The sequence below is a fragment of the Rhinoraja longicauda genome, chromosome 15 (genome assembly GCF_053455715.1).
Source record: "Rhinoraja longicauda isolate Sanriku21f chromosome 15, sRhiLon1.1, whole genome shotgun sequence".
NCBI classification, from domain to species: Eukaryota; Metazoa; Chordata; class Chondrichthyes; order Rajiformes; family Arhynchobatidae; genus Rhinoraja; species Rhinoraja longicauda.
In genome coordinates, this window is record NC_135967.1 from 8,420,160 (window position 1) to 8,564,338 (window position 144,179).

Here is a 144,179-nt window from a genome sequence, read left to right on the forward strand (position 1 = left end):
GTGGCGCAGCGATAGAGTTGCTGCCTTACAGCGAATGCAGCACTGGAGACCAGGGTTCAATCCCGACTACGGGTGTTGTCTGTATGGAGTTTGTACGTTCTCCCCTTGACCTGCGTGGGTTTTCTCCGAGATCTTCGGTTTCCTCCCACACTCCAGAAACATACAGGTTTGTAGGTTAATTGGCTTGGTAAATGTAAAAATTGTCCCTAGTAGGTATCGGATAGTGTTAATGTGCGGGGATCGCTGGTCGGCGCGGACCCGGTGGGTCAAAAGGGCCTGTTTCCGTGTTGTATCTCTAAACTAAACTAAGTTCATCAGAAATCCCACTAACCTGCCCTCCATTGTCCCTAAACCAGTCTCAACCCAGCAGCTACTGAAAACGTGCTTTAAAAAAAAAATCACAACATCCAGGTGTTGTGTTCGATAAATCACCGGATTCAGACAAGAGTTTGACTCACTAAGTAATTTATTACACTGCCAAATAAGGCACATACACTCGCGTATCCCCGTATATCTGCATACGCACTCGCAAACCCAGAGTACATAGCAGGGCACACCTCAGGATGTTCCTTCCTACACTCGCATATCCCCGTATGCACTCGCAAACGCATGGCGTAGGATGTTCCTGTTCTTGACCACCTGGCACTGTTCACGACAAAGGGGCGCCCAACACCATCCTTTATGGTATTTCTTATTAGAGCAGACTGCCCCCTCCCCAAGCCAAACATAAGCCCCCTTTGCAATGTTTCTGTACTACTAGCGGCAGGGGGCTCGGGTGGTCCACCCAACTATTGCTGTTGTGGTTAGTTCACCAACGCTACGCTTTCCCATAGAATGGCCTGAGAAAGCTACGCTGGTGTGAGAAGAGTCAGACTTGTGTGATAAGAGTTAGTATTTCTCAGGCATTGTAAGTCCCCACGCATGAACAGGTGCAGAAAATATCTCCCACTTGTCTAGGAAACAGCATGTTTGAATCTTGTTTTCAAATTCCTATGGAATGCAGTGCTGCTAACTTAGCTGATAACTCCATTTTACATTTTAGCTGAAATCGTCTGTTTAACCCTTACACAACACGAGGTTAAGTATTCAAGTTCTGTCCTGATCAGGGTCCAAACCTCCATTTGTTATGAAGTTCATCCAAAATGCTGGTACTTACTTTGTTGATCCAACAATCTCCAGAGTTCCAATATCTCTAGTAATCTCCATCCATGAAAATTTGAAAGTAATGACGAGGAAAAGACCAGCTGACTTGCATCTGTAATGCTAGCTTATCACGACTAGAAACTTTCTGCTGATGAACCTACACATTTTTATTCTCCTGGTTTAGGCACGTAAAGCTTAGCTGTAATGTTTGGAAGGGGTGGATAACACAAAGCTGGGTGGCAGTGAGCTACGAGGAGGATGCAATGAGGTTACAGGGTGAGTGGGCAGATGCAATATAATGTGGATAAATGTAAGGTTATCCACTTTGGTGGCAAGAACAAGAAGGCAGATTATTATCTGAAAGGTGTCAGATTAGGAAAAGTGGAGGTGAAACGAGACCTGGGTGTCCTTGTACATCAGTCACTGAAAGTAAGCATGCAGGTACAGCAGGTAGTGAAGAAAGCAGATGGCATGTTTGGCCTTCATAGCGAGAGGATTTGAGTATAGGAGCAAAGAGGTCCTACTGCAGTTGTACAGGACCCTGGTGAGACCACACCTGGAGTATTGTGTGCAGTTTTGGTCTCCTAATTTGAGGAAGGACATTCTTGCTATTGAGGGAGTGCAGTGTAGGTTCACCAGGTTTATTCCCGGGATGGCGAGACTGAAATAATGGATCGACTGGGCTTATATTCACTGGAATTTAGAAAGACGAGAGGGGATCTTATAGAAACATATAAAATTCTTAAGGGATTGGACAGGCTAGATGCAGGAAATGTTCCCGATGTTGGGGGAGTCCAGAACCAGGGGTCAGTTTAAGAATAAGGGGTAGGCCATTTAGGACTGAGATGAGGAAAAAATATTCACCCAGAGTTGTGAATCTGTGGAATTCTCTGCCACAGCAGGCAATGGAGGCCAATTCACTGGATGTATTCAAGAGAGAGCTAGATAAAGCTCTTGAGCCTAACGGAATCAAGGGATATGGGGAGAAAGCAGGGACGGGGTACCGACTTTGGATGTTCTGCAATGATCATATTGAATGGTGGTGCTGGCTCAAAGGGCCAAATGGCCTACTCCTGCACCTATTTTCTATGTTTCTGTGGGCCATTGGAGAAATATGGAAAAATCTAGTGGCTTCCTCAGACAATCAAAACCAGCCCAGATCATTACAGTAATTGTGTGTGTGTGTGTGAGAACCTTTTTGATCTTTTTTTCCTTGAATGAAATTTGCTATATCTAAGATTCAGTTCAGGTAATCTTTGAAGTTGAGCAATTCATTGACAAATGTACTGTCACTTAAAAGAGGCTCACTACTGTGGGAAGAGAAGATCCACCTAATATCGAGCCTCCTTGTGCTGTTTAAATGCAAAACCTCTGGTCCTTGTGTACTTCCATGCATTGGTTATCTACCCTAAATGTTTGATTAGTTGGTCCATGCAGTGTGCTTTTTTGTTTGCAGGGGTCAGAACAGCTGATCAGTGTAATGGGTGAAATTGCCCTCTGCTTCCTTGGTCTGACAGAATAGTCCTGAACAGACCAGAATAGAAGTTCCACCTTCTTTGATTTTAGTTGTACCTCAAGGCTGCAGCCTCAGACCTCCAGTAGAGAATGCCACAGATTTACAAGCAACTGTGTGAAGATGTTTCTTCTGCTCTCGGTGATAAATGGCCTACCTATATTTTAACACTGAGAGTCCCTAGTTCTAAACTCGTATCCACCCTTTTAGACACTATAAGAATTCTGTTTCAATGAGGTTGCCTCTTATTCTTAAAAAAAAAATCTGCAGGATAGAGCCCTGATTTGCTTAATCTCTTGTATGACAGATTCATAAACCTGGAATTTTTTTGATACACTCCTATACTCGGCATTATCTTTAAGGTAGGAAATCAAAAAATTACACAATATTCCAAGTGTGGTCTTGCCAAGCCTTACTGCAATTATACAGGATCACTGTTACTACTTACATCAATTTCTTGCAGTATAGGGAAATATGATTTACTTAAGTGCTGCATCAGGATGTTAACTTTTCAATGACTTATGGACAAGGAGACGTATCCCTTTGGTTTGCATTTTTTAATCTCACTATTTAAAGAAATAATGTCTTCCCTGTTGATCGATTATCAATTTATACTAGTCCTTTCCTCCCAATTCTGTGTGTGTTAAATTTCTCCATCAATCACCTGCGAGGTTCCTTTTCAAAGGTTCCTTTGAGTCCATAATTCAAGGATTCAGCAGCCAACCTCAATAAGTACACCACTGCCATTGCAGACTTCATCAGTAAGTGTGTAGAGGACTGCATGCCATAGAGGCCAAGCTGAATGTTCCCCAACCAGAAAACAGGGTGGAGTACACACCCGTGTCAAGGTTGCTGAAATGCAAACAGGCGAGCTTCATGTTCCTAGGTGTAAACGATGTGTCCAAGTCCAACCACATTAAAACTAAGACCAAGAAGGCACCCCAGAAGGTTAAGGAAATTTGGTAAATCTCCCAATGCAGCATAAAAAGAGTCTTACCTGGATGCATCACAGCATTGTATGGCAGCTTTTCCACCCAAGACCACAAGAAATTGCAGAGTTCAGCTTCTCTCCCTCCCAGTCTGTCAATTGTCTCCACCTATATTTTATAATTGCCACGTGTATCGAGGTACAATGAAAAGTTGCTGCTGCAAGCTTTCCAGTCAAATCACACAATGCATGAGTGCAATCATTACATAAGTAAAGGGTGAAATAATTGTAAGTGGATCGTCTTCAGGGACGGCACACGTTCTGGCAGTGCATGGAATTTGTTTTGAAAAGTCTGATTCTGGCCTAAGGAGATAAGCAATTTATCTGAAGAAGGTTCTCGACCCGTAACGTCACCTCTTCCTTTTCTCCAAAGATGCTGTCTGACTCGCTGAGTTACTCCAGCTTTTTGCGTCTATCTTCGGTTTAAACCAGAATCTGCAGTTCCTCTGCATAAGCTAGTCATTTTCTCAATTTAAGGCTCGATGTCCTGGCAGCACTGAGTTGATAATGTAGGGGCCAGCCTGGCCCAGTGTGATTCCCTTGGCTCCTTCCACCACCCAGCTATTGTATGGACTCTAGTGGCTGCCTCCATCACCCGCAAGACTCGCGACCACTGCAACTGGGCCATCCGTTACCTTCCTCAGTTGTCCCTCCACTTCCGTGCGCCGAAGCTGCCTTGGCCCGCTCTCTGAACTGAGCACACACAGATCTTCAGGTTGTATTTTGAGGGCATGGGAAGTGAGTTTACAGACCGCAGCCACAGACATTTCCCTGACCATCCACTGACCGTACTTCACGTGGCCTCCTGAAAGCTGGCAGCCTCATCAAGGACCATTCACACCCCTGTCATTCTCTCCTCCCCCATCAGGTAGATGATACAAAAACTTGAAAGTATGTGCCATCAGATTCAATAATTACTTCCACTCTGCTGTTAGCCGGCACTTTCAAAATCCCAAAATACAGACCAGCATGTCCTCTGCATTCATCAGTTTCAAGACAGTCATTTTTTTTGCACTAGACCCTTTGTTCTCTGCTATTTCTGGAATGTTGTTTCCTTCCTTTTGAAGGGAAACACATAATTTGTTTAATTTTTCAAGTGTTGACATGTATTTTGGTTGTTATTGGGCCTGAACGTGATCTGACCTTTCCCCTCTGCATCGTGTATTATGAGAGCCCAATGGCTCTTCACATGTCATCTCATCGCAGAAATGTTTTTAAATTGAGACTGTTGCAGAACAGGTAAAAAATATATGGGAAATGTATTTAGACAGGAGATTTCACTCCATTTTCAGCTTCATCTATGGATTGACTGAATGGTTGACTTTGGTACAACACATCACCCACCTTTAATGCTGCTCCTTTAGAAGGACCTCATGCTATCTTGCCATGATTCCCTGCAGTCTCCATCACAATGATCCTGGCAATTACAAGCAGCCAGTTCTTTGGATTTGGGCTTTTATGTAGTGTAGGTGAATGCTGGAGGTTGATGGCTGCAGTATCAGATTCAGAAGAGGTAGAAGTCAATGAGCTTTGAAAGGACATCCCTCCATTGGCTGGAATTATACAGGTAACAAAGACTATTGGTAATTGGATGCCAATCATTGTAGCCCCAGGACATTGCTGCAAAAAGTTTCCTTATGGCCATCAGCATATCGGTTACAGATGTTTCAATTAACTTTCTACAAACTTCAGCGACTTACTGTCAACTCTAATGATGAAATATCTTGCCAACCTAGAATTATCTTTGGATGAGTTCAACTGGCAATAATTTCAAAATACTTACATTTTTAACTATATTTCAAAGCAACCTCTCTGCAGTTAGTTTGTTGGTCATATCAGCTTTTCACTGACTAGAATTTCAGATAGCAACAGCAGCAGCATGCTGACGTTCTCCCCCCCTCCCCCACACACAGAAAAGTTTTGCACATTCAATCTTAGAATAGTACAGCACTTGGGCCCACTGTGTTAGTGCCAAACAAGATGCCAAGTTAAACTAATCTCTTCTCCCTCCTTATGATCCATATCCCACTGTTCCCTGAACATCCAAAAGCCTCTTAAATGCCACCATCACAACTCTCTTGATCTTTGTGCAAAATTCCTATGACACTCTAGTGGCAAATCTCAGTGCAGATCAGATGAGTCGTAGAATCAGCGTGAGAGTGAATTATTTTTAAATGGTAAAGCTAACCTCAATATCAATTTAGCATTTTCCAAGATGCCTCTAAGCTGACAAATGCAAATAAATCTAAAGCTGTACCTCTGTGCGTGAGGTAACACAATTAATCTGAAATCACCCAAAACCAGTATAAAAGGTTGGTGGATTTTAAGTGCATGTTATGCTATTGTCTAAATAGAATTATATGACTATTTTTTAAGTTGCTTTGTGAATCAGCACTAATCAGATATGTTCTCAGACAGAAAGTTCAGTGTAAAATGAAACTTGAAATAGAAAATGTTGGAAATACTGAATAGGTCCAAGGCACTTGGACAGTCTTGTTTGAATGAATATAATCAGGAACATGTACTGCTCAAGCTAAACTTAGGCACAAGTAGATTCTTTTGAAAGTTTTTGAATATTTAAGAGCTGATTGTTAGTAATTAAACTTTTTAAAATTCCCTTTTTCTTAAATGTGTAATTTCTTGCTTAGATTGTGTTATTTGGGCACATTGTTACTATTGTCCAGGTTTCAGCTGTTATCCTTGGATGTAAGCTGTTGTGGAGTCATACAGCACAGCAACAGGCCCTTCAGCCCAACTTGTCCATGCCGACCAAGATACCCTATCTATACTAGTCCCACCTGCCTGCATTTGGTCCATAGCCTTCTTAACCTTTCCAAATATCTTTTAAATATCATAGTACCTGCTTCGACCACTTCCCATGGCAGTTTGTTCCATACACCACCACCTTAAGTCTAGAAAATGTTGCCCTAGGTTCCTATTACATTTTTCTCCTCTTACCTTAAACCCGTGTCCTCTGGTCCTTGATTCCCTACTCTGAGTAAAAGACTGCATTCCCCATCTATTTTCTCATTTTATACACCTCCCTATAAGATCACCCCTCATCCTCTTGCACTTCAATGAATAACATCCTAGCCTGCCCAAACTCTGCCCCTCAAATTCTTGGCAACATCCTTGTACATTCTTCTGGGGTTCTGAGAGCACTACTTTGATCTTTGCAACCATATACCAGAGTAAGGACATACCTGCCAGATGTATTTTAGACAAGGTACCAATGTGTTACAAACTATGCCTGTCCTGCTGAGTTACTCCAGCATTTTGTGTCTAAGTGCATATTATTGATTACTGAGAAAGCTGGTAGGTTCTGAATGACCACCTGCCATGTTGTGTATGCAAATACCATACAACTGCATGATTGAGGAGAATGGGAGACAATTGGACTGAAGAATTTTCATTTGGACATCTTAATCAATGAGGACATTTAATTAGGCTAGATTCCTAACAGTCCCACACCATCAACCTGAGATGTTCACATTTCTAAGCTAATGTGGTTAAAATTCATCTCTTCACCAATGAACTCATTAAAATCCCATTGAGGAGCATCACAAAGTTCCTTTAGCCTTGTCATTCGTAAAATGGTTTAAAGGATTTTCATACCGATTAAATCCTCATTGACCATCATGCTGCAGGTAACTGATGTGCAGGTCTTTGGCATACACGTGAAATATTAGCAAGTGTTTCCTCAAAGTGGGTTTAATCGCTCATTCTGAAACAGGTTATTACCCAATCTTGTATCCAGTAACCTTCCTTTTCTGCCACTGATCCAAGATTTTTAAAACAGCAGTCATTGCCAAGGCACAAGGACCATACTTAACACGAGGCCCTCCACGTTTCTATCATTGCTACTGCTATAATTACCCAAATAATAATTGACAGACTTATGAACTAAGCACCAATGTAACCACTCGTAAGTACAACTATAAACTACCCACTAGGTCTCAAATTAAACAGGCAAGACCAAGATGAGAGTGAAATACTATCATTTACAACAGGTCTGCAGCTCCAATAACCTCAATCCTTGCTGTTGTAGTTTACATTTGTGTATTTCAATTATTAAATAGAAAGCTTGCCGATTGTCAGGAAGCTCGATGTTTAGTCACACAACACAATATTAAGGTTATAATTTTATTTACAAGTAGTGAGAAAATGTACAGTTTCTTACATGGGTTACTATAGTGCAAAGTTATACTGTCACTTCAAAAGACTAATGTGCAGAGAAAAGTACTTTGAACATCAGACAATACAAGGTACAGGGTCTCTTCCCATATCCCACATCACTGCATTAGGGTATCTGAATATACAGGTCTGGTCTAACTTAACTAATGGGATTGCTGATGGCTGTAATTCTCGAAAAAGTGAAAAGCACTTTGTTTAATTCAGTGGAAAGAAAAAACAAAAACAAAGCATGCAGCAACAGCTCACACACACCTATACTCAACAGAAAACGAGAGAACCTGAAACAGTCACAAAAGTGACCACCCTGCTGAGCTCCAGTACCCCGGACATTTTTTCAAAAAAGTTCAAAAATTGATTTTTGTTTTTAAATACATAGACTAGCACCTTCTGGTAAAAGTTCTTTTAATTTGAGAACTGTAGTTCTGGCTTCAGAAGAAGCACACATCTGCATAAACAGAAGTGACATTAACCCACTGGCAATTTAGTTCAGCTTCAGTTGTGCTGGATTTTGGCAAGGGCAGACCTGTGTCCCCCCCTCCCACCGAGAAAAATCCATTCACTGGGCTATTTATATAAAACCTGCACAAAATATGCAATGCAAATGACATTGTGTTACAGTGCACCTTTATTATGTGCCTGATACTGCCCAGACAGACTATGAAAGAAGGATGATCAGAGATGAAAGTGAAATTAAAAATTCCTTGGCAAGTGCCCCAGGTACAGTGCATGCACTTCAAAACATGTTTTGACTCAACGTCCAGGGAGAGAGAGGCTTCAAACGGGTGGCAGCATTGTAGCAGTTTAGCTTGCAAAATAATGCGATGATGCTAGAACAAGGAGGACTCAAAACGCTTCATGATTCTCATGGCCTGACAGTGTTCGTAGGCACTTGGCAAGGTCAACAGTCCCGCCAGCTCTGTTCCACTATTGCAGATACCCGCTTTTCATATTCTCGTTTGTTCTCCTGATACAGCTGTGCTGCCTGACTGTTGGCTGGACTGTTCGGATTTGGCTCATCCAATAAAGACTAACAAAACAAGCAGAGCAAACGTCATTGCAGCAGCACAAACAGCTATGTTAATTCAATGCAGTCTCTTCCTCTTCCCCCCTTCAAAATGAGAAAACTGATTGCAATTACCCCACTTACCTCTGGCTTCGGTTCTTCCCGGGGGAAATAAGAGTAATTCAGCATGGAAACAGGCCCTTTAGCCCAACTTGCCCACGCCGACCAACACACCCTTTATACCTGCCCACGTCTGGCCCTTATCCCGCTAAGCTTTTAAACATTGTGATAGTACCTGCCTCAACTACCTCCTCGGAGTAGCTCATTCCATACGCCTACCACCCTTTGTGTAAAAATGTTGCCCCTCGGGTTCCTATTTAATCTTTCTCCCCGTCACCAAACCTATGTCCTCTGGTAAAAGACTGCATTTACCCTATCTATTGATCTCATGATCTTATACACCTCTAAGAATACCCCCCATGTCAAAGACGAAGGTATCGCTTTAAGATGAGAGGTTCAAATTTTAAAGGAGATGTCTGGGTCAAGTTATTTTAAGCAGAGAATAGTGGGTGACAGAACACGCTGCCAGGGGTGGTGGTGGGGCAGATACGATAGTGGTGCTTGATGCTTTTAGATAAGCACATGGATATGGAGGGAATGGACAGATATGGGTCACATACAGGTAGATGAGATTAGTTTGTCTTGGCATCATGTTCTGCACAGACATATTGGGCTGAAGGGCCTGTTCCTGTGTCATACTGTTCCATGTGTAGGAAGGAACTGCAGATGCTGGTTTAAACCAAAGATAGACACAAAAAGCTGGAGTAACTCAGCGGGACAGGCAGCATTTCTGGAGAGAAGGAATGGGTGACATTTCGGGCCGAGACCCTTCTTCAGATGGAAAGTCAGAGAAAAGTCCTTCTCTCCAGAGATGCTGCCTGTCCCGCTGAGTTACTCCAGCTTTTTGTGTTTATAGTGTCCCAAGTTCCCTTACACTTTCCCTCATCTCAATTCCACCCACAATGAATGGCAAATGGAAAGCAGTACAAGAGGATCTAGTACCATAAACTATCATAAATTGATCATGGGGTGACTTAATATTTAACAACAAATAACACTATAAACAGCATCAAAAGCTATGGAGACAGGTTTTTCAGTCCACATTTATGCCGACCAAATGTATTCCTATACTAATCTCACTTGCACGCACAAATTCCACGTGCCTTGCTCATCTCATAATCGTTACTGTTCCTGCCTTCACCACTTCTGGAAGCTCATTCCCGATACCAACTATTGAGAGAAAGATTTTACCCTACGAATCCCCATAAAATCACCTCATCTTAAACCCACACCCTCTCATTTTAGAAACCCCTACCATGGGTGTCTAGATGTCTCTCAATTTTATATACCTCCATCATGTCATCCCTGCCTCCTTTACAAGGGTGAAAACCAGCCTAGCTTATCTAATTTCTCCTTTTTCTTTCTGCTAAAAATCACATCTTTCCTGTTCTGGGGCAAACAGAATTGTACACAATAATCCAAACGCAGCCAAACCAACATTTTGTACAATTGTAACATGACACACAGTGTCTTCTGTGGTAGAGCTGCCTTTGAGCGCCAGAGACTACGATCCTGACTACGGAGTTTATACATTTTCCCAGTGACCCTGTGGGTTTTCTCCGGGCGCTCCGGTTTCCTCCCACACTTCAAAGACGTATAGGCTTGTAGGTTAATTGGCTTTGCTAAAATTGTAAATGGTCCATAGTGTGTAGGACAACGTAAGTGTACGGGGATCGCTGGTTAGTACGGACTCAGTGGGCCGAAGGGTTGTATCCGCGCCGTATCTCTAAAGTCTAAAGACATCCCAACATTTGTACTTTGATCTGCCTTCTTAATTGCTTTGTCTACCTGTGCTGCCACTTTCTGGGAACCATGTACTTGTACCCAACAATCATCTGCGCAACTCTTCCCAGACCCCTGCTCTTTGTGTGTCCTGCTCCGGTTTACCTTCCCAAAATGTATCACTTAACACTTGTCACAGACAAAATTCCATCTGTCATTCCCTTCCCAATTTTCCATGTTGATCTATATCCTGATGCAACCTTAGACAACCTTCTTCAATCTCCACGAAACAAACTGTGGTATCATCTGCCAACTTATTAATCCTGCCACCTGCCAAATTGTTAATATGGCCAATGAGGACCAAGCACTGCTCACCAGCTGTCCACCTGAAAAATAACCCTCCTCGACCTCCAGGCTAATTTTTTACCCAAGTGTCTACCTCACCCGAATCCCACATCATCTAACTTTCCAGACCAGCCTACAAGGCGGGATGTTGTTAAAGGCCTTGCTAAAGTTCTCATGGACACAGTCTACTGCCCTGCCCACATTAATCCTCTTGGTCACCTCATCAAAAAAAAACCTCAAATTTGAGAGATATGATTTCCCAAGCACAAATCCAAAATGACTATCGCTATTCAGAGGAAAAGGAACCTGCAGAGGCTGGTTTACACCAAAGATAGACACACGTTGCTGGAGTAACTCAGCAGGTCAGGCAGCATTCTCTGAAGCATATCAGTCAGCACCTTTCTTCAGAAAGGTCTCGAACCAAAACATCACCTATTCCTTTTCTCCAGAGATGCTACCTAACCTGTTGAGTTACTCCAGCATTTTGTTTCCTTATTCAATCCTTGACTTTCCAAACGCAAATTTATCCTGTCTTTGAGTTATCCCGTCCATAATGCTCCCACCACTGATGCAAGGCTCAATGGCTTGCAGTTTCCTAGTTCATCCCTGCTGTCCTTAAATAAAAGTAGAACATTAGCCTTCTGATACCTCACCTGTGGCTAAGATGAAAGTATCTCCGGCAGGGCCCTAGCAGTCTCCTCCCTTGTCCCCCGTGGCATCCGAGATACACCTTGTTAGGCCCCAGATATTTATCCTCCTTTATGTGAATCAAGACCTCTAACACCACCTATTTTCCAATGTTGATATGCTGCAGGCAAATAACTGTTCACTCCTCGAAACTTTAACTTCCAGTCCTTTTGCATGGTAAATACAGAAGTATTCATTTAAGACCGTGCCCAATTCCTGTAGCTTCACACACAAATCACCACAGACGCTCAAGGGAACCTAATCGCTCTGTAGTAAGCCGTTCAGCAGACTTGGGCGGCACACTGGTGAGCGGCAGAGTTGCTGCCTTGTATCGGCAGAGACCCAAGTTCGATCCTGACTACCTTCTCCTTGTGACCACGTGGGTGTTTCGGTTCCTCCCACACCCCAAAGACGTGCAGGTTTGTCGGTTAATTGGCTTCTGTAAATTGCCCCTTGTGTGTAGCACAGAACTAGTGTACAGGTGACCGTTAGTCAGCCCGGACTTGGTGGGCTAAAGGGCCTCTTTCCACACTATCTCATTCAACGAAAACTAAAAATACTTGTGGGATCTTTCAGGATTCTCCTTTATTTTTATCTGCTGTAATCTCTGACACCCCCCCCCCCCCACAATTTCCTAAGTTGATTAGGAAATTATTTGATCACGAAACTATTGCAGGCACTAAATCGTGGAAATTCATTAAAACCAGACAATATATTAGGACAACACTGCACTACATTGAGCCCACTAGTGACGCTAAACCTAGCATTGCTTCACCACTATAACCAATTAACACTAACCAGCACAGGCCGGCCTTGAACAGAACAAAGGCACTCGTTAAGTAGTGCCCCAAACTACATTTTCCAATGAGCAAATGGTTCTCATTGAGCAAATGAGCTAAATAGGTCAAATGTACCCATTTAATCCACTGACCATTGGAAGCTTTCAACCACTGTGATCAAACATCCAATCCGAAAGGAAACTGGGTGATAAAATGTGCCCACTGAACCACTGGAAGCAATGTAACTCAACATATCAGGGCTGCTACACAAAGAATCGCCCACTTGAAATAAATCACTAAACGATCTCTTGAATCATTCCTCAGAATAACACCAAAGCAGCATTGGGGCAGGCCCTTTGGCCCAGCTTGTCATGCTGACCAAGTGCCCATCCAATATCCTTCAAAACCTATCCTACATGTACTTGTTCAAATGTCTTTTAAGCGGGCAGCACAATGATGCAGCTGGTGAAGACGCTGCATCTGAGCCATAGACCTGGGTTCGATCCTGACCTCAGATGCTCCCTGTGACCGCGTGGGCTTCCTCCGGGTGCCCTGGTTTTTTCTCACGTCGTAAAGACGTGGGTTTGTAGGTTAATTGGCCTCTAAATTGTTCCCTAATGTGTAGGGAGGTGAATGGAAACTGGGATAACAGGACGAGCACGAATGGGTGATCGATGGTCAGCTTGGATCCGGTGGGCTAAAGGGCCTTTCTCCATGCTGCATCTCTGAACTGAACTTGCTGTTATTTTACCTGCATCAACCATTTCTTCTGCAGCTCGTTCTATACATGTACCACACTCTGTATGAAAATACCACAGGATCCTAGGGTCTGAAGAGGGTCTCAACCCGAAACATCACCCATTCCTTCTCTCAAAGATGCTGCCTGACCTGCTGAGTTACGCCAGCATTTTGTGATACCTTTGGTTTGTACCAGCATCTGCAGTTATTTCCCTACATAGGATCCTATTTAATCTTTTCCCTCTCACCTCAAACCCACAGTGTCTGGTCCATGACTCCCAAACCCTGGGGAAAAAGGCACCCTTTCCAAAACCCTCCTGACTTTATTCACCTCCAACACCAATCCAATTTCCTATGCTTCGGGTAATAAAATACTAGCTTGCCCAATCTCTCAGTCCCTTGAGTCCTGGCAATATCCTCTCATCTAAAATTCACAAAAAGATGAAAGATAGGGACAGACTTTCACATTCAAAAATTTCATTATGACCAAGTTCAGTATATTAGATTCATAAAAGCAGCAATCTTCAACTAATCACTAGATCTGTTACTGACTTAGGAAGCTAGCTGCAATTAACTTTAAACGAGTCAATGATTAGTACCAGGACTGGTTCTCAATCTTTCTGGAAGGAAAGTCTAATCACCATTACAATGGATCATGGTTTGGGAACAGTTCTGCCCAAGACCGCAAGGAAATGGAGAGGTGTGGATGTGGCCCAGTCCATTACACAATCTAGCCTCCTCCAGTGACCTCATCTACACTTCATGCTGCCTCAAGAAAGCAGCCAACATATTTAAACACTTGTCCCACCCCGGTCATTCCATCTTCTGCCTGTTCCCGCCGGGCAGAAGGCACAGAAGCTTGAAAGTGCACACCACCGGACTCGGGAACAGCTTCTTCCTCTCTGTTATCAGGCTTCTGAACGATCCTTACACGAGCTAGGGTACTGTATGATTCACCTCTACCCCAGTGTGGACATTGGACTTTGTGGAACTGGTGCACTAGCATGCTGCAAATTATATTCTGCACTCTATCTTTCCCTTTGCACTGCCTATTTACAGGTTTGTCTTGGTTGTATTTGTGTACAGCATTATCTAATTTGATTGAACAGCTTGCAAAACAAAGCTTTACACCATACGTTGGTACATGTAACAATAAAAAAAACAAATATAATGAGAGGATTGCAACTCTCTCTACAGTAAATGTTTGCCATAAAAGAGAATAGAGTAAAGTTGTAAAAATGCTGTGAAGTCAGTTGGAAATATAAAATTTCCTAAATGTAGCCAAATGTGTAACTACCTAAAGAAAGCGGCGAATTAGAGTCAGATTCAGGAAGACCAAATACAGAAAGAACGCATAGATTTTTTTAGCTACAACAGTTTCTAAGAACAAGAATCCAGGATCCGTCAAGGTTAACTGTCAAGTGAGAACTGTAACTCATTCCATTAACAGGGTCACTGTGACATTACCAGCACCACATGGTTGCAACAGAATGAGTTTCCTCACTAAAGCACAGGTCCAGTAATCACGCCATGTACAGTGAGAGAAGTGCCTGGCCTTGCACTGAATGAACCTTTTAGTTTAGATATAAAGTGCGGAAGGTTAAGGCACCCTGCCCACCAGGTCAGAGTCCACAACACCCCTGTTCTTCACCCACCAAACCTCTTTTCAACCCAATTTCCCGTCTCTCGGAGCACAGCTTTCCAGGCTACGCCACATCACCGTATTACCCAAGTACACCTTTACATGCATTTGGAACATTTAGTTAATTTAGCTTAGAGATACAGCGCGGAAACAGGCCCATCAGCCCATGGAGTCCGCGCCGACCAGCAATCACCCCGTACACTAACACTTTCCTTCGCATTAGGGACAATTTACAGTCTTTGTTCACCAAAGCCAATTAACCTACAAACCTGTACCTCTTTGGAGTGTGGGAGGAAACCGGAGCACCCGGAGAAAACCCACCCGATCACAGGAAGAACGCACCAACTGCGTACCGACAGCACCCGCAGTCAGGATCCAACTCGGGTCTCTGGTGCTTTAAGGCAACAGCTCCAACCGCTGCCCCCACCATGCCACCAATTGTCTACATCCTCTCAGGTAGCAAGCTGTAAAACGCTGTTCCTCTCCACAATCTACTGCCTGCCCCTCCCACTCCCACCAGCTGCAACACAAAACATTAGCTTCACTTCACAGAGTTGGCACCGATTTACCAGCTGAGCATGCAAACTGTCCAGCCATGTGGCCCCAGCTCAGCCTCGCCCACAAGTCCTTGCAATGCCACGGGTAAGTTTCAAAGTAGCCCATCTGCAATATTTTACCATTGACCAAGCTCACAATCTTTGCAATTCTAACTGGAGAGGAGAATTGCAGAACATCCATTTTAATTTTGCCTCCTCCACTGAACTGTTCTCAGCCACCGTCTGAGGATCACTTTAATCGAGCACTTACTGACAATCTCACTCACGGGCCAGTCTTGTAATGCAGGGAGTGATCAAAGCCAGCCATGCAAATAATGCCACTCTATAGGGGTTGAGGGGGGTTAAGATACAGTCAGTCATACAGCGCCCAACTTGTCCACGCTGACCAACATGTCCCATCTACACTAGTCCCAACTGCCTGGGTTTGGCCCATATTCCTCTAAACCTATCCTATCCATGTACCTGTCTAAATGCACCTGAAGCATTGCGATAGTATCTGCCTCAACTACCACCTCTGGCAGCTCGTTCCATACACCCACCTCCCTTTGTGTAAAAGGTTTACTCCTCAGGTTCCTTTTAAATCTCCCCCCCGCCTCCCCTCACCTTAAACCTATGTCCTCTGGCTGTCAATACCCCTACTCTGGGCAAGACTGTGCGTCTTGATCTGATCCTTGACCTGATCTGTTCCTCTCATGATTTTGTACACCTCTACAAGTTCACCCCTCATCCTCCTGCGTTCCCAGGACTAAAGTCCTAGCTTGCTCAACCTCCCCCTGTAGCTCATGCCCTTGTCCTGACACCATCATCATAAATCTTCTCTGCACTCTTTCCAGCTTGACATCTCTCAGATAACAAGGTGACCAAAACGGAACACCATACTGTAAATGTGGCCTCACCACCTTATATAACTGCAGCATGATATCTCAGCTTCTATGCGCAATGCTCCAAGATGGAACTTTACTGTGCTAAGGAGACCTGGGATAAAAGGAAGTTGTCACATAATGCAGATATTCTATTACCAGCATAAACATCTCTCAGCTCAAAGACAATCCTTATGTCAGAGAAACTAAACGCAATGCAATTTAACAACTTTGCCCTTGTCCCCCCTACTCTTCATTCTGCAGTGTATCTGTTGGCATGACATTGAAGTGTCAGCACAACGGCAATTTTACAACTTAAAAGCATAGTATATAATCTAGGCCGAGCATCGGGAGAATGGTGCATAATGAAAAGCAGTCTGTTATGCTATATTAAGCCATGGTAATCAACCTCAGGCAGAAATAAAAGATCTCATGGCTCAGTTTGAAGGGAAACAGTGAGTTATTGCTGTGGCCTAGGTAACTTAGGGCAATACAGTGGCCCAGCCGGTAGAGCTGCTGCCTCACAATGCCCGAGACCCAGGTTCGATTCTGACCTCGGGCGTTGACTGTGGAGTTTGCACATTCTCTGTATGACCACGTGGGTTTCCTTCAGGTGCTCTGGTTTCCCCTCCACACCCCAAGGACGTGCAGGTTTGTAGGTTAATTGGCCCTCGTTAACTTGTCCCTGGTGTATATGAGTGGATGGGAAAGTGGGATAGAGAACTAATGTGAACAGGTTATCGATGGTCAGCGTCGACTCGGTGGGCCGAAAAGTCTGTTTCCATGCTACATCGTTACACTAAACATCCTTCAAGTAAATGCTACAAGAGTTTAGTAACTTTATGTCAATAATATGCAGAACAAGCAAGCACTAGCTGGCTGGCACGCATGACTACACTTGAAAATAATTAGTTTGATATCGGACTTGAGAACATTTGCTTTCCGACAAGCACAGTCTCAAGTACTTTTCAAAGTTTGCTTTCTGAACAAGGCAATATCCACAGAACCAACTGGCCCCCTACACAGCAAGTTGATGGAGGGCCAGGTGGGGGTTGGAAGCAGATTTACAGCCCTGTTGATGAGGAACGGCCACAATGGACAGCTTCAGGACTTTGTTTTATGTTTAGTTTAGGGATACAGCGTGGAAACAGGCCCTTCAGCCCACTGAGTCTGCGCCGACCAGTGATCCCCGCATATTAACACTATCCTACACGCACTAGGAACAATTTTTACATTTAGCAAGCCAATTAACCTACATACTTGTACTTCTTTAGAGTGTGGGAGGAAACCGAAGACCTCGGAGAAAACCCACGCAGGTCACGGGGAGAACGTGCAAACTCCGTACAGGCAGCAACCGTAGTCGGGATCGAACCCGGGTCATGCATTTTCATGGATACTGTGCTTTTATGCCAGTATGGTGCAAAAACTAAATGTTCACATTTCTAAATATTACAAAAAGATTGAAGTTTGAAAAATAACATTTATTAATTAAAGTAGGCAAACAGGCCCTGAAGCAGTATATAGGACGAAGGATTAGCAACAGTAACGAAGAGCAAGGAATGATATGTTTCCACATTCTTTCTGTTCAGAATAAAAAACACTATAGATATAAATGTGTAGGAAGGAACTGCAGATGCTAGTTTAAACCAAATAGACACAAAAAGCTGGAGTAACTCAGCGGGACAGGCAGCATCTCTGGAGAGAAGGAATGGGTGACGTTTTGGGTCGAGACCCATCTTCAGACACCTAACCAGTCTGAAGAAGGGTCTCGACCCGAAATGTCACCCATTCCTTCTCTTCATAGATATAGATGTGACTGCCAGTGCCTGCAATAGCTTTGCATCCCTAATCGTCACTGAGCTGTGGATGCAACCAGGGCTCAATCCTTTTGTAGGTCTGGAGTCTGATTTTGACCAGACCAGCCTAAGATTGTAGATTTCCCTCTCCAAAGAATATTAGGGAACCAGGTGGATTTTTGCCACAAATGAGACATTGGCATTTTTCTTTAGACGCCAGGACTTTGTCATTTTCGGCTCACAGTGCCCCGCAGCTCTGCAGAGAATTAATTGAATGTTCTAATAACTAATTTGAGGCAGTGTTGTTCCTCGAGTGGGACAACGTGCATTTCTTTCTGCAACTTCACATCTCAACGGGGACAATATGTGCTAGCTAACAAAGGCAGACGTACCCTCAAGGCAAAGCACAGGACATGGGGGGTGGAATGGAGGACGTTGTGCACCTCAAGATGGCCGGCTAAAGCTCGCTACGAAAATCTCGAGAAGCTGTAGGTGTAGGTTTATTATTGTCACGTGTACCGAGATAGTGAAAAGTTTTGTTTTACAGGCTATCTAATCAGATCAGATATGCCACACAAATGCAATGAAGCCAATCTCAAGTGCAATAGGTGGAGCAAAAGGGAAGATACCGAGTGCAGAATATAGTTCTCAGCATCGAAGTGCGCCCAGTTCCAGCGACAAAGTCCAATGTCCACAATGGGGTTGAGGTGAATCGGACAGCTCCCCAGCTTATGGAAGGGCCGCTCAGAAGCCTGATAACTGCCGTTCCCAAGTCTGGTGGTCGCACTTCCAGGTTTCTGCACTACCTTCTGCTAGACGGGAGCAGAGAGGAGGAGGAAAGGGTGGGAAAGGTCTTGCTGCTTTTCCACTGCCTTGAGATGGAGGGGGTCAGACACTGTAACATTGGACAGGATGAGGGACAATTTTAAAAGACACAATTACCTGTATAGATGTTAAAATTGAAGACACATCATAAGTTGGGCTCCAGCGATTCTGCAGTATATCCAGACATATACTGCCATCTGCATAGACTGAAGAAAGTACATGAAGTTTAAAATTACACAGCACTTGCCTCTTGCTAAATACTCGACTGTATCAAAGTATAATAACCATCAATTGCCAGCAAATTTCACAAGTCCAAAAACTAATTTTGAATTTAAAAGTACTTATTCAACAGTAATTCAACTAAGTTGATCTCAGCGATGTTAAAGAGATGCATCCAGTCAAATCAGGACCTCTGATGCCTCTTACTTCACATTAAATGCTAAATTTTACTTTGACAACAAAATGCGAACCAAATTCCATTTATTCATTGGAAACAGTTGACCCTCTTGGTTTTAAATTTCGTAGGCCTGAACGTTTAGATCAGGATACTAGTACAACTTTAAATTTGTACCAGATTTCAGTCTAGTAACATGGACAAAAAGTGTCAATTATTAATGCTGGGTCACATTGGCATTCAAGTCAAGTCAATTTTATTTGTATAGCACATTTAAAAACAACCCACATTGACCAAAGTGCTGTACATCAGTTCAGGTACTAAGAACGAACATACAATGGCACACAAACATAACAGCACATACATAAACAGTTCACAGCGCCCCCTCAGAGGGCCTCAAACGCTAGGGAGTAGAAATAGGTTTTGAGCCTGGACTTAAAGGAGTCGATGGAAGGGGCAGTTCTGATGGGGAGAGGGATGCTGTTCCACAGTCTAGGAGCTGCAACCGCAAAAGCGCGGTCACCCGAGCTTAAGCCTAGACCGCGGGATAGTCAGTAGCCCCAAGTCGGCCGACCTGAGGGACCTGGAGATAGAGTGGTGGGTTCAAGCAGGGTTTCCATTTTAGGAACACACATGGCTGCTGGTTAATAACATTTTGGTCACCCATCACTAAAAGGCCACCCATCTCTTCACAGTAAAAATCCATTTCCTTGAAAGCATGCCAGAACACCGAGCTGCACTAAACGTTATTCACGTCATTCCCTTTATCATGTATCTGTACAAAGTGGATGGCGCGATTATGGTTGTGTATTGTCGATCCGCTGACTGGATAGCACGGCAGAAAAGCTTTTCACCGTACCTCGATACGCGACGATAAACTAAACGCAAACGGTTGCCTTCTTATGCCCTTAACACCATCAAGAAACAAAAAGGAGCCTGATTTTGAAATATTTCACAATTAATTTATTGTTCAAAAAACTGAAGCTCCCTATTTATGGGCCATGTAGGGTTAACATAAAGCACCAACTGGTGTGGTTATAGATGACGGTTCATCAAGGGCAATAAATCATGCTCCTGTCTAAGATAACCAGATCAAAGATTAAAAGGGGTTTGGTTTTGATATAATTAATTGTAAATACAACAAAACTAGATACAAAGTTCCATTTGTAGAGCCCGTAGACAAAATGGAGTGTTCTTTTTTCCTATAAATCATTGATTCTTCCAGGGGTGCAGTAAAATGCGTGCTAACCAGCCAGCGGAAAGACAATACATGATTACAATCGAGGCATCCACAGTGTACAGATTACATGATAAAGGGAATAACGTTTAGTGCCAGATAAAGTCCAGTAAAGTCCAATTAAACATAGTCCAAGGGTCTCCAACGAGGTAGACAACAGCCCAGCGCCGCTCTCTAGTTGCTGATAAGTTTAAGCTGAGAGGGGAACAACTTAATAGGAACCTGAGGGACAACATTTTCCACTCGGAGGGTGGTGGGTATATGGAATGAGCTGCTGGAGGAGGTAGTTGAGGCAGGTATATTAACATTTAAAAGGCACTTAGACAGGTATATGGGTAGGAAAGGTTGAAAGCAATATTGGGCCAAATGAGACGAGCTTAGATGGGGCATTTTGGTCAACGTGGACAAGTCGGGCTAAAGGGCCTGTTTCCGTGCTGTATGACTACGACTTATCACACTGGAATAAGATTTCCTCAGAGACCTTGGCAGCAGTGGACACAAGACCTAATGCAAAAGGAACACAAAAGGTGACCACCCCTACCCAAGCAAAATATTATTCAGCGAAGTTTGTGATGCCAATCAGTCTGTGAATTAGTTTGCCCTCAACCCAGAATACATGTGGGAGCAATGGAATACAAAAGAGACCAAACAGAATCTGGAAAGGTGGGTGACAGATAGATGGGCTGGGCATATTCTCACTGGGACATAGGAGACTGTGGGTAGATCTACAGAGATTTGTGAAATTATGAGGGCCATAGATAGGACAGATAGAATCTTTTTCCCAGGGCAGGTAGATCTAAAACTAGAGGGCACAGTTTAAGGCAAGAGGGGAAATGAAGATGAGGAGCAAGATTTTCCAGAAGGTGGTGGTTACTTAGAACAAGCTGCCAGAGGAGGGGGTAGAGTTCAAACTGCATTTGGACAGATGCTTAGATAGGAAAGGCATTGAGGAATACCATATTTTGTTTGGGTGGCACAGTGGCAGAGCTGCTGCCTTGCAGCGCCAGGGACCTGGGTTTGATCCTGACCACGGGTGCGGTCTGGATGGAGTTTTACGTTCTCCCAATGACCACATGGGTTTTCCCCGGGTGCTCCGGTTTCCTCCCAAAACTCCAAAGACCCAAGCACCTGTCGATTAATTGGCTTTGATAACATTTTCTCCCTCGTGTGGATAGTGCTAGTGTACTGGGTGATGGCTGATCGGTACGGAATCGGTGGGCCGAAGGGCCTGCTTCCGCGCTGTATCTATTAAAGTAAAGAATACGAGCCTAATGCACGCAAATAGGATTAGCATAGATAGACATGATGATCGGAATGGATGAGGTGGAGCCAAAGGGACATGATTAAGTGGTGTATGAGAGTCTGACACATTGCCAGCATCATCCTCAAGTGCGCACATGCACCCACACACCACCTCTATTTTCCCCACCATTGTGATCATCACTCCCCAAATTAAATGCCAATAAACTCTGGCAATTCATTTACATACCATTTGGATGAAACATTTTTGAAACAAATCTAACTGTGGGCGGCTTGTTGGGATATTCTTCTGTGAATTCTATTGTGAGTTTAAAAGTACCTGGAACGAGAGAGGAGAAAAGCATTTTAAGGAAGTCGCGTGCCAATCAGTGGCGATGCAGTGAGGTTTCTTTACGATTGTGGACAATTGCGGCGGAAGATTTTACGTCCCGCGGCCCGGTTGAAAATGTCTGCATACGTGGATGCAATAAATATCCCTGGCTGGCAAGACTCACTAGATTCCCGCAGCAAGTAACATTATTCACCAAGGTAAGGCACAAATGTGCTTTTCGAGAAAGAAACAAGTCTTCTCTTTTAAAAATAGCCGACATTTACGAGCTAAAATAAATCTCATTTAGCATGAAGTGCAACAGAGGGCCTGGTGTAAATTCACAAAGAGCAAATTGAAATTAGAACAGCACTGGCACTGTGGTCTGTTATTATCATCAGATTTATCCTTCACAGGCTGTCTTTATGTAAATTACATGGAGGAAACATCTTACAATTCACCTCATGCAAGGCCGCAGAAACGTAGTGCAAGGTTTCAAACGTCCTGATGTAGGGTCTCAAATACAAACGTCAACCATCCACAGATGTTGCCTGGCCCACTGACCTCTTACAATAGTTTTCAGAGTCATGCAGCATCAAAAAGGCCCTTCAGCCCGCACCGACCGTTGATCACCCCAGTTCCATGTTAACCCACTTTTCCCATCCACTCCCTACACACACTGGGGACAATTTACAGGTAACTTACTAACATGCAGAGTGATATGGGAGGAAACTAGTGTAAGAAAATAACCGCAGATGCTGGTACAAATCGAAGGTATTTATTCACAAAATGCTGGAATAACTCAGCAGGTCAGGCAGCATCTCAGGAGAGAAGGAATAGGCGAAGAAGGGTCTCGACCCGAAACGTCGCCTATTCCTTCTCTCCTGAGATGCTGCCTGACCTGCTGAGTTACTCCAGCATTTTGTGAATACCTGGGAGGAAACCTGGAATACCTGGAGTACCCAGATGAAACTCAACACAGCCACAGGGAGAATACGCAACTCCATGCTGAAAACATCCAAGGTCAGGATTGAACTTGACGCTGTGAGGCAGTAACTCTAACAGTTATGCCACTGTGATGCTGATAAAGCAACTTTATTGACTGCAGATCCCAGCATCGGCAGACTCCTGTGTCTGCAAGGTTTCAACCCCAGCTATCACAGAGTTTAAGGGCTCTCAAGACCAGAAAAGATTCAAAAGGCTTCCAGCCAGGGAGATAGGTGGCTGGTAGTGGTGTATGGAGGGTGAGGAAAATGTCGAAACGCTACGTTGCCAGTCCAACAATGACACTGTGAAGGTTCACTGGTTGTAGGAGTGGAACTAGGCCATTCAGCCCATTAAGTCTACTCCGCCATTCAATCGTGGCCGATCTATCTTTCCCACTCAACCCTATTCTCCTGCCTTCTCCACGCAACCCGACACCCATACTAATCAAGAATCTATCAATTACCGTGTAAAAATATCCATCGACTTGGCCTCCACAGCCATCTGTGGCAATAAATTCCACAGATTCACCACCCTCTGACTAAAGAAATTCCTCCTCATCTCCTTTCTAAAGGTACGTCCTTTTATTCTGAGGCTGTGGCCTCTGGTCCGAAACTCTTCCCACTTAGTGGAAGCATCCTCTCCACATCCACTCTATCCAGGCCTTTCACTGTTTAGGAAGTTTCAATGAGGTCCCCCCCCCCCCCCCTCATCTTTCTAAACTCCAGTGAATCGAGCCCCAATGCCGTCAAACTGGGGCGTTGGTCAAGTATGGGATCTGACTCAGCCGGAGCACCTGCTTATTCAAATAGTTTACAAATACTAAACACTAAAGAATCATGCAACTCTCCTCCAGTAAGAAACAAAACTTCTGAAGATGAGAAAATAAAATTACTACTTGAAACAGAGACTGAAATAATTCATTTAGTGCCATCCATGTGCTGAAATTTTTAAACCACAAAATTATCACAGCGCATGAAACAGACGTTCAGCCCACCAAATCTCCGTCAGTTTGTTGGGCAACCCGTCCCACTTCTTGCACTTTTGCTGCAGTTTTGCGACTTTATACCTCCAAATATTGATCTGGTCCCATTTTGAAAGCAGCAATGAATTTGCAGACAGCAAACTTTCAGGCTGCTCATTCCTGACTATTATTCACCACACAAAGATCTTCCTCAAAGTCACCCTTGAACCGTTTGTCAATCGCTGTCAGTGTGGAAGTAAATACTATGCTTGCTTTCAACCACATGGGTTTCCTCGGGGTAAAGTCATGCAGTATCTTTAGCCCAACTTGCCCACACCAACCAGCAAGTCCCATCCACACTCGTCCCACCTGCCTGTGTTTGGCCCATCTCCCTCTAAACTCATCTTATCCATGTACCTGTCAAAATGTCTCTTAAACATTGCGATAGTACCTGCCTCAAAAAGCTCCCCCGGCAGCCCTTTCCATACGCCCACCACCCTCTGTGCGAAAAAGTTATTGTTCAAGTTCCCATTAAATCCTTTCCCCCCTCACCTTAAACCCATGCCCTCTGGCTCTCGATTCCCCTATTCTGGCCAAGAGACCGTGCGTTTACCCGATCTATTCCTCTCGTGATTTTGTACACCTCTATAAGATCACGCCTCATCCTCCTGCGCTCCAAGGAATAAAATCCTAGCCTGCTCAACCTCTCCCTATAGTCCTTAGGCCCTCCAGTCCTGGCAACATCTTCGTAAATCTTCTCTGCACCCATTCCAGCTGGAAGTCACCGGTTTCCACACACATCACACCACGTGTTAGTTAATTGTCAGTCGCTTAAATCTGCCTCCTCTAATCTTTGACCTCCTAATGGGGAAAAGCTCTCTCTGTAATCCCTCTTCAGATGTTTCACTGAGCCTCTTACATTCACATGAACATCTCATCTGGAATGCAGCAACTCTCCAGTGTTGTCCCAACTACAGAAGGCAAGAGAATGACACAACGATCCCTTGCCCAGATTCCGTGCAGCTTTTGTTTATGCTTGTGGAGTGTGGAAATGTCAGACTACACTTGGAACTATCTAGAACTCAAACCTGGAGCTCATCACATCGAGAAGTGCAGGCACACTCACATTCCTCTGTTTGATTGTCACTAACAGCAGTCAGTGAATATTTCTTCTGGTCAATTTGGTTTATCTATGGAACAGCACAAGTAATGTCTGAAGGGCCCCGACTGGAAACGTCACCCATCCTTTTTCTTCAGAGATGCTGCTTACCCACTGAGTTACTCCAGCACTTTGTGTCCATCTTTGGTATAATCCAGTACCTGCAGTTTTTTTGGGTCTAGCACAGGTAATCTCAGATATCTGGATCTAAACCCAAAGGTGACGGCGTATTTTTGTCAAAGATTTTACTACAAACGAGAAAGGTGGTAAATGGTATGTTTGCCTTGATGGGTCGGGACATCGAGTACAAGAATCAGGAAGTCACGATGCAGCTTCAAAGGACTTTGGTTGGGCTGCATTTGGAGTATTGCGTACAGTTCTGGTCACCCCATTGCGGGAAGGATGTGGAGGCTTTCGAGAGGGTTCACAGGTCTAGAATGATGACTGGATTAGGGGGCATTAGCTACAAGGAGAGATTGAAAAAGACTTTGGATTGTTTTCCCAGCAATGCCAGAGGGTGCAGGGAGACCTGAGAGAAGTATATAAAAATATGGGAGAGAGGGTACTCAGTCAGAAGCTTTTCCTCAGGATAGAAATATCAGATACAAGAAGGCCATAGCTTGAAGGTGAGAAGGACAAAGTTTAAAGGAGGTGTGCCCGGCAAGTGTAAAAACACACAGACACACACACCCACTGCCAGAGATAATGATAGTGGCTTTTAAATAGAGGCATGAATTTGCAGAGAATGGAGATAGGTAAGAGTTGGTCTTGGCATCAAGTTCGACACCGACATTGTGGGTTGAAGGACCTGCTCCTGTGTTGTACTTGTTTGATGTTCCACATCTACCAGATCCCCACCCTGACTAGCTGCACTTCCAACAATTATTAAAGTTTAACATTGACGCTAATTGTTAAACCGACCATTCAGTTGTGCTTCAACTGCACCGATACAGATTGTGAGCCTGGCAACACACAAGCACTGCCAAATCTCTGTTCCACATCACAGCACATCCTGATATCAAAATTACCACATTTACAGGATGCTGTACATAAGATTATTCTCCACTGACATCACTTTAATCTGCTTTGGCCGAGATCGTCTGAAAATCCCGAATCACAGCCGACAAAATGACATGCATTTCGCCTTAAATTACACACCACCATTAGCTCTGGGATCCATTCTCGTCCACTTCCTTCACTGTTCAACCTTTCCTTTTTATAGTGAATGAATTTGCCCAATCCTGTTCAATCATGGCTGTAATCCATGTTCTCAAAAGAAGAAACACCCATCTTTGAAAAAAGTAGAATTGCCTTCTCTCTACATTCCACTCAAACCAGGAAGCTCTTCCAAATTCTCCAAGAAACAGCCCTCAAGTTATTTTAATTTTTTTTTTTAAATAGCAACGATGCGCATGAGGAAAAATCATGATCCCTATAAAATATGTTCGGCTGTTGATTTAAAAAGCTGCCTTAGTTTATCAAACATTCTTCCCCAGACTCTTTGTTTCTTTTGAAAATCTTTTTGCATTATTATATTCACCCATTTCCAGTATTTCAATTCCTCAATTACACAGAGCTCCAAAGCAACATTCTGTACTAGAAACAAGGAACTGCAGATTCTGGTTTACGCAAAAGGACACAGTGTTGGGAGTAACTCAGCAGGTCAGGCAGCATCTCTGTTGAACATGGTTAGCTTCTGGTCGGGACCCTTCATCAGACTGATTCTGGCTGGGATAGACACAAAGTGCTGAAGTAACTCGGTAGGTCAGACAGCAACTCGGGAGAAAAAAGGATGGGTAAGGTTTCAGGTTGGGACCTTCGAGTCTGAAGAGTCCTGACCCCAAACGTCACCCATCCCTTTCCCCCCCTCCCCCCAGAAATGCTGGCTGTCCTGCTGGGTTACTCCAGCACTTTGTCTCTACCTCAACCAGCATCTGTGGTTCCTTTCTACTGATACAGATTCAGTCTGAAGAAGGGTCCTGACCCAAAACATCGTCCACCCGTGTCCTCCAACACTTTGTGTCTATCCCAGCCAGAATCAGTCTTGATGAAGTGTCCTAACCGGAAGCTAACCATGTTCAACAGAGATGCTGCCCGACCTGCTGAGTTACTCCAACGCATTGTGCCTATACTATTCTTATACAGTACATGGAGGTAACTTGGTATTACATCAAGCCTCTTCAACTTTCACATCCTTGTTTTGGCTGGACTTACCATCTTCAAAAGGTGTTCCTTCCGGCCTGGAGGGGGGGGGGGGGCGAAAAATAAAAAGGGAAACAACGTTACAAAACAGAGACAGCCACAAATTATAGCATCCCTACTCTAAATTGGCGCATCACGGTACAGCTAACAGGTCAAGCGGGCAGTTGGGTCGGCTGATTATATATAAATAGTGACAGAAACCACCGCCCTTTGAGCGAGTCGACCGGGGCAATGAGGCGGACAGGTGTCGGCCGGCAGGGATGGAGGGACAGATGCAGTGGGGAGGTGAACGAAACAAACAGGCCCGGCTCCTCACTCACTCCCACCCTCCCTCACTCACCCAAATATAACCGCATTCCACACCATGATATTGTTCTCCGAGGGCGCTCCGCTCACGCCGGCTGGAGGGTCCTCCTGCAACCTGTGAAGGCAGAAGGGATTTGAAAGAAATTTTAAAAACCCTCTCCTTCCCTCTCTCCCCTTCCTTCCTTCTCTCTCTCTCTCTCTCCCCCTCCCTTCCTTCTTCCTTCTCTCTCCCCTCCCTTCCCTTCCCTCTCTCCCCCTCCCTTCCTTCTTCCTTCTCTCTCTCTCCCCATCCCTCTCCCTCCTTCCCCCTCTCTCTCCCTCTCTCTCTCTCTCCCCTCCCTTCCCTCTCTCTCTCCCCCTCCCTCCCTTCCTTCTTCCTTCTCTCTCTCTCCCCTTCCCTCCTCTCCCTCCCGTCCTTTCCTTCCTCCTCTCTCCCCCCTTGCCTCTCTCCTCCCCCGTCCCTTCTTCCTTCTTCCTCCCTCACCTCTCCCAGGCCCCGAGCAGCCCCCCGCCCGCGGCGTTTCCATTTTAAAAGTCAAAGCAGCGCCATGTTAAATTGTAGAGTTAGGGAGGGGAGAACACTGCCTCTCTTCCCCCCTCCCCCGCCCGCCCCGCTCACCGTTTGAAGTCCCTCATCAGCCTCCTGCGAGCCGGAGTGGACATGCCTGTAGTGCGGGGCCCGGTGTCGGGGCTGCGATGCGGGCCCGGGGTTACGGTGGGTTGCTGCGGGTGGGGGGTTACAGCGGTGCGGGGCCGGGGTATCGGGGTTACTGTGGGCGGTGGGTTGTTGCGGGGCCGGGTTGGGTTGCTGCTAGTCGGGGCGGTGGGTTGTTGCGGGGCCGGAGTGTCGGGGCGATGGGTTGCTGCGGGTCGGGGTTGATGCGGGTCGGGGTTACTGTGGGCCGGGTTGATGTGGGCCGGGGCCGGGGTTGCTGCGGGCGGGTCTGGGCGGTGGGCCGGGTTGCTGCGGGCCGGGTCGGGGTGGGTTGCGGGCCGGGTCGGGGTGCGGGGTTGCTGCGGGTCGGGTCGGGGCGGTGGGTTGCGGGGTTGCTGCGGGTCGGGCCGGGGTGCCGGGTGGGTGCGGGTCGGGTCGGGCCGGGTCCGGCGTTCCCCGCGACACGTAGCAGGAATATTGTTACACGGCGTTCTGTGCGCGCGGCGCCGCCGGCCCGGCGTTCCACGGATCGCACCACTGTCGCCGGAGGGGGGGGGGGGGGAGGACCAGCACCCAAACCTCACTCAATCCCCAACCACAGGCCTGCTCTTCCCTCTAACTTCCCCAAGTTGCTTCACTAACACAAACCCTCTCCGTCCCAACTGTTGTGAGACAGCTGTCATCGGTCCCCTCCCCTCCGCCCTCTTTCCACTCTGCATCCCCCCTCTCAATCCCTGTAAATCGCATGGCCCACATGGTCACCTGATTGTGGGTGGGTGGGTGATCAAAGAGAAACATCACTGGCTTCACCAGGGGCCGGCTGGTACAGGGTGGACCTCTGCTCTTCATTGCACCCTCAACAAAGTAGCCTCACTGGCTCAAAGTTTTATTATTGCCACGTCTACCCAAGCACAGTTCAAAAAGCTTTGTTTTACATAATATTCAATTAAAACAAATGACATTGTACTTAAATTCCATCAAGCCAAACTCAAGCACACCCATCAAGTCCAGCCAAACTCATGGGCGCAGTAGTAGAGTTACTGCCTCGCAGCGCCAGAGACCCAGCTTCGATCCTGACTAAGGGTGCTGTCTGTATGGAGTTTGGACATTCTCCCTGTGACTGGGTGGGTTCTCCCCGGGTGCACCGGTTTCCAACGGGGCACTCCAAGGACGTACAGGTTTGTACGGTAATTGGCGTTGGTAAAAATTGTAAATTGTCCCTAGTGTGTTGTCCCTGTTCGGCGCAGACTCAGTGGGCCGAAGGTCCTGTTTCCACACTATATAAACGAAACTATGGCCAACTAAAGAGCGGTCCTACCCTAACATATACCTCATTGGAGATCCTCGGCCTATCATTAATTGGACTTTACTGGAGTTATTCTGCACTAGATGTTACTCCCTTAATCCTGTAATTTGTCCGCTTGATTGTAATCATGTATAGTCTTTTTACTGATTGGATAACATGCACCAAAAAAGCTTTTCACTGTACCTCGGTACTCGTGACAATAAACAAAACTAACTACAGGCAAAAGGGCACAACGTTTTGGAGCAACTCAGCGGGTCAGGCAACATCTCTGGGGAACATGGATGGGCATCGTTTCGGGTCGGGACTCTTCTTCAGACTGCACTGGCATGTCATGTTTTACACAGCGGTTAGATTCTTGAGATAAATCAGTGTGTATTTCAAAAACACATAAATTTAACATACTGTATATGCGACCAGCACACCAGAGACAAAGGCCAATGGGGTAGATGTGAATCAGACGGTACCCTAACTTATGAAGGACCGTTCCTGAAGACAGAGGGGAAGAAGCTGTTCATGAGTCTGGTGGTGCAAAGTTTCAAGCTTCTGTATCTTCTGCCCATCAGGAATAGCGAGAAGAAGGGATGACCATGGAACAAGTCTTTGATTAAAGATAGACACAAAATGCTGGAGTAACTCAGTGGGGCGGGACAGGCAGCATCTCTGGAAAGAAGGAATGGGTGATGTTTCGGGTCGAGACCCTTCTTCAGACTGACGTCAGGGGGGAGGGAGGTAGATAGATAAGGAAGTGTGAAGGTTTGAAAATGGCAAAGGGAATGGAGATCAAGGAAAATGTAGAATAGATCATTGTTAGCTGGGAAAAGGTAACAAAAAAGTAAAGAGATAAAATGTAGTGGGAGACAGACTGGTCAGAGAACTGGGAAGGGGAGGGATGGAGAGAGAGGGAAAGCAAGGGTTACTTGAAGTTAGAGAAGTCAATGTTCACACCGCTGGTGTGTAAGCTACCCAAGTGAAATATGAGGTGCTGTTGCTCCAATTTGCACTGGGCCTCACTCTCACAATGGAGGAGGCCCAGGGCAGAAAGGTCAGTGTGAGAATGGGAGGGGGAGTTAAAGTGTCCAGCAACTGGGAGATCAGGTAGGTTCAGGTGGACTGAGCGGAGGTGTTCAGCGAAATGATCGCCGAGCCTGTGCTTGGTTTCGCCGATATACAGGAATCCACATCTGGAACAGCGGATACAGTAGATGAGGTTGGAGGAGGTGCAAGTGAACCTCTCCCTCACCTGAAAAGACTGTCGGGGTCCTTGGACGGAGTCTAGGGGGGAGGTAATGGGACAGGTGTTGCATCTTCTGTGGTTGCTGGGGAAAGTACCTGGGGAGGGGGTGGTTTGGGTGGGAAGGGACTTGTTGGCCAGGGACTTGTTGGCCAGGGTGTTGCAGAGGGAATGGTCTCTGCTGAAAGCAGAAAGGGGTGGAGATAGAAAATGTGGCCTGTGGTGGGATCCTGTTGAAGCAGTGGTTGATAGGGTGGAAGGTGAGGACTAGGGGACTCTGTCCCTGTTACCACTAGGGGGAAGGGGGGGGGCAAGGGTGGAGCTGCGGGGTACCGAGGAGACACGAGTGAGGGCCTCATCTACGATGGGAGAGGGGATCCTCCGTTCCCTAAAGAATGAGGATAACTCCGATGTCCTGATATGGAACAACTCATCCTCATCCTGGGCGCAGATGCGGCGTAGACGGAGGAATTGGGAGTAGGGGATAGAGTCTTTACAGGAAGCATGGTGGGAAGAAGTGTAGTCTAGATAGCTGTGGATTTATAACAGATTTTACAATAGTCTTTGATTATGTTGGCAGCTTTTCTGAGGCATCGTGAAGTGTAGATGGAGCCAATGGTGGGGAGTCTGGTCTGTGTGATGGACTGGGCTACTTATTGGATTTGCAAAGGGGAACAAAAGAAAAGAGGAACCTGAGGCTGCTTCCTCCTGTGGTCTGTCCGAGACACAAGCCACTTGCGTGTTTCACATTTGAAGGTTGGGTTTCAATATTCTGCATCGTTCTTGCAAAAGCAAAGGTGTAAAACACAGAGTACTGGAGACAGACACAAAAAGCTGGAGTAACTCAGCGGGACAGGCAGCATCTCTGGAGAGAAGGAATGTGTGACGTTTTGTGTCGAGACCCTTCTCTCCTGTCCCACTGAGTTACTCCAGCTTTTTGTGTATTTCTTCAGTTTAAACCAGCATCTGCAGTTCCTTCCTACACATTGTACTGGAGGATCTCAGTGGGTCGGACAGCATCAGTTGACGGGTCAGGCGATGGTCTGGGTTGGGACCCTTTTCAGACGGGATGTTATTGGATTGTATAGAAGACACTATCAGAGATACTAGAGGAGCAAGATGAACCACTCCGTTGAAATCGCCTACAAGAGTAAAAGGAGAGTAACGTCCGCCATTTTAGTAAGCAAAACCCGCCTCTTGCTATGCCTCTCGCAGTGTAATCAGTGTTTTGGGGGAACAGTATGTGTGATGATACCATAAAAATGCAGAATATATCTTATCTATCAATTCACAGATTTTTGTTATTTTTCGTTTAAAATGTTTCTGCAAGTTTCAGCTTACTAAAATGGCGCCATGACATAGTACCGTTTTTAGGGTCGAGTGGTCTATCTTGCTCTGCTCTATTATCTTTGGACACTATCTCTGTCTCTCGACGGACATGTCTCTTGAAAGCTGGTAGAGCTGCTGTCTCAGCGCCAGAGACCTGTGTTCGGTCCTGACCTCAGGTGCTATCTGTGTGACCACTTAGGTTTCCTCCCATATCCCAAGGATGTGCGGGTTTGGACATTAATTGACCCCTGTAAAATTGTCCCTAGTGTGTAGGGAGTGGATAAGAAAGTGGAATGATGTTGAGATGATATGAATGGGCGGTCGATGTGGACTCGGTGGGCCGAAGGGCCTGTTCTCATGCTTCATTTCCAAACTAAACTACTAAACCAAACTAAAACAAAATACTGGAAACGCACAACTGGCTAATTAGCATCTGTGAGAGAGTATTATATTTAAGGATGTCACCTATTGATCTTCAACTACATTACCAATTGATTTTTTTTCACCATGTTCTTAGCTAAGAGTCTGCTTCAATGTCCCATGCAGTCCATACAGAACTCGAGCCATCGGCTGTTTAAAGTACAATAAATCTACCCAATTTTCTTCCCTCAGTTTTATCCACAGCCTGTTGTGTGCAAGCCCAGTGTAAGCAGTTCAACCTGCCTCCATTCCATACATGCCCATCTAATGTTTCCAGCCATCAGTGGAGGCTCAATGGGTTGCTCAACCTTTTATGGCAGCTTGCTATGGCAACTGTTCTGTCCAAGAAGGTGCTGGGGATCTGGTTCGGGGGGGCTGAGGCGTGTGACAAGAATTGGCTGGAGTGGATAGCCAAGGTGGGGAAGAAGCTGGAGCTGTGGAAGCAGCGCTCCCTCTCCATCACGGGAAAAAATCTGGTCATCGGGTGTGACGCGTTCTCGGGGCTGCTGTACTTGGCGCAAGTGTGGCGCGTCCCTCCCTCCTACGCCACGGGGATCACCCGGGCCATCTTCCGCTTCATCAGGGGGTCGACGATGGACTGGGTGCGATGGGTCACAATGCACAAGTCGGCAGACAACGAGGGTAAAAGCCTGTGAATTGCCCCTAGTGAATTGCCCCTAGTGTGCAGGGGGTGGATGTGAAAATGGGATAACGTGTGAACGTGTGAGCGATGGAGTTAGTAGGCAGAAGGGCCTGTTTCCATGCTGTATCTTTCAATCAATCAAACCCAGTGGATCAAGCATCATCCGTGGAGGAAAAGGGTGTGGGTTTTGGGTCAAGACTGTGCACCAGGACTGAGAGAGAACGGGGAAGATCACAAGCTCACAGTTGAACGAAGAGGGATGGGGTAGAGACCGGTAGGTGAATAGCTGATCCAGATGAGGAGGGGATGAGAACTGAACCGGAACAGACCTGGTTGGCACAATCAAATACAAATTGCCAGGACCGGAGTGCCTGAGCCTTAGGGAGAAGTTGAGCAGGTTAGGACTTTATTCCTTGGAATGCTGGAGGATGAGGACTGATCTTATAGAGGTGTATAAGATCATGATGGGAATAGATAGGTTGGTTGCACAGTCTTTCACCCAGAGTACGGGAATCAGGAACCAGAGGACGTAGGATTAAGGTGTGAGGAGCAAGATTTAATAGGGACCTGAGGGGCAACCTTTTCACATTTAGGGTGGTGAGTGTATGGAATGTGCTGCCAGAGGGGGCAGGTACTATAACAACGTTTAAAATACATTTAGACAGGTACGTGGATAAGAAGGTTTGAGAGGGATGTGGACCAAGCACGGGCAGGTGGGACAAGTTTAGATGGGGCATCCTGGCCAGCATGACCAAGTTGGGCCAAAGGGCCTGGTTTCATGTTGTACGACTCTATGACTCTACCTTAAGAGTAATGGATTGTTAAACACAGTTTGGGGTTGGACAACTGACAAAGTCTTAAATGCCCTTCAAGTGGAAATCCAAGCTAATGTGTTTCAACATTCCTGGATTCAGTGGATGAGGTGCAAATGCTTTGTATCTGAGACAATGGGTTATGGTGGAGAGCTTGCAAGAGGGTAGACGCACCAACATTTAGACAAGATGGTTTGATAGGCCTTGTTCTAATCATCACAAGGGCTGGATTGACAGTGATCCATTTATCCTTGTGGTGAATGTGGAGTAAAGTTGGGTCAGCATTGCTCTGTTTTACAGCCAGGAGTACATTGCCCCTAACATTTCTGTCCAGTTTTGATTGATTGAAAGGTACAGCATGGAAAGAGGCTCTTTGGCCCACCGAGTTCACACTATCGATCACCCGTTCACACTAGTTCTATGTTATTGTAGCGACCATAGAGAATGGTCCAGGTCGTCGAACCCTCGGATTGGCCAGCGAGGTCACGTGGGAACGCAACCATGGGGATTGGTCCAGGGAGCGACATCGCTGATTGGCCAGCGATGTCATGTGCGCGTTTGGCGCCCGATTTAGTCAGTTCGGCGAAGTCTTCAAGGAAGACAGTAAGTTTGTATTGGTTGTCCTGTACCTTGTTGTTTAACTCTGTATTCGTGTATTGCGGCTGCAATAAACTTCGTCTACAACCAACAAGTTTCGGACTCGCCATATTGGTGACCCCGACGTGATCTGGACGATCACCGACTGAGCAGGAACCCGACGCCTCGTTGACGATGACCGAGCAGGGCACACCGGAGTCAAGCGCGGCGGGCGTCCATCTTCCGTTATTTTGGACGTACGCACCGCAAGCTTGGTTTATCCACGCCGAGGCTCAATTCCATATAAAGAAGGTGTCGGATGAATCCACAAAGTACTTCTACCTCGTCAGCGCTCTATCGCCGGACACAACCAAGCGCGTGATGCGGTTCATCGTAAATTCACCTGCGGAAGACAAGTACGAGGCCATGAAGAAGGTATTACTGCGAACCTTCGGGTTTAATAAGCATGGTGGTGCGGCAAAACTTCTGCACCTACCGGATCTTGGAGACCAACTGCCTTCCGTCCTCATGGCCGAAATGATGATGCTAGCCGGTGAGCATACGGATTGCCCGATGTTTGAACAGGCATTCCGCGAGAAACTTCCCGAGGATGTCCGACTGCTGCTCACGGATTGTTCTTTTAAGGACCCCGAAGCATATGCAGCGAAAGCGGACGCGCTCATAGCGGCAAAAAACAAGGCAAGTGGTTCAATCAACAAAGTCTCGACATCGGTGACCACGCCACAGCGACGGCAAGATGGCGCCACGTCTCCCGCCAATTCTTCGAAAGCCCGCCAAAAAGATCCGCACAAGCGCGGCTGGTGCTATTATCACCTACGATGGGGTAACGAATCCCGCAACTGTCGTTTGCCTTGTACCTTCGCGGGAAATGCCTCGGCCGATCGTACATAGGGGCAGTTACGATTGGCCAGAACCGGCGCCTCTATGTCCATGATCGATTCACGGACACAGAATTTTTGGTAGACACGGGAGCCATCGTCAGCATAGTGCCGCCGACCGACCTCGAAACCAGATCGGGTAAGACAGGTCCCACCCTCATCGCGGTTAATGGCAGCCCAATTCGCACTTTCGGTACACGGAAGATGTCCCTTGTGTTAGGCCTCCGCACGTACGAATGGCCATTCATCATAGCCGACGTCAAACAAGCGATCCTGGGCGCAGATTTTCTCTGGGCTTTTTCACTGGTTCCTGATGTCCGCGGTAACGACCTCCGACCCTCTGCCGAAGATGAGCACGTCGCTCCGACAATCGCCTCCTCGCCCAGCCCTACTGTCCAGGCCGTCGTCGCGGCCCCCGACTCGTATGCTGCGATTCTGGCAGAGTTCCCAGAGCTGCTCGTCCAACGTTTTGACGCACCTTCGGCTAAGCACGGTGTGGTCCATCACATCCGCACCGAAGGCCCTCCCGTTTTCGCTCGGGCCAGGAGACTACCGCCAGACAAACTGGTGGTGGCAAGGGCGGAGTTCAGGAAGATGGAGGAAATGGGAATTGTCCGTCAGTCTGACAGCCCGTGGGCCTCGCCGTTACACATGGTCTCCAAGGCATCTGGGGGGTGGAGGCCATGTGGCGATTATCGGCGTCTCAATGCTGTCACCACGGCTGATCGCTACCCCATACCGCACCTACAGGACTTTTCATCTGGGCTGGAAGGAGCGGTGGTGTTTTCCAAAATCGATTTGGTGCGAGGATACCATCAGATTCCGGTGCGACCGGAGGACATACAGAAAACTGCAACTATTACTCCGTTCGGGTTGTTTGAATGGTTGCGTATGCCTTTCGGTTTAAAGAACGCGGCACAGGCTTTCCAGCGACTGATGGACCGCGTGGGCCGGGGTTTACCCTTTTTGTTTATTTATTTGGACGACATCCTGGTCGCCAGCCCCTCAGTGCAGGAACACCAGGCCCATTTGCGGACCGTGTTCCAGCGGCTCCAAGACCACGGGCTCATTATCCAACCCTCCAAATGTCAATTCGGCCTGCCGGCTCTCGATTTTCTAGGGCACAGAATTACTCCTGCCGGCGCCGCCCCTTTGCCCGAGAAGGTAGAGGCTATCCGGGCTTTTCCCAGGCCCACCACAGTAAAAGGGCTGCAGGAGTTCGTAGGCATGGTTAATTTCTACCATAGATTTGTTCCGGCAGCGGCGCGAGTCCTGCGCCCGCTTTTCCAATGCCTTGCGGGGAATCCGGTAGAGTTGTTGTGGTCCCCGACTGCAGAGTCGGCTTTTACAGCAGCTAAGGCAGCCTTGGCAGACGCCACCATGTTGGTCCATCCGAGCCCCTCCGCCCCCACGGCCCTGACGGTTGACGCCTCTGACGTGGCGGTGGGCGGGGTTCTGGAGCAGCAGGTCGGTGGCCGTTGGCAGCCTTTAGCGTTTTTCAGCCGGCAACTAAATTCGGCCGAGATGAAATATAGCGCGTTTGACCGAGAGCTTCTAGCTCTCTATTTAGCTGTCCGTCATTTCAGGTACTTCCTCGAGGGCCGCCCATTTGTGGCATTTACGGACCACAAGCCATTAACATTTGCTTTTTTGAAATTGTCTGACCCATGGTCGGCCCGCCAGCAGCGGCATCTGACTGCTATCTCCGAATTTACCACAGATGTCCGTCATATCGCGGGTAAGCTGAATGCGGTTGCTGACGCCCTGTCTAGACCTGCTTTTCCCCCTATTTCGGCGGTGGACTGCGAAGTGGATCCCCAGGAGCTTGCGGAGGCACAGCTCCTAGCGGATACCGTTTCGGCTTACCGGTCCACCACTTCGGGATTGAAGTTGGCCCAGGTAGCTTGTGGGTCGGAGGGCACGAAAGTCTGGTGCGATGTTTCTCTTCCTCGACCCAGGCCGGTAGTACCGCCCTCCCTTCAGCGCCGGGTTTTCGATGCCATTCATGGGCTGGCGCACCCGTCCATCCGCTCCACCTCTGCCTTGGTAGCAGCGAGGTTTGTCTGGCATGGCCTGCGGAAACAGGTAGCGGGGTGGGCACGTTCCTGCGTGCCCTGTCAGACCGCTAAAGTCCAGCGCCACGTCCAGCCCCCCGTACAGGATTTCGAGGTCCCGGCTTTTCGTTTTTTCCACATCCACGTGGATTTGGTCGGGCCGTTGCCTTCCTCCCGGGGCTACACCCACCTCCTCACGGTGGTGGATCGGTTCACCCGGTGGCCAGAGGCTTTCCCATTGTTTGATATCTCGTCAGCGTCTTGTGCTAGGACTTTGGCCCTTCATTGGGTAGCTCGTTTCGGGGTCCCGGCAGTTATTACAACTGACAGAGGGCCACAGTTCACTTCGTCCCTCTGGGCCGCGCTGGCGGAACTGTACGGGTCCAAGTTACAACCCACAACTGCATATCACCCCCAGGCAAATGGACTCGTAGAAAGGTTCCACCGCCAACTTAAGGCGTCCCTCAGTGCAAGGCTTGAAGGCCCGGACTGAGTAGACCAACTCCCTTGGGTTCTTTTGGGCATCCGGACTGCTCCTAAGCCAGATCTCGGTGCGTCGTCCGCAGAGCTAGTATATGGCTCGACACTTCGAGTACCCGGAGATCTGTTTCCGGACCCTTCAGACCTGCTCCCTACAGTCCCATCAGCGTTAGCATCTCTCCGGGAACGGGTGGGCTCCCTGGCTCCAGTTCCGACTTCACGTCATGGGTGTCCCATGGTACATGAACCGTCTTCCCTGAAGGACTGTGAGTTTGTTTTTCTGCGTAAAGATGCCCATCGCGCCCCGTTGCAGAGGGTCTATCAAGGGCCGTTCCGGGTTTTACGTAAGGGGACGGCTACTTTCACCTTAGACATGGGCGGCAAGAGTGAACTCGTCTCGGTGTCCCGGCTCAAACCGGCCCATTTGGACCCGGATCAACCAGTCCTGGTCGGTCAAACCCCTAGGAGAGGCCGACCTCCGTTAGTTCCGCCCAGTCCGGAAACCCCCGTTCCGGCAGTTCCTCCAGGACCCCCCCGTTTCGGCAGTTCCTCCAGGACCCCCCGTGCCGGTAGTTCCTCCAGAACCTCTCGTTCCGGCCGTTCCACCAAGTCCGGAACCTCCGGCTCCTGTGGTTCCGGCTGTCCCTCTCCGTACTCGTTATGGTCGCGAAATCCGGCTCCCTGCTAGGTTCCGCACCTCGGGTTCTGGGGGGGGTCATGTAGCGACCATAGAGAATGGTCCAGGTCGTCGAACCCTCGGATTGGCCAGCGAGGTCACGTGGGAACGCGACCATGGGGATTGGTCCAGGGAGCGACATCGCTGATTGGCCAGCGATGTCATGTGCGCGTTTGGCGCCCGATTTAGTCAGTTCGGCGAAGTCTTCAAGGAAGACAGTAAGTTTGTATTGGTTGTCCTGTACCTTGTTGTTTAACTCTGTATTCGTGTATTGCGGCTGCAATAAACTTCGTCTACAACCAACAAGTTTCGGACTCGCCATATTATCATACTTTCGCATACACTCCCTGCACACTAGGGGGAATTTTACAGAGGTCAACTAGCCTGCAAACCCGCACGTCTTTGGGATGTGGGAGCACCCGAAGGAAACCCACGTGGTCACAGACAGAACGTGCAAACTCCACACTGACAGCACCCGTAGTCAGGATTGCACCCAGGTCTCTGGGGCATTGAAGCAGCAGCAGCTCTACCAGCTTTGCCACTGTGCCCCCCAAGGGAATAGAAACATTTCATGCATGTTTATCATTGGTTTCTCCAGAGTAATCTGTGAATTTGAAATGAATTCTGATTCTAATAACGACCAATCTGAAAAGAAGCCCCCATTCTTTTTCTGATTTGGGTTGACAGTCTGATGCAAAACAAGCACGTTTTGTGGACAGATTTGTAATTAAATGCCCTTTAAGTGTTATTTTATTCTTTCTTCTTTGTGCGATTTACACTCGTAACAGTAGCAATACTTTGCTCTGATGTAACGCTCTTTTAAAGTAGCAAGATGTCCCAACGTGTGTCACAAAGCGTGAACAAGTCAAAGGGACCAATGCTGAAGATTTAAAAAAGATAGGACTAAATGACAGAGGTGTGCAGGAAGTTTTAGGAAAGGAATTTTAAAGTCTGAAAACCCAGGTGGTAAAGGCGTGGCCTAAAATGGAGATCAAGGCAGTCAGGAGAAGGAAGCAAGAAGCCCAGTACAAAGTGTAAAGCAGAACTCACAGAGTTCAGTTTAGTATATTGTCACATGTACCAAGCTACAGTGAAAACATTTTGCTGCAGGCTAACCAGTCAGTAGAAAGACAATACATAATTACATTCGAGCCATCCACAGTGTACATGTACATGATAAAGGGAATAACGTGAATAATGTTTAGTGCAAGATGCAGTCTGATCAAAGATAGTCTGAGGTATTTATTCACAAAATGCTGGAGTAACTCAGCAGGTCAGGCAGCATCTCAGGAGAGGGACTTAGCCGCGGGACTTAGCTGTGCACGGCTCGGTCGCGGGGCCTTCCATCGCCCGGTTCGACCGTGAGACGTCTCAGCGCCCGGTGCGACTCGGCCGCGGGGACTTCCATCCCCTTGCGGGGACTGTGCGGATCGGGCGGGGACGAGCTGTCTGTCTGTGGGCGTGGGGAAGAGAGTGGAAGTTTTGTTGCCTCCATCACAGTGAGGGGGTGTTTGGAGTCAATGTGATGGACGTTATGTGTTGGGGTCATGTGTCTTGTGTTCTTTTTTGTGTGTGACTGCTATGTAGTTTCGTTCGGTACCTTGGTACCGAATGACAAATAAAGCTCTGTTGAACTGTTGAACTGTTGAGAAGGAATGGGCGACGTTTTGGGTCGAAATCCGAAACTTCTCCCATTCCTTCTCTCCTGAGATGCTGCCTGACCTGCTGAGTTACTCCAGCATTTTGTGAATAAATACCTTCGATTTGTACCAGCATCTGCAGTTATTTTCTAAAGATAGTCTGACGGTCTCCAATGAGGTAGATAGTAGCTCAGGACCGCTCTCTAGTTGGTGATAGGATGGTTCAATTGCCAGAAGACAGCTGGGAAAAAACTGTCCCTGAATCTGGGGGGGTGTGCGTTTTTACATTTCTGCACCTCTTGCCTGATCGGGAGAGGGGAGTAGAGGGAGTGACCGGGGTGCGACTCGTCCTTGTTTCTGCTGGTGGCCTTGCCGAGGCAGCGTGAGGAGTAAATGGAATCAATCGAAAGGAGGTTTTGTTTAGTTTAGAGATACAGCGCAGAAACAGGCCCTTCAGCCCACCGAGTCCACGCCGATCAGCGATCCCCGCACACTAACACTATCCTACACACTAAGGACAATTTACATTTATACCAAGCTAATCAGCCTACAAACTTGTACGTCTCAGGCGTGAGGGAGGAAATTGAAGATCTCGGAGTAAACCTGCGCGGTACTGGGAGAAGGTACAAACTTCTTACAGGTTGGTTTGTGACTGTAATGGTCTGGGCTGCGTCCACAACTCTCTGCAATTTTTTGCGGTCTTGGATGGAGCTGTTCCCAAACCTTGCTGTGAAGCAAGCTGCAACATTTGTTGGGAGGGACGGACTTAATGCTTTGCAAAAGACATTGTGTATTCTTTTCACTAATGCTTTGTTGATAGTGGCACAGCTGCTTCCTCACAGCACCAGACACCCATGTTCGATCCTGACCTCATATGCTGTCTGTGGAGTGTGCACATTCTCCCTGTGACCACGTGGGTTTCCTCCAGACGGTCAGGTTTCCTCCCACACTCCAAAGACGGGCAGGTTTGCCAGCCAATTGGTCTCAGTAAATTGTGTAGGGCGTGGATGTGAAAGTGGGATAACATTGAACGAGGGATCGGTGGGCTGAAGGGCCTGGTTGCATGCTGTATTTTTCTATTCAAATAGGTAAAGAAGAGCAGAACCAGCAATAAGCTGGCGGGACAAATGAAATTCACCTGCTTCTCTTCCTCTAGGCAAAAAATTGTTTTAGGTGGCAGAAAAATAGTATAATAAAATGTAAGTAACAAATCAATTGTAAAATCAATCCAACTTGCAAGTTTAGGCCAGAGGCTTTGCAACTTCAGTCCCTAGAATTACATTGCAGCTGCAGCACAAACACGGACTATTGCAGCATTCATGTCCTACTTGAGCCTCCTCCAGCTTTTCCTCATAGAAATCTATCAGCACAACCCTCTGGTCCCTTCTCCTCCATAAACTTGTCTAACCTCCCCCTCAATGCATCTGCACTAATGAATACATTGGCACTGTGGCTAATCCAAATAGTTCAATTAAAAACAAGGAATTAAAAAAACCCTATTGGGAACAAAATGACTGGATTGTTGTAGAAATGTTCTTTGGAGAAGTTAAACTGCCATCCTTGCCTAGTCTGGCCCGTTTACAGATTATAGTCCAAAAACCTAGTTAACTCGTGACTGCCCATTACTCCCAAGCACTTCATGGGATGATCAATACCATTCCAACCATCTGTCTATCCAAAAACCTCCTCGGCTTTGTCCTACCCTACCCCTCCTCTCTCTCACCTTTCATCCCCCCCCCCCCCACGTCTTCACAATCAGGGGCAGCACAGTGGTGCAGCGATAGTGCAGCTGCCTTACAGCACCAAAGACCCGGGTTTGATCGTGACTGCGGGTGCTGTCTGTACGGAGTTTGTCCGGTCTCCCTGTGACCGCGTGGGTTTACTCTGGGTCCCACGGTTTCCTCCCACACACCAAAGACGTACAGGTTTATGTTAATTGGCTTCTGTAAATTGTATATCATTCCTACTGTGTCGGACAGTGCTAGTGTATGGGCTGATCACTTTTCAGCATGGACTCGTTGGGCTGAAGGGCCTGTTTCCATGCTGCATCTCTGAGGGGAAAATAAAACTAAACTAAGAAGGAGTCAGAAGGGTCCCGACCCGAAACGTTGCTTACCCATCTTCTCCGAGATGCTGCGTTACTCCGACCCGCTGAGTTACTCCAGCACTTTGTGTCCTTTGTTGCATCTGCAGTCATCTTGTTTCTACAAGCTGATGCCACCAGTGATCCCTTCCTCTTGTGGTAGCACGTTCCTCTCTCATCACTCACCAAGTAAAGAAGCTTCTTCCACATTTCCCACTTGATAAGAGTGTCACAGAGTCACACTCCCTGGAGACAGGTCCTTTGGCCCAACTCAGCCATGCCAACCAAGATTTCTTGGTGACCGTCTTATATATACGTCTTCAATTTCTCCACAAGTGTAAACATTCCCACTGTATCCACTCTATCAAAGCCTTTCACTTTAAAGGTCTCATAAAAACTCAATATATCTCCGAGATTGAATTCTTTTTCTTGAACAAAATTGAGTAGTAACCAGTAGATTTTTTATGAAAGATCAAGAATTTATTAAGAACAAATGTTCGTATTCAACAGCTGGTGATGGTTGACAAGGAGCCACTTGGATATATCCATCCCTCTGGCTTTACATTTCACCCCTCTTCTCTCCTTATCCCACACCCCTTTGCCTCCTTTTCGTCTCTAACATTTAACACTTACTCCACCCATCTGCAGTCCAAGCCTCCCACCTGTATCCACCTATCACTTGCCAGGTTTTGTCCTGCCCGTACCACTCTTTACTAGATTTCTCCCCCCCATCAGTCCGAAGGGTCACAACCCAAAACGTCTTCTGACTATTCTTTCCACAGATGCTGCCTGACCCGCTGAGTTACTCCAGTACTTTGTGTTTTGTCCAAGATCCCCTGGATGGAATGGTGTTGACTTCAGTCTGTTCTCCTTCCTGTGTTCCTCTTCAAATGGACCTCACACCTGTGTGAATCCACCTGCATTGCTTTATCCCCCCCCCCCCCCCCCCCATCCTCAAAGACATGACACACAGGCTCTACACCAGTCTACTTAATATTATTGGCTCCAGTGGTGCAAAATCCCTTTGCCACTAAACCCCCTTTATCTCCCTCCAGGTCAACATCTCACGATAACTTGGTTGTCGTTTACCATCATCTCCCCCACACACCTCAGTCAATCCAATTCCATCCCAACCTCCCTGCTGGACCTTGCAAACCGCACACTGCGTCTCTCCTGCACTCAATGCCCTGACCCATGAAGGCAAGGTGCCAAACGCCTTTTTCACCTCTCTTTCGGTTCTCAACACTTTCAAGAACCTACGTGTCTATATGCCCTCTCTCTGTTCTACAACATTTGCCAGAACACCTTTTGCAATTTCTCTGCAAGTCCTGCCCTAATTTAACTTACCAAAATGCAACACCTCTTAACCCTCCCATCAACTCGTCCCAGATTTCACCATTCACTCAAACACGAGGGGCAATGTACAGAGTAACCTGCCACACATCACTGGGACCTGGTAGGAAACCAGAACATGTGGGGGAGGCCTATGGGATCACAGGGAGAACATGCAAACTCATCACAGGCAGCACTCAAGGCCAGGAATGAAGGAGAGTCACTGGAGATGAATATCTGTGTTGACTATCGGAGTGCCCTGAATCTGTTCATTTTGGATCCATTGAAGATTTCCATAGAGAGCAGGAATTGAAGGCATAGTGTTCTTTCGATATCTGTGGCACAGCTTTAAAGCCCATTTCAGTTGAAAGGCTTGCATTAACTGTGGAATGCTTTGTGTAAGCACCAACGTTAAGGCACTGGTGGAGATTCAGCCACTTTGGTGTCAACAGTATGCAGCGATGCTGAAACATAGAGCATCTTTAAAAGCAACAATCAATAGACAATAGGTGTAGGAGTAGGCCATTCAAGCCAGCACCGCCATTCAATGTGATCATGGCTGATCATTCTCAATCAGTACCCCGTTCCTGCCCTCTCCCCATACCCTGCTATCATTAAGAGCTCTATCTAACTCTTTCTTGAAAGCATCCAGAGAATTGGCCTCCACTGCCTTCTGAGGCAGAGAATTCCACAGATTTACAACTCTCTGAGTGAAAAAGTTTTTCCTTATCTGCGTTCTAAATGGCCTACCCCTTATTCTTAAACTGTGGGCCCTGGTTCTGGACTCCCCCAACATTGGGAACATGTTTCCTGCCTCTAGCGTGTCCAACCCCTTAATAATCTTATATGTTTCAATAAGATCCCCTCTCATCCTTCTAAATTTCAGCGTATACAAGCCTAGTCGCTCCAGTCTCTCAACGTACGACAGTCCCGCCATTCCGGGAATTAACCTAGTGAACCTAAGCTGCACGCCCTCAATAGCAAGAATGTCCTTCCTCAAATTTGGAAATCAAAACTGCACACACTACTCCAGGTGTGGTCTCACTAAGGCCCAGTACAACTGCAAAAATCAATGTGCAGCCATGTCATGGAGTAGATCCGATGATGGAAACGAACTGTAAACGTCTGTGCTCCCTCAAGCTGCACTTGCATCAGGCCAGGAAACCTAAACGCAGAGGAGAAAACACTGCTGGCTGCAAAGTAAATTTTTGCCAGGTATGCTTGGTATTGGGACATTATTGTCATGTGTACAGAGATACAATGAAGAAAAATTGTTTGTATCCATAGAACAGTGTGCATGACTAAGAGAAGATAAACAGAGCGCAATGAGGTAGATTGGAAGGTCACAAATTCATTCCCAACACATACGACGTCCTTTCAAGATTCGGATAACAGCGGGGAAGAAGCTGTTCTTGAATCTAGTGGTATGTCCTATTGAGCTTTTGTGTCTTCTGTCCGATGGGAGAGGGGAAAAGAGGGAACGACTAGGGTGCGAGTGGTCTTTGATTACGTTGACCGCTTTCCTCAGGCAGCGTGAAGTGTAGATGCAAGGGGAAGGCTGATGAGTGCTGGACTGGGCAGCGCCCACAACTCTCTGCAGTTCCTTGCAGTCTTGGTGAACAGTAATTGCGTACCAAGTTGTTATGCATCCGGAGAGGTGGATTTATAGAAATTGGCAAGTATAACGGGAGCCATGCTGAATTTCTTTAGCTGTCTGAGGATGCAGAACATTCTCACATAAGCCACTCTTTGTGAATCCAGGCACTTCTCGAGCTTCTTCACAACGGTCTCTCATCTAACTGGTCGAAATTGAGGTCTTCCAAGCAAAGCCTGGGATCTTCTTTCCATGAGTCCTTTATCTCTGGAATCAGTTCAAATAGCAGAAACACCAGGGCTTTCTGTATAAATGCACAACACACACACAAAACATGTGATTAGTTTACAGATTTACAACACTATATAAATTCAAAATGAAAGACCCACTGATTCATCTGAATGAAAGCTCATCTTCATCAGGTTTAGCTTAGTTTAGTTTAGAGATACAGCGCGGGAACAGGCCCTTCGGCCCACCGAGTACATGCCGAGTAGTGATGCAAGCACACTCACACTATCCTACAGGCACATGGGACAATTTACAATTTTACCAATAGACAATAGGTGCAGGAGTAGGCCATTCGGCCCTTCGAGCCAGCACCGCCATTCAATGTGATCATGGCTGATCATTCACAATCAGTACCCCGTTCTTGCCCTCTCCCCATACCCCCTGACTCCACTATAATTAAGAGCTCTATCTAACTCTCTCTTGAAAGCATCCAGAGAATTGGCCTCCACTGCCTTCTGAGGCAGAGAATTCCACAGATTTACAACTCTGAGTGAAAAAGTTTTTCCTTATCTCTGTTCTTAATGGCCTACCCTTTATTCTTAAACTGTGGCCCCTGGTTCTGGAGTTAATTAACCGATAAACCTGTATGTCTTTGGAGTGTGGGAGGAAACCAGAGCACTAGGGGAAAATGCACGTGGTCACGGGGAGAACGTACAAACTTCGTAGAGCCAGCACCAGTAGTCAGGATTGAACTCGGGTCTCTGGTGCTGTAAGGCAGTAACTCAACCTCTGTGCCACCGTGCTGCTCCTGGATAGGAAAGGTTTAGAGGGACATGGGCCAAACAGGGGCAGCTGGAACCAGTGTAGATGGGGCTTTTTGGTCAGCATGGGCAATTTGGGCCGAAGGGCCTGGTTCCGTGCTGTATGACTCTATGAATAGGATTTCCCAAATAACACTTTCAAAATAGTCACTTTGTTCAAATAAACTTTAGAAGCACAGATTGTTAATCATCAATATTAGTGTGATGCTTTATAGTCATACAGCATGGAAACAGGCCCTTCGGCCCAACATGCCCATGCCGACCAAGGTGCCCAGTCTCCACGCATCCCACTTACCTGTGCTTGGTTCATATCCCTCTAAATCTTTCCTATCCATGTACCTGCCCAAATGTCTTTTAAATGTCGTGATATCACCTGCCTCAACTACCTCCTTTGGCAGCTCGTTCCATGTACCCACCTCCCTTTATATGGAAAGGTTGCCCCTTTGGTAAACACAAATTGGAAAACAAAAACAGAAAACACAAAACGTTATATTTCAGCAACACCAGGGCCACCGATCAATAAAATCTCAACTGTGTGGAAATAGAGAGATAAGCCCCTGTCCCACTTAGGCAATTTTTTTAGACGACTACAGGCGACTACGCTGTTGCCACACGGTTGCCGGGGTGTCGCCTGTATGGTCGTGAGTCGTCTCCAAAGAGTCGTAGCGTTTTCCTGATCGCTGCTGGATTTTGAAATGTTTAAAGATTTTCGGCGACTGTTATTTTGACGCCAATGAGCGTAGCTTGACGTCTCCTGACGTGGGCGCTGTCGTAGGTTATCGCCAGGTGATGTAGGTTATCGCCAGGTGACGTAGGTTATCGCCAGGTGACGTAGGTTATCGCCAGGTGTCGTAGGTTATCGCCAGGTGACGTAGGTTATCGCCAGGTGACGTAGGTTATCGCCAGGTGACGTAGGCTGTCACTGGTGCTGACTTCGGTGAATTCCAAGTGTGGACTTGATCTGATCACCCATCAGTGTAATGTGTCCATAGATGATGTTAGGTTTTGTATGTTTTTGCACTTGTATTCTGTTTAAAGTTTGAATTTTAAAGTTTGAAGTTTATTGAAATGTATTGAAGTTTATTACAATATTTTTGTATGCACTGTTGTATGTTCTTATCAACCTTTTTAACATTTTTTGTTTGTTTCAATATCAATAAAGGAAATTCTTGACATTCTGATGGAAAATTGATGTATGAAGTTATTGTATTTCAGAGTAGTTTCTCATGGCATCACTTTCAAATAGTCACGATGCAGAATGACTGGAAACCCTACCATACACCCCCTTTTATAGGGAAGGTGGGTGAAACGTGAATTGTCTTCAGTTGTCTTCAGTCTTCAGGGTCGTAGCTTGTCGCGGATATGACGTAGGTTGACTTTGGTTGTCGTAGGTTGTCGCCTCTGTGGTGGTAGGTTGTCGTAGGTGTCAATAGACAATAGGTGCAGGAGTAGGCCATTCGGCCCTTCGAGCCAGCACCGCCATTCAATGTGATCATGGCTGATCATCCACAATCAGTACCCCGTTCCTGCCTTCTCCCCATACCCCCTGACTCCGCTACCCTTAAGAGCTCTATCTAGTTCTTTCTTGAATACATTCAGAGAATTGGCCTCCACTGCCTTCTGAGGCAGAGAATTCCACAGATTTACAACTCTCTGACTGAAAAAGTTTTTCCTCATCTCCGTTCTAAATGGCCTACCCCTTATTCTTAAACTGTGGCCCCTGGTTCTGGACTCCCCCAACATTGGGAACAGGTGCGGTCTCACTAGGTCGTAGGTTGTCGTAGGTGCGGTCGTAGGTGGACGTCCTACTTGCGACGATTGGGTTGCCGGTTGTCAGTAGCTTGCCGTAGTTACTCCAGCTTTTTGTGTCTATTACACAAACTACTTTAAACATTCTTTTCCCACAGCTCGGTACAATGTCGGCAAGACAGATTTTGTAGTCCACCCTCTTGCAATTAAAAACCTACAAAATTTCTGTTGTGTCTACGTGTTTTCTTTCCACACACTCACAACAGGACACTTGGCTCTTTACATACATCAATGTCAACTAATTTCTCATCATTTAAAAACCGTTAGTCCTTTTATTCATTTGAAGGGCAAGTGATTGCAATTATTGGTTATCATGTCCTTTTTCCAAAGGAACGTGTGGTCAATGAACTCATGTTGTCATTATAAAAAACGTCACAGCCAATTTCGGGCGGTACAGTGGCGCAGCTGGTAGAGTTGCTGCTACTCAGTGCCAGAGAGCAACCTCGAGTGCTGTCTGTGTGTCAAGTCAAGTCAAGTCAATTTTATTTGTATAGCACATTTAAAAACAACCCACGTTGACCAAAGTGATGTACATCTGATTAGGTACTAAGGAAAAAAAAGAAACATACAGTAGCACGCAAACAGTTCACAGCGCCTCCTCAATGAGCCTCAAACGCTAGGGAGTAGAAAAAGGTTTTGAGCCTGGACTTAAAGGAGTCGATGGAGGGGGCAGTTCTGATGGGGAGAGGGATGCTGTTCCACAGTCTAGGAGCTGCAACCGCAAAAGCGCGGTCACCCCTGAGCTTAAGCCTAGACCGCGGGATAGTGAGTAGCCCCAAGTCAGCTGACCTGAGGGACCTGGAGTTAGAGAGGGGGGTTAGAAGATTTTTGATGTAGGGAGGGGGAATGTCCATTTAGGGCTTTATATGTGAATAGGAGGAGCTTGAAGTTGATTCTGTACCGTACAGGGAGCCAGTGGAGAGAGGCCAGAATCGGGGTGATGTGGTCCCTTTTACGGGTACCCGTCAGGAGTCTCGCTGCGGCGTTTTGGACCAGTTGCAGGCAGGACAGGGAAGATTGGCTGATCCCAGTGTATAGGGAGTTGCAGTAGTCTAGGCGGGAGGAAATGAAAGCGTGAATGATTTTTTCTGTGTCGTCGAATTGGAGGAAAGGTTTGATTTTAGCTATGGTTCGAAGTTGGAAGAAGCTGGCTTTTACCACAGCGTTGACTTGCTTATCAAATTTTAATGCAGAGTCAAATATCATGCCGAGGTTTTTGACATGCGGTTTGACTAGGCAGGATAGACTTCCAAGACTGCCTGTTATCGATTTGATGGAGTCGGGGGGGGGGGGGGGGGGGGGGGGCGAATAGGATGACCTCAGACTTGCTCTCATTTAATTGGAGGAAGTTCTGTGCCATCCAACATTTTATGTCCTCAAGGCAGTGTAAGAGGCTGTTTAAATTTGACTGGTTGTTGGGTTTCAGGGGGAGGTAAAGCTGAGTGTCATCGGCATAGCAGTGGAAAGAAATGCCGTGCCTTTGAATGATTTGGCCAAGGGGGAGCATGTATAGAGAGAAGAGAATGGGGCCTAGGATGGAGCCTTGTGGAACTCCGCAGGAGAGGCTAGCTGGAGCAGAGGAATAACTGCCTATGTTGATGGCGAAACTCCTATCTTTGAGGTACGAAGCGAACCAGCTCAGGGCAGTGCCATCAATGCCAACCGCGTACCGGAGACGGTCAATAAGGATGGTGTGGTCCACTATATCGAACGCTGCGCTGAGGTCGAGAAGGAGCAGGATTGCACAGTCGCCGGTGTCGATGGCGAGAAGCAGGTCGTTGTGTACCTTCAACAAGGCAGACGCTGTGCTGTGGTGGGCTCTGAAACCTGACTGGAAACTTTCCAGGATGGTGTATTGGTGCAGGTAGGGCACTAATTGGTTTAGACTAAAGAGTTTACACGTTCTCCCCGTGAACACGTGAACGTTTCCTCCAGTGCTCCAGATATATTTAGTTTAGTTTATTGTCACGTGTACCGAGGTACAGTGAAAAGCTCTTGTTGCGTGCTCACCAGTCAGTGGAAAAACTCGACATGATTACAATTAAGCCTTCCACAGTGAACACATACATGATAAAGTTAATAATGTGAATAAGGCTTAGTGCACTATAAAGTCCATAAAGTATGATCAAAGATAGTCTGAGGGTCTCTAACGAGGTAGATAGTAGCTCAGGACTGCTCTCCTGTTGTTGGAAGGATGGTTCTGATGCCTGATAACACCTGGGATGAAACTGTCCCTGAATCTGGAGGTGTGCGTTTTCACACTTCTGTACCACTTGCCTGATGGGAGAGGAGAGAAGAGGGAGTGGCCAGAGCACAACTCATCCTTGATTATGCTGCTGGCCTTGCCGAGGCAGCGTGAAGTGTAGATGGAGTCAATGGAAGGGAGGATGGTTTGTCTGATGGTCTGGGCTGCGTCCACAATTCTCTGCAATTTCTTGCGGTCTTGGATGGAGCTGTTCCCAACCCATGCTGGGATACATCCTGATAAAATGCTCACTACAGCGCATCTGTTGAAGTTGGTGAGAGTTGTTGGGGGCAACAACTTTCTCCCACATCCCAAAGACGTGCGGGTTTGTGGGTTAATCGGACTCTGTAAATTGCCGCTAGTGCGTGGGGAGGGGATTGCATAGAGCTGGTGTGAATGGGTGATCGATGGCTGGCATGGACTCAGTGGGCTGAAGGGTCTGTTTCCACGCTGTATCTTTCATTCATTCGTTCAATCAATTTGCATGCAGTGAGTTTGTATCAGGGCAAAGCAAGTTGACTGCACGCAAAATGTCAATCGATTTTAGTGTTGATGGATGAAGGTGAAATCGAGGCCAGCATACAGCAAGAGTTCTGTTTCACCTCTGCATGAGAAAGCTAACATGACCTCAGTTTAACATCTCATCTAAAAGACATGATCACACTCGGTCGCTCGCTATCTTCTTGTGCTCATACCTACTCCCTCATACCTTGTCCTTATACCTCCTCCCTCAACTCCATCCAGAGACCCCGACAGTCCTTTCAGGTTAGACAGAGGTTCACGTGCACCTTCTTTCACCTCATCTACCGAACACATCGGTATTCCCGACATGAGCTCCTGTACATCGGTGAAACCAAACGTAGACTCGCCGACCGTTTCGCTGAACTTAGGCTTGGTCCACCGAGGGGATCAATGAGATCTCCCAGTCGTTAACCATTTTAACTCCCTTTCCCATTCCCACACTGACCTTTCTGTCCTGGGCCTCTTCCAGTGCCAGAGTGAGGCCACACACAAATTGGAGGAACAGCACCTCATATCTCGCTTCGGCAGCTTACAACCCAGCGGTACGAACATTACATTCTCTAATTTAAAGTAACCACTAAGTACACTCCACCCCCCCACTACTTTCAGCCTGAAGAAGGGTCTCGACCCAAAACGTCACCAATCCTTTTTCTCCAGAGATGCTGAGTTACTCCCACACTTTGTGTCTACTTTTTGACAATCCTGTGTAATTAACATTTTCAGGCTATCCTGGGTGAAGCCCACCTGGCCCATCACCGGTAATGACCTCTATAGGGTCAAAGAGGTAGGTAGCATCTTCAAAGACCCACACCACCCTGGCCATGCTCTCACTTCACTCCTACCCTCGGGAAGATGATACACGAGTCGGAAAACCATGACCACCAGGTGCACGAGCAGCTTCTTTCTAACAACCATCAGGCTCTTGATCACTACACAACACTAACCCGTGGACTATCGTTGGTTGCAGTAAGGACTTCAGGCATTTTTGCACCCATATTGAGGTTATTAATTTATAGATTTTTTTGTTTATTACAGGCACTCCCGACTTACGTGAGGGTCATGTTCCGTGAATCCTTATGTAAGTCAGATTTTACGCAAGTCAGAATCACTGACTCTTGCCATTGGAGCACTTTCTATGGTGCATGGCCTTCTGGGTAAGGACGCCACCATTGGCGGCTTGTTTCCGGTGTAAACATGAGTGATGGCACAGTGTTGTGGAAATTACAAACTGCCTTGATTGCACTAAGGACTGAGTACAGAATGGTGTGAGTTTACATAAGTCGCCTATTGTGTAAGTTGGGGAGTGTCTATATATATTATCTGTGTGTATTGTATAACAGGCCCGTTAAGCTCTGCAAGTAAGAATTTCATTGTTTCGTTGTGGGTACATACAATAATCAAACACTCTCGACTGCGTGTTGTAGAGGAAGGTCAAGAGCATTTCATTTTGTGGTACTTACATATACTAGTCTCTTATTGGTTTCCACATCTTGAAATACCGTCATTAGATTGTTGATGACTTCTTTTCCATGTAGAAACACACGGAAAAATGCTGAAATAAAACAAAGTAAAGATTACCATCCCGTCACGTAAATCTTGTTTTTGACAACTCAGGTGTTATCTGACCTGCTGAGTATTTCCAGCAGTCTCTGTTTTTATTTCAGGTTTCTAGCATCTGCAATGTTCTAGTTTTGCAAATATCTGCATGTTCGAAAATGGGCGTCAAATTAAAATATCTTGTGATTCATAAAGGGCACACTTACAGGCAACATTTGTTATAAATTGATAGGTTGAGCTAAATTTTAATCCCCATGTTTTAATGTTGGTGCAAATGAAAACTTTTTTAGAGAGATCCAGCATTGAAACAGGCCCTTCGGCCCAACGAGTCCAAATTTGGTTGACTTTAGAGATACAGCGCGGAAACAGGCTCTTCAGCCTACCGAGTCCATGCCGACCAGCGAACACCCCATATACTAGCACTGTCCTTCACACTAGGGCCAATTTACAATTTCCAGAAGCCAATTAACCTACAAACCTGTACGTCTTTGGAGTGTGGGGGAAAACCGGAGCAGCCGGTGAAACCCCATGCAGTTACAGGGAGAACGTACACAGTCAGGGTCGAACCCGGGTGCCTGGCGCCGTAAGGCAGCAACTCTACCGCCGCACCACTGTGCTGCCCTAAATGGGACTAGCTCAGTTGGGCAACTTGATTTTGATTGGCATGAACGTGTTAAGCTGAAGGGCTTATTTCCATCCCGTTTATCTCCATGAGTCTACAACATCCCGCCACCATCAGAAACTTAACTGGAGTCTTGGATGGGACAAACCAATTCTTCACAACCTAAGTACTGTCCAATTTTGGTCACAAGGAGGATGTGATGGTTTTGGAGATGGTACACAAATCATTGACAACCAATGGTTCCACAAGATCTGGGGCAGATGAACAAATACTTAGTCATAGAAATAGGTTTTGAGCGTCTTAAAGTAAGAGGAGAAAGGAAGGCAGGCAGGTGAAAGATGAAATTCCAAAGCTTAGGGACAAGACTGCTGAATGGTCGCACGATAGTTAAAAATACTGCATTATAATCCAGAGGCATTCATGAGTTCAAATCACTTGCTGAGGCAGAACGTTTTAATGACATAAATTCTGGATTTTAAACAGTCATTGATAATGACGACTAGCCTCCACCACCACTTGTGTCCATCGACCTCCCTTGATTGCCAACAATCACAAACATTTCCTTTTCTTCCCCCCACCATTTTACTTTCCCCACAGCTCTAAATGTCTAACTTTCCCTAATTCTAAAGAACTAGGGACCTGAAACATGAACTCTTTTTTTTCTCCACACTTGCTGCCCAACCTGCTGAGTATTTACAAAGTTTCCTGGTTTGACGAGGGGGGGGGGGGGGGGGGGGAGGGGGGGGGGGAAGGAGGGGGGGAAGGGGGGCTACTGCCATGTGCAGCGGTGGAAGGCAGTAGATAGGACTGTTCGGTACTTTTGTAACCTTTGTGCAGTGCCAACTCGTGGCAACATTTGTGTACTGCCTAGGTTGTATACAAAAACAGGCATTTCACTGTAACTAGGTACATGGGAGAATAAAGTATCATTCATTCATTCGTGGATTTTCAGCATCTGCAGTATTTAATGTAGGACTAGACCAAGTGGACCCTTTGGGCCCAAACCTCTCCTGCATTGGTACAGTACCCTCTCCTCTCCCCCCCCCCTCCCCTCCCTATAAATGAGGAGGATGCTATGAGGACGCAAGGTGACTTGGACAGGTTGTGTGAGTGGGCGGATGCATGGCAGGTGCAGTTTAATGTGGATAAATGTAAGGTTATCCACTTTGGTGGTAAGAATAGGAAAGCAGATTATTATCTGAATGGTGTCAAGTTAGGAAATTGAGAAGTACAAAGAGATCTGGGTGTCCTTGTTCATCAGTCACTTAAAGTAAGCACGCAGGTACAGCAGGCAGTGAAGAAAGCTAATGGCATGTTGGCTTTTATGACAAGAGGAGTTGAATATGGGAGCAAAGAGGTCCTTCTGCAGTTGTACAGGGCCCTAGTGAGACTGCACCTCGAGTAGTGTGTGCAGTTTTGGTCTCCAAATTTGAGGAAGGATATTCTTCCTATTGAGCTAGTGCAGCGTAGGTTTACGAGGTTAATTCCTGGAATGGCGGGACTGTCATATGTTGAAAGACAGGAACGACTAGGCTTGTCTACACTGGAATTTAGAAGGGTGAGAGGGAATCTTATTGAAGCATATAAGATTATTAAAGGATTGGACACACTAGAGGCAGGAAACATGTTCCCAATGTTGGGGGGGGGGGGGTCCAGAACCAGGGGCCACAGTTTAAGAATAAGGGGTAGGCCATTTAGAACGGAGATGAGGAAAAACTTTTTCACTCAGAGTAGTAAATCTGTGGGATTCTCTGCCTCAGAAGGCAGTGGAAGTCAATTATCTGGATGCTTTCAAGAGAGAGTTAGAGCTCTTAATGATAGCGGTGTCAGGGGGTATGGGGAGAGGGCAGGAACGGGGTACTGATTGTGAATGATCAGCCATGATCACATTGAATGGCGGTGCTGGCTCGAAGGGCTGAATGGCCTACTCCTGCACCTATTGTCTATTGTCTCCCTCCTACTCCCCCTCCTTCCCCCCCCTCCCCCTTCCCCCCTTCCCCTCCTCAACCCCCCTTATCCTCCCTCCATCCCCCTCCCTCCTTAGGAGATAGATTTAAATTTTAAAATGTGAATAACTTAAAAAATATAGCACCGATTTCAATGAAACTTCTTCCATTAGCACCAAAGGGACGACGGTGAGTAAGGTGAGCCTAAAGTTGTCACGCTATCGTGTACCGTGTTGGCTGTAGTTCAGGAACAAACAAACAAACAAACGAGAGTTTTAGTATATAGATGACTTTTTTTTTACATCCTCGGGTTCACTGAGCGAAGTTACAATTGGGCTTGGAATATTCCTGTCTTGTTTGACAACAGTCCTGGGATTGACACTAATCATGGTCAAATAATAGGAGGCACAAGAGTCCAGATGAAGGGTCTCGACCCGAAACGTCATCTGCCCATTCCCTCCACAGATGCAGCCTGACACACTGTTCTTTCTCAAGCAACTCTACTTTTGCTGCTGCAGTAAGTAATAGGATTGGACTCAGCAGGACGACTGTCAGCCTCAGATCAGGTTAAAGGTTGTTATCTTGGGGAAGAATAGATTGGAAGGGATGGGGGCTGAGTGAGGGTGTGGGTGCTGGAAGCTTCAACAAAGTGTCTGGATAGCCCTAACTTTACCTGGCGCTTTGCTCAGCAGTAACTCAATGGCTTTTTCTTTTGCAATGGCTTTTTCTTCATCAGATCTTTCTGGAGATGGACAAGCTGGGATTCCATTTGGCCACAACACCTCTCTGAGTTGATCTATGTACGAAGCTACCTGCTCTTTACTGAAGTACTTGTCGATAGATTTCTTTAGAGATCTGTGCAAGAAACACAACACAAAGAGTAAAAAATAGCCCACTCACATGAAGATTCAATGCCAACACAATCAAACACTGAAGAAGTGTTTCGACCCTATTCCTTTTCTCCAGTGATGCTGCCTGACCCACTGAGTTACTCCAGCTTTTTGTGTCTGCCTACAATCAAAGACTTGTTTCACCCCAGTCAGTCCTTCTCCCTGCTCCCGTCTAGCTAAAGGCACAGAGGCTTGAAAGCACGCCCTACCAGACATAGGAACAGCTATATAAGCTAGGGTACTGTTCAGTTCACCTCTTCTCCATTGTGGACATTGGACTTTGTCTAAGGAACCGATGCTCTGCAATGCTGAGCACCATATTCAGTACTCTGTTTCTTCCCCTTCTACAAAATGATCGACAAAATGCTGGAGTAACTCAGCGGGTCAGGCAGCATCTCTGGAGAGAAGGAATGGGTGACGTTTCGGGTCGAGACCCTTCTTCAGACTGGTGATAGACACAAAATGCTGGAGTGACTCAGCGGGACAGGCAGCAAACAGTCTCGACCCGAAACCCCACCCATTCCTTCTCTCCAGAGATGCTGCCTGTGCCGCTGAGTTACTCCAGCATTTTGTATCTATCTTCGGTTTAAACTAGCATCTGCATGTTTTGGGTCGGGACCCTTCTTCAGACTGATTGGAGTAGGGTGAAGGAAGCTGGAAAAAAGAGGGGGGGGACGGGACAAGGTTTGGCAAGTGATAGGTGGATACAGGTGAGAGGAGAGAGGGGTTGATAGGCAGATGCAAGATAAAGGCGAGAGATAAAAAGGAGACAAAAGGGTGTCAGATAAGGAAGGAGAAAGAGTGAAAAGTAACACCAGAGGAAGGGATATAGGTAGAAGGGGATGGGCAGGACAGTGGTGGAATGGGATTACTTTACCTCAAGTATAAATTACAATCTACTGTGCACATTATTCACGGGCTACTTACTTCTTCCTGATTGCCAGGATATATTTTACCAGTTGCATTAAAACCGTTATCTTGAAGTCACTTTGCTCTGCAAAAGAAAAATACACTTGTGAATATTAATGGAGACCACGTTTAGTCAAATCACAAACACAATTGATATCCTGAGATAGACACAAAAAGCTAGAGTAACTCAGCGGGACGGGCAGCATCTCTGGAGAGAAGGAATGGGTGACGTTTCGGGTCGAGACCCTTCAGTCTGAAGAAGGGTCTCGACCCGAAACGTCACCCATTCCTTCTCTCCAGAGATGCTGCCCGTCCCGATGAGTTACTCTGGCTTTTTGTGTCCATCTTCGGTTTAAACCAGCATCTGCAGTTCCTTCCTACACATTGATAGCCTAAGGGCAGGTAAACACTGCAATTTAAAAAATAGAAAAGGGGAAATTATCGAAGAGGTAAATAATTAAACCATTCTCTTTTTTTTTTTAACCCACATCCCACCAAACTTTACCCGTTCAGGAATTATCCAATTCCCTGCTTTAGGCTAATGTTGCACTTGCTTCCTCCAGCCGTTCAGGCAACATCCTCCAAATCAAAATCATTCAGAGAGCTACACAGCATGGAAACAGGCCCTTCAGCCTGCCTAGTCAATGCCAACCAAGTTGTCATTCTGGATTAGTCCCTTTTGCCTCCAGTTGGCCCATATCCCTCTAAATCCTTCCAATCCATAGATGTATCCAAAACTTTTCATCATTATTGTTCCCCATGTTGGGCGAGACAAGAACCAGGGGTCACAGTTTACGAATAAGGAGTAGGCCATTTAGGACTGAGATGAGGAAAAACTTTTTCAGCCAGAGAGTTGTGGATCTGTGACCCCTCTGCAGAAGGCAGAGGAGGCCGATTCACTGGATGTTTTCAAGAGAGAGTTAGATATAGTTCTTAGGGCTAACGGAATCAAGGGATATGGGGAGAAAGCAGGAACAGGGTACTGATTCTGGATGATCAGCAATGGTCATATTGAATGGCTCGTAGGGCCGAATGGCCGACTCTTGCACCTATTTTCTATGTTCAATGTTTCTAATATAACAAGTAGACAAAAAGCTAGAGTATCTCAGCGGGTCTGACAAGATTTCTGGAGAGAAGGAATAGGTGACGTTTTGGGTCGAGGCCCTTCGTCTGACTGAGAGTCTGGTGACTGGAGTAAAAAAAGTGGAGAGTTTATAACTCTCAAGAAAGATCGAACGTGTTGAATGTTTTCTCTGTTTAGTTTAGTTTAATTTGGAGAAAACAGCACAGGAACCGGCCCTTCGGCCCACACTGGCCGTGCCGACCAGCGATCCCCATACACTGTCACCAACCTACACGCCAGGGACAATTTAAAGTTTTTACTGAAGCCAATTACCCTACAAACCTTTACGTCTTTGGAGTGTGGGAGGAAACCAGAGCACCCGGGGAAAAACCCACGCAGTCATGAGGAGAAAGTACAAAGATGAGGAAGAACTTTTTCAGTCAGAGAGTGGTGAAGGTGTGGAATTCTCTGCCTCAGAAGGCAGTGGAGGCCAGTTCGTTGGATGCTTTCAAGAGAGAGCTAGATAGAGCTCTTAAGGATAGCGGAGTCAGGGGGTATGGGGAGAAGGCAGGAACGGGGTACTGATTGAGAGTGATCAGCCATGATCGCATTGAATGGCGGTGCTGGCTCGAAGGGCTGAATGCACCTATTGTCTATTGTCTATAACTCCGTACAGACAGCACCCGTAGTCAGGACCAAACCCGGGTCTCTGGCGCTGTAAGGCAGCAACTCTACCGCTGCCCCCTGGTTGAGGGGGGGTGTTCTGTCTTCAAATTATGAAAGGATTTGATGGTGTCAATGTAGGGAAGCTGGTTATATAAATACAAAAGCACAAAGATGGGGCAATCACCCATCATCCCATTAGGAATTTAGCAGAAATTTAAGAAACCCCCATCAGGGGGAGTAGAAAGGTTTATTGATGGGGTTGGATTAAATCAGTGTGAGCAGTATTGTGGACTGTGCCACAACAAACCCCTGCCATATACTGGGGCAAAAGAGTGGAGCTCGATTACTCCATCGCACCCTCATGTGTTCTGCTGCCATCCATCCCATTCCTTTGTGCCCCCTCCTGTCATTTTTGTAGCAGGATGAAGAATTGAGATTTACATCGTTCCATTAATTATGTTCAGGATACTAACGAGTTGAAGCAAACAATCTCACAATGGTCCATTCTCCCACTTAAAAACATAGCAGAAGCAGTTTCGTATTAAGCCCTGATATAAAACATGTGCAACATCCTTTGAGGTGTAAATGTTAACACTGGAACTTCACGTTGTTGGCATTGGTCGAGTCTCTCCTTGAAAACCTCCTTCATTTTTTCACTTGGGGAAGGAAAGTTTCTGTCCTTAAAGGAAGGTGCAAGTCCAGATAAAACAAATTTCCAGTGAGGCCCATCCTCATCCTATTGTAGCTAAAGTAACTTGTATATATAATACTACTCGTGATGTTATGATGGACCAGATATTAGAACATCAGCAGTAGGGCCACTGCTGTAATACAGGTAAAGCCACAACTAACTTGTTGACATGATCTGAGCGAAGGGCATATTTGTATGGTAGTGGTGGGGACAATTAGTATTGGCCAGGAGCAGTGAACTTTATTATAAGCGTTATTTACATTTATCATCCCAGTATCTGCACACTGAGGGTGGCTCGATTGTAACCATGCATTGTCTTTCCGTTGACTGGTTAGCACGCAACAACAGGTTTTCTATGTACCTCGGTACACGTGACAATAAACTAAAGTTATGAAATGGTGGAGTGCATGATGAAGGTGAGCATTTTAACAGAAAATGTCATCGAGTTACACAGCACAAGGTAAGACCATTCACTCCTGGACTAGCCACATTGGAGCAATGGCCAAGAAATCCCACCAACACCTCTACTTCCTTAGAAGGCTTAGGAAGTTCGGCCTGTCCCCAACAAATCTCACCAACTTCTCCAGATGTCAGGGGTTATGGAGAGAAAGCAGGAGAATGGGGTTAGGAGGGAGAGATAGGTCAGCCAACATTGAATGGTGGAATAGACTTGATGGGCCGAATGGCCCAATTCTACTTCTATCTCTTATGATCTTATTTCAAAAAGTAAAATGGTTCACCTATATACATTATTTCTTCCAGGAGTTCGTGCAGCAGGCCTGAAATGCCTTCAGGTGGTTTGGTAAACCTTCCAGTAACCCTTCTCCTTATGTGACTAATGTTGGCTTTTTGTACATCTTCCTCGTCAGGGCTGTATGCCATGGACCTGAAGGAGAGGTCACACTCTGGAGTGTCAGAGCTGCTTGTTGAAGGAAGTGATTTGTTGGACGCCGTGTCCTGGATCTCCACATTTCCTGGGCTTGTTTTGGGTCTTTCAGTTTCTTCCCCATCATCCACATCCTTGTCACGTGAGCCCCCTGAGGTAACACTCTCTACATCGGTTTCCTGTGGCGTACAACAGATCAGTGAAAAACACATTGCACTGAAATGATAGTGGAACCGTAGGTACAGTGGCGGCACAGTGGGTAAGAACCACTGCCTCACAGCGCCAGAGGCCCGGGTTCCATCCTAACCTCGGGTCCTGTGTGCGGGGAGTTTGCAAGTTCTCCTTGTGACTGCGTGGGGTTTCTCCGGGTGCTCCGGTTTCCTCCCACATTCCAAAGGCGTGCGGGTTTGGAGGTTAATTGGCCTCTGTAAATTGCCCCCGCTGTGAAGAGAATGGATGAGAAAGTGGAATAACATAGAACTGGGGTGAATGGGTGATCGATGCTTGGTGTGAACTTGTTGGACCAAAGGGCCTGTTTCCAAGCTGTGTCTCTAAAACTAAAACTCTCAAAACTAAATAATAAGCTCCATCTGTTCTTCGGTACCAAAGGCTGTTACTTTCTTCCCTAGTCACCACATCCCCCTCCAACTCCACACGATCTCTACATTCTGCTGGTTCCAGCGTCTTGCACAACCCTGACATTTTCTTGTCTCACCACTGGCAGTCCTATCTCCAATCGCCAAGGCCCAAGCTCTGGAAATCAATCCTTCACGAGGCACTAGACAAATCCAACACTTTGCTTCTCAGGTCTCTTAATTTTTTCCCCCTCTCATTCAAAACCCGTACCCTCTAGTTCTGGGCTCCTCTATCCTGCAAAGGAAGACCGTCTCCATCCACTTTATCTGTACCTCTCATGATTTCGTACACCCCTATAGGGTCACCACTCTGCTCCTATCCTTCAGGGATGAAAGTCACAGTCTATCCTGCCTCTCCCTACAATTCAAGCTCTCGAGTCCTGGTAACATGCTGTTCTACTTCCATGGAACAGAACAATACAGCACAGGACCAGGCCATTCTTTAGTCAGAGGGTGGAGAATCGGTGGAATTATTTGCCACAGAAGGCAGTGGCAGCCAAGTCAGTGGATATTTTTTAAGGCAGAGATAGATAGATTCTTGATTAGTACGGGTGTCAGAGGTTATGGGGAGAAGGCAGGAGAATGGGGTTCGGAGGGAGAGATAGATCAGCCATGATTGGTGGAGTAGACTTGATGGGCCGAATGGCCTAATTCTACTCCTATCACTTATGACCTTATGGTTCGGCCCAGAATGTTTCGTGCAAACATGATGCAAGTTAAGCTCCTCTCATCTGCCTGCACATAATCCACATCCCTCTATTTCCTGCATTTCCATGTGCCTATCTAAAAGCCTCTTGAATGCCACTATTGCATCTACCATCACCCCTGACAGCACGTTCCAGGCCCCCACTGGGTAAAAATCATGCCCCACACATCTCCATTAAACTTTCCTCCTCTCACCTTATAGCTATGTCCTCTAGGTGTTGGACAATTCAACCCTGGGGGAAAAAGGTTCTGACTGCTTGCCATATCATAATTTGACATGCTTCTATCAAATCTTCCATCAACCTTCCAGAGGAATCCTCTGCTGCACTCTCTCCAAAGACTCCACATCTTTCCTGTACTGCGGCGACCAGAACTGCTCACCATACTCCACTTTGGCCTAACCAAAGTCCTATAGAGCTGTATCATGACTTCCAGACTCTTATATCCAATGCCCCGAGCAACGAAGGCAAGCATACCATAAACGCCTTCTTTACCACCCTATCTACTTATGCTGCCTTTAGCGAGCTTTGAACTTGGACTCCAAGATCCCTCTGCACGTCAATGCCGTTAAGGTTCATGCCATTAACTGTACACTCTGCCCCCCATTTTAACCACAGCACCTACCACAGTACCCTGCCTCCCCACACCTCTACGACAACATTGTCCAAGTGTACAAAGCTGTATTCTCACAGACTGGAACCTGGTGACATCCAAAACATGGGATCACACATTCAGCTCTAACTGTTCGAGGGACGTCGAGAGACAGAAATTAATTATCTGTCACTAATGCAAAATTGCACCACACCAGATCAGGCTCCATTATAAACAAGGCCTTGGTCAGAGAGGAAGAGGGAGAAAGGAACAATAAGAGAACCATGAGATCTTGGGTCTTTAGTTTAGTTTAGTGATATAGTATTATCCCACTTTCTCATCCACTCTACACATTAGGGACACTTTTTATTTTATAGAGGCCAATTAATCTGCAAACCCGTGCAAATTCTTCACGGACAGCACCCGATGTGAGGATCGAACCCGCGTGCATGGCGCTGTGAGGCATAGGCTCTGCCAGCTCTAAATGTCCTCTCCTCTTCCCATGTCATAGGTACCCATCAGCTGGGCAGAAACAATTGAAGAATTTGAATGCTTGGCCTTGCTTTCTTGTGGCTGGCATGTCCACGTATTATTGTAGTCCGAGTGTAAACATCAAACTGTGCAACTTTATCTCCATTTGGTTTTCAAGGGAAAGACGAGAAAACACTGGCACAATGTTCAGCTTCATGGGGGAGTCAAACGCTAAGCTGGAAGTCCAACACAGCAGCAGCAGCCGAGACTCCTGGTGCCAGGGACCAGGATGTCTGGGAGCGGTTGCATAATAGTCTTGAGGGGGAGGGTGAGCAGCCGGGAGCCATCATGCATGTTGACACAAATGACATAGGGAGGAAAAGGAATGAGGTACTGCAATATGAGGGGGGTTGGGATAAAAGGCTAAAAAGCAGGACTTCCAGGGTAGGAATCAAGAACCAGAGGACATAGGTTTTAGGTGAGAGGGGAAAGATTTAATAGGCACCTGAGGGGCAGCTTTTTTTACACAATGGGTGGTGGGTGTATGGAACGAGCTTCTGGAGGTTAATTGAGGCAGGTAGTATCACAACGTTTAAGAAACCTTTGAAAAGGTATATGGATAAGATAGGTTTAGAGGGATATGTGGCAAACGCAGGCAGGTGGGACTCATGTCGATGGGGCATGTTGGTTGATGTGGGCAAGTTGGGCCCAAGGGACTGTTTCCACACTGTATGACTCTACCGAGGAAGTACTGCACTTCTTGTTTTTCCAAGGAGGTCCTTCCTCTGCTCAGAAAGACACACAAGGCACCACGTAAAGAATGGTTGGAGATTCATTCTACATCTTCCAGTCAATATTTATCTCAACATCACAAAAACAAACACTGGCCAAATATCTGCTCATTATTAACTTGCTACGTTTGGAAGCTTGCTGTGGGCAAGCGAGCTTCTCTTTTTTTTCTGAGACAAAGGCATTGTACTCCAGAAAACCACACCGTAGGCCGTAACACACTTTGGGGTGTACTGAGGTTTTAAAAGGCTTTATGGGGAAAGCGATTTTCTTTTCTATTTAACCCCATGAAGCTGAGCACGTGGAAATCATTCAAAACAACCAAGGTCAGATACGTTGCAAAATAACAGATCTAGTGAGGGTATGAGGCAATTAATCATCAAACAATTAAAATTAAAAAAACTATAATACAAGCAAATTTCCTTCCCAATGTCAATTCTCAACAGATCTGTGAAAACATGGGCTTTGTTTAAGATTTAATGGACTATCTGCAGCTAAACATGCATCCTACTAAGATGACCTCTCCAAACACCTCACCCAATCTTGTTTTCATAGAAGAAATGGGCTTGTCAGTAATGGGACCATTGCATCGAGAAAAAGTCTTGTTCAAGACATTATCAGATCTATCGATGTTCTCAGCCCTCAGTTTAAGTCGTCTTTAAAGATTTAAAAAAAAACTTGTTAACAGAATAAACCAGATGCAGAATACAAAAGGAGACATTGTTTCTGCTTTCTGTACTCGTACCTCATCCTCCTCAGCAAACAGCGACGTTAGCAGTCCCCAGTAGTCTCGATCATCGGCCGAGAAGAAGTTCAGTACCATCTCACTGCACAAAATGGACTCGTCCGAGATCAACGTCTGCAACAGAGAATGCACCAGGTTTGAATCCAACCTGTTGGATTGAGGACACAAAATGCTGGAGTAACTCCAGCATTTTGTGTCTATCTTCGGTTGAAACCAGCATCTGCAGTTCCTTCCTACACACTGTACTTAGCTTCCTACCCAGTGGAAGTGTAGAAGCATTGCAATGGACTCATTTCTGTACAGAACAACACTCTTGTTATATGCTGCAGCAAGTAATAGAAGGTTCTGTTTGGAAAAAGGGGAAGAGAATGCAATACAAATGCTCTCGTTAAGCTGGAAAGAGTGCGGAGAAGATTTACGAGGATGTTGCCAGACTTGAGGGCATGAACTTTAGGGAGAGGTTGGGCAGGCTGGGACTTTATTCCTCGGAGGGTAAAAGGACAAGAGGTGATCTTATAGAGGTGTATATGATCATGGGGGGAATAGATAGCGTGAAATGTCTTATAGCAAGACTAGGGGAATCAAGAACCAGAGGACATAGGTTTGATGTGAGAAGGGAAAGATTTAATAGGAACCTGAGAGGCAACTTTTTCCACACAGATGGTGGTGGGAATATGGAATGAGCTGCCTGAGGAGGAAGTTGAGGCAAGCATATCAACATTTAAAAGACATTTGGACAGGTACTTGGATAGGAAAGGTTTAGAGGGATTTGGGCCAAATGCAAGTAGGTGGGATTAATGTAGATGATGGGTTGAATTGCCTGTTTCCGTGCTGTATGACACTATGACTCTATGATTGTTAGTCCTGTTACCTAAAACTCAAAGTGCTGGAGTAACTCAGCGGGTCATCATGGATAGACAATGTTTTAGGTCAGGACCCTTCTTAAGACTGATTGTAGTTGGGGGGAGGAAGCTGGAAAAGAGGTGGGGGTGGCAAAAAGCCTGGCAAGTGATAGGTGGATACAGGTGAGAGGCATGTTTGATTGGAAGATCTCGACCAGAAAAGTCACCTCCCCATGTCCTCCAGAGATGCTGCCTGGCCTGCTGAGTTACTGCAGCATTTTGTGTTCTTCACAAGATTGCAGCATCTGCTGTTCTTTGTGCCTGCAGGTTCTACTCAATAACCAAAGTCTGGAGTCTCTTTTTTTGCTCTGGTTTATTTTCACCCACATGTTTAGACCGTAATGTTGTATCCTTATTGTTTTGATGTGTTTATGCTTTATTCTTAATTGTTAACTGTATGTTTGTGTTGTCATTTGTGAGCGGACCACCAAGGCACATTCCTTGTATATGCACATACTTGGCCAAAAAACGTATTCATTCCATCCATCCATCCATTCTATTATCAACGTGCCATACAACCCATGTTCTGAGCAACGTAATATAAAAGCAACACAACACATTGGTAAATTTTGCTACTGTTCTGATTAGGGAGCAGTGGTAGAGCTACTGCCATACGGCGCTCAGAGACCCGGGTTCGATCCCGACTACGGGTGCTGTCCGAACAGAGTCTGTACGTTCACCCCGTGACCTGTGTGCGTTTTCTCCAAGATCTTCGGTTTCCTCCCACATTCCAAAGACAGGCTAATTGGCTTGGTATAATAGTAAACTGGCCCGAGTGTGTAGGTTAGTGTTAGTGTGCGGGGATCGCTGGTCGACGCGGACTTGGTGGGCCGAAGGCCTGCTTCCACGCTGTATCTCTAAACTAAACCAAGATTGCTGAACATCTGTGTCCAATACAAGGTGCCAGTGTTCGGGTTACTGAAACATGTCTCTGTTTTTTTGTGGTGGATCAAACATACTCGTCTCCTAGAACCCCTGTTAAAACAGCAGTAATATAAAAGCAGCTTTAGATTCCTACACGAGTCCCCAGCTTCAGCTGAATCTATCCCATATTTGGTTCTGTTATACTTCATTAAATAACTACTTCAGTACAACATCAGCCTTTAAATAACAGTTCATGACCGAGTTCTACTCCAGAAAGTATTTAAGACCAGCTAAAAATAGAGAATCCTTAAATCAAGTAGTATTTACGTCACCACCGTCCTGGTACATTGATTGTCCACATCGGATAGACATGAACGTGACATCATACAGAATCAATGATTCAGTGAAGATGTCCGGTCCTCTCACCTTTACAAACCCAGCCATTTGATGCTCAAAGTCTTCTCGAAATTTCTTGCTGATCTCGCCAGAGGCCAAGCCGTTGACTGAAGGCAGCTGGGTTTCAGAGAGTGAGTTGAAGGTCTGGAAAACAAGGAGCGCAGGTCTACTGGGACAGTGGCTTCAACACAAAATCACCCTCTCAGTTCAGCAACTGGATCCCAAAGAGATTAAATAATACGAGACAGAAATTCAGCTCTTGTTGCTTCTGCTCAAGCTAAAATAATGGATTTACCCACCTAACACACAAAACAATCCTACCAACAACTAAAGAGCCACCCTGAGCTAGTATTGACCCCATTGGAGACCCTCGGACTATCTTTGATCGGGCTTTACTGGCCTTAATCTTGCACTAAATGTTATTTGCATTATTTCCTTTTATCATGTATCTGCACACAGTGGCTGGCTCGATTGTAATCATGTATTGTCTTTCCTTTTGTGTCTACCTTATTGTCTTAAAATTTGATTGTTAATAAAACATTTTATTAATCGAGATGCGCATGTTGATGTATTTTTAAATCTTTAGATTTATTTGATTCAAATTCTTGCAACTTTGATCGCCACCAGATTCTTTACATTGAACTAATGGAAATGTCGTTCCAATTTACAGACATTTACCAAAAGTACAAGCCTATCATAAATTGAGAAATACACGGGTTGATTTAATGGAAGAATTCCAAGTAAGTGAACAATCTGTAATACAAGTCCCTGTAGGGCTGCTGTGAGAATTGTGTTCAAAGGTTCAAAGTTAGAGAAATTCTTCTGGAGACAGACACAAAGTGATGGAGTAACTCAGCGGGTCAAGCAGCATAAAATGGAGGAGCCGGCGTGCTTTGTAACTTTGTCAGCACCATAGGTGGCTGCTATTTGTATACATTAGGTATGCAAACAAAGAATCTCACTGTGCCTAGTCACATGTGACAATAAATTAAAGTAAGTAAGTATTACATCTCTGGAGAAAAGGAATAGGTGACATTTCAGGTCGGGACACTTCTTCAGACTGAAAGATAGAGGTGAGGGAGGGAACAGGAGGCGAGAAAAACCCAGGACAAATCAGGGCTCGCAGCAGATGACCTCAGGAAGGGTGGAGCTCACAATGGCCCGTTGTTGGCTGGGGAAGTTGTGCTAACGAGTTGTGCTATACAAGGGTGTGGGCTGGAGAAGATATGCTGATGAGATGGATACTAGGATGCAAAAATCTACTGGATCTGGAATCAAACCCATTGTTGTAGATGCAGGATTGTGTGGGAACACACATCTAGCTCCCTCACCCTGAACATAGGATCCCCCCCAGGGTTGCGTCCTTAGCCCCCTACTGTACTCCCTGTACACACATGACTGTGGGGCCAGGTTCAGCTCAAACTCCATCATCAAGTTTGCTGATGACACTGTGGTGGTGGGCCTGATCTCCAACAACGATGAGAAGGCCTACCGGGAGGAGGTGGCTGATCTGGCACTCTGGTGTCAGGGCAATAGCCTCCTCTTGAATGTCACTAAAACGAAGGAGCTGATTGTGGACTTCAGAAGGGCTAAACATCCAAGGACGTACACGCCACTGGAGATAAATGGGTCTACTGTGGATAGGGTGAGCAGTTTTAAATACTTGGGAGTCCGCATCACAGAGGATCTGACATGGGCAACGCACATTGCCGCACTGGTGGGTAAGACAAAGCAGCGCCTTTACCACCTTAGACAACTGAGGAAATTCAGAGTGTCTCTGAGGATCCTTCATTGCTTCTACTCTGGGGCTGTAGAGAGCATCCTGTCCGGCAACATTACAGTCTGGTTTGGGAACAGCTCTGCCCAGGACAGGATGGCCCTGCAGAGAGTAATGCGTTCGGCAGAACGCATCATGGGAACTACACTCGTCCCCTTGCAGGACCTATACATCAGGAGGTGCAGATCCAGAGCAAGTAAGATCATGAGGGACCCCTGCCACCCCAGTAACGGACTGTTCCAGATGCTACGATCAGGCAAACGCCTCCGCTGTCACGCTGTGAAAACGGAGAGGATGAGACGGAGTTTCTTCCCACAGGCCATCAGGACTGTCAACTTTTATAACTCCAGAGACAAATTTTTTGTCTACACTATAGTAACTTATTAACTTTATTATATGCTGTAACTGTAATTCTTTTTTGTGCACAACCCGCAGGCATTGCCACTTTCATTTCACTGCACATCGTGTATGTGTATGTGACAAATAAACTTGACTTGACTTGAATGCTGAGGTGAGATCTCACCGTCAGTAGATGAGGTGGCTGCTTGACGGAGAGGATTGCAGCCCACTGTAGCAACAGTCTGTAATCCACTCACTGGGCCTGTTACATTTACAAAGGAAGTGCAGTTTTTTTTAAAGTGCATGGGCCACAATGAGGGAGGTTGGGAGATTGGGAAGACTCCCTTAGTTTCCAGGCTGTGCCCTTCTACAAATTGTGGCTGATGGGCATCTGAAGACATCAATATGTCATCCACATTCAGACTTCGCTCCGTGCTCCCCACACCCACGACCTTTCCTCAGTCCCTGTGGTCAGACAACGCTTGTCTCGGGTCCTGGAGAAAGGCCAGAGGAGATGCTGGTGGAGGCACACACTTTCACAGAGCCTGTGGGCCAGGATAACCTCCATTGTCATCAGTGGTTACTTTGAAGGCAGAGATAGATAGATTCTTGATTAGTACGGGTGTCAGAGGTTATGGGGAGAAGGCAGGAGAATGGGGTTAGGAGGGAGAGATAGATCAGCCATGACTGAATGGCGGAGTAGACTTGATGGGCCGAATGGTCTAATTCTACTCCCATTCCTTATGACCTTATGAGAACACGGGAGAAAAGGATAAACTAAAAGCAACCAGAGTAGCAACCAATGAGCCTTTCCCACAATCAGTCTGAAGAAGGGTCCCAGCCTGAAACGCCACCTATCCGTGTTCTCCTGGGATGCTGCCTGATCCGCTGAGTTACTCCAGCACTTTGAGTCTTTTTTTTGTGTGTAAACCAGCATCTGCAGTTCCTTGTTTCTGGCTTTTCTAATTTGCAGAGTGGCTCGCCACTGGCTGTGTGATTCACCCGTTCACCAGAATTAGCTGAGTACGACATTCAGATGCTGGAATTCTAAACAAAATGCCCATTGGCGACTGGTATACCTTGACAAGTTCATTCCGAAGGTCCTGAAATTCATGGTATTTTCTTTGCACAGACCAACATTCTTCGGCATCGTCACGGTTTTCGATATCTATTGTACAGAGTGGCTCCTCTTCTTTATCCCAGGCTATCTGCAAAAGGCACAGCATTAGAATCTTAACCCCCCTCTTCAATTGCCCACAGTGGGTGCCTGGTAAGCATTGTCAGGGGTGGGGGTGGCAGCAGATACTGCAGTGGTGTGTAAGAGGTGTTCCATGTAAACAACAACAACATAATAATCTTGCAACAGAAGCAGGGATCACAAAGGGAATTAAAAAAGGATAAAGTTACAAAACAATATCAGGTACCGTCTGGTTTTGTGCATTACTTTGAGGCATAAATCATCTTTGGTTGCCAAAGGAGTCAAGTGTGTTTAATTGTTATATCTACTGAAAAAGGAACAACGAAAAATTCTTACTTGCAGCAGCATAGCAGGTTGTAAACAAAGTACTCATAGATAACAGAGTAAACAAACAAAAAAAGTTCGATAAAATAAAAAAGAATTAGTGCAAAAACTAACTCTCAATCCAGGGAAGAGCATCAATTAGACGCAAGGATCTGCAGATGCTGGTTTACAAAAAAGATACAAAGTGCTGGAGCAACTTTTCTTTCTTCTTCCACGCCTCTCCTCTCCTTATCACACAGCCTTTTGTCTTCTTTTCATGGAAACATAGAAACAGAAAATCGGTGCAGGAGGAGGACACTTGGCCCTTCAAGCCATTGTAATCATGGCTGATCATCCACAATCAGTAACCTGTGCCTGCCTTCTCCCCATTTCCCTTGTTCCCACTAGCCCCATCGAACTCTCTTTTAAATTCATCCAGTGAATTAGCCTTCACTGCCTTCTGTGGCAGAGAATTCCACAAATTCACAACTCTCTGGGTGAAAAAGTTTCTTCTCACCTCAGTTTTAAATGGCCTCCCCTTTATTCTCAGACTGTGGCCCCTGGTTCTGGACTCGCCCAACATTGGGAACATTTTTCCTGCATCTCGCTTGTCCAGTCCTTTTATAATTTTATACGTCTCTATAAGATCCCATCTCATCCTCCTAAACTCCAGTGAATACAAACCCAGTCTTTCCTCATATGACAGTCCCAGCATCCCAGGGATTAACCTCGTGTACCTACGCTGTACTGCCTCAATAGCAAGGACGTCCTTCCTCAAATTAGGAGACCAAAACTGCACACATTAGTCCAGATGTGGTCTCACCAGGGCCCTATACAACTGCAGAAGGACCTCTTTGCTCCTATATTCAAATCCTCTCGTTATGAAGGCCAACATGCCATTAACTTTCTTCACTGCCTGCTGTACCTGCACGCTTACTAGTGTACAAGGACACCAAGGTCTCGTTGCACTTCCCCTTTTCCTAATCTGACACCATTGAGATAATCTTGTTTTTGCCGTAAAAGTGGATAACCTCACATTTTATCTACATTATATTGCATCTGCCATGCATCTGCCCACTCACTCAACCTGTCCAAGTCACCCTGTAACCTCTTAACAACCTCTTCGCAGTTCACACTGCCACCCAGCTTTGTGTCATCTCTAGACACCCATCTGCCAGTCAAACCCCCTTGCCCGTAAACTCTTACCAGTCTGAAGAAGGGTTCCCACCCGCAACGTCACCTATCCATGTTCTCTAGAGATGCTGCCTGACCTGCGGAGTTACTCCAGCATTTTGTGTCTTTTTTTGTAAACCAGCATCTGCAGTTCCGTGATTCTCCACTTATCACTTTCTTGTCTTTGACTGACCCCCACCCTCTCCCATTATCCTGCCTACTCCCTTCCACCTATATCCCACCCTCTGGCATTACTTTTCAGTCCACCTCTCTTTATCTGACACACCTTTATCTCCTCTTCATCTCTATCCTTTGTCTACCAATCAAACCTCACTCACCTGTATCCACCGCTCACTTGCCAGAGATTGACACAGAGTGCTGGAGTAACGCAGCGGGTCAGGCAGCATCCCTGGAGAACATGGAAGGGTGATGTTTCGGGTGTCGGAACCCTTCAGACATTGCCAGACTTTGTCCCGTCTCCACTTCTTTTCCAACTTTCTCCCCCCCCAATCAGTCTGAAGAACTGTTCCGACCCAAAACATCACCTATCCATGTCCTCCAGAGATGAGTTAGTCCAGCACTTTAGGGTATCTTAGTGTCCTTTTTTGGAGAGTACCAACGGTTGATAATGTCACCACCCAAATGAGTGGAATTGACTGCTCTTCAGTGTGTTTGTGTGTCAGTTATACCAGACACCAATGGTATCAGTACATCATGTTGCCATACCTCAGAAATGGTGATCTTGCAACATTTTAGTGATGTCTTTTCCTCGTTCGATTCAAGAAAACTTGTTTTCAGCCATTCAAACACCTAAAAGGCAAACATATAGCACCATTACCATCAATGCTGTGGACAACACAACACTCACATTTCCTTCTGTTGCGGAAGGAAGCCATTCAGCCCATCATGTCCATGCTAGCACTGAGCAATCCCATCAGTTGCATTGTTCTGTAACCTATTCTCTCTCCCACGCCGACCAACTCAGCTACGACCCAGAATGGTTGCAAGTGTCCCAAGAAATTGTGTACAGTTTTGGTCTCTAATTTGAGGAAGGACATCCTTGTAATTGAGGCAGTGCAGCGTAGGTTCACGAGATTGATCCCTGGAATGGCAGGACTGTCATATGAGGAAGGATTGAAAAGACTAGGCTTGTATTCACTGGAATTTAGTAGGATGAGAGGGGATCTTATAGAAACATATAAAGTTATAAAAGGACTGGACAAGCTAGATGCAGGAAAAATGTTCCCAATGTTGGGCGAGTCCAGAACCAGGGGCCACAGTCTTAGAATAAAGGGGAGGCCATTTAAAATTGAGGTGAGAAAAAACATTTTCACCCAGGGAGTTGTGAATTTGTGGAATTCTCTGCCACAGAGGGCAGTGGAAGCCAAATCACTGGATGGATTTAAGAGAGAGTTAGATACAGCTCTAGGGGCTAGTGGAATCAAAGGATATGGGGAGAAGGCAGGCACGGGTTATTGATTGTGAATGATCAGCCATGATCGCAATGAATGGCGGTGCTGGCTCGAAGGGTCGAATGGCCTCTTCCTGCACCTATTTTCTATGTTTCTATGTAAATGGAACCTCTCTTTCTCACACCATTCCTTCAGCCAACTCTTCAATGCCGAGTTTCGACCCAAAACATCGATAAACCCTGCAATGCCCATAGATGCCGGGTTCTTCCAGCAGGTTGGTTGTTGGTCACCAATTCCCCAATCCATCCATCCTTTTTCACAAAAAAGCAAATAGTCAAAATATTACAACACTTGAAATGTTCTTTTATTTATTCCGACCACTCTACAAATTGGACATCTTTAATTCTCCCCATGCTGTGCGATCCAACATGACTTAGGGGTCTGACCCAAAACGTTACTAGTTCCTTCTCTCTAGAGATGCTGCCTGACCAGCCGAGTTGCTCCAGCACTTGGTGTCTATCTTCGGTATAAACCAGCATCTGCAGTTCCTTCCTGTGCATGAATTACATTGGATCCCCTCCCTCCCTCCCTCTAAAGTACATTGGCATCAGCTTGAGATGTTCCCTATTCAGATGGATTGTTAGGGCAGGTTTTGAGGGATCGTTTACTCATCGTAGTTGGTCTGGCACCAGGGGGAAGAACAACAGGATTAAGGTGTTCGCCATTCGTGACTGAGAGAGTAACATATTCTTCACTCACAGGGCATGAATCCTCAAATTTGTTGTTTAGCACGCAACAAAAGCTTTTCACTGTGCCTCAATACACGTGACAATAAACTAAACTAATCCATTGAGTAACTCGCAATTGAAATTGATAGGATTTTGGACTCCAAGATGTTGGGAAGGGAACAGTTATATAACATGAAGAATGATCATACAAATTAAATCATTGCACACCGTACACATTCATAGACCTTGACACAGTTTTGTTCATCTTTTCTTTCCAGGAAAAAGACTGGAGACCTCAACATTTGGACACAAACATGCTCTCAGCAAGAACATCTTGCAGGAAAGAAAGGCACTGTTTTACAAAAAAGACACAAAGTGCTGGAGTAACTCAGCAGGTCAGGCAGCATCCTTTATTCTTTTTATCATGGGAATTTATAGTGGGAAACAAAGAAATGGCAGAACAGTTAAACGAGTACTTAGTTCTGTTTTCACTGAGGAAGACACAAACAATCTCCCAGAAATACTAGAGGATGGAGGATCTAGTGGGAGGGAGGAACTGAAGGGAATCCACATTAGTCAGGAAATGGTGTTAGGTAAACTGTTGGGACTGAAGGCAGATAAATCCCCGGGGCCTGATGGTCTGCATCCCACAGTACTTAAGGAGGTGGCCCTAGAAATCGTGGACTCGTTGATGATCATTTTCCAATGTTCTCTTGACTCTGGATCAGTTCCTGTGGACTGGAGGGTAGCTAATGCAACCCCACATTTTAAGAAAGGAGGGAGAGAGAAAACGGGGAATTATAGACCAGTTTTAGAAAGAATTTCAAAAGCTAGTACAAAAAAATATTGTTTTTCTGTTCTACTTCTTTTGGCTGTGAAATAGAAAGACACCAACATCACAACTACTCATGAGGTTTAGAGGGACTGTCACAAACCTCATGGGAGGAATCAAAATCATTATCTTCCACAGAGTCATCGTCAGTGTGGTGGATGGATCTTAAATGTTGGGTCATATTTTTAGCATCATAGCAGAGTCCATCAACTTCATCCATGTCAGTTCCTGCTGAATCAGCTTCAATACCCCTCCTCTTTTTCAATTTCTTGGAGTTTGTCTTTTTTTTCAGCCAATGAATCACTGGAACAGAACAAATATTGCCATCAAAATTAAATGGCATAAAACAAACTGGCGAACTGCACGACATTGCACCAGGAACGTCAATTGAGAAGGGAATGGTGCAGCCAGAGTTGTGCTGACCATGAAAGTTTTGAAAGAAATTGTTACAGGCAAGACAAGTTTCCATTATCCGAGAAGGTACAGATCAAGATTCAGAGCAAGACATAAAGCTGGAGCGTAATGAGGGTGCAAAACGCAAAAAGAATTGGTCAATGTGTACTGGATTCATGGAGTCACACAGCTTGGAATGAGGCCCTTCGCCCTAACTCATCAATGCAGACCAAGATACCCCTCCTAGGCTAATCCCATTTGCCTGTATTTGGCCCAGATCCCTCCAACCCTATGCTATGCATGTACTTGTCCAAGTGCCTTTTAAATGGCATTATTCAAGGTTTAAGTGTAGTCTTCAGCAAAGACCCCATGAGTTGCTGGATGTGGTAATGGAGGAGTCTGGATGATGGATGATGTGAGGCCGTAAGATCATTGATCGGGTGCCTCATGGAATAGATTTCTATGCTCACATTTGTCTTGGATCCCAAATATTTGAAGGTTAATACAGAAGAATTGAAGATGTAGAATATTACAACACAGAGGGAGACCATCAAATGTATGCTGGACCTGATCTCCAGAATGTAGAGGAGAACCAAAATAAATAGAACATAGAACAGTTCAGCGCAGGAACAGACCCTTCGGCCCACAATGTCTGTGCCGAACGTGATGTCAAGATAAACTATTCTCATCCGCCTGCACATTACTGATATCCCTCCATTTCCAGACCTCCCAACATTTGATTTTACAAATTCATAATTTTGATGTCCAAAATTCAGAATTTTACATCAAAATTCATGATATGAAAATTCATAATATGCAACTTTTCAGCAAAAGAAGTATGCACGCCAAATGCGCGTAGGAGTTGCACTACATTCACGTGCGAAAAATGACTATTATTTCCAACAGTCTGTAGTTCTTGGACTACACGTACAAAGTCAGGCCTATCATGAGTATATTCTGCTATTTATAGGAAGGTTATTGAACAGAGATACTTTTGCAACACAAAGAGAATTTTTTTTCTTTTTTTTCTTCTATTTTGCTTTCTCCTCACGCATCCCAATTATCTTGGTATTGAATAAAAGAACAATGGTCATAAAATGTATGACTAAGTTATGAAGAAAGAATTGATATATGCGACTCGACTAAGCATACGGAAATACTTGTTGAAGTAAATTTGAACATTAATTGATAATCAGCCCAAAAAGGTGGGAATTGGCTTTTCTGTTGTGTTTTATAATTTAACCCTGTCATAATTAATTTAGTTATATAATCTTGCACTTAAATTTAATATTTACTCAATACAGTTCCACCACTGATTTTCTGGCACTCTTAGTTCCAGAGCTTTGCTCCAGCCGGCCAAGGAAGTCGGCTATGGGGATAGATGTGCTGGATCCAGCTGGGCTGGAGTTCCAGAGCCCCGGCCGCAGGTTGCAAATTCAACCCACCGATCGGCCGTGGAAGTCCCCATGAGGTCGAGATTGGCTGCCTTGCCCAGCCTAGGTGCTACATTTTCGGGGAGACTTCCAGGGCGGGGGGGATTTCCCGCAGAACCCCTAGCGACCGAATTGACAAATTGCAATTACCAACCGTTTTGCAGAAAAATGTGAGGCGAGATCGTAATGGCGGAAATGAAAGAAGTGGAAACTTTCCGCCAAATTCGGAAGGGTTGGGAGGGGTGCATATCTATGTGCCTATTGAAAAGCTTCTTAAATGCCACTAATGTAGCTGCCTCCAACACCATTCCAGACACCCATGTGTGAAAAATCTTGCCCCTCCCACCTTAAAGCTATGCTCTCTAGTCTTTGACATTTCCACCCTTGGAAGCAGGTTCCGATTGTCTCCCCTCAACCTCAGACAATAACCAGAAAGTAGATCAAACCTTGTTCAAGTTCACAAAAGGGACAATGTTTTATAAAGAAAGATCATAAAGATGTTTCTGAGCTGAAAACCTGACCTTTTTGTTTCCGTGTCATCTTCTTTTTCTCTTTGACTTGATTGCACTCTCTGCGATGAACAAAAACAAGAACATATCACTGTGGCTGCGCTGAGAACGCTGGCACCCCTCGCTCCACCATCCCCAGCACAGACATAGAGACCGACACACCACACACTGGGAGGGGGGGGGGGGGACTGGCCAAGAGGGGTAAATGCAGGGATATGGGCAAAATGGGACTAGCTGAGAAGGGATATCTTGGTCGGCATGGATGAGTTGGACTGATGGGCCTGTTTCCATGCTGTATGACTATTGGTACATCTGTTGGGAAAATCAGTCATTCTGCTTGGGATCAACGCAAGAGCAATCCAGGCCAATCCACCCGCACTCTTCCCAAATCCCTGCCAAGTTGGATACATATCCGTCTTCCTTTTGGATGCTATGATTGAATCAGCCTCCACTACTGTGCATTCCAGCCCCAGTACATGCTGCATCATTTTTTCAGGTCACTTTTGCTCCTTTTGCCAATCACATTCTATGACATCTGCTTCCTGACTCTGCTATCAGTGGGAACTGTCTGTATAAGAAAATAACTGCAGATGCTGGTACAAATCGAAGGTATTTATTCACAAAATGCTGGAGTAAATCAGCAGGTCAGGCAGCATCTCGGGAGAGAAGGAATGGGTGACGTTTCGGGTTGAGACCCTTCTTCAGACTGATGTCAGGGGGGCGGGACAAAGGAAGATCCTTCCCAGATCTCCTCTATCTTCCTGTCTCCACCTATATCCGTCCTTTGTCCCGCCCCCCTGACATCAGTCTGAAGAAGGGTCTCGACCCGAAACGTCACCCATTCCTTCTCTCCTGAGATGCTGCCTGATCTGCTGAGTTACTCCAGCATTTTGTGAATAAATACCTCGGAACTGTCTGTATTCGATATAGAGCTGTCCCGGCTTTCTAGGCTTTCATTTCTTAAACTATCTGCCCCACCAATACAAATAGTAATTGAAGATCGGCACCAAGTGCTGGAGTAACTCAGCGGGTCAGGCAGCATCTCTGGAGAAAAAGGATGGGTGACGTTTCTGGTTGGGATCCTTCGGACCTGTTTTAAGGACAGGGTGCCTACGATCTCATGGCGCTAGCGTGATGAAGAGTAGGAAATTCTCTCCAAAGCCTTGTTTAATATTCACCGTCTTTGACATGATGCTCTGGAGGAACATTACTTCAGCACCATGCCAGTCCACGTCCATTTAACCACGAAGCCAATGGGTTTATCCATTGAATGAAAGAGTTCATCAGGTTAAACTCTGCATGGAACTGAACGATACAGCCAGGCCTTGCCACATCTTCCAGGCCTTTCCCATCATGGATTCTTATCGAAACGTATAAGATTATTAAGGGGTTGGACACGTTAGAGGCAGGAAACATGTTCCCAATGTTGGGGGAGTCCAGAACCAGGGGCCACAATTTAAGAATAAGGGGTAGGCCATTTAGAACTGAGATGAGGAAAAACTTTTTCAGTCAGAGAGTTTTGAATCTGTGGAATTCTCTGCCTCAGAAGGCAGTGGAGGCCAATTCTCTGAATGCATTCAAGAGAGAGCTGGATAGAGCTCTTAAGGATAGCGGAGTCAGGGGGTATGGGGAGAAGGCAGGAACGGGGTACTGATTGAGAATGATCAGCCATGATCACATTGAATGGTGGTGCTGGCTCGAAGGGCCGAATGGCCTCCTCCTGCACCTATTGTCTATTGGATTAAGGAGGCACAATACTGACCCATGTCCCTGATGACTGTCCAGTAATGGTGGCAGACAGGTGAATGGCTCAAATTTAGGGGCAAGGGTGGTCCCGATTCTAATACCTTCCTGAGTTGTGATGTTTGGCTCATTATCCCATGGCCTGACTACATCTTGTGCAGGGACCTCATTTTTGGGCTGGGTGCAGCAGAGGGGGTGGGGGGGGTGGGGTGATGGGGGTGTGGGTGGAGAGGGCAGAGATCGAGGGAACCTTTCTAAAAACAATCAATTCCAGTGCAGCCCCAGGGACTGAGAACGTCTCGGCTGTATTGCCATCTCCCTACTCACGGAATGGGTTCACTATTCTTCTCGGTGACGGCAGGAACCTCTGGGATGGAATCCTTCTCCTCAGGGGCAAGCGAGGCCTGGTCCAGACACCTGATCAACGACTGATTGATAAAGTCCGCGTCACAAACCTTGTTTATCGTTTCCTCCAAAGCTGTCAGAGATCAAGGGAAGTAAAGGGATTACGTGACAACGAATTTCCATCAAGTTACGTGCAATGTTAACCCGAAACCGAGCAATCTCTTCAATGGCACTTTAATTTATGGTCACATGTACCGAGGTGTAGTAAAATTCTTTGTTGTACACTGTTCACTGTGTACAACACAGCACTGTGGCGCAGCGGTAGAGTTGCTGCCTTACAGCACCAGAGACTCGGGTTTAATGCTGTCTGTATGGAGTTTGTACGTTCTCCCTGTGACCTCGTGGGTCTTCCCCTGTTGCTCCAGTTTCCTCCACACACCCCAAAGACGTATAGGTTTGTAGGTTTATTGCAAATTGTCCCAAGTGTGTAGGACATCGCTGGTCGGAGTGTACTTGGTGGGCGGGAGGGCTTGGTTTTCATCTGAAGCCTTAAAAGATATTTGTTTACATCCACTCGAGTAAATTGATGCGTCGCAGAAATGGGGAAGTGACAAAGCCAAGTGCCGCCAAGGAGAACGCGGCCCACTTCATGTTCCAAAATTGTGGCCAGTCCTCAGCGCCAGACTTAGATAAATGGGTTAAATGGACTCAGGCCCCCATTAGACCATCCCCACCCCATGGATCGTTTAACATTGATTGAATAGTGATGCCAGCAATGGCTGCCTCGCCAACAGTCTGTCTGTCCCTTTCTTCTTTGTGTTTTAATAGCATGTGTTAAATGTATGTTTTTAGTGTTCTTTAGCTTGTTTTATGTGGGGGGTGGGGTTGGGGGAAACTTTTTCTAATCTCTGACCTCGACGGAGATGCGATTTTTTTCCGTATCGTATCTCCGTCCGCACTGCGGCCTAACATCGAGGAGTTGGCGGCCTTTGCTGGAGACCGACTTCGAGAGCTCCACCGCGGGTGCCGCAGGAGCCTCTATCGCCCCGACGTTTGAGCTTCGATCGCCCCGACTGCGGATGGTTCGACTGCCCCGACCGCGGGAGAAAAATGGGGGAAGAAGATTAAACTTTATTGCCTTCCATCACAGTGAGGAATGTGGGGGATCCGTTGTGGTAGATGTTTATGTTAACTTTTATGTAGTCGTGTGTCTTGTTGCTTTTTTAGTATGGCTGTTATGGGACCTTAATTGGTACACGTGACAATAAAAGACCTTTGAAATCATTAAATAGAGTGCCCGGAAGAAGGTTTAGTGGATAAGGATCCTGGTCAAAGAGGGGAACAAAAAGTGAATCCGTCTGCGTTTGGAGATTGTCAGTGAGGATCACAGAAACGGAGAGAGAAAAGCATGGAGGCAAGTAACAAGGGGAGAGACGAGAAGAACAAAATAAATAAAGGCGAGAAGAAAAACGAAAGGCTGACCCAAATGAGAGTTAAGATGAAGGAAGCAACCTTTCCAATTTGGACTGAAAGAGATGGAGTTCCAGAACAATGGGCAGACATCTCTCTCCTCCCCCACCACTACCCCCCCCCCACCTTTCCCCGCCCCCATCTCTCCCCACCCCCCCACAATCACCACATACGACCCCAACTCCCGCCGGCTCATGTCTTGCACCCCAACCAGCTGCACAGGTTAATGATCAAACTTTAACCTCACTTTAACTTTAAATCCACCTGTTCTACCTGCACGCATCCCAATTCAAGTCCCAAACACTCTCCTGAAAAGCACTGAGATACCTTGATGACGAATATTTCCTCCTGTACAATTCTCAGTGCTTTGTGCACAGTGCTAACTTGAAACCTAGCAATCCCTTCATCTATCATTTAACAGCTTACTGTCAGATGAACACACCACAGCTCAACCAAATATTCACCATTGGCTTAAGAGGCAGTTCGCCTCATTGTCATTCCCCCTCACCTCCGCACCCCACCCCAATATAATGCAAATTTCTCAGAACGCAAGGTACATATTTAGCTATCAGTTTCCATTGTGAGCTGGTGAGGTTCAGAGTGCAAGGCTCTGAGCACTCCCAGTCCTCTGGAGAACACAACTCCATCTGCTGGCTGTGTTCAAAGCTGGTGTAATAGATTTTATGGTGAATAAATGTGTTTGGGAAATAGGCCGGGGACGTGCATCAGAGGGTGCAGGGTTAATCCTGATTGCTTGGAATGGCGGAGCTAGGTTTAACCTGCGCATGGCTTTTCTCTGCTTGCTGTTCGCACAGAGAGAGGGGGAGATGGAGGGGAAGAGGAGGGAGGTCCTGAGAGCACGGCCTTGGCTGATTAGCAGAGGGATCAAATTCAGTGAGCGTGAGCTGACGTTTACAGAGGAGGCAAGACAAAATCTCTGGGCCAAAATCCCTAGACTGAACAGGATTGCAATAATAGTTCCCAACCATTGTCAATCCTTAACCATGGCATATAAGCACATGCAATGTTACTTTTAAATGCTATTCATAGGTGATATTGTGTTTATGTGGTGTAAATACATACAAAGTAAACACATTTATTTTCTGTATTTACCGAAACTATTCCTCATCTCTGCCCGTATCAAGATTGAGTTAGATTAAGGAAGGCGCACATTACATTCCTGCCAGTTCATCTCCCATGTAATCAGCCACCAGCCCAAGTGCCTCACGTTCACAATGACACAAACAAGATCGGAAATGTCAAAAACTAGAGGGCACAGCTTTAAGGAGAGAGGGGCAAAGTTTAAAGGAGATGTCAGGGCACGTTTTTTTATACAAAGGGTGCCTGGAACACACTGCGAGGGGCAGTGGTTGAAGCAGACAACATAGTGGCATTTAAGAGGCTTTTGGAGTGTTTACTTCAGTTCAGTTTCATTATACATTGTGGAAACAGACCCTTCACTCCACCAATTCCTGCCGACCAGCGATCGCTAGTTCTACACATTAGCGACAATTTACAGAAGCCAATTTACCTACAAACCTGCACGTCTTTGGAGTGTGGGAGGAAACCGAAGCACCTGGAGAAAACCCACGCGGTCCCGGTGAGAACATGCTAATTCCATACAGGCAGCACCCGTAGTCAGGATCGAACCTGGGAATCTGGCTCCGTAAGGCAGCAACTCTACCAGCTGCACCACTGTGACGCCCATAGGCACATGGATATGCAGGGAATGGAGGGATATGGATAACGCGCAGGCAAAGGAGATTAGTTTGACGTGGCATAATATCTGGCACAGACGTTGTGGGCCGAAGGGCCTGTTCATGTGCTGTACTGTTCTATGTAAAACTGTGTAAGAAGGAACTGCAGATGCTGGTTTAAACTGAAGATAGACACAAAAAGCTGGAGTAACTCAGCGGGACAGACGGCATCTCTGGAGAGAAGGAATGGGTGACATTTTGGGTCGAGACCCTTCTTCAGACTGGTTAGGGATAAGGGAAATGAGAAATATAGATGGTGATGTGGAGAGATAAAGAACAATGAATGAAAGATATGCACAAAAGTAACGATGATAAAGGAAACAGGCCATTGTAATTGTTTGTAGGGTGAAAACGAGAAGCTGGAATGCCGGGGCTACCAAAAGCAGACTGGGCGATCGTTTCACGCAAAACGCCTTCGCTCAGCCCGCCTGAACCTGCCTGATCTCCCGGGTGCTGGACACTTTAATTGTCCTTCCCATTTCTACACAGACCTTTCTGTCTTCAGTCTCCTCCATTGTCAGATTGAGGCTAACCGCAAATTGGAGGAACAGCAGCTCATATTTTGCTTGGGCAGCTTGCAGCCCAGTGGTATGAATATTGATTTCTCTCACTTCAGGCAGCCCCAGCATTTATTTATTTATTTATTTGTATTTATATCTATCCATCCCTCTCCCTCCCCCCCCCCCCCCCCCCACCCAAGTCACACTAGCTTCTCATTTTCACCCTACAAACAGCTAACAATGAATGGCCTGTTTCCTTGATCATCGTTACTTTTTTGCGTATCTTTCAATCATTGTTCTTTATCTCTCTACATCATCGTCTATATCTCTCGTTTCCCTTATCCCAAACCAGTCTGAAGGGCGGCCTCGACCCAAAACATCAACCATTCCTTCGCTCCAGAGATGCTGCCTGGCCCGCTGAGTTACTCCGGCTTTTTGTGTCTATCTTATGTTCTACAACCTGAACAGTATGGGGGGAAATCGAGAGCAAAATGAGTGAAAAAGTCTGGAATATCATGGCCCATTTCAGCAGGAACTCTCAATGCACAAGCATTTGGATTCTGGAAACATTTGTACCATGAATATAGAGATCAGCGATCTTCAACTATACAATGATTAACTGTACAACTATACAACCGTGCGGCACGGTGGCGCAGCGGTAGAGTTGCTGCCTTACAACGAATGCAGCGCCGGAGACTCAGGTTCGATCCTGACTATGGGCGCCGTCTGTGCGGAGTTTGTACGTTCTCCCCGTGACTTGCGTGGGTTTTCTCCAAAATCTTCGGTTTCCTCCCACGCTCCAAAGACGTACAGGTTTGTAGGTTAATTGGCTGGGTAAAATGTAAAAATAGTCCCTAGTGTGTGTAGGATAGTGTTAATGTGCAGGGATCGCTGGGCGGCACGGACTCGGTGGGCCGAAGGGCCGGTTTCCGCGCTGTATCTCTCAATCTAAAAAAAAATCTATAGATAGGCAGCATGGACATGGTGGGCCGAAGGGCCTGTTTCTGTGCTGTACGGCTCAATGACATAACGGGTGACCTGAGTATTAACCATGCTTGTGTAGGAAAGAACTGCTGGTTTAAATCGAAGGTGGACAAAATGCTGGAGTAACTCAGCGGGTCAGGCAGCATCTCTGGAGAGAAGGAATGGGTGACGTTTCGGGCCGAGACCCTTTTTCACACCTTTATTAACCATGCTTCATCCTTTCGTTCAGCCAGTGTAGATACTTACCTTTCAGTGCAATCGCTTCCCTCATCACACTCTGGTAGCAGTTTAGTTTCCACAGTGTCTCTGGAAGCAGATTGTGTATCAGGTCAGTGGCAGTTCTCCTCAGAAAATACACCTCATCCTGTCGACTCTGGAAAACTTTCTCTCTGCAACACATGATGACCAGATCTTTATAAACAAACCAAAATAGATTTCTTAATACACAAGACTATACTTAGTTACCGGAATGGCGCCTCAGGGACCACTGCTGCCTCACAGCGCCACAGACCTGGGTTTTACATTTTAGATTTTGTTTAGATTTAGAGATACAGCGCAGAAACAGGCCCTTCGGCCCACTGGGTCCGTGCCGACCAGTGATCCCTGCACATTAACACTATCCTACACCCACTAGGGACAATTTTTACATTTGCCCAGCCAATTAACCTACAAACCTGTACGTCTTTGGAGTGTGGGAGGAAACCGAAGATCTCGGAGAAAACCCTCGCAGGTCACGGGGAGAATGTACAAACTCCGTACAGACGGCGCCCGTAGTCAGGATCGAACCTGAGTCTCCGGCGCTGCATTCGCTGTAAGGCAGCAACTCTACCGCTGCGACACCGTGCCGCAGGTTTGATCCTGACCTCGGGTGCTGTCTGTGTGGAGTTTGCACGTTCCCCCAGTGACTATGGGTTTCCTCCAGGTGCTCGGTTTCCTCCCACATCCCAAAGACGCGCAGGTTTGCAAGTTAATTGGCCTCTGAACATTGCCCCTGGGGACAATGTTCTACACTGGCTGAACGAAAGGCTGAAGCATGGTTAATAAAGGTGTGTAGAAGGGCCTCGGCCCGAAACGATGCCCATGTGTGGGGAGTGGATGAGGAAGTGGGATAACGTAGAACTAGTGAGAACGTGTGATCGCTGGTCTGTGTGGACTCCATGCTGTATCTTTCAATCAAATAATAACACCCCAAGGAAAGTCTATCATTGAATGAGTCATAGTTTACACTTGCACTGTTGTTGCCCCAGTGTATGAAGGGAGACACATTGAATGCTGCGCTATTGTTACAAACCGATGCAGTAAAATCCCAACTCTGTTTTTGTCGCAGTTCTCCTCACAACGGCTAATGCCAACAACTATGACACAGTGGCGCAGTGGTAGAGTTGCTGCCTCACAGCGCCAGAGACCAGGGGGAGGTCTGTACCGAGTTTGAACGCTCTCCCTATGACCACGTGGTTTTTCTCTGGGTGCTTCTCTTTCCTCCCACAGAACACTATGTTTACATAGAAAATAGGTGCAGGAGGAGGCCATTCGGCTGATCATCCACAATCAGTAACCCGTGCCTGCCTTCTCCCCATATCCCTAGATTCCACTAGAGCTCTATCTAACTCTCTTTTAAATTCATCCAGTGAATTAGCCTCCACTGCCTTCTGTGGCACAGAATTCCACAACAAAGCTTTTCACTGTACCTCGATACATGTGACAATGAACTAAGCAAAACTAAAGTAAAATTTTAACTTAACAATATATGTTTTTGAGAGGGCGGAACATGTATAAATGTTCATGTTTCACTGGGGTCAGGAAGCATGGTGGTCAAGTCACTGTACCATCATCCAGAGAGCTTGACCGTTGCCATGGCAACACAAGCTTGAATCGCACCAAGCCAGATTAGGAACTCAAATCCAAATAATTAAATAGAAACAGAGGCATGAAGATCATTGTGCATCCTGCATTGAGTCCACGCCGACCTGCGATCACCCCCTGCACTAGTTCTATCCTACACATTAGGGACAATTTACAGGAACCAATTAACCTACAAACCTGCACGTCTTTGGAAGGTTGGAGGAAACTGGAAAAAACCCATGCGGTCATGGGAAGATGTACAAATTCCGTACAGACAGCCCCCCCGTCAGGACTGAACCCCGATCAGCCTTTGGCACTGAGAGGCAGCAACTCTACCCCTGAACCACTGTGCCACCCAAATAGAATCCATAATGTGGACTCCCTGACCTCCAACACTTTCAGTTCAAATATTTATCAAATATATTCAGTTCCCTAAATGGTCAAACTCTTACCCTGACACCAGCTCTACCAGCTGCACCACATGCAGGATATAATCAATACAAGAAATTGGAACAATGAAAATAGTTCCATCTTTGATAAGCACACAGAGGGGTTGTAACGGGGGAAGAGATTAAAAATGAAAGAACGGATACAAAATGCAACAGAAAATGCCTTGAAAACACAAGCAGTAAAGATAAGGAAACTCCCAGGTATGTTATATTTGCTCTTATTCTATCTTCAGTTACAACCCATCCCAGATTAAAAACATATCATACCTCTTAGTTTTCTTCTTGACATTTCGTAAATGGATAGTAAGGATTTGAATCAATCTAATGTCTATTCTGGTGAAGTTCAGATTCCTGATTTTGCCCAATGCATAATCCACGGCGGTGTTAAACTCATGCAGTAGAACGTGGTAGAGTGGCTGGTCGGCAGTAGCCTCAGGAGGGTCGTACCACGACAAGATGAACTGGGAGTAACTGCAGTCAAACACTGGAGGAGGAAAACAGTCCACTTAATAAGATGTTACCTGAACAGGCTGAGGTTATGCTACCACTACAAGAAGCATTGTGTGGGCATTTCTAGAGTCATAATAGACCAAGCGGACCCATTGGGCCCAAACCTCTCCTGCATTGGTGCAGCACCCTCTCCTCCCCCACTCCCCCCTCCCTCCCCTCCCCCCCACTCCATCCCCCTCAACCCCCCTTATCCTCCCTCCTCCCCCCACCCCTCCCTCCCTCCCTCCCTAGGAGATAGATTTAAACTTTAAAAAGTGAATAACTTTAAAAATATAACACCGATTTCAATGAAACTTCTTCCAGTAGCACCAAAGGAACGACGGTGAGTAAGGTGGGCCTAAAATTGTCGCGCTATCGTGTACCGTTTTGGCTGTAGTTCAGGAACAAACAAACAAACAAGAGTTTTAGTATATAGATGGGCCAGATAGAACAATAAAATCCTTACTTGCAGCAGTACAACAGAACATGTAAACATAGTATACTAAACAATGTAATAAATGAGAAAAAAAGTTCAGTGTGTGTATATAACACTATTATTGTATATACACACATGCATTAAAAACAAATAATAATAGTGTAAAAAGACAAAAACCAATGGCCTCAAGTCTATGTAATTCAGAGGTTATTTGGAGGTTGTGGTGTTTAATAGCCTGAAGGCTGTACGGAAGAAGCTATTCCTGAACCTGGACGTTACAGTTTTCAGGCTCCTATATCCTCTTCACGATGGAGGAGTTAAATGAGAGCGTGGCCAGGGTGGTGTTAGTTGCTGGTGATGCTGGCTGCCATTTTGAGGCGGTGACTCCTGTAAATCCTGTCATTGGTGGGGAGGTCAGACCCATCGTGATGGACTGGGCATTTTTCAAGTCTTCTTCGCTCCTGGGCATTCAAGTTGCTGAAGTAGGCCGTGATGCCACCAGTCTATATGCTCTCTGCTGTGCACGTGTAGAAGTTCAAGAGCGTCCTCTCTGACACACTAAATGTTCGCAACCTTCTCAGGAAGTAGAGGCGCTCCTCAGCTTAGGATGTGGTTACGTTCCAAGAAACCCATCGCAAACCGAATATATCGTACGTCGAAATGCATTTAATGCACCTGACTGGAATTTAATTCACGTGGCTGGAAGCGTGCTGCGACTCGCTGCCGTTTGTCCAGCATTTGCCCCATCGTAAAGTCAGAATATCACAAGTCGGAGCATTGTAAGGTGGGAGGCATGTGTGGAGGCGTTGATGGGCTTTCTTTATAGTTGCATTAGTGTGCTGGGTCCAGGAAAAACCTTCAGAAATATGCATGCCCAGGAATTTGAAGCTTTTGACTCTCTCCACCATTGATATAGAGGATGATATTTTGGCTTTTTGTGAAGGAGGGGGAAGGCAACAGAAATTGACTGGATTATTATGCAGGCTTCAAGGTGGATTCCGGTGAGGTTGGTTTGATGGCAGATGGGTGGACAAAGGCCAGAGGTGGGTAAAAGGCAAAAGGCTATGAGATAAGGAGAGAAGATGCACAAAATGTGAAGTCAGAGGAAGGGATGTAGGTGGAAGGGGAACAACACCTCATATTCCGCTTGGGTAGCTTTTAACCCAATGGTATGAACATCAAATTCTCCAATTTTAGATAACTAGCCATCAACAACTCAAGGGGAAACGGTTGCTGTTGGTCACTTACCTAAAATTGGAGAATTTAATGTTTGTACCATTGGGATGTAAGCTACCCAAGTGGAATATGAGGTGCCGTTCCTCCAGTTTGCATGTAGAGTCACTCTGGCAATGGAGGTGGCCGAGGATAGAAAGGTCAGTAAGGTAGGAAGAGACTGCAGATGGTGGTTTATAAAAACATAGAAAATAGGTGCAGGAGGAGGTCATTCGGCCCTTCGAGCCAGCACCGCCATTCATTGTGATCATGGCTGATCATCCACAATCAGTACCCCGTTCCGGCTTTTTCCCCATATCCCTTGATTCCCTCAACACTAAGAGCTAAATCTAACTCTCTCTTAAAAACATCCAGTGAATTGGCCTTCACTCCCTTCTGTGGCAGAGAATTCCACAGATTCACAACTCTCTGGGTGAAAAGGTTTTTCCGCATCTCAGTCCTAAATGGCCTACCCTTTATTCTTAAACTGTGACCTCTGGTTCTGGACTCCCCCAACATCAGGAACATTTTTCCTGCATCTACCCTGTCCAATCCTCTAAGAATTTTATATGTTTCTATAAGATCCCCTCTCATCCTTCTAAATTCCAACGAATACAAGCGCAATCTTCTTCAGACCGAGTTACTCCAGATTTTTGTATCTATCTTCACAATATATTCATGCTGTGTATTACGCCAAGTGTAGATGGTTGAAGAAAACACCGATTATGAAATAAACAGGCATTGAAAATAAATGAGCAAAGATGATTGCATGACACCTCCCCTGCAACTTTGCCATCTGGATTAAATCTTGCAGAACCATGCCAAAAATCACGTGACGGTCTCTGGTCCCAAAGCCAGCTGCCAAACTCCTCCAGAGTTAAAGGTTGGCAGAGTGTAGGACCAACAGTAAAAGGTCACATCCTCTGCAATGGTTTCTGGCAGCCCCGTCTCTCTCCCTCTCTCTCTCTCACTCACTCACACAACCGCACACACAACCGCACACACACAGCCACACACACACAACCACACACACACACACAGCCACACACACACAACCACACACACACAACCACACACACACAACCACACACACACACACACACAACCACACACACACAAAAATAGATAATTGGTTATATCTTAAATTGAAAAGGACGATGTCAGAAGAGAGGTCAAGATGGCAAATTGCAGCTTTAACGCTTTTCCCTCCATTGGCCTGTCCTTCAGTGTCAGCACAGTTATATCATGGACTGGGCGAGGCGAGAGAAAACCATTCTCAGTCCTGTCCATTGCCAGTGGACACTGCCACAAGTCAGATGTGCCGACTCCAGCTAATAAGAATAAGGAAAACATATTCACTTGGCTAATCCATGGGGGAAAAGTTCAACGGTATACCTAGCAGCAGACAGAGAAGAGTGGGAATCATTTCCCACATCACCCATCCCCGTTTCCTGCACATCATTCCTCCACACTCCCTGCATCACCCCTCACTATTCCCCAAATAAACCCCCCCTATTTCCTATAACCCATCTCTGTTCACCATGCTGACGACACCAATATTGCGGACCGTGAGGGAGGCTGTCAGAAGAAACAGCAGGAGATTGATCAGCTGCAGAAGTAGAAGGAGAAATGGCAGATGCAGTTTAACCTGAGCAAGTGTGAGGTGTTGCACTTTGGGAGTTTGAATGCAGGGAGTATACAGTTAATGGCACGTCCCTGACTAGCCCTGATATGCAGAGGGATCTTGGAGTCCAAGCCCATAGCTCACTGAAGGTGGTAGCACAGGTAGATAGGATGGTAACAGAGGCATCAGGTATGCTTGGCTTCTTTGCTGGGGGCATTGGGTAGAAGAGTCAGGAAGTCATGACGCGGCTCTGTAGGACTTTGGTTATGCCGCACTTGAAGTATCGTGCGTGGTTTCTGGTCGCCTCATTACAAGAAAAGATGTGGAGGCTTTGGAGAGGGTGCAGAGGTTTGACAGAGAGCTGCCTGGATTACAGGCTTTCAGCTGCAGGGAGTGGTAGGATGGATTGTTTTCTCTGGAACCTCAGAGGTTGAGGGGCGACAATGGACAATAGGTGCAGGAGGAGGCCATTCGGCCCCTCGAGCCAGCACCACCATTCAATGTGATCATGGCTGATCATTCTCAATCAGTACCCCATTCCTGCCTTCTCCCCATACCCCTTGACTCCGCTATCATTAAGAGCTCTATCTAGCTCTCTCTTGAATGCATTCAGAGAACTGGCCTCCACTGCCTTCTGAGGCAGAGAATTCCACAGATTTACAACTCTCTGACTAAAAATGTTTTTCCTCATCTCCGTTCTAAATGGCCTACCCCTTATTCTTAAACTGTGGCCCCTGGTTCTCGACTCCCCCAACATTGGGAACATGTTTCCTGCCTCTAACGTGTCCAACCCCTTAATAATCATATATGTTTCGATAAGATCCCCTCTCATCCTTCTAAATTCCAGTGTATACAAGCCTAGTCGCTCCAGTCTTTCAACATAGGACAGTCCCGCCATTCCGGGAATTAACCTACGCTGCACGCCCTCAATAGCAAGACTTGACAGAAGCATGTAAAATTAGGTAAGGCATAGATAGGGTCGACAGTTAAAACCTTTTTCACAGGTTTGTGGACATGTTCAAAACTAGAGGGCATACCTATAAGGTATGAAGGGGAAAGGTTTCATGAAGTTGTACGGGGCAAGTTTGTTTTTTACAAAGAGAGTATTGGGGGCCTGGGACACATTGCCAGGGCTGGTGGAGGCAGATAAAACAGTGGTGTTTAAGAGGCACATGCATGTACAGGGAATAGAGGGATATGGATCATGTACAGACAGTTGAGATCAGTTATCCTTGGCATCTTGTGGGCAGAAGGGCATATTCCTATGCTGTTCTGTTCTATGTTCTATGGGGCTGAGCACTGGCACAGCAGTAGTTGCTGACTTACAGCGCCAGCGACCCAGATTCGATCCTGACAATGGGTGTTGTCTGTACGGAGTTTGTACATTCTCCATGTGACCACGTGGGTTTTCTCCGGGTGCTCTGGTTTCCTCCCACACTCCAAACCTAAGGTTTGTAGGTTGTGTAGGAAAAAAAAACCTGCAAATGCTGGTTTAAATCGAAGGTAGACACAAAATGCTGGAGTAACTCAGTGGGTCAGGCAGCATCGCGGGAGAGAAGGAATGAGTGACGTTTCGGGTCGAGATCCTTCTTCAGTCTGAAGAAGGGTCTCGACCCGAAATGTCACCCATTCCTTCTCTCCCGAGATGCTGCCTGACCTGCTGAGTTACTCCAGCATTTTGTGTCAACCTCAGGTTTGTAGGTTAATTGCTTTGGTAAAAATTGTAACTTGTCCATAGTGCATGAAATGGTGCTAGTGTACGGGGTGATCGCTGGTCAGCGCGGACCTGGTGGGCCGAAGGGCCTGTTTCTGCACTGTATCTCTAAAGTCTAAAGTTCTATATCACCCACCCTTCTCACAGAACTATTTCCTGTGGCTGGCAGTTCTAAGTTCTAAACTCTAAATTCTCAGCTAAATTCTAAATAACAGATTTTGCACCAACTACTCTCCACCGTCAGTCACCAGCACTAAACATTCATGAGAATACTTACAGCATTCAGTTCTATCCAAATGTGTGAAGTGAGCTTACCCAGAAGGGAGTGTCTCACATGTGATGACTAACGACGAACTAAAGGCCAGCTTCTTCCTCACTAACTTTCACTTTTGTTTCTTGAATAACTCGGGGGAGTAAATGGATTTTTAATATATTTAGTTTAGTTTCGTTTATTGTCACGTGTACCGAGGTACAGTGAGAAGCTTTTAGTTGCGTGCTAACCTGTCAGTGGAAAGACAATACATGGCCTACTCATCTTGGCCTAAGTGGCGGCGCCTAACGGCTGCGGCTCGCTAGCAGTCTGTTCGTCTTTTTTCCTTTTTTTTTTGTTGTGTGTCGGTGTTGGGATGGTTTTTGTATTTTTTTTGGTTGTGTATGTGTGTGGGGGGGGGGTGGGTGGGGGAAACTTTTCTCTTCCTCACGGCGCGGGGTGCGGCTCGGCTGCGGGGCCTAACATCGCCCGGTGCGGCTCGGCCGCTGGACTTAACAGTGCCCGGTGCGGCTCGGCCGCGGGACTTTTCATCGCCCGGTGCGGCTTGGCCGCGGGACTTTGCATCGCTGGTGCGGCTCGGCCGCTGGACTTAACAGTGCCCGGTGCAGCTCGGCCGCGGGACTTTACATCGCCCGGTGCAGCTCGGCCGCGGGACTTTTCATCGCTGGTGCGGCTCGGCCGCGGGACTTAACATCGCCTGGTGCGGCTCGGCCACGGGACTTAGCTGCGCAAGGCTTGGTCGCGGGGCCTTTCATCGCCCGGCTCGGCCGCGAGACGTTTCAGCGCCCGGTGCGATTCGGCCGCGGGGACTTCCATCCCCTTGCGGGGACTGTGCGGGTCGGTCGGGGACGAGCTGTCTGTCCGTGGGCGTGGGGAAGAGAGTGGAAGTTTTGTTGCCTCCATCACAGTGAGGGGGTGTTTGGAGTCACTGTGATGGACGTTTGTGTTGGGGTTATGTGTCTTGTGTTCTTTTTTTTATGACTGCTATGTAGTTTCGTTCGGTACCTCGGTACCGAATGACAAATAAAGCTCTGTTATACTGTTATACTGTTATTACAATCGAGCCGTCCACAGTGTACAGATACATGATAAAGGGAGTAACATTTAGTGCAGGATAAAGCCCAGTAAAGTCCAATCAAAGATAGTGCGAGGGTCGTCAGTGAGGTAGCTAGTAACTAGTTGTTGGTAGGATGGTTCAGATGCCTGATATTAACTGTCACCAGCAGGTTGCCTGATATCAGTTGCCTGATAATATATTTAGCTTAACTCATGCTGCATCTGTTTGTCAAGGAGCTATTACATTAATTTGTGCCTGAACTCTTTATGCCACAATAGCAAAGAGATTATTGATAGCTTCCTGATTAGAAGAATGGCCTGAAACATAATATTTTAGAGATACAGCGCGGAAATAGGTCAGGCCCACCGATTCCGCGCCGACCAGCGATCAACCCATGCACTATCACTATCCTACACATTGGGGACAATTTACAGCTCTTTTTTTAAACCGAAGCCAATTAACCTACAAACCTGAACATCTTTGGAGTGTGGGAAACTGGAGCACCCGGAGAAAAACCCACGCGGTCACGGGGAGAACGTACAAACTCCGTACAGACAGTAGCAGTGGTCAGGATCGAACCCGGATCCCTGGCGCCGCAAGGCTGCAATTCTACCGCTAGGCCACCTTGTCGCACCTGAAGCTAGAATAAAGCTAGCATCTGAAAGTTTCTTCAAATGTGACTCTAGGATTGCAAAGAGAAGTGAAACAGGAGACACACCGGAAAGATGGACCCATGGACAAGGCAAAATGTTGAGTTTAGGTCATCACAATGTCAATTCTTTGAAGCTGGGGACAAACAGAGCTGTTAAATAGAGCCTCAAAACCTCATTTTGTTTCGATTGACTATAAATGCCGTCATGAGTACTCCATTGAAGACTAACAAGGTTTTGACATTAGTAAGTTCCTGACATATTCAGTTATCTTGGACTTCAACACTCGTGATTATTGCTTCTTCATTTCTCATTGCATAATTGTTCCGTTTGCACTGTTGGGCTGCTGAGCACAGGAATGGAAAAACTCAGCAGGGGAACTGAAGTGGTCAGTTCCGGGCCAGGCCGGCGAGAGACAAGGAGGGACCCAGCGTGGGGGGGAAGGGCCACTGAGAACAAGGGGGGACCCGACATGGAGGGGGCTACTGAGAACATGGAGGGGCCCGGTGGGGTTACCGCCGAGAACAAAGAGGGGCCGGCAGAGGGGGGGGGGCAGACAGAACAAAGGGGGGGCCATCGGGACTCTGACGAGTACTTTGCAACTTTGTCTGTGCCAGATACATGATGACTCTTTTTATTCACAAAATGCTGGAATAACTCAGCAGGTCAGGCAGCATCTCGGGAGAGAAGGAATGGGTGACGTTTCGGGTCGAGACCCTTCTTCAGACTGATGTCAGGGGGGCGGGACAAAGGAAGGATATAGGTGGAGACAGGAAGATATAGGGAGATCTGGGAAGGAGGAGGGGAAGGGAGGGACAGAGGAACTATCTAAAGTTGGAGAAGTCGATGTTCATACCACTGGGCTGCAAACTGCCCAGGCGAAATATGAGGTGCTGTTCCTCCAATTTCCGGTGGGCCTCACTATGGCACTGGAGGAGGCCCATGACAGAAAGGTCAGACTGGGAATGGGAGGGGGAGTTCAAGTGCTCGGCCACCGGGAGATCAGTTTGGTTAATGCGGACTGAGCGCAGGTGTTCAGCGAAGCGATCGCCGAGTCTGCGCTTGGTTTCGCCAATGTAAAGAAGTTGACATCTAGAGCAGCGGATGCAATAGATGAGATTGGAGGAGGTGCAAGTGAACCTTTGTCTCACCTGGAAAGACTGTTTGGATCCTTGGATGGAGTTGAGGGGGGAGGTAAAGGGACAGGTGTTGCATCTCATGCGGTTGCAGGGGAAAGTGCCCGGGGATGGGGTGGTTTGGGTAGGAAGGGACGAGTGGACCAGGGAGTTACGGAGGGAACGGTTTCTGCGGAACGCAGAGAGGGGAGGGGATGGGAAGATATGGCCAGTGGTGGGGTCCCGTTGTAGGTGACGGAAATGTTGGTGGATGATATGTTGGATACGCTGGCTGGTGGGGTGGAAGGTGAGAACAGGGGGGATTCTGTCCTTGTTACGAGTGGGGGGAGGGGGAGCAAGAGCGGAGCTGCGGGATGTAGAAGAGACCATAGTGAGAGCCTCATCTATAATGGAGGAGGGGAAGCCCCGTTTCTTGATGACTCTTTGTGTCCTTTGTGCATTATATGCAGAAACAAAGAAGTTCACTGCACCTTCACTGCACGTGACAATGAAGTATCGTTGAACATTGAATCAAACCAGTTCACGTGAAGCAAATAGAACAAAGGTGTTCCGTACAGGAGAGATGTACCTTTCTTTAATGCCTGGTGAAGGAGTGAGGACCGAACTGCTCCATCAATCACATCCTCTGCACTCTTAGCTTGGCTTTCTTCCTGTGTGGATATCTGTTGTGGGATTAATATCATTCAAGCGATTAATATGCGCAAAGTACTTTAAACAACTATTCATTAAAGCGGACACGTCCCGAAAGGCTGGTAGGATCTATCCCTAATTATTCAGACAGGCAAGAGGGGAGAATCCTGGGGGAAAAAGATTAAAAGAGACGCGTGGGACAAGTTTTTGAACGCACACACACACACACACACCTCAATCATGCTGCGTGGGGTGGTGGTAGAAGCATAAACAATAGTGGCATTTAAGAGACTTTTAGATCGGCACATGGAAGTGCAGGGAATAGAGGGCTGTGGATCATGTGCTGACAGAAGGCATTCGTTTAATTTGGCTTCAAGTTCGTCACAGATATTGTGGGCTGAAGGGCCTGTCCCTGTGCTACTCTAGATAGGCACAGAACGCTGCAGTAACTCAACAGGACAGGCAGCATCTCAGGATAGAAGGAATGGGTGACGTTTGGTCGTCTGAAGAAGGGTCCCGACCCGAAACGTCACCCATTCCTTCTGCCCAGAGATGCTTCCTGTCCCGCTGAGTTAACCCACCATTTTGTGTCTATCTTCGGTGTAAGCTCGCGTCTACAGTTCCTTCCTGCACACTGTGCCATTCCTTCTATCTCTCTGGCATCAAAAGATTTAAAGGCTTCAACCTTGACTGTGGAGCCTCAATGGGAGAAACTTTTCAGAATGGCGACCAAACAATAGAACGTGAGAAATTCGGACGATGGAACTAGGGGCGAATTGCAAAACGTCAAGCATGATAACACAAGAAAACAAGCTGGGCGAAGAGAAAGTGAAACCCATTCAGGAACCGAGCTGCCAGAGGTGCTCAGTGATTCTAAAGAGCAGCTTTCATCGTTAGTCCATTCTGTGCAACAGCCCTCACTTACACCAAACACTCATCCTCAAATCAATCCCGATATAGGTGGGAAGGAACTGCAGATGCTGGTTTAAACCAAAGATAGACACAAAAAGCTGGAGTAACTCAGGAGAGAAGGAATGGGCAACGTTTCGGGTCGAGACCCTTCTTCAGACTGATGTCAGGGGGGCGGGACAAAGGAAGGATATAGGTGGAGACAGGAAGAGAGTGGGAGATCTGGGAAGGGGGAGGGGAAGAGAGGGACAGAGGAACTGTCTAAAGTTGGAGAAGTCAATGTTCATACCACTGGGCTGCAAGCTGCCCAGGCGAAATATGAGGTGCTGTTCCTCCAATTTCCGGTGGGACTCACTATGGCACTGGAGGACGCCCATGACAGAAAGGTCAGACTGGGAATGGGAGAGGGAGTTGAAGTGCTCAGCCACCGGGAGATCAGGTTGGTTAATGTGGACTGAGCGCAGGTGTTGAGCGAAGCGATCGCCGAGCCTGCGTTTGGTTTCGCCGATGTGACCAATGTGACCACGCCGACCAGCGATCACCCCGTACACTAGCACTATCCTGCATACTACGGACAATTTACAATATTTACCGAAGCCAATTCACCGACAAACCTGTACGACTTTGGAATGTGGGAGAAAACCGGAGCACACGGAGCAAACCCACATGGTCACGGGGGAATGTACAAACTCGGTACGGACAGCACCCGTAGTCAGGATGGAATGTGGGTTTCTAGCGCTGCAAGGCAGAAACTCCACTGTGCAGCTCATCTATTATAATATACAAAATCTACCAGGAGACCATATGGCACCTGGTTACAGCCTTTCCCAGAAAGCGATCATCAATCTTTTGTTTCGTTTAGTTTAACAGGCCATGGAAACAGGCCCTTCGGTCCACACCGACCATTGATCACCTGTACACATTTGTTCTGTTATCCCACTTTCTCTTCTACTTCAGCTTTTTGCAGTTTTATGTCTTTTATCTATGTTTTATTCAGAATACAGTTTACTTTTGGAAAAAAATACTTCCCCATAAGAATTTCTGCTCTCAAACTTTGGCTTAACCTTCTTGCTGCCAGATTTGGTGAAGACACCACAATTCAAACCAGTTTTGAATTTACCACGTAATGCATTGCAAATTCTTCTCAATCTGTCCTTTACAATTCTTGCATCCACTCTTTCCCTCAGCCAACACTACTCCTCTCATTCCCCCCCCCCCCACCAACACATATTCCCTCTTTCAGTCTCCCTGTCCCGACCCCCTCAGTCCCCCTATCCCTACCTGTTTAGTTTAGTTTATTGGTACAGTGAATAGTGTCTGTCGCATGCTAACCAGTCAGAGGAAAGACAATACATGATTACAATCGAGCCATCCATGGTGTGAACAAAAATAATGGGAATAACGTTTAGTACAGGGTCAAGTCCAGGAAAGTCCGATTAAGTCTGAGTCCTGTGACATAGATAGTGGCTCAGGATTGATAACAGCTGATAGGAAACTGTCCCTGAATCTGGAGGTGTGCGTTTTCACACTTCTGTGCCTCTCGCCTGATGGGAGAGGGGAGAAGATGGGGTGACCGGCGCGAGACTCGTCTTTGATTATGCTGGTGGCCTTGCCGAGGCAGCGTGAAGTGTAGATGGAGTCAATGGACGGGATGGTTTGTGTGATGGTCTGGCCTGCGTCCACAACTCTCTGCAACTTCTTGCGGTCTTGGATGGAGCCGTTCCCAACCCATGCTGTGATGCATCCCGATAGAATGCTTTCTACGGCGCATCTGTAGAAGTTGGTGAGAGTTGTTGGGGACATGCCGAACTTCCTAAGCCATCTAAAGACGTAGAGGTGTTGGTGTGCTTTCTTGTCTCCCTCAGTCTTCCCAATCTCATGGTCCCCTTCACTCTTGCTTTCCCCCCCCTTCCCTCACCTGCTCTCATTCCAGCCCTGCTCCCCCAGCTACCCCCCACTTGCTCTGCCTGAGAGCGGAGCTACCCACTGATCGGTGTGGCCCACCCACCCTCTTCACGGATTGCTCTTTACCGGCCATTCCCGCTCCTCCATTCTAGCCCAGTCCCAGCAGCCACAACACCCCATGCCTGCAACCAGAGCTCTCCCAGAAAGGAGTCTTCATCTGCTGCCCTGATGCTGTCCAATTGTGATAAAACTCTATAAAATTGTAGGGAGTGGATGAGAAAGTGGGATGACATGGAACTAGTGTGAGTGGGTGATCGATAGTCAGCATGGACTCAGTGGGCTGAATGGCCTGTTCCATGTTGTATCTCTGAACTAAACAAAAATCGTACTCAGCCACCATCTTATTCTTCCAGCAGCAATGCTGATGCAAAGATCAAGCAATCCATTCACAGTCGTCCTATTGAGCTCCTCTTAATAGGTGAAAACCGTTCTTTCACCTATTAAACTCCCAAAGGCCTCCCTCTCTCTCTCCCTCTCTCTCTTGCACACACACTGCCCACGCCTCTTTACTGCACTCCGTACTTCGCATAGCAAGTTTGACAATTTGCCTGTCTCGGCAAAAACCGTGCATAAAGGAAATGGGTTGTGACATTCTGCCTCATTCGACGCAGTCATTCTGATACTTGAATGAGTCATCGAAGGTGACAGCAACCAACAAAAGCCCTTGTGCCCAATGCTGGAGTTGAGAATGGGAAAACTACGAAGGGCGGCACGCTTAAGAAACATGGTACAGGGATAGGACAGGTTTAGAGGGATATGGGTCAAACGCAGGCAGGTGGGACTAATGCAGATGGGACAGCTTGGTCGGTATGGGCAAGTTGGGCTGAAGGGCCTGTTTCCATGCTGTGTGACTCTAAGAGGATGATTTAAAGCTGTGCGGGTTTGGTGTCGAGGAAGGATAGAGTCAAATGGCATCTTCTTCATCCAAATCTTTCCCATTTTAATTTATGGCAGTCTGATTCCTTCAAATGCACTTGGTTTTGTTCTCTCAAGATGGAGAGGAGACTTATGCTGGTGGTGATTCAGAGAGAGTCAAAAACTGAGGTCAGTTGGCAGACTTTAGATGAACAGTAAAAGATTCTGTCTCGGAAGGGGATTTCCGATCCGGGAAGATGAATAAACAACATGATGTAGCAAGTCTGGAAATTTCATAACGAGTTCCTGACACTGGTCTCAACAGGTTATTGAATCTTGCTCCCAACGCCAGCTCAAAGGAATGCTGCAGGGGGACTCCTTGCCTTGCCTGGCTTGTATTGTATTGTGTGTAAAAAAAAACCCCGCAGTTGCTAGAAATCTGAAATAAAAACAGAAAATACTGGAAACACTCAACAGGTCAGACAGGCAGCAACTGTGGAAAAAAGAAACGGGGTTAATGTTTCAAGTCCAGAACCCTTCATCAGAACAGGGAAAAAAATAACAAACAGTTCTGGCAAAGAATCTTGGACCTGTAGCCCAGTCGAAAGAAGGGTCCTGACCCGAAGAGTTACTCCAGCATGTCATGTTGTACTCAAAATATTGATGAACAACAGCAGAAGTCCAAGGAAAGACTTTGCAATAGAAAATCTCATGTCATCCCTTGAAGATGCTGATATGATGTTGTTTTTTTTCTTCAATTCAATTCAATTTTATTTGTATAGCACATTTAAAAACAACCCACCTTGACCAAAGTGCTGTACATCAGTTCAGGTACTAAGAACAAACATACAATGGCACACAAACATAACAGCACATACATAAACAGTTCACAGCGCCCCCTCAGAGGGCCTCAAACGTTAGGGAGTAGAAATAGGTTTTGAGCCTGGACTTAAAGGATTCGATGGAGGGGACAGTTTTGATGGGGAGAGGGATGCTGTTCCACAGTCTAGGAGCTGCAACCACAAAAGCGCAATCACCCCTGAGCTTAAGCCTAGACCGCGGGATAGTCAGTAGCCCCAAGTCGGCCGACCTGAGGGACCTGGAGATAGAGTGGTGGGTTAGAAGATTTTTGATATGGGGGGGCAAGCCCGTTTAGGGCTTTGTATGTGAATAGGAGGAGCTTGAAGTTGATTCTGTACCGTACAGGGAGCCAGTGGAGAGAGGCCAGAATCGGGGGTGATGTGGTCCCTTTTACGGGTACCCGTCAGGAGTCTCGCTGCGGCGTTTTGGACCAATTGCAGGACAGGGACAGGGATGATTGGCTGATCTCGGTGTATAGGCAGCTGCAGTAGTCTAGGCGGGAGGAAATGAATGCGTGGATGATTTTTTCAATGTCATCAAATTGGAGGAATGGTTTGATTTTAGCAATGGCACGAAACTGGAAGAAGCTGGCTTTTACCACAGCGTTGACTTGCTTGTCAAACAGAAACAAGGAATTGCAGATGCTTTTAGATGCACTTGGTTTAATATGACATGCACCAAGATACAGAGGAAAAACTCTCTTTCCTTTCTCTTTGCGCTACCTGTTGGACTAGCTTATGGTTTTTGATTGATCAGTTTAGTTTATTATTGTCACGTATACCGAGCTACAGTGAAGTGCTTTTTGTTATCCAGTTAGTGAAAAGACTATGCATGATTACAGTCAAGCCACCCACAGATGCAGGGTAAAGAGTGTAACATTTAGAGCAAGATAAAGTTCAATAAAGTCTGATTAAAGATACTTTGAGGGGGTAGATGGGAGGTCGGGACCGCTTTCAAATTGGTGAGGGGACCATTCAGTTGCCTCATAACTGCCAGGAAGAAACTGTCCCTGAATCTGAATTCTTATGTGATACGATAGAACTTTATTTATCCCAGCAGGGAAATTGAGTTAGTTATATCGTATCACATAAGGGTTATTTCAAGTAACCCTTGCATTCCCTCTCTCTCTGTTCCTCCCCCACCCTAGTTGTCCTTATCGCTTCACTGTCGTCCCACCAGGTTTCACTGCTTGCATCCACTCGTTATCACCTTCTCCACAGCCAACAACGAACCATTGTGGGCTCCACCTTACCCTGATCATCCTTGCTGGCTTTGAAACGTCAACCATTCCTTCTCTCCTGAGATGCTGCCTGACCTGCTGAGTTACTCCAGCATTTTGTGAATAAATACCTTCGATTTGTACCAACATCTGCAGTTATTTTCTTATATATCCTTGCTGGCTTTGATTTGTTCTTTTCATGGGAATCTTTCATTAATTTGTTCTTTGTACCTTCTGGTTTCCCTCTTCCCTGACTCTCGGTCTGAAGAAGGGTCTCGACCCGAAACGTCACCTCTTCCTTTTCTCCAGAGAAGAGCAGACACTCCAGCATTTTGTGTCTACTATAACCAGCATCTACAGTTCCTTCCTCCACGTCCCGTAATCGCGTGTGGATGGTTTTATTTACTTGGAGAGGATGCAAGGGAAAAAAAACTTTGTTTGGCAAACTCTCCAAGTAAAATAGAACAATGCACACACGATTACAATGGGAAACCAGACACCAGTCCAACAGGTAGTGCGAAGAGAAAGGAGAGAGGGCGTGGCATGTGGTTACAGCTACATCAATAACAAGGGGAGCTTTCACTAAAACTCCGTGTGTCGCCGTCAGGAGGTGAGTGCAGAGTTAGCCCGCAGTGCTTCCTATCCCAGCTGTCTGTGTGTGTGTGAGTATAATAGGCAGGAGGCTGTGTGTGTCTGTCTGTGTGTGTGTCTGTGTGTGAGTGTGTGTGTACGTGAGTGTGTAATAGGCAGGAGGCTGTGTGTGTCTGTCTGTGTGTGTGTGAGTGAGTGTGTGTGTAATAGGCAGGAGGCTGTGTGTGTGTGTCTGTGTGAGTGTGTGTGAGTGTGTGTGTGAGTGTGTGTGTGTGTGAGTGTGGGCGTGTGTGTGTGTGTGCGAGTGTGTGTCTGTGTGCGCGCGCGGGTGTGTGTGTGTGCGAGTGTGTGTGAGTGCAATGGGCAGGAGGCTGTGTGTGTGTGTGTGTGTGTGTGTGTGTGTGTGTCTGTGTGTGTGAGTGTGTGTGTAATAGGCAGGAGGCTGTGTGTGTGTGTCTGTCTGTGTGTGTGTAATAGGCAGGAGGCTGTGTGTGTGTGTGTGTGTGTGTGTGTGTGTGTGAGTGTGGGCGTGTGTGTGTGTGTGTGTGTGCGAGTGTGAGTGTGTGTCTGTGTGCGCGCGCGGGTGTGTGTGTCTGTGTGTGTGAGTGCAATGGGCAGGAGGCTGAGGCTGTGTGTGTCTGTGTGTGAGAGAGTGTGTGTAATAGGCAGGAGGCTGCTCACCGTCCCGTCCGCAGCGCTGGACTCTCTTGCAGCAGCCCCGCTGCCGCTGCCGCCGCCGCCGCCGTCCCGCTGGTCGATGCCGCCCGGCCACTCCACGATCCAGCAGAGGACGAGCAGAGTCAGGGACAGCGGGTCCCAGTACAGCAGGAGAGCGGCGCCCAGGAGCCGGCACGCCAGCCCGGCCCACGCCATGACTGGGGAGGAGAGTAGAGGCGCGCACACACACTCCCAGTACCATTGGCTGCTCCTCGACAAAGCAAGGCAGCCCTCCCTGCCTGTTGTGCTGCAACTCCAGGCGGCGATCTCCTCCCACTCATTAACTGCCTCGGCGGACAGAGAGAGAAGGTTCACTGGAGACACACAGCAAGGAACTAACTGCAGATGCTGGTGTCCGGAGCAAAAGACAAAGTGCTGGAGGATCTCAGCGGGTCAGGCAGCATCTGAGGAAGGGAGGAGGGGAGGGGGAGTGGACAGGGGAAGCCTTGAACTCCAAACACTCCTTCAGATTGAGGGGGGAGGGAGCTGGGGAATGGGTGGGGCTGGAGGTGGTAAAGTACTTGGGTACTTTAGGTGAGGAAGGTGTGTGGAGTGGGAGAAGAGAGGAGAGGAGAAGGGGGGGGGGGGGAGAACCAGGGTGGATGAGTTGGAGGGGGGGGAGAACCAGGGTGGATGAGTTGGAGGGGGGGGGGGGGGGTTGGCAGATGGGTGGAGAACGTGACAAAGGCTGAATGGAGTGTATGGGGAATCAGGCAAGGGAGGGGAGGGGAGGGGAGGAGTGAACAGTAAAGCTGGAGGTTGTGGAGAGTGGGTGGAAGGGGACTGGGGTTGGGGAAAGTGGATGAAAATATAAAGGGGTGGGAAACAGGGCGAAGGAGGAAAGAGAAAGGAGCTGAGAGACAGGAGCAATGGGAAAAGGTTTGCACACTGGTGTGGAGTGGGAGAGAAGAGGGGAGGGGGAGAACCAGGGTGGATGAGTAGGGGATAGATGCTGGAGTTAGCCAGCGGGCCAGGCAACAACTCGAGAGAAAAGGAATAGCTGACTTTTCGGGTTTCGGAAACAGCTCTATCCAAGACTGCAAAAAGAATTGTAGAGAGTTGGGGACACAGCCCAGACCGTCACACATACCAACCTCTCTTCCTTGACTCCATCTACACTTCACGCTGCCTCGGCAAGGTCACCAGCATAATCAAGGACGAGTTGCACTCTGACCGTTCCTTCTCCCCTCTCCCCTCAGGCAAGAAGTACATAAGTGTGAAAACACACACTTCCAGATTCAGGAACAGCTTCTTCCCAGCTGTTATCGGGCAACTGAACCATCCTATCGCCAACTGGAGTACAGTCCTGATCTACCTTATTGGAGACCCTCAAACTATCTTTAATCGGACTTTACAGGACTTTATCTTGCACCAACTGTTATTCAATAGACAATAGGTGCAGGAGGAGGCCATTTGGCCCTTCGGCCCTTCAAGCCAGCACCGCCATTCAATGTGATCGTGGCTGATCATTCTCAATCAGTACCCCGTTCCTGCCTTCTCCCCATACCCCCTGACTCCGCTATCCTTAAGAGCTCTATCTAGCTCTCTCTTGAATGCATTCAGAGAATTGGCCTCCACTGCCTTCTGAGGCAGAGAATTCTACAGATTCCTTTTATCCTGTATTTGTACACTGTGGATGGCCTGATTGTAATCTTGTATTGTCTTTCCGCTGACTGGTTGGCACGCAACAAAAAACCTTTCATTGCATCTCAGTACACGTGACAATAATAAACTAAACCAAACTTCAGGAGAAGAAAAATCCTAGGGCATGTGTACGTTTATCTTCTTTGAATATTTTTTCATTAATTGTAATATAGAAAGTACAGGAAAAAGGTAAGAATATTTGACTGAACAGATTGGGCTTCAGGAAGCTAAAGATCATAGTAAAATCTCCAGACATACGCCCAGTAACCGTTAGGAACACTAATTGTGCTTCTGGCGCTTGTGACATCAGAGGTTATGGGGAGAAGGCAGGAGAATGGGGTTAGGAGTGAGAGATAGATAGAGATAGGATAGACTTGATGGGCTGAATGGCCTAATTATGCTCCTATCCCTTATGACCTCCCCTTTCAACTTTACTCGGCAGTAAGACTGAATTCCTGGCAAGATGCCCCATTGGTGATGAAAAGGAGAAGAAGTCACTCCTTCGAGTGGAACTTGCTCAGCATAGTTCAGGGTGTTCCTGTTCTGTCAGTGTGAGAAAATAACTGCAAATGCCGGTACAAATCGAAAGTATTTACTTCCCAAAATGCTGGAGTAACTCAGCAGGTCAGGCAGCACCTCAGGAGAGAAGGAATGGGTGAAGGAATGGGGAAACGTCACCCATTCCTTCTCTCCTGAGATGTTGCCTGACCCGCTGAGTTACTCCAGCATTTTGTGAAATAAATACCTGTTATGTCAGTGGTCATTCAATTTTTAGCACGGTGTGTTTGAGGTTTGGGTTCTCCACAGTATTTTGACCAATATTGATCCCTCAACCAACATTATTTTAAGCAACTAGTCTTCTCCTGGCTATTTGTGGGTCTGCACATCCTCCATTACGAGTGTTTACACTTCAAAAGAAGATTTTACAGCGAACATTCGGCAATAATGGACACTATCCCCCCCTCCCCCCCAATGGTCTGTAATAATGAAGGTTTACTGTATTTGAATCTTGGTTGAGAATATATCCATGCTCAGCTGCTGCTAACTCCAGGATATATTTGCCCGCCACCATCATAAGCCACCTCAATGATATATTAAAAGCAGCCTCCGGGCTGAAGTTTAGAAAATAGCAGCAAACCCGAGCAACAGCTTCAAGGAAAGAAAGGCAATTGGGTAAGAGAAACCATATCGGACTGAAACTGAAACAAACCAAAATCAACGTTAATTCTTTTCAACAATATATTTCCCGTAAGTTGTTCCTCAAGCATGCAATATTTGTGAGGACAGGCAGGTGTTTCCCAGAAGTTTACACTGAGCCATAGCATAAATAGGTGAAAATGCCTCACATTTATATAACATCGAAGATAGTCACAAAATGCTGTCATAAAATGGTGGTCATAAAAAGTCTGCACTAGTTTGTTATTGAAGTAGAATTGCAGTTAGGATTTAGTTCAGTTCAGAGATACAGCATGGAAACAGGCCCTTCGGCCCTCCAGATCTATGCTGACCCACGATCACCCATTTGCATCAGTTTTATATTAGCCTACTAGGGGGTGGCACAGTGGTGCGGTGGTAGAGTTGCAGCCATGCAGCACCAGAGACCCAGGTTCGATCCTGACTACGAGTGCTGTCTCTATGAAGTTTGTAAGTTCTCCCAGTGACCGCATGGGTTTTCTTTGGTTTCCTCCCTCCTTCCAAAGGTATGAAGGTTTATAGGTTAATTGACATCTGAAAATTGTCGCTACTTTGCAGAACTTCAGTGTCTGAAGAAGGGTCTCAACCTGAAACGTCACCCATTCCTTTTCTCCAGAGATGCTGCCTGACCCGCTGTTACTCCAGCATTTTGTGTCTACCATGCAGAATTGGTGTATGGGTGATTGCTGGTCCGCATGGACTCGATGGGCCGAAGGGCCTGATTCCACGCATTATCACTGAATTACACAAAACTACTTTAAACTACCTACACATTTGGGTCAAAGTTACAGAGGGCAATTAATAGACAATAGACAATAGGTGCAGGAGTAGGCCATTCGGCCCTTCGAGCCAGCACCACCATTCAATGTGATCATGGCTGATCATTCTCAATCAGTACCCCGTTCCTGCCTTCTCCCCATACCCCCTGACTCCACTATCCTTAAGAGCTCTATCTAGCTCTCTCTTAAATGCGACAAATCTGCATGACTTTGGGACGTGGGAGGAGATCGGAGCACCCAGAGGAAACGCACGCGATCACAAGGAGTATGTACAAACTCCACACATTAACCCGAATGCACCTTTTCTCCAGAAATGCTGTCGGACCCGCTGTGCATTTTGTGACTATCTTTGATGTTATATAAACATGAGGCATTTTCACCTATTTATACTATGGTTCTGTATAAACTTCTGGGAAACACCAATTGTCACGGCCTGGCCTAACAAATACTGCATGCTTGGGGAACAACTTACGGGAAATTTATAGTTGAAAAGAATTAACGTTGATTTTGGTTTCAGTTTCAGTTCGATATGGTTTCTCTTGCCCAATTTCCTTTCTTTCCTTGAAGCTGGTGCTCAGGTGTGCTGGTATTTTCTAAACTTCAGCCCGGAGGCTGCTTTTAACACTGGCCCCACCCCCGAACTCTACCTCCGCTACATTGATGACTGCATTGGTGCTACCTCTTGTACCCATGCAGAACTCACTGACTTCATAAATTTCACCACCAATTTCCATCCTGCTCTTAAATATACTTGGACCATCTCCGACATCTCCCTACCGTTTCTGGATCTCACCATCTCCATCACAGGAGACAGACTAGTGACCGACATCTACTACAAACCCACTGACTCCCACAGCTATCTGGCCTACACTTCTTCCCACCATGTTTCCTGTAAAAAGTCTATCCCCTACTCCCAATTCCTCCGTCTACGCCGCATCTGCGCCCGAGATGAGGTGTTTCATACTCGGGCATCAGAGATGTCCTCATTCTTTAGAAAACGAGGGTTCCCCTCTTCCATTGTAGATGAGGCTCTCACTAGGGTCTCCTCTATATCCTGCAGCTCTGCTCTTGCTCCCCCTCTCCCCATTCGTAACAAGGATAGAGTCCCCCATGTCCTCACCTTCCACCCCATCAGCCAGCGTACACAACAAATTATCCTCCAACATTTCCGCCACCTCCAACGGGATCCCACTACTGGCCACATCTTCCCATCTCCACCCCTTTCTGCTTTCCGCAGAGACCGTTCCCTCTGTAACTCCCTGGTCCACTCGTCCCTTCCCACCCCCTCCCCAGGTACTTTCCCCTGCAACCGCAGGAGATGCAACACCTGTCCCTTTACTTCCCCCCTCGACTCTATCCAAGGACCCAAACAGTCTTTCCAGGTGAGGCAGAGGTTCACCTGCACCTCCTCCAACCTCATCTATTATATCCGCTGTTCCAGATGTCAACTTCTCTACATCGGCGAGACCAAACACAGGCTCGGTGATCGCTTCGCTCAACACTTTCGCTCAGTCCGCCTTAACCAACCTGATCGCCCGGTGGCTCAGCACTTCAACTCCCCCTCCCACTCCCAGTCTGACCTTTCTGTCATGGGCCTCCTCCATTGTCATAGTGAGGCCCACCGGAAATTGGAGGAACAGCATCTCTTATTTCGCTTGGGCAGCTTGCAGCCCAGCTGTATGAACATTGACTTCTCCAACTTCAGATAGTTCCTCTGTCCCTCTCTTCCCCTCCTCCTTCCCAGTTCTCCCACTGGCTTCTTGTCTCCTACTCCATCCTATCTTTGTCCCGCCCCCTCCCTGACATCAGTCTGAAGAAGGGTCTCGACCCGAAACGTCACCCATTCCTTCTCTCCTGAGATGCTGCCTGACCCGCTGAGTTACTCCAGCATTTTGTGTCTACCTTCAATTTGAACCAGCATCTGCTGTTATGTTCCTACACTGAAATATCTGTACATGTGTAATGGTAAACTAACATGCTCAGGAACAGCTTCTTCCAAATAACATCAGGTTCTTGGCACTACAAACAACAAACAAACTATGAATTACAAACTATCTGAGTTGCACCAAGAAATTCGAGCTTTTTGCGATATTATATATTTTTAAATATTGATTTTTATTTGTTTATTATGTTATCTATGAATACACTGTTTACAAGCCTGTTATGCTGCTGCACGTAAGAATTGAATTGTTCTGTTTATCATATCATATCATATATATACAGCCGGAAACAGGCCTTTTCGGCCCTCCAAGTCCGTGCCGCCCAGCGATCCCCGTACATTAACACTATCCTACACCCACTAGGGACAATTTATTACATTTACCCAGCCAATTAACCTACATACCTGTACGTCTTTGGAGTGTGGGAGGAAACCGAAGATCTCGGAGAAAACCCACGCAGGTCACGGAGAGAACGTACAAACTCCTTACAGTACAGCACCCGTAGTCAGGATCGAACCTAAGTCTCCGGCGCTGCATTCGCTCTAAAGCAGCAACTCTACCGCTGCGCTACCGTGCCGCCCTAGACAATTAAAAAAATCATAAGACTTCGCAAGCCATTAGGAAAGCAGGTGGGTCATGTTCAAATAAGTGAGTGGGTTTTATTGTAGCATTCCCTCTGTGACAGACACATCCTTTTTTTTAGATTAGGTGATCAAACCTGTTCACAATATTCCAGCCTCACCACAGCCCCATATAAGCACAATAAATCACCTTTAATCATGCTTCAAATCCTCTCATGGTGGAGGCTAGTGAACCATAACTAGCAGGCTAGAGAGATGGAAGGCAGTAGGTTGAGTGAGCAAAAGGGATAGGAAAATGATGTTATTCTATGCTGACTTCTAACGCAAGGGAAATGCTGTGCAAGATTAGTCTAGAGTACAGCTTGGAAACAGAACCTTCGGCCCAACGAGTCCACAATCACCCATCCGCATTAGTTTTATCTTATAGAAACATAGAAACATAGAAAATAGGTGCAGGAGTAGGCCATTCGGCCGTTCGAGCCTGCACCGCCATTCAATATGATCATGGCTGATCATCCAGCTCAGTAACCTGTACCTGCCTTCTCTCCATACCCGCTGATCCCTTTAGCCACAAGGGCCACATCTAACTCCCTCTTAAATATAGCCAATGAACTGGCCTCAACTACCTTCTGTGGCAGAGAATTCCACAGACTCACTACTCTCTGTGTGAAGAAATGTTTTCTCATCTCGGTCCTAAAAGACTTCCCCCTTATCCTTAAGCTGTGACCCCTGGTTCTGGACTTCCCCAACATCGGGAACAATCTTCCCGCATCTAGCCTCTCCAACCCCTTATCCCACTTTCTTATCCACTCCCTACAAATGTAATGGTTCAATGGTTCTTTGTTTTCACGTGTGTACTGCACAGTGAGATTCTTGTTGCATAGCGCACAAGTCGACATATTTTGGCGCCATTTACAAAAAGGCCACAGTGTGGCCCACACACTCGATGTACTGGAGCGGCCCCCAATCCAGGCAAGGCCCAGGCTGCTGCAGGGCCTCCTCTGTCACCCTCGACTGGCTCGGTCTACGAACCAACGTCCCTCTCCTCGCCCGACTGCCTTGAGTCCCGGGGGCACCTCCTGCAGCCGACCTCGAAGGTGCTGGAGGCAATACCCCGGTCCCTCTCCTACCGGCCCACTCCTTGTGTCCGTCATCGCCAGCGGCTCTCTCCTCCTCAACCCGCTGGTCTTCGGGCCCAAGCTCTGAGCTTCCCCCCTGCAGGTCGCGACCCGCCGGTTCTTCCTTAATGGCGGCAAGCCAAATTGCCCCAAAATTAAAGGCAATTTACAGAGGGCGATTAATCTACAAACACACACCTCTTTGGGATGTAAGAAGAAACCCTCATCGTCACAGGGAAAATGTGCACACTCCACATAGACAGCACACTAGGTCAGGATCGAACCCGGGTCTCTGGCGCCGTGAGGCAGCAGCTCTACCAACTGCGCCACTGTGCCAACAAGAGTGAATGCAAATCTACAGATCACTCTGGGATAAACTGCAAAGCTTCGGTCTTCTTCTTGACTTGCTTTGGAACAAGTGTGCTGAAGGTTTACTGGATAGATTCATGGAGTGGGATTTGTTTTTTGAAAAACATAAGCAAATTGGACCAATACTCTGAAGTTATTTTCTTGAAATATAACAGATTCAGTTGGAGCTTGAGAAGGGTACATGCTGTGAGTATATTTCCCCCAGTGAGTCAGTGGAGAGCAGAATCCCAGGGTATATCTCATATTATTGTGTATCTTTGGAATTGTCTTTGGTGGTCTTGGCTCAGTCCTTTATGCAAGTCAGGAGGGGCAGCACGGTGGCGCAGTGGTAGAGTTGCTGCCTTACAGCGTCAGAGACCCAGGTTTGATCCTGACTACAGGTGCTGCCTGTACGGAGTTTGTACAGTTCTCCCTGTGACCGAGTGAGCTTTCTCCGGGCGGTCCGGTTTCCTCCCACACTCCAAAGACATACTAGTTTGTATGCTGTTTGGTTTCAGTGAAAAAATTGTAAATTGTCCCTAGTGTGTCGGATAGCGTTAGTATTCGTGGGATTGCTGGACCGCGTGGAATCGGTGGGCCGAATGGCCTGTTTCCATGCTGTATCGATAAACTCAACTAATCTAAACTAAAGGTACTTATTTCACAAAATGCTGGAGTAACTCAGCAGGTCAGGCAGCATCTCAGGAGAGAAGGAATGGGTGACGTTTCGGGTCGAGACCCTTCTTCAGACTGATGTCAGGGGGGCGGGACAAAGGAAGGATATAGGTGGAGACAGGAAGATAGAGGGAGATCTGGGAAGGGGGAGGGGAAGAGAGGGACAGAGGAACTATCTAAAGTTGGAGAAGTCAATGTTCATACCGCTGGGCTGCAAGCTGCCCAAGCGAAATATGAGGTGCTGTTCCTCCAATTTCCGGTGGGCCTCACTATGGCACTGGAGGAGGCCCATGACAGAAAGGTAAAACTGGGAGTGGGAGGGGGAGTTGAAGTGCTCAGCCACCGGGAGATCAGGTTGGTTGAGGCGGACTGAGCGAAGGTGTTGAGCGAAACGATCGCCGAGCCTGCGTTTGGTTCGCCGATGTAAAGAAGTTGACATCTGGAGCAGAGAATACACTAAACTAAATTAAAGGTCAGGATGATGTGATTCACATTAGTGGCACATGACTAACATGTTTAAAAATGTGATACAATGGTCTGATTTGGTTTGGCTTTGCATTGGTCAATGTAGGTTTTAATTTTACATCTTTTCCTCATCGATTGTATGTTACCCCAATCTATCCACCCACGGCCTACAATCTCCCTCATTCCACCTGTGCCATGTCACACCAGCGCTACCGAAAAATGATTTGGCTGCCTTGACAGATTCATGGAATTAGGCATCGCCTTTTGAAGAGGCTAAGCAGATTGGATCGCTGCTGTCTGGAGTTTGTGAGGTAACTTTTCTAACCTTGTGAGGTAACTTTTCTGGAGTTTGTGCGGTAACTTTTTAAGCGTAAAGTATTCTGATGGAGCTGGAGAGGGGTAAATGCTAAAGGCTAAAGATGCCAAGGTATTTGTATACGCGTGGTTCCGCCATAACGTGTGTTTCTGTAACACAAATTGGTTATAACGCGTATGAAGAATTGATTGATTGATTAAAAGATACAGCATGGACACAGACTTTTCGCCCCCCCCGCCCCCCCCCCCAGGCCATGCTGACCATCGATCACCCGTTCACACTAGTTCTACGTTGTGCAACTTTCTTATCCACCTCCTACACACACGGGGCAATTTACAGAGGCCGAATTAACCTGCAAACCCGCACATCTTTGGGATGTGACTGGAAACCTGAGCACCAGGAGGAAGCCCATGGGAGAACATAGAAACTCCACACAGAAAGCACCTGAGGTCGGGATCGAATCTAGGTTTCTGCGCTGTGAAGCTGCAGCTCCACCAAATGTGCCGCAGAATCAAGGAACGCTATTTGCATTATGCGGGCTGAATTAGTTGGAACATAATTTTAATTATGAACTCATATCTCCTTTAGTATCTTTAGCTTGCTACTGAAAAGACCTTTTACTTTTGAAAATCCTGCGGGTCAAATTATTTTGTTATGGCGGGTCTGAAACTCTCCAGCTCCTAGTCAAGTTGTCAAGTTTATTTGTCACATACACATACACGATGTGCAGTGAAATGAAAGTGGCAATGCCTGCGGATTGTGCACAAAAAAGAATTACAGTTACAGCATATAAATAAAGTTCATAAGTTACTATAGTGTAGACAAAAATTTAGTCTCTGGAGTTATAAAAGTTGACAGTCCTGATGGCCTGTGGGAAGAAACTCTGTCTCATCCTCTCCGCTTTCACAGCGTGACAGCGGAGGCGTTTGCCTGATCGTAGCATCTGGAACAGTCCGTTACTGGGGTGGCAGGGGTCCCTCATAATCTTGATTGTTCTGGATCTGCACCTCCTGATGTATAGGTCCTGCAGGGGGACGAGTGTAGTTCCCATGGTGAGTTCTGCCGAACGCACTACTCTCTGCAGGGTCATCCTGTCCTGGGCAGAGCTGTTCCCAAACCAGACTGTAATGTTGCCGGACAGGATGCTCTCTTCAGCCCCAGAGTAGAAGCAATGAAGGATCCTCAGAGACACTCTGAATTTCCTCAGCTGTCTAAGGTGGTAAAGGTGCTGCTTTGCCTTTACCCACCAGTACGGCAATGTGCGTTGCCCATGTCAGATCCTCTGTGATGCGGGCTCCCAAGCATTTAAAACTGCTCACCCTATCCACAGTAGACCCATTTATCTCCAGTGGCGTGTACGTCCTTGGATGTTTAGCCCTTCTAAAGTCCACAATCAGCTCCTTCGTTTTAGTGACATCCAAGAGGAGGCTATTGTCCTGACACCAGAGTGCCAGATCAGCCACCTCCTCCCGGTAGGCCTTCTCATCGTTGTTGGAGATCCGGCCCACCACCACAGTGTCATCAGCAAACTTGATGATGGAGTTTGAGCTGAACCTGGCCCCACAGTCATGTGTGTACAGGGAGTACAGTAGGGGGCTAAGGACGCAACCCTGGGGTGATCCTATGTTCAGGGTGAGGGAGCTAGATGTGTGTTCCTCCATCCTGACCACTTGGGGCCTGGCGGTGAGAAAGTCCAGGACCCAGGCACACAGAGGGGTGCTAAGCCCCAGTTCCAGCAGCTTCTCAGCCAGTCTGCTGGGGACTATTGTGTTGAATGCTGAACTAAAGTCAATGAACAGCATCCTCACATAGCCCCCCTGGCTGTCCAGATGAGAGAGAACGGTGTGCAGAACCTGGGAGACCGCATCATCCGTGGACCTGTTCAGATGGTATGCGAACTGTAGTGGGTTCATGTTGCAAGGAAGGAGGGCACAGATGTGCTTCTTGACTAGCCTCTCGAAGCATTTCATGACAACCAAGGTGAAGGCCACCGGTCAGTAGTCATTTAAACACGCTGGAGAGGCATTCTTTGACACCGGTACAATGATGGATCTTTTGAAGCATGCAGGGACCATGGACTTGGCCAAGGAGAGGTTGAATATTGTGGTGAGCACTGGAGCAAGCTGAGTAGCACAAGACTTTAGTACTCGCCCAGATATACCATCTGGGCCTCCAGCTTTCCTCGTGTTCACACTCGTCAGAGCCCACCTCACCTCATGCTCGGACACCGAGAATGTGTGCACATCCCCGGCGGTGGATCCCCCTCCAGCCTTGCTAGCCAGCGCCCCCTCGGTGCTGTTTTTAGACGGCGAGCTGGTGGTGTTACCCGTCTCAAACCGTGCATAAAAAGAGTTCAGGTTATCAGCTAAGGAGGAGCCGGCACTTCTGGTTGAGGGTGTGCTGGACCGATATCTAGTTATAGTCCGTAGCCCCTGCCAAAGGCGCCTGGTGTCCTGCTGCTCCATCTGTGACTCCACCTTGTCCCATTACCTCCTTTTTGCATCCTTCACTGCCCTTCGCAGTCGGTAGGACTCTCCCTTGTAGTCGTCCATGTTGCCGGATGCCAGGCCAGAGTTGTAAGCAGCGGTGCGAGCATTCAAGGCCACGCGAATAGACCTGTCCACCCAGGGTGTTTGGTTAGGGAAGATACCGACCCTTACCGTGGGGATGATGGTATCGGCTATTGTGGCAATGAACCCGCTTTCCCCACAATTGTCTTCATAACGTGATTTCCTGTAACAAGAGGCTACTTAGGAAAAAAAGACACAAAGTGCTGGAGTAACTCAGTGGGTCAGGCAGCATCTCATGAGAGAAGGAAAGGGGGACGTTTCGGGTCAGACTGAAGAAGGGTCTCGACCCGAAACGTCACCCATTCCTTCTCTCCTGAGATGCTGCCTGACCCGCTGAGTTACTCCAGCATTTTGTGTCTATCTTCAGTTTATACCAGCATCTGCAGTTCCTTCCTACACGTTTCAGATTGGGGCCCTTCCTGAAACGTCACCCATCTTTTTCTCCAGAGATGCAGCATGACCGCTGAGTTACTCATGTCTACCTTCGATTTAAACCAGCAAAGGTTAATCATATGAAATATCCTTTTTATTACATTCAGGTTTAGAAAGATATGGGTCAAACGCGGGCAAATGGGACTAGCTCGGATGTGGTATGTTGTTTGGCATGGGTGGATTGGTCAGAAGGGCCTGTTTCCTTCCTGTATGACTCTAAGATGAGATCTGCAGTGCAAGGAAATGGCCACAAGTGGGCAACAGTGATGCAAGGAAGAAGCCTGCACTGCAGTTTAACTCTGCAATAGCAATGTTGTCTGAAAGGCTAGGGCACCGACCGCTACATCGAATGTTTGGTGGCAACAGAAACTAAACATAACTTGGCACTATACCATCAATGTTTGTTATTCATATAAACAACTGAATATTAGTTTCAATTGGTGAACATGTGAGAATTGACATTATTATTAATGAATCACTGACAATTTACTTTGCCATTCCTTGAAAACGATCATTCTCACACAAGTTAAGATTCAGCATAGAATTAAAAAAACAAGCATATTGAAATCCAATTAGATAAAAGTACATGGAATACACAGCACAATCTGAAGAAGGGTCCCGACCCGATACGTCACCCATCCTTGTTTTCCAGAGACACTGCCTGACCCGCTGAGTTACTCCAGCACTTTGTGTCTATCCTTCACGGAAACAAGCCATTTCATATGATTAGCCTTTGTTGGTGCTTTTTACCAGTTTCCTCATAATCCATCTCATCCTTTTAGCATTTATCTTAATAATCTTGTTTCTCCTGCATACCCATCTCCCTTCCTCCTGAAAGACCCGCGTCTCAACCATTTTCTGTATAAATGAGTTTCCAAGTTTAAACACATTTACCTTCTTTTTCCTGAGAAAAAAACAAAGTGCAGGAGGAACAGCCGGTCAGACCGATGCCGCCTCAGCCCTTGACATCCTCCAGCACTTTGCTTTTTGCTTAAGATTCCAGCACGTGCAGTTCCTTGTGCCTACCTTATTAATGGATTTACTAGACAGAAGGAAAAAAAATCAGCTTGAAGGGGAATAGAAGGGAGGAAAATATAGGAAAATAAGAAGAAAAGAAGGAAAATATGCTTAAGCTTTTAAGATGAAGGTGAAAAGATTTAATAGGAATCTGAGAGGAACCTATTCACAAAAACGGTGATGGGTGTATGGAATGGGCTGCCAGAGGAGGTAGTTGAGGGAGGCACTATCACAACATTTAAGAAACAGTTAGACAGGTACATGGATAGGATAGGTTTGGAGGGATATGGGCCAAACGCAGAAAAGGTGGGACTGTGCAGCTGAGAAGGTTGTTGGCTGCAACCTTCCCCCCATTGACGAACTGTACACTGCAAGGGCCAGGAAGCGAGCGGGCAAGATCATCTCTGACCCCTCTCACCCTGGCCACAAACTCTTCGAAGCACTTCCCTCTGGAAGACGACTCCAGACTGTCAAAGCAGCCACAGCCAGACATAAAAACAGCTTTTTTTCCACGAGTGATAGTTCTACTCAATAACTAAAGTCTGTAGACTCTCTTTTTTGCTCTGGTTTATTTTCACCCACCTGTTTAGACAGTAATGTTGTATCCTTATTGTTTTGATGTGTTTATGCTTTATTCTTAATTGTTAACTGTATGTTTGTGAGTAGAGCACCAAAGCACATTCCTTGTACATGCACATACTTGGCCAATAAACGTATTCATTCATTCATGTTGGCTGGTGTGGGTAAGTTAGGCCGAAGGCCCTGTTTCCACACTGTATCACTCTGTGACTCTATGACTATGACTTGGAGTTGTAATTGGGTTGAATTTGTGGCCCTTGCTTTTTGGATTCCACTCCCAGTGAATGCAACCTCTTCATATCAAGAACAAAGGCCCTCACCTTTTCAATCGACACATATAACTCTGCATCATCACTTGCAGGCTCACTCCCATTTGAATACAATACCTCAAGTATAAATCCAAACGCTTCATTTTTAGTTCAAGCTACAAATTCTTAAGTCTGCTTGTATTATGCAGCATTTTCATTCAATGTTAGCCATAATCTCAGCTTAATGTTCTGTAAAATGTTGATATTGAGTTACCTGTTTTTTTGTTTAGATCATTAATGTAAATTTTGAACAACAGCGATCCCAGAACAGATACTTATCGGATATCACTTCCTACCTGTCTCCAATGTGAATAACTAGCACACACCTCTCCACTACCTTCTCATTTATACCCTGTATGCAATCCCCATTAGGTCTGTGTTTAAAAATAAACTTTATTTCTTACTATGTTATAACATTTAGTATCTCGGTACTTCAAAATAATCACAAGAAAAATGTCATCTTGTAAACAACCTGATACTGGAAAGGATGAGGGCTTTCACATTTAAAAACAAAGTATAAAAGTCAATTGACAACATTTTGGAGTAACTCAGCGGGTCAGGCAGCATCTCAGGAGGAAAAGGATGGGTGACGTTTCGGGTCGAGACCCTTCTTTAGACTGAAAGTAGATGGGAGGGAACTGGAGGTAAGAAACGGCCAGAGCAAATCAGGGCCGGCAACAGGTGACCAAGGAAGGGTGGAGCCCACAATGGCCCATTGTTGGCTGGGGAAGAGGTGAGACTGAACGGATACAAGGATACGAACAGTGGAAGTGGTAGGACGATTAGGGTGGGGAAGGGGGGTGGGCCGGGGGGGGAGATGGGGGGAGAGAGGGAAGGCAGGGGTTACTTGAAATGAGAGAAATCAACAATCATACTGCTGGTTTGGAAGCTGCCCAAGAGAGTAACAGTTTATGAAGAATATAAAGTTGATTAATAGTTTACAGAGTGTCAGGGGTATTTATGCAACCACAGGACAGCTGGGCATGGACTGCAATGTTCCTTAAGGATTGGTTCCCACTGCTGTTTCATAGTCAGTCCCTGACTTGCATCCAAACCAATTCTTTGAGTACAAGGTGATAGATGAGGCCAATGTGGAATATACAGACTCTTTGATGTAGGTGAGGAGGAGATACAGGTGGGTGAGTGGGCCGATTGGTAGAGAACCTTGTACATTCAATGTGCTAATACCATAAATGTACAGACCCAATAACATTATGAAGTTACAGACTGAAAGACACCATGTTTTTGAGGTAGAGGTGGGGGGGGGGGGGGGGGGGGGGGGGGGAAACAGGAGGAGAAAAAATGCCTGAACAAATCAGGGCCGGCAGCAGAAGTCCACAGGAAGAGTAGAGCTCACAATGGCCCATTGTTGGCTGGGGAAGATGTGCGAGCGAGAGTTATACAGAGATGTGAAATCTTCTGGATCTGGAATCAAACCCATTGTTGGGCATGCAGGATTATGTCCACGCTGTCGAGGTGAAATGTCATCTTCAGTAAATGATGTGTCTGTTTGACGGAGAGGATTGCAGGTGATATTTCGGGTCGGGACCCTTCTTCCAGGAACCTGGAAGAAAGGAAGAAAGATTCTAAGGGGAGTAGGAGGCAACCCGTGGCTGACAAGGGAAGTTAGGGATGGAATAAAACTAAAAGAAAAGGTGTATAACACAGTAAAGAGTAGTGGGAAGCCAGAGGATTGGGAAACTTTCATAGGACAACAGAAGGACAACAAAACGGGCAATACGGGCTGAAAAGATGAAGTACGAGGGGAAGCTGGCCAAGAATATAAAGAAGGACAGTAAAAACTTATTTAGATATGTTAAGAGAAAAAGAGTAGCAAAGTCAAATGTGGGTCCCTTGAAGGCAGACACAGGTGAAATTATTATGGGTAACAAGGAAATGGCAGAAGAGTTGAACAGGTACTTCGGATCTGTCTTCACTAAGGAAGACACAAATAATCTCCCAGATGTACTGGAGGACAGAGGATCTAGGGGGGTAGAGGAACTGAAAGAAATTTTACATTAGATGAAAAATAGTATTGGGTAGACTAATGGGACTGAAAGTTGATAAATCCCCTGGGCCTGATGGTCTGCATCCCAGGGTACTCAGGGAGGTGGCTCTAGAAATAGTGGACGCATTGGTGATCATTTTCCAATGTTCAATAGATTCGGGATCAGTTCCTGTGGATTGGAGGATAGCTAATGTTATCCCACTTTTCAAGAAAGGAGCGAGAGAGAAAACGGGGAATTACAGACCAGTTAGCCTGACATCGGTGGTGGGGAAGATGCTGGAGTCAATTATTAAAGAGGTAATAACGGTGTATTTGGATAGCAGTAAAAGGATAAGTCCAAGTCAGCATGGATTTATGAAAGGGAAATCATGCTTGACTAATCTTCTGGAATTTTTTGAGGATGTGACAAGTAAAATGGATGAAGGGGAGCCAGTGGATGTAGTGTTTCTAGACATTCAGAAAGCCTTTGATAAGGTCCCAACGGGAGATTGGTGAGCAAAATTAGAGCACATGGTATTGGGGTAGGGTGTTGACATGGATAGAAAATTGGTTGGCAGACAGGAAGCAAAGAGTAGGAGTAAACGGCTCCTTTTCAGAATGGCAGGCAGTGGCGAGTGGATTGCCGCAAGGCTCAGTGTTGGGGCCGCAACTGTTTACCATATATATTAATGATTTGGAAGAGGGTATTAGAAGCAACACTAGCAAGTTTGCGGATGACACAAAGCTGGGCGGCAGTGGGAACTGTGAAGAGGATGTTAGGAGGTTGCTGTGTGACCTGGACAGGTTGAGTGAGTGGGCAGATGCATGGCAGATGCAGTATAATATAGATAAATGTGAGGTTATCCACTTTGGCGGCAAAAACAAGGAGGCAGATTATTATCTCAATGGTGTTAGGTTAGTTAAGGGGGAAGTGCAGCGAGACCTGGGTGTCCTTGTACACCAGTCACTGAAAGTTGGCATGCAGGTAGAGCAAGCAGGGAAGAAAGCTATTGGCATGTTGGCCTTCATAACGAGAGGATTTCAGTATAGGTTCTTCTGCAGTTGTATAGGGCCCTGGTAAGACCACATCTGTGTACAGTTTTGGTCTCCTAATTTGAGGAAGGACATCCTTGTAATTGAGGCAGTGCAGCATAGGTTCACGAGATTGATCCCTGGGATGGCGGGACTGTCATATGAGATAAGATTGAAAAGACTAGGCTTGTATTCACTGGAGTTTAGAAGGATGAGAGGGGATCTTATAGAAACATATAAAATTATAAAAGGACTGGACAAGCTAGATGCAGGAAAAGTGTTCCCAATGTTGGGCGAGTCCAGAACCAGGGGCCACGGTCTTAGAATAAAGGGGAGGCCATTTAACCATATATAACCATATAACAACTACAGCACGGAAACAGGCCCGTTCGGCCCTTCCTGTCCACGCCGACCACTCTCCCTGACCTAGTCTCATCTACCTGCACTCAGACCATAACCCTCTAATCCCCTCTTATCCATATACCTATCCAATTTACTCTTAAATAATAAAATCGAGCCAGCCTCCACCACTTCCACCGTGCACTAGCTGGTGAGGTGAGAAGGAACTTTTTCACCCAGAGAGTTGTAAATTTGTGGAATTCTCTGCCATAGAGGGCAGCAGAGGCCAAATCACTGTATGTATGTATAAGAAAATAACTGCAGATGCTGGTACAAATCGAAGGTATTTATTCACAAAATGCTGGAGTAACTCAGCAGGTCAGGCAGCATCTCAGGAGAGAAGGAATGGGTGACGTTTCGGGTCGAGACCCTTCTTCAGACCATCAGTCTGAAGAAGGGTCTCGACCCGAAACGTCACCCATTCTTTCTCTCCTGAGATGCTGCCTGACCTGCTGAGTTACTCCAGCATTTTGTGAATAAATACCTTCGGATGGATTTAAGAGAGAGCCAGATAGAGCTCTAGGGGCTAGTGGAATCAGGGGATATGGGGAGAAGGCAGGCATGGGTTATTGATTGTGGACGATCAGCCATGATCACAGTGAATGGCGGTGCTGGCTCAAAGGGCTGAATGGCCTCCTCCTGCACCTATTTTCTATGTTTCTATGTTTCTAATCTGTCTCTGCTTTTAATTGTGGCAGGAGGTGGTGAATTCAGTGTGAAACGCTCACATTTAGACCGGCAGCGAAGGTCAATGTGAGATTGATTTTCCCACATTCGGACCGGCAGAGAAGGCTGCAGGCTCGGTCAATGTGTGATTGATTTTCCTCTCATCTGGAAAATGGGAAACATGTTTGACGAGTTCTCCTGCCAGCGCACGAGATCAGTCAGCTGCCTGCAATGGGTTGCCACGGCAACAGTGACAAATACTACGCAGTGGTTCAACATTGCAGGGGAGGCCTCTCCACGTCAGTAAAGAGGTCGCCGGGCTTTCCTTATAAGGGAATGCAGTGTGTTCTGCCCAGCCACACTCGCAGGGTGACCTTAGTGCGAGGGAAGTGACGGAGAGACTCTCCCCAGACTTTGCTCAGTTTAAGCGGTGCTTTTGCCCAACCATCCCCCACCAAGATTGCATAACAATTACTGATTAGTGAAAGGCCTGGATAGAGTGGATGTGGCGAGGATGTTTCCACCAGTGGGAGAGTCTAGGACCAGAGGCCATAGCCTCAGAATAAATGGACAGAGACATTGACAGAAAATAGGTGCAGGAGGAGGCCATTTGGCCCTTCGAGCCAGCACCGCCATTCATTGTGATCATGGCTGATCCTCCACAATCAGTAACCCGTGCCTGCCTTCTCCCCGTACCCCTTGATTCCGCTAGCCCCAAGAGGACGTTCCTTTAGATAGGAAATGAGGAGGAATTTCTTTAGTCAGAGGGTGGTATATTTGTGGAATTCGTTCAATGTTTATACCACTGGGTCGTAAGCTACCCGAGCGAAATGTGAGGTGCTGTTCCTCCAATGTGCGTGTGGCCTCGCCCTGGCAATGGAGGAGGCCCAGGACAGAAAGGTCCGTGTGGGAATGGGAAGGGGAGTTGAAATGTTTGGCAACCGGGAGATTCCATGGGCCTTGGAGGATCGGGTTGAGTTCAGTTTATTGTCACGTGGACCGAGGTACGGTGAAGAGGCAAGCCTTAGTGTTCTGCAAAACGGTCACCAACCTCACCCTGTAACTCAAGCTCGTAAAGACCGGGCACCATCCTGGTGAATCTCTTCTGCACCCTTTTCAATTTAACGACTTTCTTCCTGCAGCTGAAGAGGGAATGAGTCCCACACTCAGCACTTGTATCCCAAAGGTCAAAGGTATTTGAAGATAAATCCTCTCAGCTGGCATGAAACTCCAAGCGGCAGAGTCTCTGCTCTGAGACCAACACCGTTTACAGAAGGCACCTCAGAGACGAGACAGTGAAGGATGTCACTGATGCTGACTCTCCAGGTTCGTCAGACATCGGAACAGAATTTGGCCATTCAGCCCATCGAGTCTGCTCTCCCATTCGATCATGGCTGCTTTATTTTTCTCTCTCAACCCCATTCTCCTGCTAAAATAAAAGCTTTTCACTGTACCTCAGTACATGTGACAATAAACTAAACTAAACTAAACTTCTCCCCGTAACCTTTGACACCCTTACTAATCAAGAAACTATCAACCTTAACTTTAAAAATACCCAATGACAGCCTCCTCCACCCTCCGTGGCAATAGATTCACCACCTTCTGGCTAAAGAAATTCCTTCATCTTTATTCTAAAGATACCTCCTTTTATTTGGACGCTGTGCCCTCTTGTCCCAGACTCTCCCTCTAGTGGAAACATTCTCTTCACATCCACTCGTATCTGGGCCTTTCGTAGTTCAGCAGGTTTCAATGGGGTCCCTAAAATCCCTCTGAATTCACTGAAGGATAAGCCAGCCAAGACCAGTCCTCTCCCGGGCCCACGTTCCCAGTAATGATTCTCTGGTTGAACTATATTGGACTGGACACTTCATTCGCATTCTCAGTATCAGGCTCTCGAAACTCCCATTCTATTCCAAGTTCCCTCACAGGAACAGATTCCCATGGAGTCAGAGAGCTAGCGGCACGGTGGCGCAGCGGTAGAGTTGCTGCCTTACAGCTAATGCAGCGCCGGAAACTCAGGTTCGATCCTGACTACGGGCGCCGTCTGTATGGAGTTTGTACGTTCTCCCCGTGACCTGCGTGGGTTTTCTCCGAGATCTTCGGTTTCCTCCCACACTCCAAAGACGTACAGGTATGTAGGTTAATTGGCTGGGCAAATGTAAAAAAAAAAAAAATTGTCCCTAGTGTGTGTGGAATTGTGTTAATGTGCGGGGATCGCTGGGCGGCGCGGACCCGGTGGGCCGAAGGGCCTGTTTCCGCGCTGTATCTCTAAATCTAAATCTAAATCTATGCAGCATGGGAAAAGCTTGTCGGCCTGTCTCATCTACGTCGACCAGGTTGCCTAACCAGGCTTGCCCCACTTGCTTGCTTCTGCCTCATATCCCTCCATGGACCTGTCGAGGTGCCTTTTAAATGTCTTAATTGGACCCGCCTCTACCACTCCGTCTGGCAACTCATTCCACACATACACCACCCTCTGTGTTGAAACCTTGCCTTTCAGGTTCCTTTTAAAATCTTTCCCTTCTCACCTTAAATCCTTACCGTCTGGTGTTAAAACCATACCATGATCAAGACTGTGGCAATTCATCTTATGGATGGCCCTCATAGTTTTACATACTGAATATAAGGTCACCCCTCAGCCTCCTACACTGTAGGGAAAAAGGACTCAGCCTCTCCTTACAGTTCAAACCTTCACAGACCTGGAACATCCTCACAAGTCTATCCTGCACCCTTTCCAGTTTGATGGCATCCTCCCTGTAGCAGGGCGACCAGAACTGTACACAGAATTCCAGAGGTGGCCTTACCAACATCCAGTGCAACTGTGGAATGAGATTCAAGAAAATGCTCATCGCCTTCTCGATAATGCGAGGCGTTTCCACGACACTTGAGAATTGCTGGCCCATGACCACAGAAAATGGACGGGGAGCTTTCAATGGAGTGTACTGGGTTCATGCACTAGGATTCCACACGAGCCCCCAGTAAATGGGAGAAGGAGTGTGCCATCTTAGTTAGTTCAGTTTATTGTCACGTGTACTGAGGCACCGCGAAAAGCTTTTTTTGTTGCGTGCTATCCAGTCAGCGGTAAGGCTATACGTGAGTACAATCAAGCCGCCCATAGTACACTGATACAGGAGAAAGGGGTAACGTTTAGCTCATCCACTGCCCATCTCCTGATGGGCCTAAGCACGAGGGTGCAGCTGGTAGAGCTGCTGCCTCACAAAGCCAGACACCCGAGTTCGATCCTGACCTCGGGTGTTGGCTGTGCTGAGTTTGCACGTTCTCCCTGTGACCACGTGGGTTTTCCCCAGGTGCCCCGGTTTCCTCCCACAACCCAAAGATGTGCGGGTGTGTAGGTTAATCGGCCTGAATAAATCGGACCCCCAGTGTGTAAGGAGTGGATGAAAAAGTACGATAACATAGAACTAGTATGAACGAGTTGTGAGTTTTTGAGTTTAGTTTATTGTCACGTGTTCCCGGGTAGAGTGAAAAGCTTTTTTTTGCATACTAAAGGCCAACATTCCAATACTTGATTACAATCGATCCATTCACAGTGTGGAGATAGGTGATGAAGGGAATAACGTGGATAATGTTTAGTGCAAGATAAAGCCAGTAAAGTCCATATCTCTAGTTTCCCTCTCCCCTGACTCTCAGTCTGAAGAAGGGTCTCGACCCGAAACGTCACCCATTCCTTCTCTCCAGAGATGCTGCCTGTCCCGCTGAGTTACTCCAGCATTTTGTGTCTAAAGTCCGATCATAGATATTCCGAGGGTCTCCAATGAGATAGATAGTAGTTCGGGTCTGCTTTCTAGTTGTGGTGGGATGGTTCAGCTGCCATGCAAGAATATACGTAGAACATCTGTGTGATCCAATAAATAATCTGTTAATTGACCCTAGTGTAGTTAGCTATGACCAACAGCTCATTAGGCAAGGTGGAGAAATTCATAAGAGGCATTACTAATACTCCTAATTACTTTGTTGATAACAACTTGATAGCTTGAGAGTTGATATGATGGAAGAATGTAAAATCATGTGGAGTTTAGTCTAGGATTACCAACATTGCACTTCTATTACTAAGGGATATATTGTGGGCAAGGTACATTGTGAGTGAGAACTGCGACAGGCCCTGTGTGGGCAGAGGAGATTAGTTGAACTTGAACGTTAGGTGTGGACACTGTGGGCCGAAGGGCCTGTTCCTGTGCGGTTCTGTTCCAATACCGACCGGCCCCTGGACTGAGAGCTGAACAGAGTCAGACCTGGACCAACAGGACTTCATGGTGGAGGGAGAAAGCAAGAAGATGGGCTAGAAGTAGATTAGGCTTGAGAGGAAATTCCAGAGCTTGGGATCTAAATAATGGAAGGCACAGTCGCTCCTGCCGGAGTGAAGGATGTCAGGCATTCAAGTGGGCAGAATTAGAAGAGCACAGGGGTCATTAAAGGTGAAAGGACTCAAAAGGGGCCACGGAACAAGTGAGACAGTGGCACAGCTGGTAGACCTGCTGCCCCACAGCGCCAGGGACCCGGGTTCAATCCTGACCTTGGGTGCTGTCTGTGTGGAGTTTGTACATTCTCCCTATGATCATGTGGGTTTTTACTACAATTAATCTGAGGAAGGGTCCTGACTTGAAAGATCACCCATCCATGTGCTCCAGAGATGCTGCCTGTGGACATGGATGGGTGACAGAGTGGTGCAGCTGGTAGAGCCGCTGCCTCAAGTTAGGAACAGGGGACGTACAACGAGATCTGGGTGTCCTAGTGCATCAGTCACTGAAAGGAAGCATGCAGGTACAGCAGGCAGTGAAGAAAACCAATGGAATGTTGGCCTTCATAACAAGAGGAGTTGAGTATAGGAGCAAAGAGGTCCTTCTGCAGTTGTACAGGGCCCTAGTGAGACCGCACCTGGAATACTGTGTGCAGTTTTGGTCTCCAAATTTGAGGAAGGATATTCTTGCTATTGAGGGCGTGCAGCGTAGGTTTACTAGGTTAATTCCCGGAATGGCGGGACTTTCATATGTTGAAAGACTGGAGCGACTAGGCTTGTAAACACTGGAATTTAGAAGAATGAGAGGAGATCTTATCGAAACGTATAAGATTATTAAGGGGTTGGACATGTTAGAGGCAGGAAACATGTTCCCAATGTTGGGGGAGTCCAGAACAAGGGGCCACAGTTTAAGAATAAGGGGTAGGCCATTTAGAACTGAGATGAGGAAAAACTTTTTCAGTCAGAGAGTTGTGAATCTGTGGAATTCTCTGCCTCAGAAGGCAGTGGAGGCCAATTCTCTGAATGCATTCAAGAGAGAGCTGGATAGAGCTCTTAAGGATAGCGGAGTCAGGGGGTATGGGGAGAAGGCAGGAACAGGGTACTGATTGAGAATGATCAGCCATGATCACATTGAATGGCGGTGCTGGCTCGAAGGGCCGAATGGCCTCCTCCTGCACCTATTGTCTATTGTCTATTGTCACAGTGCCAGGTACCCGGGTTCAATCCTGACCTCGGGTGCTGTCTGCGTGGAGTTTGCATGTTCTCCCTGTGACCATGTGTTGATGAGCTAAACGTTATTCCCTTTCCACTGTTTCTGTACACTTGATTGTAATTACATCCCAAAGACGTGTGGATCGGTGTGTTAATTGGCCTCTGTAAAGTGTCCCTTGTGTGTAGGCAGTGGATGAGAAGGTGGGATAACATAGAACGGGTGATCGATGGTTGACGTGGACTCGGTGGCCCACAGATCCTGTTTCTTTGCTGTATTTTTCAATCAAGCAATCAAAATCCGCTGAGTTACTCCAGAACTGATTTTTTGTTGTTGTAAACTAGCATCTGCACTTCCTTGTGTCTACATTTAACAGGAGTTCACTGACTTGTTGTTGACCTGAGACAGACCAGTGGTGGTAATGATTTATGTCAGGGGTTACATCATACAGTTTGACGTTTACTCATTTCCATGAGGAAGTGGAAATCCCTCTCAGCAGAAGTACAAGCCAAACGCCAGGAGGGTCCACGTGATAATGTCTTGTGGCCACCATGTTAACATTGGCTGTAAATCACCATTTGTGAAACTCAGCGACAGCTCCACAATTCTACTGCAAATTTCTGTGGAAAGAATTCAAGATTGAAGATTCAATTTAATTGTCACATGTACCAATTAAGGTACAGTGAAATTTGAGTTACCATACAGCCATACTAAATAAAAAGCAACAAGACACACAGCCACATAAAATAAACTTTAACATAAACGTCCACCACAGCGGACTCCACGTTCCTCACTGTGATGGAAGGTAATAAAGTTCAATCATCTTCCTCTTTGTTCACCCGCGGTCGGGGCTGTTGAACCATCCGCAGTTGCCGCTGCCGACTGTCCAAGGCCCTCACGTCGGGATGATTGAATTCCCGCGTCGGGACGGTTGACAAACACTCCGCAGCAATGGCGCTCCCGAGTCGGCCTCTTCTTACCAGAGACCGCGGGCTTCACGGTGTTAAAGTCCACAGGCCCTCTACAGGGCCTCTCTAGAGTCCTGTTGGAGCTCTCTACGGTCAATCCTCGGCAAAGGATCGCCGCTCCCGGTGTTAAAGTCGGCGCCGCGCCCGCGGCTTGAAGCACCGGGCCCGCGGCTTGAAGCGCCGGGCCGGTTTCCAGGAAAGGCCGCCAACTCCTCGATGTTAGGCCGCAGTGGGGCCACGTGGTCACAGGGAAGAAATAGTGAGCAGCTCCCCAGCTAATGTTGTATTTTGTATATTAGTTTGTTACAACACTAACTGGAGGAGAAGATTGCAGATCAACACTGCGGACTTGCTGGAGTGAGCACATTCTAAAGGATTACCTGTTTTGGTTGTTAATAAACTGGCTTTGGGACTCTGAACTCATTTTTGCCGTTTGATTGAAGCACTTTGTATTAAATTCATGCTCGTGTCTGAAGTTTAAGAAACTGGGTAGGCTTGCAGTTTATTAATTTACATGATCTTAGGGTGTGTGTGTGTGCTAATTTTCAGCAAAGTGCATTGTGATAATGACATGATATCAGTGGAAAGATAGACTCCAGTCAAAACACCGGGGACAGCTCTTGTGCTCATATTAATAATGGTTGCATGGGTTCCTTTACATCCATTGGAGAAAAAACAGAGGTGTTGTCCATGTGGAGTTTGCACGTTCTCCCTGCGAATGCGTGGGTTTCCTCCAGGGGTTCTGGTTTTCTCCCACATGCGGGTGTGTAGGTTAATTGGCCCTCTGTAAAATTGCTCTTGGTGTGTCAGGAGTGGATGCAAAAGTGGGATAACGTAGAACTAGTATGAACGGGTGATCATGGTCGGCGTGGACTCGATGGGCCGAAAGGCCTGTTTCCGTGCTGAATTTCTAACTGTAAACTGAACTAAACATTACATCTGAAAGGCAACAGCTGCAGCAATGCAGCATCCCGTCTGTACTGCAGTGAAATGTCGCAATGTAACCAATGCGCCAGTTATATTGCACACAGCTTTGTCTCATAAACTGATGGTGAGCAGGTTAGGGTAGAAATTCATCCTAACATGTAACATCCTAACAAACTGGCTATCACCCACCATCTACACATTCAGTTTCATTTAATCAGAACTTTAAAATAAGGTGTTGCCAGGTCTGGAACCAAAACAAGGCCATGGGTGGAGGGATGATGGAAGAACTAACTGTTGGTTGTGATGTGAAGACTTTTCTTTGCCTTCCATCACAGTGAGGGTGTGCCCGGAGGAATCACTGTGATGGTTGTCTGTGTTAAACTGTAACTGTGTGTCTTGTGCTCTTTATTGTTTATGACTGCATGGTAACGACAATTTCATTCAAATCTATTTTTGAATAACATTGAAAGCAATTTGATTTGATTTGATTTGAAGATGGTGGGAAAAGAGTGTTTAAGTCAAGTTAGACAGGTTAGCAGTTAGACAGGTACATGGATAGGACTGATTTGGAGGGATATGGACTAAACGCAGGCAGGTGGGACTCGTACAACTGGGACATGTTGGCCGGTGTGGGCAAGTTGGGCCGAAGGGCTTGTTTCCACACTGTATCACTCTATGACTCTAAGTCCAATGAAGTTTATGTACACATACGGTGAGGTTCAGATACAATGAAAATATTGCTTGCCGCAGCACCAGGCACATAGACTCAGACAACACAATAAACATCCATCTACTAAAATTCTTGTTTGTTTGTTTGTCTGTTCCTGAACTACAGCCAAAACGGTATACAATAGCACGACAATTTTAGGCCCACATTACTCACTGTCGTCCCTTTGGTGCCAATGGAAGAAGTTTCATTGAAATCGGTGTTATATTTTTAAAGTTATTCACATTTTAAAGTTTAAATCTATCTCCTAGGGAGGGGGGGGGGTTGAGGGAGAGGGGGTTGAGGGAGGGGGGGAAGAGGGGGGGGGGAAGGGGAGGGGAGGTGGGAGGGAGAGGGAGGAGGGAGGGGAGGGAAGGGGGGAGGAGAGGGTGCTGCACCAATGCAGGAGAGGTTTGGATCCAACGGGTCCACTTGGTCTAGTTATACATAAATTACACATAAATTCTACAAGACTGAAAGGAAAAAAGGCACCGTGAAGCAATAAAGACATCAATGTAAAAAGTACACAATTAAAAACCAAATGCATGAATGCATTTGTATCACTTGGTATCATCCTACTTGGTACTTTTATAGATAGATCTAACAAAGCAGTCATGCAGATTTAACAATGAGTGAGATGTAACAGCACAAGATTTGTTAGGTAGCACTTTCACCAGCTTGTGGATCAACTGCATTCTGACATATTCGTTTGCATAAAAACATCTTGCGATTTCTTAAAAGATAGCAAATTCTCTAGAACTGTAATTTGGAAATACAGTAGAGATTTGTTGGGATTATTTTCACAATTCAGCGCTAAAGTTGCCAATTATTTATACAAAACAGTCCTGCAGGTGTAGCAATAGTCACTGCAGGATGCATCTGACTGGTGTGGTTTTGAAGTAAGGCTCCATCGCACTTTAGTTTATTATTGTCAAGTTTAGTTTAGTTTAGTTTAGAGGTACAGGGTGGAAACAGGCCCTTCGGCCCACCGGGTCCGCGCCGACCAGTGATCCCCGCACACCAATACCATCCTACACATACTAGGGACAATTTACATTTAAACTACAAACCTGTACATCTTTGTAGTGTGGGAGGAAACGGAAGATCTCGGAGAAAACCCACGCGGTCACGGGGAGAACGCACAGACTCCGTACAGACAGCACCCGTAGCCAGGATCAAACCCAGGTCTGTGGCGCTGTAAGGCAGCAACTTTATCGCTGTGCCACTGTGCCACCATACTGAGGTACAGTGAAAAGCTTGTGTTTGTATGCTATCCAGTTAAAGAAAAGACTGTACATGATTACAATCCAAACTGTCCACAGAGCATGGATACAGGGTAAAGGGTACAACATTAGCACAGAAGCTTCAGGTGGATTATTTAAACCAGAACAACAAGATTTTGTTTCCGCATGCAATAGCCTGCAATATGATGACTTGGTCAATCAGTCAGGAACTATCTGCAGAGAGTACTTTAGATTAGCTGCTGCATGTGGCTAAATATTAATAATCTGCATGCTTCAGTATAATTTACAGCAGGAAATGTGTGATAACGCAACAGGGTTAAGCAGAATACATGACTCTGTTTGTAACACTCTTTTGAATCAGAGTTTGTGGGTTCGACACTGCAAATTGTGAGCCCAATATAAAGGCTGACAATTGACACAAAGTGCAGGCGTAACTCAGCAGGTCAGGCAGCATCTCTTGAGAAAATGGATGGGTGACGTTTCGAGCCGGGACCCTACTTCAGACGGTTGTCAATAGGCTGTCATATCAGTGCAGCATTGAAGTAGTGCTGCACTGTTGGAGATGCTGTGTTTGGTTGGAATGTGAAACTGATGTTTGTTCTGCTCACAAATATGCACTATTTCAAATGAGAATGGGGGAATTAGACCAGATCCTGTGAATGACGATCTCACGTGACCGTTTCAAAGAAGGGCTGGGTAGTAATCTCTGGTGCCCTAAAATTATTTATGTCTCCACAAGTCACAAACAAAACGAAAGGTAGTTACAACAGTGGGAACTTGCTCTGCATGAAAGTGTTAATATTGGCTAAATTAAAGACATTATAAAATGGAGAATCCCTGCATTTGTCAGTATTGCTTAGCCCTTGTCAACAGAACTTCGATTGGCGTCAGCTAGTCTAGGCTCAGGCTGATATGCAGAAAGGTAAATGGTCCAGGTGTTCTCCATGTTTCCCTTAAATTGATAACTCATATAATGATTTTGCAAACTGACCCTAAATGCATCATTCCTATTAGGTAGCTGCAAATGTATTGTGAAACAATATATAAAATGTTTCAAGACGGTCATCCTGTTAATTGATGATTAGTCGAAGTTGTGGGTTCCAGGGCACATGTTTCAATGTTTGTCCTTGTTAGCTTCCTTCAAGAGCTTTCCATGCAATAAAATGTATTGAGCTGTTGTATTATTGGGTTAGGGAGATGTCTGGTATGTATGGGGTTAATCGATATCTTATTGGGTAAGTGTAAGACAACCCCCTGTGTGGTTCGGCCCTCAGGTTCGCAGGGCCATATAAAAGACGGTGATCACAAGGTTCGTGGTCGATCCTCAGGAGAACTGCTGGAGTGTCTCTGTCTACGCGAGGCCTAGAGGGTCTTGACTAGACAGAAGCAGGGATCAAACCCGTGGTGGGGATAGTAAGTAAAGTTAATAGCACTATGGTCACTAGTCCCAAAGTATTCTTACCTGATACCTGAATCACTTGTGTAGAAAGGAACTGCAGATATACCGAAGATAGACACAAAGTGCTAGAGTAACTCAGCGGGTCAGGCAGTATCCCGGGAGAAAAAGGATGGATAACATTTCGGGTCAGGATGTCTGATGTAGGGTCCCGACCTGAAATGTCACCCATCCTTTTTCTCCAGAGATGCTGCCTGACCCGCCGAGTTACTCCAGCACTTTGTGTCTAACCTCAATCACTTGTCCTGCCCGATTTCCCAGGAATATTGTGAGCAATTTTGGGCACCATTTCTGAGGAAGGATGTGCTGGCTCTGGAGAGGGTCCAGAGGAGGTTTACAAGAATGATCCCAGGAATGAGTAGGTTCAGCTATGATGGCCATTTGTCGGCACTGGGCCTGTACTCGCTGGAGTTTAGAAGGATGAGGGGGGACCTAATTGTAACATACAGAATGATGAAAGGCTTGGATAGAGTGGACGTTGAGAGGATGTTTCCACTAGTGGGAGAGCCTAGGACTGGAGGTCATAGCCTCAGAATTAAAGGACGTTCTTTTAGGAAGGAGATGAGAAATTTCTTTCGCCAGAGGGTGGTGAATCTGTGGAATTCTTTGCCACAGAAGGCTGTGGAGGCCAAGTCAGTGGATATTTTTAAGGCAGAGACAGATAGATTCTTGATTAGTACAGGTAGGTGTCAGAGGTTATGGGGAGAAGGCAGGAGAATGGGGTTGGGAGGGAGAGATAGATCAGCCATGATTGAATGGCGGAGTAGACTTGATGGGCCGAATGGCCTAATTCTACTTCTATTCATTATGACCTCATGAACAGGTCAAGATTTGCTCTCTCCACTATCAGGTCTTCTACATACAGCTTGAGGAATCTTTTCTAAACACACTTGACAAATTTCACCTCATCTATGTCCCTGACACAATGACAGTCCCAGTCTATATCGGGAAAGTTAAAATCCCCTGACAACTTTATTAGTCTTGCTACTGTCTTGTTGACCATCCAGCGCTTCAACGTGTGGACTAAACAAGGCCCGGAGCAAATGACCCTTTGTGCAATTTGACAGCTGATGATAAAATTATTTTTATTTTTATTTCAATCAAGAAATTGGGCCGTTGACTGGAAGCGCGTCTCAGATTAAGTTGTTTGCAACAAATTCAGCAACTGAGCTGGAGGAATGGTTCAGTGAATGAATGAATGAATGAATGAATGAATGAATAAGTTTATTGGCCAAGTATGTGCATATACAAGGAATGTGCCTTGGTGCTCCGCTCACAAATCACAACACAAACATACAGTTAACAATTAAGAATAAAGCATAAACACATCAAAACAATAAGGATACAACATTACGGTCTAAACATGTGGGTGAAAATAAACCAGAGCAAAAAAGAGACTACAGACTTTGGCTATTGAATCTTTAACCCCAATCGAGATTGCTAAGTGACGTAAAGCCGGCACGACTGTCCATGTAAGGTAAAGGAGGTGTGCAGTTTGCAGCATTACCCGCTGCAAACTGCCAGAGACCGGCAGTGCAGGTGATTACAAGAAACATTCACCTGGTAACGTGTGCATCAGCTGTTCTCCAAAACTCACCTCATCTCTCCATTCATCCCCTTGTCTCTCCCTTTCCTTTCCTCTCCCATCCCTGCCCTCCTCTCGTCTCCCTTCATCACCTCGCCTCTCCTCCCTCCCCTTCCTCTCCCATCCCATCCCCTCCCCTCGGTTCCTTGCCCACAGCCCATCATTGCTGCGAGCCCCGCCTCAGTAGCAATGACAACGCCAATGACAACGCCAATTACAACGCGCTCTGCATGCAGCAGGACGGCTGATTTTTTTCCCCCAGTGGTCTGTTTATTATCCCCTGGTAATTGCTGGTCTGGGGGGTCTATTTGTGCGCAGGGTCCTGAACAAGAGTCCAGGTCGTCAGCCAGTCCTTCTCTCCAGTAGAGTCAGATGCTGCTCCTCCAGCTGTTTGTGTCTCTCTTTCCTGAACAAGAATGTCCGGCCTTGTGATGGTATCAATGCTTGTGATGTTCCTCACATGACCCAGTGATGCTGTGGGGCGGCTGATCAGCTGGATGGGGAGGGGAGGGGATGGGTGGAGAGATGGTGAAACCGCTGTCTGGCTGCAGTGTGTTCACTACACTGTACATAATGCACTGTGACAGACAGGGAGAGGCAGAGAGAGGGGGGGCGGCTTAGATTTCCTTTTCGCATTGATTTTCGGCAAAAAAAGCCTGTGCATTTGTCAAGGGCACTGTTTGGTTGACACATGGGCGGCATTGATTGCCCTCTGTTGATATGCAATGCAAAGACAAAATGGAGAGCTTCTAGTTTAGAGATACAGCGCGGAAACAGGCCTTCGGCCCACCGAGTCCGTGCAGACCGGCGATCCCCGCACACCAGCACCATCACACACGCCAGGGACAATAGACAATAGGTGCGGGAGCAGGCCATTCGGCCCACTGAGTCCGTGCAGACCAACGATCCCCGCACACCAGCACCATCACACACGCCAGGGACAATAGACAATAGATGCAGGAGGAGGCCATTCAGCCCTTCGAGCCAGCACCACCATTCAATGTGATCATGGCTGATCATTCTCAATCAGTACCCCGTTCCTGCCTTCTCCCCATACCCCCTGACTCCGCTATCCTTAAGAACCCTATCTAGCTCTTACAATTTTCACCTAAGCCGATTAGCCTATAAACCTGTAGGTGTTTGGAGTGTGGGAGGAAACCGGAGCACCCGGAGAAAACCCACGCAGTCACAGGGAGAACGCACACACTCCGTATCCGTACAGACAGCACCTGTAGTCAGGATCGAACCCGGGTCTGTGCCGCTGTGAGGCAGCAACTCTGCCGCTGTGCCAAATGATGGCGGATTATATTTACTCCAAGTATCTACACTGCTTTGATCAATTAAAAATTTCTAACAACTTTAGCAGTTAAAATTGTTCAGTGTAACTGAGGGGAGGTGATGGGGAAAACATCCTTAGATTATTACCAAATATTTAGCACTGAAGGAACCTCCACTCTGAATCTAATAAATGATTTATCATTTGAAGTGGATCCAGACCCCAGAACCCACTCAAATACAGGGCAAGAACAGGCTCTCAACCCTAACTGTGAAGAAAATGATGCTAATGATGAAGAACAAATTAAGCTAACCTCACTGAAACTTACCAAATAGTGAAAGGCCTGGATAGAGTGGATGGGAAAAGGATGTTTCCACTAGTGGGAGAGTCCAGGACTCTCTTTCATATGATCAAAGAATGGGTCGACTGGGCTTGTATTCACTGGAATTTAGAAGGATGAGAGGGGATATTATAGAAACATATAAAATTCTTAAAGGATTGGACAGGCTAGATGCAGGAAAAATGTTCCCAATGTTGGGGGAGTCCAGAACCAGGGGTCACAGTTTAAGAATAAGGTGTAGACCATTTAGGACTGAGATGAGGAAAATCTTCCACCCAGAGAGTTGTGAATCTGTGGAATTTTCTGTCACAGAAGGCAATGGAGGCCAATTCACTGGATGTTTTTAAAAAGGGTTATATTTAGCTCTTAGGGTTAAAGGAATCAAGGGATATGGGGGGAAAAGCAGGAACGGGGTACTGATTTTAGATGATCAGCCATGATCATATTGAATGATGGTGCTGGCTCGAAGGGCTGAATGGCCTACTTCCCATGTTTTCTGTTTTCCAGCACCAGAGGGCATAGCCTCAGAATAAAAGGAGATGAGGAGGAATTTCTTTAGTCAGAGGTTGGTGAATCTGTGGAATTCATTGTCATAGACGGCTGTGGAGGCCAAGTCATTGGTATTTTTTCAGCCAAGGTGGACAGATACCTGATTAGTACGGATGGGATGTCAAGGGTTAAGGGGAGTAGACAGAAGAATGGGGTTGAGAGGGAAAGATAGATCAGCCATGATTGAATGGTGGAATAGACTCGATGGGCTGAATGGGCTACTTCTGGTCCTATGGCTTATGAACGTATAATCACCTCTGCCTTATCCCTCCACCCCCTGCACATTCACGTGCTATCTAAAAGCCTCCTAACTGTTACTATTGTATCTGCCTCCACCACCATCCCTGGCAGTACCTTCTAGGCACATCTCCTTTAAACGTTGCCCTTTTCACCTTACAAATATGACCTCTAAGTCTGTGACATCTCAACTCTGGGAAAAAGTTTGGACTCCCTTTCCTATCTATGCCTCTCGTAATTTTATATTTCTATCAGGTCTTCCCTCAGCCTCTGATGTTCCAGAGAAAACAACCCAAGTTTGTCCAGGCATGAGGCAGGAGCTGGCCAGATTTGACTGGAAGGAGGCCCTAGCAGGGAAGACGGTGGAACAGCAATGGCAGGTATTCCTGGGAATAATGCAGAAGTTGCGGGATCAATTTATCCCAAAGAGGAGGAAATATTCTAAGGGGAGTAAGAGGCATCCGTGGCTGACAAGGGAAGTCAAGGACAGCATAAAAATAAAAGAGAAGAAGTACAACAAAGCAAAGAAGAGTGGGAAGCCAGAGGATTGTGACTCTTTTAAAGAGCAACAGAAGATAACTAAAAAGGCAATACGGGGAGAAAAGATGAGGTACAAGGGTAAGATAGCCAATAATATAAAGGAGGATAGTAAAAGCTTTTTTAGGTATATGAAGAGGAAAAAAATAGTCAAGGGAAATGTGGGTCCCTTGAAGACAGTAGCAGGGGAATAAATTATGGGGAACAAGGAAATGGCAGACAAGTTGAACCGGTACTTTGGATCTGTCTTCACTAAGGAAGCTACAAACAATCTCCCAGATGTTCTAGTGGCCAGAGATCCTAGGGTGATGGAAGAACTGAAGGAAATTCACATTAGGCAGGAAATGGTGTTGGGTAGACTGATGGGACTGAAGGCTGATAAATCCCCAGGGCCTGATGGTCAGCATCCCAGGGTACTTAAGGAGGTGGCTCTAGAAATTGTGGACGCATTGGTGATCATTTTCCAATGTTCTATAGATTCAGGATCAGTTCCTGTGGATTGGAGGGTAGCTAATGTTATCCCACTTTTTAAGAAAGGAGGGAGAGAGAAAACGGGAAATTATAGACCAGTTAGTCTGACATCAGTGGTGGGGAAGATGCTGGAGTCAATTATAAAAGACGAAATTACGGAGCATTTGGATAGTAGTAACAGGATTGTTCCGAGTCAGCATGGATTTATGAAGGGGGAATCATGCTTGACTAATCTTCTGGAATTTTTTGAGGACGTAACTAGGAAAATTGACAGGGGAGAGCCGGTGGATGTAGTGTACCTTGACTTTCAGAAAGCTTTCGACAAGGTCCCACATAGGAGATTAGTGGGCAAAATTAGAGCACATGGTATTGGGGGTAGGGTACTGACATGGATAGAAAATTGGTTGACAGACAGAAAGCAAAGAGTGGGGATAAATGTGTCCCTTTTAGAATGGCAGGCAGTAACTAGTGGGGTACCGCAAGGCTCGGTGCTGGGACCGCAGCTATTTACAATATACATTAATGACTTGGATGAAGGGATTAAAAGTATCATTAACAAATTTGCAGATGATACAAAGCTGGGTGGTATTGTGAACTGTGAGGAAGATGCTATGAGGTTGCAGGGTGACTTGGACAGGTTGTGTGAGTGGGTGGATACATGGCAGATGCAGTTTAATGTGGATAAGTGTGAGGTTATCCACTTTGGTGGTAAGAATAGTAAGGCAGATTATTATATGAATGGTGTCAAGTTAGGAAAAGGGGACCTACGACGAGATCTGGGTGACCTAGTGCATCAGTCACTGAAAGGAAGCATGCAGGTACAGCAGGCAGTGAAGAAAGCCAATGGAATGTTGGCCTTCATAACAAGAGGAGTTGAGTATAGGAGCAAAGAGGTCCTTCTGCAGTTGTACAGGGCCCTAGTGAGACCGCACCTGGAGTACTGTGTGCAGTTTTGGTCTCCAAATTTGAGGAAGGATATTCTTGCTATTGAGGGCGTGCAGCGTAAGTTTACTCGGTTAATTCCCGGAATGGCGGGACTATCATATGTTGAAAGACTGGAGCGACTAGGCTTGTATACACTGGAATTTAGAAGGATGAGAGGGGATCTTATTGAAACATATAAGATTATGAAGGGGTTGGACATGTTAGAGGCAGGAAACATGTTCCCAATGTTGGGGGAGTCCAGAACCAGGGGTCAGTTTAAGAATAAGGGATAGGCCATTTAGAACGGAGATGAGGAAAAACTTTTTCAGTCAGAGAGTTGTGAATCTGTGGAATTCTCTGCCTCAGAAGGCAGTGGAGGCCAATTCCCTGAATGCATTCAAGAGAGAGCTAGATAGAGCTCTTAAGGATAGCGGAGTCAGGGGGTATGGGGAGAAGGCAGGAACGGGGTACTGATTGAGAAAGATCAGCCATGATCACATTGAATGGTGGTGCTGGCTCGAAGGGCTGAATGGCCTACTCCTGCACCTATTGTCTATTAAGTGAATCCCTGTGACCAGTTACCTGCCCATTGACCAGACGATATCATCCATCAGTCCTGCACCTACTCCTGCTCCTATTGTCTATTGAGTGGATCCTTGTGACCAGTTACCTGCCTATTGACCAGATGATATCATCCGGCAGTCTAAAGCTTGCCCCATTATCAACCACACATCTAGAATTAAAATCCGTCAATGGATGGAGTCCTTTCTTTAGTCTTACAATACATATAATTGGCGTCATCTATGTCCTAAATCTCTTGTAACGGCAATAATAATTTTATTCTGCAGTCACGAGAACTGTCGAAATGATTAAAACAATCAATAGATTTCACCTTTGGCTCAGCAGTAGGAGCTTTGAGTCAGTAGTTATGGGTCCAAGTCCTACTATAGATACTTGCCGATGAAAGCTTCATGGAGCCACAGCATCACACTGAGCCCTTTGCCCTGGTTCTGTGTTGTATGATGCTATGGCCACAGAGACTGAAGGCCGGCATCATAAATGCCTGGGATCGCTGGGCCAAAGGGCCTGATTCCGCACTTTATCTCTAAACTAAACTAAAGATGCGTCGTAGTAAGCATTCTATCAGGATGAATCACAGCATGGTTTGGGAACAGCTCCATGCAAGACCGCAAGAAATTGCAGAGAGTTGTGGCGCAGCCCAGACTATCACACACACCAATCTCCCTTCCATTGACTCCATTTACACCTCACGCTGCCTCAGCTTGGCCACCAGCATAATCAAGGACGAGTCTCACCCCGGTCACTCCCTCTTTTCCCCACTCCCATCAGGCAAGAGGTACAGAAGTGAAAACGCACACCTCCAGATTCAGGGACGGTTTCTTCCCAGCTGTTATCAGGCAACTGAACCATCGTATCAATAACTAGAGAGCGGTCCTGAGCTACTATCTACCTCACTGGAGATCCTCAGACTATCTTTAATCAGGCTTTACTGGACTTCATCTTGCACTAAACGTTATTCCCTTTATTATGTAACTGTACACTCGATTGTTATAAGACTTTCTGCTGACTGGATTGTATGGAACAAAAGCTTTTCACTGTACCTCGGTACATGTGACAATAAACTAAGCTTTTAATGTTAACATGCCATAGAATATCCCTGTCCCCTCCCTGAAATCTACTACTACCATTACCACATAGGCCTGAGGGCATGCACCAATTTGCTCATACTTTCTCTAAAGATGAGAAGATAAATTTAATATCCTGAATTTTCATCAGAGTGTCACAGCACCAGTTGAGAGAGGGCGTGTAACCCTTAAACTAACAATAGCAAAATGAATAAAGACAGTCTGTTGAAGAGTCCCGACCCGAAACGTCGCCTGCCCATTCCCTCCACAGATACTGCCTGACACATTGAGTTACTTAAGCACTTTGTGTTTCACTCAAAATAAATTACCCAGCGATTTGGCAAAAGATCGAGTACACTCTCTTTTGTTTGCAAAGGTTTTTGAAATGTCCAAGATTATGACTCTACTTCCTCAGATGACTAAGGAAATTCAGCAAAGTCTCCAATACTTCTTTGCAATTTCCAAAAATGCACCATAGAAAGCATTCTATCAGAATGCAGTGTAGTTTGGTTTGGCAATTGATCTGCCCAAGACTGCAAGAAAATGCGGTCTTCCCCCCCTTAAGATACAAACAATTGAAAGCACGTACCACCAGATTCAAGGACAGCTTCTGGTACCAGACAATTGAATGGACCTCTCATAACCCAGAGTCCTGATCTCCCAACCTACCTCATTATGGCTCTTGCACTTTTCTTTTCTGCACTTTCTCTGTAGCTGCCACATTATATTCTGCACTCTATTTCCTTTCTCTTTCTGCACTTCCTGTTGTGCCCGTGCATGGTTTGATGGTAATCATGTGTGGATGATTTACTTGGATAGCACATAAAACAAAATATTTCTCTGTACGTTGGTACATAGGGCAATACTAAACGAATACAAATATGAATACCAGTCATGAAAGGATCTTTCCTAAATCAGATTAGTTCTTTAAATTATCAGTACAATGCCACAATCTGTTTCTGGTTTCCAGGCTTGTTCTTTAGCTTACCAACTGTTGAATCTTTGTGATTTGGATTTTCTTTGACTGCTCAGTTGGCTCAGTCTTTGGACTTTGGACTTTAGAGATACAGTGCAGAAACAGGCCCTTCAGCCCATCGAGTCTGCGCCGACCGGCGATCACCCCGTACACTAACCTGCACACACGAGGGACAATTTTACAATGTACAGAAGCCCATTAGCCTACAAACCTGTACTTTTTGGAGTGTGGGAGGAAACCGGAGCACCCAGAGAAAACCCACACGATCACGGGGAGAACGTACAAACTCCCATAGACACCCCCAGTAGTCAGGATCGAACCAGGGTCTCTGGCGATGTAAGGCAGCAACTCTACCGCTGCGCCACCGTGCCGCCCCACTGTGCAATCACATGGAAGAAGAAAGGTGCTGATCTCAGCGAAAGGTCTTTGACTTGATTAAATACATTCCTCTCTCCACAGTATTAAATACATTCCTCTCTCCACAGATGCTACTCGACTTACTATGAACTTCCACAAATTACATTTTATAAACAATTGATTGGAATCATCTTCGAGAAATCAAAACTCTTTGATCAGTGCTAGAGTTGACAAGCAAAGGTCTAGCCAATGTAAGAAACACAGCAAAACCTTGCAGGAAAGCCATGCACTCTGCAAGTCTCCATTTTAGCAGCATTAAACTCGGCAGGTTACCTTTGAGAGTCACATCTGTTGGATGACACAGAACTTCCTCCAATTAAACGAGAGCAAGTCTGAGGTCATCCTATTCGGCCCCCCCGACTCCATCAAATCGATAACAGGTAGTCTTGGAAGCCTATCCTGCCTAGTCAAACCGCATGTCAAAAACCTCGGCGTGATATTTGACTCTGCATTAAAATTTGACAAGCAAGTCAACGCTGTGGTAAAAGCCAGCTTCTTCCAACTTCGTACCATAGCTAAAATCAAACCTTTCCTCCAATTCGACGACACTGAAAAAATCATTCACGCTTTCATTTCCTCCCGCCTAGACTACTGCAACTCCCTATACACTGGGATCAGCCAATCTTCCCTGTCCCACCTGCAACTGGTCCAAAACGCCGCAGCGAGACTCCTGACGGGTACCCGTAAAAGGGACCACATCACGCCGATTCTGGCCTCTCTCCACTGGCTCCCTGTACGGTACAGAATCAACTTCAAGCTCCTCCTATTCACGTATAAAGCCCTAAATGGACATTCCCCCCCCCCTACATCAAAAATCTTCTAACCCACCTCTCTAACTCCAGGTCCCTCAGGTCGGCCGACTTGGGGCTACTCACTATCCCGCGGTCTAGGCTTAAGCTCAGGGGTGACCGCGCTTTTGCGGTTGCAGCTCCTAGACTGTGGAACAGCATCCCTCTCCCCATCAGAACTGCCCCCTCCATCGACTCCTTTAAGTCCAGGCTCAAAACCTATTTCTACTCCCTAGCGTTTGAGGCTCATTGAGGAGGCGCTGTGAACTGTTTTGTATGTGCTGTTATGTTTGCGTGCTACTGTATGTTTCATTTTTTTCCTTAGTACCTAATCAGATGTACAGCACTTTGGTCAACGTGGGTTGTTTTTAAATATGCTATACAAATAAAATTGACTTGACTTGACGAAGTACAAATTGGGGGAGGATATTTCCAGCATTTACTGTTTCTTTTGTACCTATACAGCACCCTTCACATCCCTTTTAATCTGTGTCAAAGCACTTTTTGTGATATTTCTGAGGTTGGTCACGGTCGTAACATGGGAGCCATGGCAACTAACTTGCATGCAGCATGCACCCAGGAACAATGCTAATGACCAGATAGACCAGCCTGAGGGACCACCTTTAGAGGGGGGTAGAGAGTGAAGTGAGAATGCTGCCATATGAGCCATGGCTGGAACAGTCTGAATGAGAGAGCAGAGTCAACATAGCTTTAAAGTGAGAGAGGAAAATGTTCACGGCAAGTTATTACGCAGAGTGGTGGGTACCCAGAATGCATTGCCAGGTGTGGTGGTGACGTCAGATGCAATAGTGGCAGTCAAGAGGCTTTTAGATAGATATGTTGATATGCAGGGAATGGAGGGATATGGATCACGTGTCAGCAGAGATTAGTTTAACTTCGCATCATGTTCAGTGCAGGCATTGTGGGTAAAGGGCCTGTTCCTGTGGTGTACTGTTCTATTTTCCAAGTTCTCAAACATGAGAAATCATCCATCATCAGCACTTCAGTAAGAGTGAACAACAGCCTGACGTATGTAGTTTTATTGTTCAAGCGAGATTGCATCCCCCATTGATCTATTGTGGTGGTAGTGAAATTGTAATGGGCCCAGGTTGTTGCTGAGGCAGTTATGCACCATGTGCATATCTACTGCATATCTGAGATAAATATGCGCCATAACCAACGTCCCAATGCACTTCATCTCCACGGACGTTAGTACCACTGGTCAATAGTCATTGAGGCGCGTCACCTTATTCTTCTTGGGCACCATTATTCTTGGGCATATTATTGATGCCCTTTTAAAGCAGGTGGGAGTCTCGGACCTCAGGAATGAGACGATGAAGATCTCTGCAAAAGCTCCAGCCAATTGGTCTGCGCAGGTTTTGAGAACGCGACCAGGTATACCATCAGGTCCAGACGCTTTGCAAAGGTTCACCCTTGTGAACGGCCTCAGTGACTGCGATTGCAATACCATTGGGAGGTTGTGCGTGCCTGAGAAGGTTAATCACTTTCTCCCCATCAAAGCGTGTATAGAACACAATCAAACTCATCTGGGGGACTGCTGTGAACTGGAAGGGAAAGGAAGAAAATGAATGGTCAGTGAATTGAGTGTTGGCTGGACCAACTAGCTGGATGTGGGAGCCACAGGAAACGCTGCAAAGCTCTCCAGGAATGGAAGAAGTCTACAGGGACACATGGTAGATGAGGGGAATGTGATGTAGCTCTTTCAGCCAGCTGGCCCAGGCATAATTGCTGACTAATCTCTTTCTGTGCCATGTGACTCAATGAGGTGTCAAGCTGGTGCAGTGGGAGTTAATCCTCCGGTAGAAACAGAACACGCTGGAAATACTCAGCAGGTCAGCCAGCACCTGTGGAAAGAATTACAGAGCGAGCCTTTCAGTCTGAAGACCCTCCATGAGAACTGGGAAAGAGGCAAAATAAGGCACAAGGAACTGCAGATACTTCTTTCCAAAAAAGGACACAATGTGCTGGAGTAACTCAGCGGGTCAGGCAGCACCTCTGGAGGACATGGTCTGAAGAAGGGTCCCAATGCAAAATGTTGCCTATCCATGTGCCCCGGAGATACCGCCTGACCTACTGAGTTACTCCAGCACTTTGTGTCTTTTTATGAGGCAAAAGAAGCTGCCGGGTGTAGAGGAAGGGATGTTTCTGATGGAGGTAAAACCAGGATGAACTGTAAACAAGGCCTGGAGAAGGGTCGCGACCCGAATCGTCATCTATTCCTTTTTCTCCAGAGATGCTGCCTGACCCGCTGAGTTACTTGGGCTTTTTGTATCTATCTTCGGTGTAGACAAGGTTACTTGGACAATAAGTGAATGTGAGCAGTCAGAGATTGACAAAAGAATGTGGGCGTGGCCAAATGTGGACAGGAAAACTCTGGGCTAATGTTGAGATGAAACATTGACGGACAGTTAATACAGAGCTTTTCTCTCATTGCCTTGGGACACTGCAAAGCATCATGTAGCTTTGAAGTAGAGCAAAAAACACAGCAGCCAATTATTCCAGAGCCTGCTTCTTTGAACAACAATGTGAAAATAACTACATGATCCTTTCAATTGCATTGACCGAAGATACATAATCGGCCAGAACTACCAGAGATTTTCCAGCTCGGCCTCAAAGTAGTGTCATGAAGTAGATGGGACCTCTGGCTAATTCCAAATTTATTTTTACTTAGGTAACCAAGCACGTTTTTTCATGTCAAACCACGCAGAATCAGTGTCAAACCTTATGTAATTCAAGATGATTCATGTACAAAACACTTTTGGTGTGAATCACACAACCTTACTGTGTCAACAGAGACTCCCTCATTACAATCTGCACCTGACAAACATGCACACTAATTCAGAATGTGCTCTACCAGAATCGGGCGGCACAGTGACGCAGCAGTAGAGCTGTTGCCACACAGCGCCAGAGACCCGGGTTCAATCCCTGACTACGGACACTGTCTGTGTGGGGTTTGTACCTTCTCCCTGTGGCAGCGTGGTTTTCTCCGGGCGCTGCGGTTTCTCCCCCAAACCAAAGATATGCAGGTTTGTAGGCAAATTAGCTTCTGTAAAATTGCCCCGAGCGTGTTGGATGCAAACGTTTGAAGTTTAGTTTATTGTCATGTGTACCGAGGTATAGTGAAAAGCTTTTAGACAATAGACAATAGGTGCAGGAGTGGGCCATTCGGCCCTTCGAGCCAGCACCGCCATTCAATGTGATCATGGCTGATCATTCTCAATCAGTACCCCGTTCCTGCCTTCTCCCCATACCCCCTGACTCCGCCATCCTTAAGAGCTCTATCTTGCTCTCTCTTTAAAGCATCCAGAGAATTGGCCTCCACTGCCTTCTGAAGCAGAGAATTCCACAGATTTACAACTCTCTGAATGAAGAAGTTTCTCTTCATCTCTGTTCTAAATGGCCTACCCCTTATTCTTAAACTGTGGCCCCTGGTTCTGGACTCCCCCAACATTAGGAACATGTTTCCTGCCTCTAATGTGTCCAATCCCTTAATAATCTTATATGTTTCTATAAGATCCCCTCTCATCCTTCTAAATTCCAGTTTATACAAGCCTAGTCGCTCCAGTCTTTCAACATACGACAGTCCCGTCATTCCGGGAATTAACCTAGTAAACCTACGCTGCACGCCCTCAATAGCAAGAATATCCTTCCTCAAATTTGGA

At 46.5% G+C, this 144,179-nt stretch overlaps 2 protein-coding genes across 2 annotated transcripts; both read right to left on the reverse strand.

Moving 5' to 3' along the window:
- Positions 1 to 7,773: 7,773 nt before the first annotated feature.
- Positions 7,774 to 28,901, reverse strand: ube2a (ubiquitin-conjugating enzyme E2A (RAD6 homolog)). Its single transcript, XM_078412168.1, has 6 exons — positions 28,345 to 28,901; positions 27,760 to 27,840; positions 27,432 to 27,457; positions 22,033 to 22,122; positions 19,030 to 19,118; positions 7,774 to 8,865 (listed from the first exon to the last, which is right to left on the reverse strand). The coding sequence occupies exons 1-6, from the start codon at positions 28,386 to 28,388 to the stop codon at positions 8,737 to 8,739; spliced, it is 459 nt and encodes a 152-aa protein (XP_078268294.1). The 5' UTR covers positions 28,389 to 28,901; the 3' UTR covers positions 7,774 to 8,736.
- Positions 28,902 to 43,507: 14,606 nt separating this feature from the next.
- Positions 43,508 to 102,087, reverse strand: LOC144600740 (uncharacterized). Its single transcript, XM_078412664.1, has 16 exons — positions 101,896 to 102,087; positions 94,753 to 94,846; positions 85,863 to 86,079; positions 83,551 to 83,693; positions 78,576 to 78,726; positions 76,518 to 76,567; positions 74,274 to 74,473; positions 71,925 to 72,008; positions 69,604 to 69,732; positions 66,439 to 66,552; positions 64,247 to 64,360; positions 60,165 to 60,489; positions 57,023 to 57,089; positions 55,879 to 56,060; positions 52,541 to 52,632; positions 43,508 to 45,759 (listed from the first exon to the last, which is right to left on the reverse strand). The coding sequence occupies exons 1-16, from the start codon at positions 102,085 to 102,087 to the stop codon at positions 45,640 to 45,642; spliced, it is 2,274 nt and encodes a 757-aa protein (XP_078268790.1). The 3' UTR covers positions 43,508 to 45,639.
- Positions 102,088 to 144,179: the final 42,092 nt, after the last annotated feature.

Coding starts and splice junctions, on each gene's coding strand:
- ube2a (XM_078412168.1), bottom strand. CDS start 28,388: ATGTCCACTCCGGCTCGCAGGAGGCTGATGAGGGACTTCAAACG. Junction 27,841..28,344: donor CTGATGAGGGACTTCAAACG/GTGAGCGGGGCG, acceptor CTGCCTTCACAG/GTTGCAGGAGGACCCTCCAG. Junction 8,866..19,029: donor CAATTTTAACATCTATACAG/GTAATTGTGTCT, acceptor TTGTTTTGTTAG/TCTTTATTGGATGAGCCAAA.
- LOC144600740 (XM_078412664.1), bottom strand. CDS start 102,087: ATGGCGTGGGCCGGGCTGGCGTGCCGGCTCCTGGGCGCCGCTCTCCTG. Junction 72,009..74,273: donor ATTTTGATTCCTCCCATGAG/GTTTGTGACAGT, acceptor TTTGCCTTTTAG/GTGTTTGAATGGCTGAAAAC. Junction 64,361..66,438: donor AAATGGCTGGGTTTGTAAAG/GTGAGAGGACCG, acceptor TCTCTGTTGCAG/ACGTTGATCTCGGACGAGTC.